The sequence below is a fragment of the Gymnodraco acuticeps genome, unplaced genomic scaffold (assembly GCF_902827175.1).
Source record: "Gymnodraco acuticeps unplaced genomic scaffold, fGymAcu1.1, whole genome shotgun sequence".
Classification (NCBI taxonomy): Eukaryota; Metazoa; Chordata; class Actinopteri; order Perciformes; family Bathydraconidae; genus Gymnodraco; species Gymnodraco acuticeps.
Window position 1 is genome coordinate 1,308,484 of NW_022992059.1, and position 144,179 is coordinate 1,452,662.

General features: G+C 43.0%; 1 protein-coding gene across 1 annotated transcript; it reads right to left on the reverse strand.

Moving 5' to 3' along the window:
* Positions 1 to 47,951: 47,951 nt before the first annotated feature.
* Positions 47,952 to 102,867, reverse strand: ccn2b (cellular communication network factor 2b). Its single transcript, XM_034202165.1, has 5 exons — positions 102,740 to 102,867; positions 99,867 to 100,083; positions 69,250 to 69,501; positions 51,064 to 51,314; positions 47,952 to 49,300 (listed from the first exon to the last, which is right to left on the reverse strand). The coding sequence occupies exons 1-5, from the start codon at positions 102,791 to 102,793 to the stop codon at positions 48,995 to 48,997; spliced, it is 1,080 nt and encodes a 359-aa protein (XP_034058056.1). The 5' UTR covers positions 102,794 to 102,867; the 3' UTR covers positions 47,952 to 48,994.
* Positions 102,868 to 144,179: the final 41,312 nt, after the last annotated feature.

Below are 144,179 nucleotides of genomic sequence, written 5' to 3' on the forward strand. Positions count from 1 at the left end.
TTCTTATTTCCAGTGTGGAAAGTTACTAAGTACATACATTTACTTAAGAACTGTACTGGAGTACAAATTTGAGGTACTTTGACTTAACCGCAGTACCGTATTTCTCTCTTGCTGAGTTCAAGTAGATCAGGAGTCAGAGCGTTCAGCTACCAAAATGTTAAGAGTGTGTTGAAGAGCTTTATTTTTAATAAAGCTATGATTAGAGCTGGTTTAGATGTCCCTATTTGTCCACCCGAGTCCTACATTTTTATTGTATTTCTTCTATTGTTTTATTTATTTTTACTGGTCTTTTTTATTGTATCTTGTTTATTTGTATATATTTCATTTGTTATTCAAGTCCTATATTGTGTTTTCATTGTTTTCTTTATTCATCTGTTAAACAACTGTCATCTATGTTTGTCAATCTGTAAAGTCCACTGAGACAACATGTTTTGTCATACTGAGCTATATAAATAAACTTTGATTGTGCTATTTCTACTGAAACATTGTATTTTTAACTTCAATACATTTACTTTGAGGCTTTATTTCTAGTTTATTTACAGATGACACCAAGATCCAATGAAGTGAGCCGGATGAAAGAAAATGTTGGTAGTGGCCAAACTGGTCCAGATACGGTACTTCTGCTCTCTACAGTCATGCCATTTTTTTTTTGCCCATGCGCCACTGAGCAACTTCATAGGGATGAAACAGAGCCGTGCCTCCACACTGTCTCCAGCTCTTTATACCTCCATGGGTCACAGCAAGCTGACAGGAACAGCTGTGATCTTAATCTTCAGGTGGTGCTTCTGTTTAGTGTGTGGACATGTTTTGAAACAGGCAGATATGATGATGGCCAACCAGTCATTTAAATCTGCAGAGCTGGGGCGAGTTGGCAGACCTGACTGTCAGAGTGAACACTGTGTACTGTTGTGTTGACATTGTGTATTCTCCTTGGCCAAGTATTCCAATTAAAACCTCCAGTTTGGTTACACATTCGAACCACATCATTTTGTTTCCAGTCAATTGCTCCGAATTTTCTCACAATCACAAAATATTAAAAGGACTGTCACTCTTTCCAGAGGCTCTCCAGAAGAGAAGGAATAGCAATGCAAGATAACAACACATTTCCAGTTACAGTCTACTCGTCAAGTATTTTAATATATAAAGAAATCCAGCAGCACACCAACAAAACCCAAAACGTTTTTTAAAAGGTCCCATGTCATGCTTTTCCGGTATTACCCGTCCCCTTGTGTGTTATGAAGGTTTTTCTGCATGTAAACGGTCCTGCAGAGTCACAACCCCTCAAAGTACACCCTGTAGGGAGGTAAAACTCTAACACAGAAATACCTGTCTGTGCTGCCCCAGAACGCCCTAGTTGGAGATTTCTCTTTTTCTTCCTGGGTACAGTGACGTGCCCATACCCAGATAAGTGGAGCACGCAGATGAGGGGGGCTTCCCATTCCATTCGCGATGTCTCGTTGTCTCGCAGACCCCACGCAGCAAGCAGGAAATGAACCCAGCTCACACTGTCCGCTCCTCGCAGCGCGCAATGCAACGTCCCGCCAACACGGCACCCAGACTCCACGCAGCATTCTCATCTGTTTGTCAATACTGGTGTCATTATCTCGTTGCTAATGCCATTGTAACACATAATCATGATCACTAACCCTAACCATAATCACGCTGTACGTGGGTGAACTCATCAGAACAGAGTGGGCGAGCTGACCAATCAGAGCACAGTGGGCTCACAGGGAGGGGGGGGGGGGCAGGAGCTCCAAGCCGTTTAGGACAGAGTGTACACATACTATACAGAGATGCTGGATGAGAAACCAATGTGAGTTTGAAAAATTGCACAATATAAAATCTATTCTAGTATATAGGGATGCTATAGGGAGCATCCCCCCCCCCCCCGGATGTGGCCGGTCTGGGTCAGATTCCAGGCTGAATTGTAGTGCCGGTCCGCTCCTGGTTCAAAGGTAACATCGAAATGCATTTGTGAAAATAAAAACATGCTTAAGCATATCTTTATTCCTGGCTGTGTGGGAGCTTGTGTCAGAGTGCTGAAATTGAAACTTAAGGACTAAAAGCGGCTTTAAAATTAATCGGGCTCTGTGTGGGATTAAAGGCTGCTGTGTGTTATGGTGAAGCCACAGGAAGTGATGTCTGTGTAGAAAATCACAGTAACCAACAATGTACTGTAGAATCACAGTATCAACAATGTACTGTAGAAGATCACAGTATCCAACAATGTACTGTAGATAATCACAGAACCAACAATGTACTGTAGAAGATCACAGTAACCAAACATGTACTGTATAATATCACAGTATCCAACAATGTACTGTAGATAATCACAGTAAAAACAAGGTACTGTAGACAATGTAACAACTACTGTAAGATCACAGTAACCATCAATGTACTGTATAATATCACAGTAACCAACAATGTACTGTAGATAATCACAGTATCCAACAATGTACTATAGATAATCACAGTAACCAACAATGTACTGTAGAATATCACAGTATCCCAACAATGTACTGTAGAAGATCACAGTAACCAACAATGTACTGTAGATAATCACAGTATCCAACAATGTACTGTAGATAATCACAGTAACCAACAATGTACTGTAGAATATCCAGTAACCAACAATGTAATAATAATAATAATAATAGCTTCGATTTCTATAGCGCCTTTCAGGGGACCCAAGGTCGCTTCACAAGTAATAGTGCAAAGACAAACATAACAAAACAAAAGACAGACAAACAGAACAACAGATCGATTTAGGGGCCGAAAGCCTTGGCAAACAGATGGGACTTGAGGGCCCTTTTGAAGGCTTCAAGTGTGGGGATGTTGCGTATCTCCGCAGGGAGAGCGAGAGGGGGTCCAGAGGGGGGGCTGAACACTGAAGGTCTGTGTAGGGCAGTTTGGTGGGCGGGGGGGGGTGGTAAGCAGGCCAGGGAGTCTGAGGACCGCAGGTTCCGGGGGGGTGGGGCATGTGGGTGAAGGATGTCCGATAGGTACTGGGGGGCAAGGGCATGGAGGGACTTGTAGGTAAGGAGGAGGATTTTGTAGGATATGCGGGACTTGACCGGCAACCAGTGTAGGTGGAGGTGGATGAGGGTGGGAGTGATGTGCTGCCACGGTTTTGTGTGCGTGAGTACCCTAGCAGCACAGTTTTGGACATACTGGAGCCTGTCCAGGGTTTTGTTGGGAACCCCGAACAGGACACCATTGCAGTAGTCCAAGCGGGTGGTGACAAATGCATGGACTAGGGTTTCGGCAACCGACTCCGAGAGTGACGGTCGGAGTCTGGCAATGTTCCTCAGGTGATAAAAGGCCGATTTGGTCACAGATTTGACGTGGGAATGGAAGGAAAGGGTGGAGTCGAGGATGACACCCAGGTTGCGGGCTTCAGGAGATGGGGAGATGGAGCAGCCGTCAACCTCAAGGACGAAGTCACCAACCTTCTGGAGCAGGGCCTTGGGTGCCACAACCATGAGCTCTGTTTTCATGCTGTTTAGTTTCAGATAGTTGCAGACATCCATGCTTTGATGTCATGCAGGCAGTTGATGAGAGACTGAGGGGGGAGCTGGGAGGATGGAGTGGTGCTGAGATACAATTGGGTATCATCAGCGTAGCAGTGGAAGTTGAGTCCATGATGTCGGATGATCTGGCCGAGGGGGAGCATGTAAATGGTGAACAGGAGGGGGCCAAGCACAGAGCCCTGGGGTACACCGTGGTGGACTGGGGCCGGGGCTGAGTTTGAGCCACTGATGGAGACAAACTGTTTCCTGTTGTGGAGGTAGGATGTCAACCAGGACAGCGCTGTGCCAGTGACACCTAGGAGGTCTGAGAGGCGGGTGAGGAGGATGTTGTGAGAGATGGTGTCAAATGCTGCAGAGAGGTCCAGGAGGATGAGGATGCTGAGGCGGCCAGAGTCAGCAGCAATGAGGAGATCGTTGGTGATCTTGATGAGGGCGGTCTCAGTGCTGTGTTGCTGTCTGAAGCCGGATTGGAAGGGCTCATAGAGCTCATGTTGGACAGGTACTGATGGAGTTGGCCGGCGACCACTCTTTCCAGAGTTTTGCTGAGGAAGGGAAGGTTGGAGATCGGCCGGTGGTTCTGGAGGTCGTCGGGGTCCAGGCCAGGTTTTTTGAGTATGGGGGTGACTGAGGCCAGTTTGAAGCTGGGGGGACTATACCAGGAGCCAGAGAAGCGTTGATGATGACCACCATGTAGGGACAGAGGGTGGGTAGGCAGTCCTTGACCAGGGCTGTGGGCATGGGGTCCAGGGAGCAGGTGGAGGTCTTGGCCGAGCTGACCAGTTTGGCCACTTGGAGAGCATCCACAGGGGAGAAGGAGGAGAGGTTGGAGTGGGAGAGGCGCGGCGCTTGGGGTGCATTACCAGGTGGCTGAGGTGCAGGTAGGGGGGAAGGGCCAGTCACCAGGAGCTGCTGATGGATGGCCTCGACTTTCGCCTGGAAGAGTCAAGGAATTTGGAGCACAGATCGGGAGCCCCTGAGGGCTGAGGGGCGTCAGGGGGCCGTAGTAGGCGGTTGATGGTGGAGAACAGTCTTCTGGGGTTGCTTTGCTGAGCACCAATGAGACGGGAGTAGTAGTAGTGAGTCTTGGCATGGGAGAGAGCTTCCTTATATGTTTTGATATGCTCACGAAAGGCCAGGAGGTGGACTGTGAGGCCAGTTTTTTTGGAGAGCCTCTCCAGCTGGCGACCAGAGGCCTTCAAACGGCGGAGTTCAGTGGTGAACCAGGGCGCAGGGCGGGTGAAGGAAACAGTCCGGGTTTTAATGGGGGCGAGAGAGTTGAAACTGAGGGATAGGGCAGTGTTGTAGTGGGCTACCAGGCCGTCCACGGTGGAGTCGGAGGGACCCGAGGCCATGTGGGTAGCTATCAGGTCGGATAGGGCGGTGCACTCACAGTCTAATGTACAGAAAACAGGACGACGGATGAGATGCAGCTTTTATTGTTGTTTCTTTTTGTATGATTTGTAAATATTCTGGCAGGTTGAATATATACACAGATGATTGTTTCTGAAGAGCGTTGTACAATGTACTGTAGAAGATCACAGTAACCAACAATGTACTGTAGATAATCACAGTAACCAACAATGTACTGTAGAATATCACAGTATCCAACAATGTACTGTAGAATATCACAGTATCCAACAATGTACTGTAGAATATCACAGTATCCAACAATGTACTGTAGATAATCACAGTAACCAACAATGTTCTGTAGATAATCACAGTAACCAACAATGTACTGTAGAATATCACAGTATCCAACAATGTACTGTAGAATATCACAGTATCCAACAATGTACTGTAGATAATCACAGTAACCAACAATGTACTGTAGATAATCACAGTATCCAACAATGTACTGTAGATAATCACAGTAACCAACAATGTACTGTAGATAATCACAGTATCCAACAATGTACTATAGATAATCACAGTAACCAACAATGTACTGTAGAATATCACAGTATCCAACAATGTACTGTAGAATATCACAGTATCCAACAATGTACTGTAGATAATCACAGAACCAACATGTACTGTGTAGAAGATCACAGTAACCAACAATGTACTGTAGATATTCACAGTAACCAACAATAACAATAATAATAATAATAATAATAATAATAATGCATTACATTTGTTTATTATTAGAGCGCTTTTACAGGTGCTCACAGCACTTTACAAGTACACATTACACATATTAGACATGTAAGAGTCATTACTGCGGACATACCCACAGGAGCAAATGTGGGTAAAGTGTCTTGCCAAGGACACAACTGTACACAACAATGTACTGTAGATGACACAGTAACCAAAAAAGAAAGAACCAACCCAAAAACCCCATTTCTAGAATAGCTAAAATATCTCAAATATCTTAAATAAACCAACATATTTGTCTTAATATACATAATCTTGATGCAGTGTAATGACTAGTTTGGCTATACTAGATATGTTATATACTTAGTAGATATATATGTTTAAGACCCTATGTCTTTGCAAACCGGAAGAACTACAACTGTGGTGCTGATTTGTACCAGGCTGCATAGCGTGGCTCTAGAGAATTTTTAATATATTAGCGTTTTTCCTAAAATTGGAAGTTATAAATACTGAATTAAGAATACACTGAATACACAAATTATTGCCTATAAAAACAACATTAAACATTAAATAATCAGTTGCATTCATTTCTTTAGGCTCTATCTGCAGAGTCATTTCTTATGATTACATTTGTCCACAGGCCAACAACAGCTTCAAAACAAAATGCCCTGTTGTCTCAAGAAAAAAGTGCAGAAGGAAACATCCATTTAAACTCAGGGTGCTGCTCTGTGATGCTAGTTCAGATACTTGGCATCTCATCTTGGATGCAAGTTCATGAATGTTTGGGCTCAGGCTCTGAGCGGAGGAAATCCTCAGGATGCAGTGAAGGTGTGCGTGCAATATACCGGCGGGCCAGATCTAATAGTAATTAGAAATTATCCTGCGGGCCGAAATTAAATCCACCAAGGGCCTGATTTGGCCCCCGGGCCTTGAGTTTGACACATGTGGTCTAAGATATACAATTATGTTATAGAGGAGAGATGTAAAAAATATGTATCACTGTTATAGGAGCTGAAGATCAAACTGTGTTTATTGCAGGACGCCAAACACAAGACATTAGGCAGACTGCTAGTTATCAATATGAACAAATTGAAATGTTGCGTTGATAATGGCACTAGATGTAAAGTCAGCCACCTTTGTATTTTAATTCATCCTGAATACCACATTTGAGCAGAATCTAGGACCAGGAGGCCGGATAAACCAATCAACTTCCATCGCCACCATGGCAACATACCCGGGAGAGAATTGAACCACCGTCACAGGACTGAAAACCAGCAGGTTAACACTGAAGTGAAGTACCTGAATAACCCAAATCCTGCCTCTGGACACGTAAAGTAGTAGTAGTAGTAATAGTAAAATGTGTAGTAATAGAAGTAGTAGTAGTACAATTATTAGTATAGTAGTAGTATTAGTAGTAGTAGTAGTAGTAGTAGTAGTAGTAGTAGTAGTAGTAGGTAATAGTAGTAGTAGTGGTAGTAGTGGTAGTAGTGGTAGTAGTAGTAGTAGTAGTAGTAGTAGTAGTAGTAGTAGTAGTAGTAGTAGTAGTAGTAGTAGTAGTAGTAGTAGTAGTAGTAGTAGTAGTAGTAGTAGTAGTGGTGGTGTCAGGTGTAATGAGTTAAAAAACCTGAAAATTAGTTAGTATTTTACCACTTCCCATTCCCGTCAACAATTTTTTTTTAAGTGTTTGGGGTTAGAGCTGAAATAAATTTAATTAATCTGTGGTTAACACAAGCTGAAGAAGAGATGTTCACATTGTGTTCTATGACATAAATACACACATTTACATTTGTTTGCATCAATTACTTTTTGTAATCATAGCAGAAAATCCTACATTTGAAAACACTTTTCACTTACGTCTTAGCTCTAGACTAGAGGCTTTTACTTGTGTCCCAGCCTGCAGCAAAGATTGGTCCTAAGTATGCGGCCCTTGAGTGTACATGTTTCATCAATAATTTGTGGTGAGCTTTCAAGATCAATTATATAAAAATGTACATAACAAAACTAGGAGTCCTATCTTGCTATTATATTCCTCCACCAACAAGTGAAGTTGCGTTTACAATGTTAACGTCAACTTGACTTTAAACTTTACTGTCTGTCTAAAATGTCATAACTACAGAAACGTGTTTCGTAATGTCACAGGGTTGTCGACCTTTGACCACCAAAACTTTATTGGTAAATCCTTGTCGACGTTCGAGCCAAATCTGAAGAATTCCCTCCAGGCATTCCTAAAATAAAATTGACGAGGCATAAAAAGGGAATTGGGTCTTTAACTCAAAGCAGCAGAAACTGAGCTGTGAGAGTGTCAGGCTGAAATCTGTGCTCACATTAGTTCTGTGTGCGCCTCACTTCAGCAGACACACACACATGATGCATGTCATGAACACTGAGAGGAATACATGTGGAAGAGTCGCAATAATTATAATATGTCAAAGGAGCAAGTTCCAACCAATGCTGCAAATAGTCTTTCCTGATAATCAGGCTTGGGTAGTAACAGATTACATGGAATGGGATTACGTTATCAAGATACAAAAAGAAGGTAATTGTAATCCCTGACATAAAAAAAGACGTAATCAGATTACTGGTACTATACTACTGATAATTAATTAATTAATTAATTATGCCTAATTAATATATTTCTGATGCTAAATATGTTGGTTTCTTCTTTCTAAATTCTCATTGTTCTGTTAATACACTTAGTAGTAAAAAAACGTCTTATGATTTTCTCTGGTATTTATTTGCATTCCCCATTTACCCATTCAGATGTGACTTATAGAATATAGAATATAATAGAATCATTTAATGTCATTATACATAATGAAAGAAAGAAAACATACATTTATACATATTTCAACCGTTCATAATATCACAATTTATAGTTCTTGGGCAGGGCCACCACTTGCGGACAGGCAAGGAAGGCAACTGCTTGGGGCCCCGGACCAGAAGGGGGCCCCCAAAGAAGGTACATTAAGAAGGTCCACAGCAACGATAACAAGAAACACCTTTTAATTTACTGCAACGACATGTCGGGAAACCCCCTCAATGCGGCTCCATGCATAGCGCGCCGTAAAATGCTGCTTCTTATCTTAAATTTCGTTGCCAAATAAAACCCTCTCTTTTTCCTCCGTACCCAAATCTCTTAAAACGGGGCTACAACGGAGCTGATCCAGATTTGCGTCCGATATGAAGTAATATCGGAAATGTAGGCTGGCTTTACACCCACGGCCCTATCAGACACGTTGCTATCAGAAACAATGTCCGAATGTTTGGACGTAATATGATCGGTGCATGTTTACATTAGCATCGCTAACACTCAGAGCTAACCTGTACTGCACAGAGCATGTGTGTGAAGAAGCAGGAAATAAAAAGGAACTCACCTTGTGGTATAACCGGCAAGAGAGAAAGCCTTTGAGCTCCATACTGTTTCAGAAATACTCCTTGATAATCCATGATATGGCGTTTCATCACGGCAGAATCTCGGTAGAATCTCCCGCATGAGCTCAGCCCCCTCCTCTTTTTTTGTTATCAACTATAATTTTTTAAAGCTTTATACCCAAAATCAGCACTTTTGAAACAGGAAGTGAAATAGAGGGATATGAGGCATGGCTAGAATGTAGAATGGTTGATCTGTTTGGTATTTTGAGCAAAACTTCATAGACATGTTTTTTATATATTTTTATAAATCTGAGACCTATGCTATTGCACATACACAATAGGTTACCAAATAAGGAGTGAGAGTGACGAGTAGAAAAACCGGAAGCTGCGCTAACCTCTGGTGGCTACCATTAGCAGCTAGTTTTTTTTCTCCGATTTTGGCATAAAATGGAATTATGGATTATCAATAATTTGTTCAAAGAGACCGACACATTAGTAACCTATGGGTTAACCTCTGGGCGTTTTAATGCCATTGAACACGTTTTGATCAGAATAACAGCTAAGGTGAGACGATGTCCCGTTTTTTCTCCGTAATGCTCCATGCTGTGATGTCTGTGTTGCTTCCCCTGTCGCGAGTTCTGACCGCTCAGTGATGATACTATACCTATATAATCTGTGGAGTCTCAGCTTTAATCGGATATATTGTATTGCAGTTACGATAAGTAATAAGTGTATCTTATCTTGAGTTCTGTGCCAAACTGTCATTTTCGCTCAGGGGGTCATTTCTTCTTATGAGACTTGTGTTTGTTTTGGTAAAAATGGTTGGTATTGTCAGTTAGCTGATATTCTTCCCGTTAATCTGGTATTACACATGAATAGGTTTTTAAATGTTAAGAAGCCCTGAGACACAGTCTTGAAAAAAACCTTTCACGAGCGCCTATGGGGGGGCCGCTCGTCCTTAAGAGGTTAAGTGATAAAGAAGACTTTTATATTAAATGAACTTACTTTTTTATGATATCTGCCATGGAGACTAAATGGTGCTGCAAAACAACAATCACCTGCATTTAATAGTGTCAAACAGAGATACATAAGATGATTTTGGGGGAAATTAAATCAAACTGAGTTAAAATAGAGTAAAAACAAACACAGTGGAAGGCTCCCTGTATGACAATTATTGGACATATCCATGGTGATGTTCAAACATGTTAACACTGAAAAAATCCATTGTAGTGGTATAGAAACAGAGAGAGAGTAGAGATGAGAGAGAGAGAGAGAGAGAGAGATAGAGAGATAGAGAGAGAGAAGAGAGAGAGAGAGAGAGAGAGAGAGAGAGAGATGAGGGAGAGAGCGAGGAGAGAGAGAGAAGAGAGAGAGAGAGCACCGGTACCGGAGATCGTTGTTGTTAGCTCTGGTGCTAGCGAGCTACGCTAACAGATATAAGGAGCTTTTACAACAAGGTGGAGGAGAGTCCTCTCCTGCCAGACTGAGAGGCTCAGTGAACTAAAGGACTCTCTCAGTGTTTAGATAGTTCACTTTAGTCTAAGTTATCTCAGTGGGTCTCAAACGTTTTGGTCACGATTAATGTAAACATTTCCGAGGCACACGTTTATATGATCATTATAGTTATAAAAAAATAAGAGAATAAATGAAAAACAGGTATGAAATACTATATGACAGTAAAAAAAGAATAAAGTTTAAAAGGGATTTGTAAAATATCCATAAAGAAATAGTAAATCTGTTTACAGTTCGGTTTCATATGGGTGTTGAGAGGAGTATCCATAGATCTCTTCATTTTGCTCTCAAAGTGCACCAGATTAATGCTTTTAACTTCAATATTTTAAACAAAATCTTGCCGGGGAGCATCCCCACGGACCCCCTAGAGGGTGTTAGGCCCACTCCCAACTTAGCACGTTACCCCTGCTTACACCTATATGCCATGAGCTGATTATCGAGCCTTCATTGTAACAGTCGCGGGTACACTGTGTATTTGCGTGGGGATTGTTGCAGTAGAAAATTCCACCATAGCGACCGGTACATTAATGGGAAACCCTAAATGTTTGAGCACCCTCTTGTCAAGCTACCCCACAGCACCCCCAAAAGAAATCTCTGGCGCCGCCACTGAGCCTGCAACCCCGTGTTGAAGAAATGTGCAGTGCAAAACAGGCTCATTGCAGCCACTAATGCTGTGATAAGACTAGGGATGGGTATCGTTTGAAATGTATTGATTCCCATTCCGGTTCCGCTTATCAATTCCGGTTCTTATCGATTCCGGTTCTTATCGATTCCCCGTTTCCATTCCAAAATTGTAAAAGAAAGAGGTCAAACGTTTCGATAACAAAATATCTTTATTCTTTTAAGCTTTAACTGACATTTTTACAAATAAAAAATATACATGCAAAACAAATGTATTGCACAATAGCTGTGCTTTATTTTAACTGAGCTGTGCCTGTGGCAAGCTATTAACTTGCCACAGGCATTACACTGTGCCTTGTCTTTTTCTTTCTTAGTGTGGTGGAGCCTCGCTTTAGAGCGTTTACCGCGATCCATCTTTGGTGTTATGAAGTGACTGAGCTCGTGAACTGTCTACGGGAGGGCGGGGGGAGCCTCGCTGCGGGGCAACTGTGGACCTCTGTCGCCTGTCAGCGCAACTTACATGATGCGGTTTTAAAAAATTAAGGGCGGCCCGCTGACGGCCGGCCGTTCTGTGATTCTCCAGAACACACAGATGGCCAGTCCGCCCTTACCCTGTATTCCACGGGGTCACCGCGGCGCCGACGGATCCGGTGGAATACAGGGTCTACCGCATTTAGGAACCGTTAAGCAGAACCGAAATTGTGTATTGTGTATTTTCTTATCGGTTCTCATCTGGAACCGAGTTTCGGTTCCCAAGTTCCCATAAGACACTTTTTTACCAAATATCAGCATTTTCTTTCTTTTCATTTTTTTGCACAGACTGCAAAGTATTATAACTTATTGTTCTAGCAAAGGGATTGCACAATTGTATTTATTTTTTTGACCATACAGACTTATGGAGCATTGTTTTATTATCACTGTTCCAGCAAAGGAATGCTCACGTTCATATTGATGTATTTTAATAAATGTTAACTTGGCCCATTACGTGACTATTTGTGTTGGGGGGGGCGACTTTCTTTTTTCTCCAAAGGGCCTGACGGAAATAGTTTGAGAACCACTGCCCTAATCTGACAAAAATGTGTGACATTTACAAACATGAGCCAATAGCACTTTCATAAAACAAGAACAAGAAGAAAAACATATTCCCTTTGCAACTCCTGGAGTGAAGCAAAGGAGCTATGGAAAACAGTGCAGTCTGAGCACCAGCTTCACCAGGTCCCCAGAATAAAAAATAAAGCAAGCTATGGTCACTCTGAACCGAGGTATAACAACTTTAAACAGTGTGAACCGAAGTGGTAACTTAGGCAGCACAGCTCTGTGGCCCATAGCGTGAGTAGTGCAGAAACAAACACACTATGTAGTGTGTGTGTGTGTGTGTGTGTGTGTGTGTGTGTGTGTGTGTGTGTGTGTGTGTGTGTGTGTGTGTGTGTGTGTGTGTGTGTGTGTGTGTGTGTGTGTGTGTGGATAGTAAGAGTATTCTCCTTTCCCTTGTGAGTCCAACATGCAGACCCACTGCCTCTCATTTTTTTTTAAACTGTGTGGCTTTTTGAATTTTTAACAATAAATCCAGTAATGGGTTCAATCAGTCAGACTAAAACACTAGAGATTTGTGTATTATTGTAAATATAGTTGGGAATAAAACATTTGTTGACAGTTACTTTGTATTTGCATGAATAATTAAGTACTAGTTTATAGGAAATGCAGAGCCTATTTATACTATTGCAATATGGATGGATGCCCCGCTTTCATTGAGTTGTACAGTCAACAGTCTCCATGATGATGTGCTGCTGGAATAATAGAGGACTCCATCACTGATCCATCACATTCCACGAGAGAGCCACGATCATAGTGATGACTAATACACCAAAACATATCCAACCGTATTACAATGAATTTCCAATGCACTCCTTCCATTAGAAAACTATAAAAAAAAAGCGCCACTGTTTACTAAGCATCACATCTGCTCTCTGCCATACGCATTACAGGCAAATCCGCAATATAATTATTAGATGAATGTTAGAAAAAAAATCCCTTGCCTCCCTTTCGGCGTTTGTTTCGGAATAAAAACCAGTGCGTTTGAAACGGGAACAATAACAGTGGCGAAAGAAGGTGTACCTGTCTGCAAATGGCGCTGAATGTGAAAAATGTCAACAAATGATGAGCAGCTCAGTGACGCTGCGTGAACTCACCGATGTGTTCAGGTGCTGCGGAAGAACGAGACGCTGTGGAGGGATGAAGACGCTCAGCGGGATCTATTCCTTATGAGCTCCAGATAAACAAAGTGGTGATTCATGAGCGTTATCCAGCGGCTTTAACAATGTGTAGGTTCCAGAAAGCGAGCGAGCGGCCACCGTGTGCGCCTGTGCCCTCGGCGTTGTCTGACAGACAAAAGCAACGCATCCGGGGGCCTTTCTCATTTCACTAATTTCCCCTCCTCGACTCCTATCCTCGACTCCTATCCTCGTGTCTTAGTCCCGCCCACAGGAGATGCGAGCAGAGGAGCCGAGGAGGGGAACCGAGGAGAGAGGAGGGGAAGCAGCAGGCGGTTAGAGAAATGAGAAATCCTCTCCTCTGAGCGGTCATTTTAAAGAGACGTCCATTAACGATGACAGGAGGCACAGCAGCCCTCTGTCTGATGGACAGATGTGCTTATGATGACTTAGTTATATCAAATCAAATCAAATCAAGTTTTATTTATATAGCACATTTATAAACGATTTTTGGTCGAGCCAAAGTGCTGTACATATAATAAAAATAGCCTACAGTAGAGACACTTTACAGCAAATACAACAGCACAGATTGTTCAGAATATCAGTATGAGACACCCTCTGTCCTTAGACCCTCTGTCCTTAGACCCTCACATCGTACAAGGAAAAACTTCCAGAGAAAACCCACAGTTTAAGGGGAACATGGGAGAAACTTCAGGGAGAGCAACAGAGGGATCCCTCTCCCAGGACGGACAGACGTGCAATAGATGCCGTGTGTAAATCAAAGAGATAATACATTTGACAGCATATAGACCGAATGTTAGGAAATGCATGTGTCTGTAATAAGAAGATGAAGCCCCGAGGATGTCAGCTACAATCCTGTGGAAGCCATCAGGGAAGCAGCATGACGAGACCCAAGGCAGGACCGCAGAGACACGTTCAGCCACGACCCGAAGTCCACGACTTAATCCAGAACTCAGGATAGAGGATCCAAGACACAGGACTACAGCAAGAGGATCAGCCTCGACTCCGGATCCCGGCATAGATATAGATACAAAACAAGAAAAAAAGATTTGGCTGGGTTAATCGGAACAAGAGAATACATAGACACAGACAGAGAGGGAAAAGGTCATTGGATAAAAGTTATTCTTGATAACCCTCTAGAAAGATCTCATGAACTTCCCCACTCAATCTATCAAGACCTGAGCAGTTCTATTAGAAGTCCAAGGTAAAGGCACAGGCCGGCGCATACCGCTCATGGAATCCCTCACCATATGAACTCTGACCCCTCAAGTGTACAAGTGAAGAGACACCATGTGTCAGCTCCTTTTTAGAATAGTATTTCTTCTCTTCTCATAGAAACAAGGGTATGAAAAGAACAGCCAGAAACAGAGGAAGAGAGGCACAACGTGACTACGTAAATGCACTCTCCTAAATATTAAATGAGTAAGAGGTGAAGAAACACAAAGCCAGAAATTGAAATGAAAAGGCACCATCATGCTTCCCCTTAGAATAGGGTGGAAATTATGAAGACCCAAATTATAAAGAGGGGACATGGGATACTAGTGAAGAGAGACAACAGTGAAAACAGATATGTAATATTTAATGCGGCCGAACCGTGTATTACAATGCCGTTATGTGATGACTTCCAAAGAGAAAAGCAAGAACACTCGGAATAAAGTATTATTTAATTTTTTCCGATTTCATATCAAATAAACACCATATCCCGACATGCATTGCGGCTAAAACAATCAATGTTTTAGCCTATCAAAACCTCTGAAAAAAGAAAGGTGTCTCTCAGAATTGAAAGAGAAAAACCTGGGGAAAACACAAAAGCATTGTTCACAATTTAAACCAATACATGTCGTATAATTAACAAGGATAAACTGATGTTTTTTAGTGGATGAGTACTGCACTGTTAAATCATTTGATCATTGGTTTTATTATGAAAACGTCGAGACCGGAAATACTGTTTTCAACCCGTAACTTTACATGGAGGCTGCCGCATACCTCAAATCATCCTCGTAATATCTATCAAACTATAGATCCTACATATCGACTGGACGTGGATTCTAAAAGTACAATATACACTTCTCGCCAGAAATCTAATCAAAAAGTGTTTTAATTGCCAAACTATCCTACAATTTAGGATTTTACAGAGAGGGTTATTTGTGAATAAACGACCATCTGTAACGTTAGCATTCAACGGGAGCACTAGAGGGCGAAAACTTTAAAACATAATTATAGAATGTATTAAGCGCTTAAACAAACGACATATTTGGTCGTAATAAGGTCCTGAACAATCGGCCCATTTGGTCGTTTGAGTTGGAGGACTTGTTGGTATAATGAGTTATTTAAGATAAGATGGCGCATTAAGGGCTTTGTAGGCAAGAAGGCAAGGCAAGGCAAGGCAAGGCAAGGCAAGGCAATTCAAAGTGCTTTACAAAAAATGAAAGACATTAAGAAAATGGCATCTAAAATCAGTCATTAAAAAGAAAAGCTAATAAAGAAGAATTGTAAATGATATCCTGTGTTCTATAGGGAGCCAGTGTAAGGCAGCCAAAACAATGAAATCGTAACTCAGGATTGTGTTGTTGTTTGAGGTGCAATATACGAAACAGCAGCTTTTAGGCATGAAGAAAATATTGTTTTCCGCTTGGCGCCGATGCCTTGTTTTCACCAGAGAGTGGGCGGGGCCTTCATTTCACAAAGAAGTGACATAGCTCAAATGTTCAAAGTTCAACTTTTTTTTTTTTTTAACCTACTGTTACCAAGAACAAGACTGAATTTGCAGGCTCGACTTGTGGTATTAAATATATCAATCTCAATAAATACATTTATAAATATATTAACATTTCAATTATGCATTATATAAATATCACATACAAATAATTGTATTAATAAGTAAAAAATGTAGTTCTTTGTTTGTTAATTCTGTATAATGTATGTTCTGTATAACATTATTTATTTATTATTTATTTTATTATTATATTAGTAATATCATTAATAATGATATTATTGATATTTCTTTATTATATACTTTATTTCATTGATTGTGCCAATGAAATAAATAAATATGCAATTAATTAGGTGATAAATAAATGAAAAAATGTATGTTATTTTATATAATGAATGAAGGACTGTGATCAGTCCCCTGGCGCTGGGTTTGTGCTCGCTGAATTCAATAGCCACATTTAAACAAATATGTATTAATGTGTTTATTAAACAACAGTGACGCGTTAATATACTTATTCACATTTATTTATATACATTTATTTTCTATTAAAGGATTTATTTCACAGCCAATTTTTATTTCATAGGCATCTTAATTTATTGATATAGTCATTACATTTTTCAATATTTACGGCAGTAGTATTCCTGACTCCTGAGCCCACATACAAGCAAGTGTTGATCAGATCTTCTGTTGCTGATTTGTGCCTAGTTATATATATTTATTATTATTGATATTTGCTGTGAATTAATATGCAGCACAAACCGAATCCATTTGACATTTTCTTTGGATAGATTTATATTTGTAATGTATCATAACTAATCAAACATACACCATAAAAGTCAATAAGTAGATTGGTACAAAAAATCTAAAGGAGAGAATAAAAGAAGCTGAACGTTTAAATACCCAGCCTGTAAGACAGCGTGTAGGGCATACATTCCCTGTTACACACCCTTTGGCTTCCCCTCCCTCGCACAGGGGGGTGGGGTTTTGTATGTAATGAGGCAAGAGTATTTGTGGAAGCGGCCAATGGGAGCAGTTTGGGGAGCAGTATGCTCCAATCACAGCTCAGAGCTGCTGCCCATGGCAGGGCTCCACCATCAGTAACCAAGGATCCCTGTGCCATTAGAATCAATGCATCCATTTCACTCAGCACTAAAACAGTGCATCAGTGAGAGTGAGTAGGCTGAAGTCATTTAAGGTCATTCATAAAGATGTGACTTCAGGTCACAGCTTCCTTCTATAGCTGCTATCATTCGGCAGCGAGGGACATTCCCGCATTAGTTTGTTACATAACAGACTCTGCAAGGCTTACATTCTGAGTGCATGTCAAAGAAGGTTCTGTCATAAGATATGGCAACCTTTAATGAATAACATGAAAAAACGTTTTAAGAAGAGGGCATACACCACAGTACGGAGCTGGATGGTGTCTGTTGTTACAATGCAATACACAGCTTACAGCGAGGGGGGGTCTTTAAAGGAATAGTTCAAAATCTTGTAAAATATTCCTATTGATTTTCTTTCTAATAGATGGATGAAAAGATGGATATCAGGTTCATGTCCTGATAAGGACAAGGGTCATATAACCCTCACATATTAAGGCCCTGTTCCGGGATGTTGTGTCTCATCAAATGTGTTAGTTATGTTTGTATATGTCTGTCATTCCAAGTCTAGTCAGGTATTTATGTCAAGTCAGGTTTTCATGTTATTTCACGTCATGTCATGTCTGTCTATTTATGTCATTCATCTCTAGTCAAGTCCCTGTGTTTCATGTCATGTCTCGTTTTCCATTTTCTGTTTTATTTTGTACTTACCTCTTGTCTTTCATTTCAGGCCCTGTTACTTCCTCCCTTTGTGTGTTTTCCCGACATCGTCAGCTTCTGCTCCGCTCCTGATTGTTTCCGCCTGTTCCCACTTACCTCATGTTTAAATAGTCCTTGTCTCCCTTTGTCTTGTGCCAGTTTGTCTTGTTTCAGTGTGAGACCCAGCGTGTTTCCAAAGAGAAGAGTTTTGTTTTGTAGTTACCAAGAGCTTTATTGTTGTCCTCGCAAGAGTGATATTTTTGTAGTTACCAAGAGCTTTATTGTTGTCCTCGCAAGAGTGATCATTTCTTTGAACTTTGTTTATTTTCTCATTAAAGAGTGAGTTGTTGCATTTGAGTCCAGTATTTTTCTACCACGTTTTAACACGACGGGATCAAGAATATCTGAAGATATTTATGAATGCTTATGGGCTGACACAGTGGGTAGTGTGTCCCTCACCATCAATACTTTTAGCTGCGATCAGGGAGATTCCCAGTCGATCGCGAGATGTGTCTAAAAATAGAATAACAATATTCTGTTTTCATCGTTAACGTACTATAACATAATCTTCCTGTGCCAGAATAATGCACTTGAACGCATCAAAGCTTTGTGATTGGCCGGCCTGACCCCATGTTTCGGGGCGTGGCTGGTGGGCAGTGGGCATAGTTTGCTGACATTGTCCGTGTTCTCAAAACAGCAGTTCTCAGCAGTTCTCAAAACAGCAGCATCCAACCGTCTCTAATCCTTGGATATTACATGTCACTGCATGCATGCACGGAGCAGCTGTAGCGCGGAGATCATCATCATCATCATTCTGTCTTGTATTACTTAACAAAAAACAAACAAAAAACGGCTCGTTCGCTGGTGCTAGCCGGCTCCCGTCGAGCCGGTTTTTTTGGTTAAGTAATACAAGACAGAATGATGATGATGATGATCTCCGCGCTACAGCTGCTCCGTGCATGCATGCATGCAGTGACACGTAATATCCAAGGATTAGAGACTGTTGGATGCTGCTGTTTTGAGCATTGCAATATATGTATTTGTATTGTGTTTTTTTATGATTAGAGACGGTTGGATGCTTCTGTTTTGAGCATTGCAATATATTTATTTCCACAATGTTATTTATGGTTATCCTTAGGCTCAGCAAAGATTTGATGTAAGCTGCTGCTGTCTTTTTTTTCTATAGTTAATAGTTACTGAAATAAAACCCTGCTGTTTTGTCAGGGCCTTTTCTTTAAATATAATTTGAAAATGTCGATACAGTAGCCCCTTTTTTAATGTCTATGCTTAATTGTGTATAGGTGTTGCTATCTGCTTTGTGTCATGTGGTTCTACAAGCAAGTCAGTGCATTCACTGGGTGGTATCAGAGAGTGATATATGTGTACATATATAAATCATTCATTAGTCAAACAGGGCTACATTTGATTTAATTAGGTATAATATGTGGTAAACTGAAGAGCCGTTTGGGAGCTGAAGAGGCCGGCTCTTCTTGGTGAGCCGAGCCAAATGATCCGGCTTACCAGTAAGAGCCGGAATTCCCATCACTAAACGAGTGACAGTCCGCACACACACAGACCGCACTTATGGCAGAAGCAAAAAAGCCCAAAATATATAATTTTCACTCGGAGTGGGAGGATGATTATTTTTGTATCTATTCCAATTCAAAGTCCATCTGTCTCATCTGCAATGCGAGCGTGGCTTTATCGAAGAAGGGTAATTTAGGAGCGGCATTTCAAAACAGTGCACAAAGGCTACGAGACGGAATTCCCTCCTAATTCTGCCCTACGCTCCCAAAAGGGGAGGGGCCTGAAAGGACAGCTAAATGCACAGCAGTCCATTTTCACCAGGCCCAACAACAAGAGCAAGGCTGCTACCAGAGCATCTTATCGTGTCAGTCACGTTCTTGAGAAACACATGAAGTCTTTCAAAGACGGCGAAGTTGTGAAAGAAGCTTTCCTGGAGGCTGCCGACGCGCTTTTGGGGGACAGTAAAAATAACAGTAGCATTTCAACAGGTTTTTAATATAATGAAAACTCAAGTTAGATACCGTTATTAATCAGCTGTAAGATTTAGTTTGTTTGAACTTATTCATTATAATTATTGTACAAAATGGTATAAGAATGCAAACTTAAATTGATTATAGTCTATTATCAATTCAGGTTAAGAAGCTAGTGTTGCTTGCATACTATTTTTAAAGGCATTTATTTGTATAATCTACTAAAATGCAACAAAAAAAAAGGGTTTATTCTATTAATTGTGTCTTTTTTATTGCACTTTGGCAGCAGATTCCTGTGTAGCTTCAGATCTGAGTTGTCTTAATAGTAAGCCTAATTTATACTTTTGTAGCAACACTATTTTATATAATGGCAAGAAAGGGTTCAGAGTCTTTTATTTTGTTCCTGTGTCATATGTGGCAGCACTGTTCAATGTTTCTTGAAAACATTACCCACTGTAGTATGTGACGTGTGAATAAACTCCAACTCTGTATCAACAACACTGTTGTGTAACTTCAGTTAATACTTGTATGTGTGTAGATTAGAAAGAGGTAAGATAAAGGATCTGCAGTATTTTATGAAGTATTCATCGTACGAAGGTCAGTTTTATACAAGTAGAAGTGTGTATATACCTGGTAGGCCTAGTGTTAGAAATTAAAATCAATGTTTTGATGGCATAAAGTACCTTAAACATACCGTCAGTTTAAATGCTGTTTTATACTGAAAAACCAAAAATTATAGTGCATAACCAGTTGTTAAGCTTTTATTCTGAAAATCCTTCATCTCCGGTTAGCATTTAGCATGTGGCTAATATACCATTTACTATAGAGGTGAATTTAGTAGTGATATGACACGGAGTGTTGCACACCGAAGCCTACTGATTTTAACACTACAACTATAGACGTCGAGATATTATTATTGCTGAATATTAAATGAAGGTACAGTTTATTTGAATACGTTATTGTTTACAGATGTGGGTAGCATGTGACAACATCCGGAACGACCGGAAACCAAACTGCCGTGAAGTATTTCCTGTATTTTTTGGAGTATTGATTACAGCGTTTAGAATGTGTTAAATGAAAAGTCATGAAAGAGTTAAGGAGGAGAAAAGGCGTGTTTAGATATATATTGGATGTACAATGTCTGTATCCTCTGATATGCGTAACAACGGACATTAAATACGTGGAGGGCCGGCCCCCAGCAGCGTCAACCGGCCCACAGGGAGGAGCCAGCAGAGGATATATATATATATATATATATATATATATATATATATATATATATATATATAACAGCTGGAAAGGTGGAGCGGTCTCTTCCCTTCGCTCAAGAGCCAGAACACAGCTGTTTTCTGACTGAACAATATTCTGATTGTAAACATACCTGCGCCTTTATTTTTTAATTAAAGTACCAATTTGGAACCATCTCAGAGACTCCATTTAGTCTCCTTTTTAAAGCTTCTCTCCTGGATGTGAGAATAACGAAACACTGTTAACAGTAGTAGGCTGTCAGCAGTGTTGGGACTAACGCGTTACACAGTAACACGTTACTGTAACGCCGTTATTTTGGTAGTAACTAGTACTCTAACGCATTACTTTTTAAATTCAGTAACTCAGTTATCAGTTATCATGGTGCGTTACTCCGTTACTGCGTTAGTTTTTTTATATAGTCAACAGCCAGGCGAACAGAGATGAGAACTGTACTTAAGTACTGTACTTGAGTAAATGTACTTAGATACTTCCTGTGTCACATGCGGAGACGGGCTGTGGGCTTGTTTGTGTTGTTTACTAACAAGACTATCATGGCGGCGGCGGAGCTCAAGTCTAGTTTCTCCACCTGGAGATATTCTCACTATTTCACTTTTGTCGAGCACAAAGAAAAGAACGTTTTAGTTTAAATGTAAGTTGTGACCTGGCGGGTCAAAGATCCTATCTACTGCCCAAACCAGTCATTCAAATCTCTTAAAACATCTGCAAAAACAACATGCTGGGACGAAGCTAGTAGCTAAGACCACAGAGACTCAGCCGACGCCACTCCACCTCCACCTAAGCAACAGCGGCTGGATTTTAACCCAGGGACTGCTAGCCAGGGAAAAGTCGATAAAGCCATTGCACGGTATGTTGTAGAACACATGCAGGCTATTGCTACAGTGGAGTCACCCGCTTTCAGGGAGCTAGTTAGCATGATACCATGTCCGGGCGGCACACGGCATATGGGATATTTCCAACTACCTGGAGAAAGAATATACAAAAATGGAAAGCCAGCTAATATCGATGCAATCCAGATTGCATATAATGCATGTCAAGTTGATCAACAGATTGTATTATTCTCCAATGCAATAACAGTACTGAAATGAAGGCTATAAGGGCATTAAACATGTTTAAAACTGAGCACTTTGGTTCCCCTGCATCATTTAAAAACTCAGCTGGGTGACATGCTGTTTGATACTCATGGTACCTGTCTCTGTAAATAGAGTTTGTAAACTGTACCCTGTACATTATGTTGTATGTCATCCTTATTGTTGTTCTGTTGTTTTATGTTACATGTGTAACTAATGTCCTGCAGGTCACCCTTGAAAAAGAGATCTTTTGATCTCAAGGGGCTTTCACCTGGTTAAATAAAGGCTACAAACAATTAATGGAGCCCTTTTTTTTAAGTAACAAAAAAGTTACTTTTCACAGTAACGCATTAATTTTCGGTGTAAGTAATCAGTAAAGTAACTGAGTTACTTTTGAAATGAAGTAACTAGTAATGGTAACTAGTTACTGGTTTCAGTAACTAGCACAACACTGGCTGTCAGTAATGGCTACGCCTCTCGATTTGGACTGGTAGATCTCGGCAGACTGGCAACTTTAAAAGTAGCTCTCGGTTCAAAAAAGGTTGGTATAGACGGTTCGTCCACAAGAAGCCGAAACGGAGCCGCGGATTCGGAGCCCGAATCATTTCCTGGAACAATGACGCCATAGCCCCGCCTCTCCCCACCTCTCCTGCTCACTCCCGCGTCATTGCTGATGCGTTTCGCCAACAACAACAACAATGGCGGATCACAGGGTTGCGTTCGTGCCCCAGTACTCGTAGTTCGTACTGACCATGATACAGATTTTAGTGCAAAATCTACAGCTCCTCTGCCACAACCATCAGCAACAATAATAATATAAAATAATAATCTTCATCGGTCTTATTCTCTGCTTTTGGTGTATTTTGTGGCGGCAGTACAGTGCCACTTACAGGCCCGGCATATGTACTACAGTGTCTCCAGCGTTTTCGAGCGGTTTCATGTGGACGGACACGTTTCTTGAGCCGTTTCCGTGTGGACAGAAGACTTTTTTTCGAAATCCGTTTCATCTCCGTGTGGACGGGGCCTAAGAGGATGACCAATCACAACAGAGCCGACCAGCTTACCAATGAGAGCAGACTGGGCTCTGGTTTCAGACAGAGGGTGAAAATATACTTTTTATTTTGTGAATAAAGAATGCAATTCATAGTCTGTATTATGAATGGCCTGATATGTGTAGTTAGTAAGTTAGTTTATAAAGAATATGCATTTGTTTTGCAAAAAAAAACGTTTAAATAGAAAAAGAGAGATTGTACAAAATATAATAAATAACTGACTACAATGAATGTTCCATCATTATAATAACACAAAGGTCCCCTAAAATTACGAATGTATGTAATTATCATTTTTTTGGCCTTTGTGCTTTTATTGTAGAGATAGGCAGGTGGTCTGCAGGTTGGATTCCACCCCCGCACTGCTGCTGCCAGATTTTTAACCACAACATGGTTGTATTTAATGCCACGTTCTCAGTTTTTTTTAAATTATTAAGTCTGGCAATATGTAAAACTCAGTGAAGTACTAGTTTAGTATATGGGTTTAAAAACCTTGGTTGCAGTCTTTCAGTAAAAATAACCCCACCTTTGACCAAAATAAAAAACATAACATTCACCAGCATCATGCAGACTCATTTAGAACAAAGGAACCCAGGAACACAGACACATGGAGCCAAGATAATCAGCATGTCTAAGCTCTGAGAGTGCTTTTGTGTGTACAGTCACATCTCCTCACACATTCATTAAGGACAGTCCTCCTCCCATCACTACACAAAAGCACCCCCTTTGCCCTTGCAGTCCCCTCCCCCCCACCTCTATCACTAGCAGCCTCCCCCTCCCCCAGTGTTAGGAGCAGGTGCTGAGCCAGACCGTCTGCTGAGGTGAAGTGAAAGCATGCCCCCCTCCTCCCTGCAGATAGCAGCAGCTTGTAGATAGAACATATGAGCCCTAAAAGCTGCGCGGGGCAGAGATCAGAAAAACCTTTTCAACACAAAACTCTGCTGTGCTTCAAAACATCTTTGAACTCCAAAAGTCCGACATTATACAATCAAACAAATAAATAAACACAAGGATAATTGTGTCTTATTGTTGAGTAAATAACTGAAGTTACCTACTGTAACTCCAGCTTCTATGAGTATAGGCGTATCGCCTAAACCTCCAGGGCTGTACACAGTTTAATACTGGCAACTTCTAATTGTGGGAAAAACGTCTTTTAATACTACAATTCCCAGTAGAGACGTGCCATAGAGAACATGTTGCGAAAAACAATAGCCAACGTGTGTAGTTCTGGGGGGGCGTTCAAGTCCAGTTTTGAATAGTCTGCCATGGTTTTGTTCCATTTCAAGGAGCTTGATGCTCGGCGTAACCTTGGCGCACTGCCACTCCAACATCCAATCCCAGAGCTTGAAGATTAATCACGGGGTTTGTCGCAAAGCGGACAGGCGTCGTCACAACAATAGCTGGGGATTGTGGGTAGTGTAGTCTCTGGCGCTCCACATTTCAGAGAAAACAAGTTGTTTCTCAGAATTGAAGGGGAAAAACACAAAAGCTTTGTACACAATTTAAACCTATCAATATCGTTTAATTAACAAAGGTAATCTGGTGGTTTTGAGTTGATGAGTAGTGGAGATATCACTGTCAAATCAATCGACAGTAAGGAAAATACTTACTTCCGGGTGTACAATTCTCCGTTATCCAATGGGAATGGACGCTTACATTGCCTTTAAGGGCAGCCGACATAAACGGGTGCGGGTCTTCCATGAGCGTCAAATCCCGCCGCAGATGGGAATACATTGCAATCAGTTGAAAGCTCTTTGCGTCCGTTTATGAAGCTGAAGGAGCCTCGGCGCGTCCCAACTGCACGCCACGGGGTCCCTGACCAAGCGTCGCTCCTGGACGTTTAGGGAGTGAGAGTGTGTTGACCTGTGAGGTGGGCCCCTTCCGATATAAATAGGAAGGGGGCCCGACAATCTTCTCCCACACAAACAGCTTTTCTTCAGCTATTCGTGGAGCCAATGGGGCCCAGAACTTAGAGGGCTACGCCTACTCATAGAAGCTGGAGTTACAGCTTCGCCCTCTAAGGCTATCACTATTGGGTTAAGGGCGAAGCATGATGTAGTCTGCGCCCCACTGGGTCCGCCCGGTACCAGAAGCACAGACACACCTACTCAAATAATAACCCATGCCTATTGCGCCATGTGTAATGGCGCATCACCGTCCCTGGAAATATAGCATACAAACATGAATATTCCCCATGAGGGGACGAAGGCTGGGAACAATACATTACATTACATTACATGTCACTTGTTAGACGCTTTTATCCAAAGCGACTAACATACATTCAATACTGTGGACAATCCCCACAGGAGCAATTTGGGGTGAAGTGTCTCAGGGACACAACGACATGCTGACTGCAGTGGGACTCAAACTTGCTATCCCTTGATTCAAAGTTCAGCGCACTAATTTCAGCGCACTATCACTGAGCCACAGCCTCCCTACAAACCTGCCGCTGTGAAAAAGTAGAGACGAAGGTCACACTTTGTCCAGCGATAAAAGAGGGGGAAAAAACAGCTCTCTGCGTTCCGCCAGGAATAAACGAACAGGGGGAAGACCAAGATGCAGCAGTGCAAATGTCTTCCACTGACATCCCTCCGTGCAAGGCCGTAGAGAATGAAATTCCTCTAGTGGATGTTCTCTGATGTTCTCCGGTGGATTGTGCAGACAGAGGCAACCCTAGTGAGCGCTCTCTGTAATGCACAAACAGGCGCTGGGAACGGCGCAAACAGCCGTGCTCGTAACATAGCAAGCTAGCGCGCACAGGGCAGAGGAGATGCGATGCGGCTTCTTCCCCTCTAATCCCATCAGGAGCGTATGCGCTGCGTCTGCGCTGCGGCTGCGGCGTTTTTAGCGATCGCGGCCACTCTAGTCAATGGGTGCTATTCCACCAGACCCGCTGCGCCGCGCTGCGCCGCGGTTCGAAGCGTCCCAGAAGCTCCTCGCCGTAAGGAATTTCTAAAATATATGATGAATCCTATTTTTGACGCGGCGCAGCGCGGCGTAGGCAGGAAGTGGAACGTTCATCCAACAACTGCGAGGCTGCACACACGACGCTCCGCTTCCACAACGTTTTGAAACGCGCCTGGTGGGTTATGACGCAGGAGGAGGTCGCAGCGCGGCGCGGTCGCAGCGCGGCGCAGCCGCAGCGCAGACGCTTCCGGTGGGATCAGGGGGTTCCTCTGATGTGTGAGGAGGAGGAAAGAAGCCATCCAAAGTTATCACTTCCTGTCCAACAACAGCTGGAGAAATGACAGCACATGAGGCAGGGGAAACGTAATGGGGTCCAGGCTTTTCTCAACACACCAACGCTGGAACACTTTCCAAAACGGAGAGCAGCTCCAGCACATTTACTTGTGACGAACAGGGTTGATGCGCAGGCGAATGAACGTGACCAGCTGACGTCTGAAAAACTCCAACACCAGCTCTCAACAAACGACTCTGCTTCTGTCTGGCATGGTCTAAAGGTCCTTACATACCAAGCCGATTTTCGGCGTCGATAGATGTCGATAGACGTCGGGTCGTCGATGAGCGTCGTGTCGCCCTACTCAGATTGGTGTGTCTTGGTGTGTACTGCACCGTCTTTTCGTGCCGAGACCTTCCGCCTCCCGATTCAACATGTTGAATCGGGAGGCTGTCGGCCAAAGCCCATCGGCCAAAGAAATCACTCTGATTGGCTGTTCAGCGAAACGGAAGTGAGGGACCCAAACAAACTATTAAGAAGGCAAATCTAAGATTTAATTTAACTCCAGCTCTCGACACAGGTTCAGGAAAGAAAATGGAACGCACACGCTATTTGTTGTTTGTTTATATCATGCAGTCTGTTCTTCTTCTCTTGGTGTATCACGCAGTCTGTCTTCCGGTTGTTGCCTCTTTTGAATGACGAATACACACTACCGACGCCTGCTGGTAAGGAGAGTTATTGCCATGGCCTGGAAAATGAGAAAACAACCCGTCCGGACTGATCGGAGCCTCAAGCAGGACTTTCCTTGCAGATTCCGGTATAGCCCCCTGCTTCAGCCAGAGGTACCGCTGAATCTGCGTCGCCCACGCCGCAATCCTCGCCGTGAAGACAGTGACGGATGCGCACAGAGTGAGTGCTGTGCTGGCAGCCTTGCCTATCTCCTCCGAAGCCTCGGAGGGCATGCTCTGATAGTCTCACGTTGGAGTGAGACAGCAGAGCGATGTTGTTCGCCGCTGCAGACGCCTGGAAGGCACACTGGTGCATCCGGTGATCTGGCGGACGAAAACCTGGTCCCCGGGGGAGGAAAGCAAGGGACCCCGTGCGGCGACCGTGCTGGCCTGCTTCACCCTGAACAATGCCGTAAGGTTCGGCTCCAGGGGGGGCACGGTCGGAAAAACCAACATCCGTCAAGCCCTCCACCTTAATCAGGGGGACGTATAAGGACACCGGAGCCTTCAGGCTCTTAGGGTCCGCCGCTGCTCCCTCCTGGTACTTCCGGATGGTCGGGAAGCACGGCCAGCGCGGGTCACTCCTGACGGTCTGTACCCGGGAGAAACACTCCTGCCACCGGCAAGAGAGCTCTCCTGAGCCGGGGGAACGAGGAGACCTCTCCAGGCGATTGCCTTTTCGATGATCTCTGGCAGTTCCTGCAGGATCCTGCCTGTCGACGGCAGATCCATGGATGGAGGCGGGGTAGGAGTCTTCCGACTCCTGCCCAACACTCAGACCCAGGAACTCAAGGGCTTGGTCCACGGAGTAGGACTCCTGGACTGGCCAATCATCCTCCTCGGCTGCAGTAGCGAGAGCGTCCGCTCTTCGCTGTCTGTCGGCCAGAGGGAAACGGGCACAATGAGCTCATGACACCTGCTGGGCGAGAGCTGCGTGTGCGTGCTCCGACCCCAGGCAGGATTCGCATCATGAGTGCCGGTCATAACTCATTATGAACCCCATCTGGCATGAGGAGCAAACTCTAACACAACCCTGTGTACTCATGTTTAAGGATCTTTTTCGAGGTGGCTCTTAAAAGAGCCTTTTGTGGTGACAGTTACGGGACATAATTCACTGTGTCATATAGTGTGTGTTGCAACCCGGACCGGTTAGTGAGGGTACCGGGGTTTGGGGTTATTCCTGCTAGCTTGTCATGCAGAGCAGTTGATGTACTTACCTCTTAGAGATTAATGAATAATAAAGTGTGGAAATCCATTCTGAATGCACCGCCTCTGACTTCCGTTCATCGGCTCTACACTGGTGACCCTGACGTTTTCGTGAAAGTTTCCGAAGACTCATTGAACATGGCTGATCGCGATGTTTTTGTAAAGCCGCTGCGGCGTGGTTCGCACATACGTGGAGGCACACTTTGCCTGCCGACAAGTCCGTGACGGGGACTTGAAATATTTGTCGACCACAAACCGCTCACGTTCGCCATGACAAAAGTGGCTGAGCCTTGGTCTGCACGTCAGCAGCGGCAGCTGTCTTACATCTCAGAGTTCACCACAGACATTAAACACGTGGCTGGCAAATCGAACCTGGTTGCAGATTGCCTCTCCAGGGTCATCATCGGGGCCGTCCAGTTGGGCCTGGATTATACCCGCATGGCGACGGACCAGGTCACGGACCCCGGCGTACAGGCCCTGAAGGAGGACGGCTTGGGGCTGCGCTTGGAGGACGTGGTTTTTGGTGACGCAGGCGTTACTCTCCTGTGCGATGTCTCCACAGGCCGGTCTTTCCCGCCAGTTGGAGGCGCTCCGTTTTCGAGGTGGTACACGACCTGTCTCACCCCGGCGTTAAACCTTCTGTGCACTTGGTGGCCGCGAAGTTCGTCTGGCGGGGGCTGAAAAAGGACGTGAGGACTTGGGCTGGTGAGTGCGTGGCTGGTGAGTGCGTGGCTTGTCAGCGCGCTAAGGTGCACCGCCACACGAAGGCCCCTTTAGAGCGTTTTCTGGTGCCTCTCAGGGCTTTTCCTACCTCCTCACCATGGTGGACAGGACGACCCGTTGGCCGGAGGCGGTCCCTCTCGTGTCAACATCGGCGGCTGACATAGCCCGGGCTTTCATTGTGACGTGGGTGTGTCGGTTTGGCACCCCGTCAGACATTTCCTCGGACCGGGGTTCACAGCTCACGTCCGAGCTCTGGAACGCCGTGGAGAGTGGTTTGGGGTTTAAGCTTCACAGGACAACCGCTTACCACCCTTAGGCTAACAGCTTATGTGAACGGTTCCATCGCTCCATGAAGGCGGCCCTCAAGGCAATTGGGTCGACAAGCTGCCTTGGGTGATGCTGGGCCTGAGGACCGCACCTAAGGAGGATATTGTCATGCAGAGCAGTTGATGTACTTACCTCTTAGAGATGAATGAATAATAAAGTGTGGAAATCCATTCTGAATGCACCGCCTCTGACTCCCGTTCATCGGCTCTACACTTTACTCTTTAGCGTCTCTACAGTGCTTCAGTACCGGGGTGCTGAAGAAAAGAGGAAGCATATTGTCGGGCCTCCTTCCTATTTATACCGGAAGTGAGTCCAAAGATGGGGCCCACCTCGCAGGTGGGCGTGGACTACAAGTGTTTTCAGTGCTGCACGGGTGCGCAGGGGATTACCCAATAGCGATAGTCTTAGAGGGCGAAGCCTATACGAAATAGAACAGTGTGTGTTTTAGAAAAGTATACAAAATTAGAAGGACAAAAAGATGAAACAATTAGGGCTGTGCATCTTCACTGGTCTCACGATTCGATTCGATTACGATTATCCTGTTAACGATTCGATTCGATATCCCGATGCATAACAATGCGTTGCATCCTCAATTTTCTATATTACTGCACATGGCTTCTTTTTCATCTATTTTCAGACAACAGGAGTATTTACAACAGCATATAAAAACCAAAATACTGCATGTGGGTGTACACTTACATTCTCTGTCGTACTGTTACATTAATCCCATGATTGTATGAGATTACATTAGCTTCATCATATCTCAATCAGTGATTAAGTGAATCATAAAGTTTCTATCAGGTTACTGTCACTCATTATTTTCAGGGGGGGCGGGGTTTGGAGCAGCAGAGAGGAGCTTTCCTCCTGCCTTCACAAACTTTACACACGTATTTATCGTCTGAAAATAGCAAGAGGACATTCATACTCTGCAATCCAAGACTTAATTCAATCCACCAAAAACCCGACATGACGACAACAAGTGTTTTTCAAAAACATAAATCGATGTGTGTCTCTGAGCTACAGCGACAGGGCCTGATTCAGAGCGGGTCATTCTGCTGTTGGTTCTGGACTAGTTCTTGTGTTGGTGGATAAAGCAGACTGCTCCGTGTTTGGAGTCGCTGTGCCGCTGTCACCTCTGTTTCCTGATCTCCGCGTCACCGACCGATTTCATATTCGTGTGACAGAAAAAAACAAAAAAACCCTGTTATTGTCCAGCCGCGGCCGGAAGATCAGGAAGCAACATTACTATGCTATAATCGATTATGTTCTGTCCCTGTATCGATGCAGAATCGTCCACGTCCGCATCACGATGCATCGTAGAAACTATTAATTTCAACACCCCTATAAACAATACAGATTTCAGTGTTCTGAGCCCCTACTCTCCCCCTAACTGACAGCAATAAAAGTCCAACATTATGAGAATGGGTCTGCGGAGAACATTTCTCTGCGATCCCAACTTGTCTATTACCAACGTTCAGGGAGCTCTATGCAAGTCAATGGGACTCCCTGATAGTTGAAAATTGAAGCTAATGGCCCCCTTACTGCGTTTGATAGTGACGCCAAGGGATCCTGACATAACGTCTCTATAGGACGAGTTGGGAGTGAGAATGTGTTGGCTCTGATGGAGTCTCAGCCCACACTCAGGGGAAGAGGATCAGGAGACTCTTCAGCAAGGGGGGCCTGTGCTGCTGTGGCTCCTCAATTTCAGAATGGCAGCAGTTTTCTTACTTAGTGTGTTTGAATAATCTGGTTGTCAGTTGTAACACAGGATACTCTTGTTAGACACCTCTGATACATTTTACCAATTGTAATTGTTACTTTTGTTTGTCAGTGATGGAAAGTTACTAATATAATTCAATCATTGAAATACATCTGTCAATGAGGTAATGTTTTTGGATGGGTGTGTTTGTCTGTATGAATAAAATCACAGCAGGATAAGCCTACTACATGGGCCTGTGCTATGCTAAGCCCCAGGATCATAATGGAGCACTGAGGTGATATTGGAGCACTGATTATAGTTGGTATTGCGTGATCTCATGAAGCACTGTTAGACTTAGGCTGTTTATAACAGCGATTCTCTGCGCCGACTGAAGACAATTACGCCCAGCAAGGGAGCTGCAGGGTGCTGAAAGTTTAGCAAGTGATTATTAATTTTGACGGTACAAACAATAACTTTAGCTTACTAGGCTACAGAGAAACGACATTCAACGGTGCCTAATATGCTACTGTTACCTAACTGAAATGTATGTTACTAATTGTTTAAACATCAACGCAAACACAACAAATTACCTGCTTTTAAAACTCTACTTCCCCAGTTAAAAAAAAGGCATTTTCTTACATTTTTATTCTCCAAGATCAACCCCAGATGACATCATTATGGCATCGAGCTTCATCCATCATTGTACTGTAGGTTTTGTTTTAGAAGTTGGGAGGGAGGGGCACAATGTAGTAGAAAATAATACGTTTGAAAAAGGTGGACCAAATGCTCGCACAATATTTGCTGCTGTTCGATAAGCTCATCATTCTGAGGGCATGGTAACAACTGAGGCTGCTCTTCTTTCTCAAATCAGAGGATAATATACATTTCCTGGTAATATAATCATTTAGCTGCTAAAATGTTATACCAAACATCAAATAATCATAAATCACAATACCAACTGGAATTTTAACGAGGTAAAATTCCCAAAAATGTATCATTGATCATTGCAATGTTCTAATACCATAAATAATCGGCTTTTTATCATTAGTATCATTGTGAACATTACAATGAATTCACTATGTGCATTGTGTATATATGTGGTAAGATATTGTAGTACAACGTGAACACTATTACTTGTAATTCTCTCTGTGTATTAAAATATTTTAATTTGATTTACTCTTTTTAATTAAATGTTATTCCAAAGTGGTGCAAATGTCACAAAATCCAATGATGAAATCAATCCTTAAATAAAGTATTCCAATTCTGAAAAAGTGAAAATGTGTTTTTTGTATGTCAAGGTCGGTTAGGGCATTGACTTTTGTGAGGCTTATTGGTTGTAATCAAAAATATGTAAATGTAATATCAGGAGCGTGGGCTGAGCGGTGACATCATGGATCCCCATGGTCCTCTGCTTATCTACAAACAGATTTTTCCTGCGTGCATGTCTCCAGCTCCTCAGCTGTGCTGCAGGTGGGATATCACAGCCTGAGTGTCATGTCATTTACACCCCCCCCCATGTGTGAACAGAACCGTGTTCTCGATGCACTGCCTCCCTCTTCAATCAATCAATCAATCAATCAATCAATCATCAAACAATGTTTATTTATATAGCCCAATATCACAAATGTTACATTTGTCTCAGTGGACTTCACAGTTTGTACAGAATATCAGTATGACAATACGACACCCTCTGTCCTTAGACCCTCACATCGTACAAGGAAAAACTTCCGGAGAGAAAACCCACAGTTTAAAGGGAAAATGGGAGAAACCTCAGGGAGAGCAACAGAGGAGGGATCCCTCTCCCAGGACGGACAGACGTGCAATAGATGCCGTGTGTAAATTGAAAAGATAATACATTTGCAACATAGGTAGTCCAAATGTTTGGAAATGCATGTGTGTATAATAGGAAGATGAATCCACGAGGATATCCATCCAGGACTCATGATCCAGGACCACAGCAGCGGGCACAGCCAAGACTCAAGATCCAGGGCTCGCGATCCAGGACACAGGACCGCAGCAACAGGATCAGCCACGACTCAGGATCCCGGCGTATATAGACACTAAAAATACATTTGGGTTAATGGGAACATGAGAGTACACAGGTACAGACAGAGAGAAGGAAGAAGTAAGATGTCCCCCGACAAACTAAGCCTATATCAGCAAAACTAGGGGCTGGATCTAATCAGCCCTAACTATAAGCTTTATCAAAAAGGAAGGTCTTAAGCGCATTCTTAAAAACGGATAGGGTGTCTGCCGCCAGAACACAAACTGGAAGCTGATTCTGAGTCTTTTATTATTATTAACTACTTGTTACTTGTTGCTAGGGACGCTGCTATCGATATTATTTCTGTTATGTTGTGTAACTGTTTAATGGTGTTATCTTTATTGCTACCCCCTTCCCCGTCAATGTATAGTGTTGGTCCACAGCGCAAACGTATTAGTTTAACAAAATCCGCATCTAAAATTGTGGCATAGATAGCCTACGTTATTTTCCCCTGTGCAATTCTCCATTTACTCAACAATAACACATAAATAACACATAACGCAACATGTTCTCTATCTATGACACGTCTCTACTGGGAATTGTAGTTTTAAAAGACGTTTTCGTATTTCTCATAATAAGAAGTTGCCAGTATTAAACTACATCCCTGGAGGTTTAGGGGATATAGTAACACTCCAATTTAAAACATATAATTAATAAATGGGTGAAAATTGCTTGTGCCAATAATGGGCAGCATTAATATATATACCCACATGCCAGCTAAGGTCAGAAGAGCTTTATTTAACAGCTGGTCTTATGTTTGTGACCCCTCCTGTTGTTCATTGATAACATTACATTACATTAATTGATAAGCCTGAAATGGGGAAAAGAACGCCGAGGCTGATCAGGAGCCCGACACGAAGCGGAGGGATCTAGATCGGCATGAAGGCACATTATGCAATGTGCAATGTGCACATTATCCCGCTTATTACATGGCCACATTCTCAACAAAGTAACGACATGACTCCCAATATTAATTGAAATGCTTTTATGGATTTAGAAAATGATTTTATTGATTTAAAAAATAGTTGTATGTATTTTTTTTAATTGACATGCATCCGCTAAGAAAAATTGTCCGTTCTTACTGTTTGAACTAACGTAGCAACGGCAGGAACTGCTTCGATAGTGTTTTTGAGGAGCTTTTTGATTACAGATTTGAAAACATCGTTGCTTGCTTTAAAAGTAGCACAATTCATTATGTCAAACCTTGGAAGGTATCTAGATATCCCTGCCCTAATGCCAAAGTAACTGCCAACTGAATATGTGTCGCCGTTTGATGTCTATGTCTGGACCGCTGCGTAAAAAGGAGGGTTTCTGCCCCATTACTTCTCTTCTTACTTCTATAAGAATAAAACACGGAGGACGGAGATCTCTTTTTCTCCCCCTTTTCTCCCCGCTGCAGCCCAGCAGCTGATCTCAGAGCACGCTCCCCTCTCCTGCAGGGGGGCGTGGTCAGCTGCAGCTCACAGAATCAGCCCCCTGCAAAAACAGCGCTGGAAAGAGCACATAGAGTGAAATGAGGCATGGCTAAAATGCAGGATCTTTTTGCTATTTTGAAAAAAGAACTATATTGATATACTTTATTTAGGTATGGCCCTACAATATATTGTTCAAATATAGCATGATAGGTGTCCTTTAAATTGTCCTTGGGCAGACACACACACCGCTAATATTGGGTATTTTATTGGGTTCTGGATTCCTATGGATGACTGCCTAGGAGAGAGCGCAGAGAAGCGTGTAAGACTGCGACTCCGCCTCCTGGTCTCAACTCCAGTTTGTCATGGATTAAGTCCACAAAGCCCTGAAATGTTTGCTGAAATGAGATCTGCAGCATCCAAAGTAGGATCAATGCCGTCTCTCTTAATCAGACCAGGTTTTCCCCAGAAGGCTGTCCAATTATTTGGGAGTGGCTTGTAAACAGCTCTCTGAAATGGCTATATACAGGACGGTCCTGTATATAGCCATTTCGGAGCTTGTATACAGGACAGTCCTGTATATAGCCATTTCAGAGACCTTATATACAGGACCGTCCTGTATATAGCCATTTCAGAGACCTTATATACAGGACCGTCCTGTATATAGCCATTTCAGGGCTTCTGTGCAGGACCGTCCTGTATATAGCCATTTCAGAGAGCTGTGTACAGGACGGTCCTGTATATAGCCATTTGGCGTTGTGTACAGGACCGTCCTGTATATAGCCTCGGCCCAATTATTTACAAAGCCCACATTGTTTGCTGGGCACCACCAAGACAACCAGCGCTGAAATGATGACATGCGGCTATACATGTCATCATTGATCAGATTGGGGAGGGGCCCAGAGAAGATTACGGTGTCCGACATTGTTTTAGCATAACTACACACCGACTCCACATTAAGTTTGGTGCATTCTGATTGGCGTAAACGAACATCATTACCACCGACGTGAATAACAATCCTACTGTATTCACGTTTATTCTTAGCCAGCAGTTTAAGATAAGCCTCAACGTCGCCCGCTCTGGCCCCCAGAATGCATGTGACTGTGGAGGCTTCGGTCTCTAAATTCACGTGTCTCATAATAGAGCTACCAATAACCAGAGTTGGCTTCTCAGCGGGTGTCTCGCTGAGTGGGGAATATCTGTTAGATACGTGAACGGGTTGGTGGGGACCTGCGGGTTTCGCATTATGCCCCTTCTGAACAGTCACCCAGTCTCCCTGCTGCTCGGGAGTTGCTGGGGGACGGCTAAGAGGAGCTACCTTTTGCCGGTCCGCACCGGCTAACATAGGCTTTACTGTAGCTGAGTTACTTTCTAAGATGCAGAGCCTGGCTTCTATGGCTATGATTTCCGCAACTATACTACATTTAACACATGTATCAGCAGGGCCGCCCCTCCCTACAGGCCAATCACGCAGGCTGCATGGGGCCCCGCCTTGCTCAGGGGGCCCCGCCCAGAGGGCCTCAGCTGCTGTGCGCAGTTCTCCGCTCAGTTCTCCGCGCACCCCCCGCGAGAGTGAGAGTGAGAGGTGACAAGAGGAGCACGTCTGTAACCCGACACCGTTGCAATGAATCGACATCTGACCAATCACGGCTTTGATACGGCCACTAGTGCAGGTGAAGAGATGTCGGTGAAAAGACAGTTTCAGTCCGGCGCAAAAAACAAAACATGAAGAAACTAGCGCATCACTCGAAGGTGGGTTATTGTATGAGTCAAATGTACAACTTACGAATGTTGTATAAGTCAAATTGCCAATTGCCATCTTAAAACATCAGCTACAATTCACGACACGAAGAAGGCAGTCTCTGCAGAGCATATAGGCTAATGGAGATGCAGTTATTTCCAGCATTTTTTATTTACCATTCATTCATTATGTTATGCCTTGTATCTGCTAATATACAGGAGGAAGAGTGATAAACTCTCTGTCTACTTGGCTTACATAACAGTTAAAGTTTACAGCCTAAAAAACATGGAGCATTTTTTCCCCTTTTATTCATTTTTATGTCAATTTGCACATTTCATGGTGATGCTCAGCCTCTCCCCTTAACTCCTAACAGTCATCATCATGTTAGTCCATGGGCCCATACCTGGATTTCCACTTATCGGTACCACCCAATATGGCAAATTTTAGTGAAGTGTTTTCAAGTGGCATATATCTATAGATGATATTTTGGTATGATAGACATTCCAGAGTGGTAGCTTAGTCATAGAAATCAGCTATTGAATACAATGACCCGAAGCGCCAAATTCGAAGGCGTAAAATGTGGCTTGAATGTACATATAACTCAAATACCAACATGAAGTCAACCATTTAATGGCTAATGCATTGTTCTTATGGTGTTGTTTAGTTAGACAGGTCATTCTAAAGTAACTTGGACAATATTTTAGCCAAATAAAATTATTATTATTTGAAAAAAAAAAACATGAAACATGGAACTGCATAACATAGTTACATGTACATGTCTGTAGTGTCTAGCTTTGACCAGCCAACTAGACAAAGTCAACTATACTACCAGTTTTACATGTAGAACTCCTTCACAGGGTCAATAAATATTCATGGGGGCAAGTATAGTTTGATTTACTTACATATTTACCCAGTACTTGAGTATACATCAGTTTATACTCATCGACAGTGACTTGCCATGCACTTCATGGGTACTATACATTCATCTGAAGTTGTACCGGTATGACTATAAAGTCCAGACCATTACCTAAACAAAACATTGTCAGTTATCTTCATCATCAGTGTCAGACTCGTCCAGTTCCACTGCGACTTCGTCCTCATCTTCACTTCTCTGGTTGGTGCATGTCTGCAGTTTGCACATGTCCGTGCACTTCAGTTGGTTCTCCAGGCACACACAGGCTGGAAGTTTGCAGATATGTGCACACTTGCAGGACATCAGCTGCAATACTGCATCAGGTGCCGGTGATCCCTGCATCCATTCTATTTCCAGACTGCCATCGTCACCTGTAGTCCAGCCACAGCCCTTGGGGTCTGGCACAACAGGTTCACTCACAATACAGCGTCACCAAATCGCGGTCTGATAGTTCGCGCGGAGGACGTGCATGTGCAAACAATCCTTGCATGGTGGCAGTTGGCTGGATTCCACCTCACCCCGTTGTGCACAGAAGAGTTGGTAGCGGAGTTCATTGACATCAGAGGTGGTGGATGAGGATGCATACAACCGGCAAACAAAGTCCTGCATCTTATCAAATAGGTCAGCAGATACATCCCATGCTTCACTAAGACGCTTGAAGGCCTCCTGGTAGGTCTCATTCTCCTTCAGATGCTTCAGTGCACTTAACTTTCCACGACCAGCGAATGCACTGACCGTGTCACACCCAGTGAGAGCATGTAGTCCAACAAGACCTTGGCAGACTTCCTCGCCCAGGGAGCTCGCTAGTTTACCAATGTCTATGTATCGTGTACGATTCTGTGTACTACACTTCTGATACAGAGGGCAGGCCATCGTCTTGCTGAAGCAAAGGCACAGTATCAGCACATCAGTGTCTTCAGCTGTGATGATTATGGACCCATAACCATCACCTGAAGCATGTCTGGCATGAAGTAGCATGCGCGTATCAGCTTCTTCTTGGGTTGATCTCAGATCTTGGATTTCATGCCAGTGATCCTTGGTGATCAGGTAGCATGCCTCGCCACAGGTCATGTACAGCGACTTGTCCTGGAGCCTCTCTCCAGTAAAGATGCTTCTGCACTTCCTATGGTAGGTGACAGGTGGTATGACATCATCTGGCAACTCCTATGCGAAGTCTAAGATCGGTGCATGCTGTCTGATTTCTGCTGCTCTCAGCAGGGTTTTCCAGGAACCAATGTCTTTTGGTGATACCAGGGTTGAGTCTTCATCTTGAGATGTGCAATGGATGAGGCACTCCAGGCGTGGCCGCTTTGGTGCCATGCCGCTGGGTCCTGCCTCTGGGACTGAAATATTAACTTAATCTTAACTATACATCTTTACTAAAAATGTATGTCTACATACCGGTACATCAGACGCAGTGTCCGATAACATGTAAAATGGCAATAACATGCGGCCCCAATAACATTATCTGAAAAGCAACAAAATGAGTTTCTTCCCCAAAAATCTGAAAATATATTCCAAATAGAACATACAAAGCTTATATAATATTAATTCAGGCAAGTTTCATTACCATTTTCCACATAGCAGGGACAAACACAGAACATACCGCCAAACTTTGTAAGTGACAAAATGCGTTATTTGATCAATAATGGGGTAGCATGGAACTCCGCTAAGCTACTCAGTTGGAAAGTCTATCATGGCTTAATGTACTTATATGGACCCTATGAACAAAATGGTACCACAAATGTTTTGCCACCTCGGGTGGTACCGATATTTGGTCTGGCCCATGGACTATGTCAACCACCACACAGAGAAACACTGATAGAAATGTGTGTGTAGTTGTTGATACATTGCTGACAGAGGGAACTAGAATACAGATTTAAGAAATATCAGTTTTTGAGCATGTCATAAGCATGTTTTGTCTTGACTATATTACAACTATATTATAATAAAACAATATAGTATTTTTATTATTGAATTGATTATGATTATCATTATTAGTAGAAGTAGTTTATTTGCATTAATTATGTTTTTATCTTTTTGAGGCTAGTATTTGGCAGGAAATGCAAAATTCACCTGTAAACCCATACTGAACGACACACATGCATATTTACCATTTACCTCACTGTATAAAAAAGTAACCGTTGATAATAATAATAAACAGGAATTATATTTGCAAAGTAGCCTACTCCTGTCGGTTGGGGGGGGGGGGCCTCATCTCACAATGTCGCTTGGGGCCCCAAGTTGGCCAGGGGCGGCCCTGTGTATCAGTACCAGTAAAGGAGGTACGGAAGTAACCAAACATGAGACAGTTAGAGCAGGAAATAGCACCCGAGGGTGGGGAAAGAGTCATGGCTAGCTATCAAGCTAAAGTAGCTACCGTTAGCAAACTCTCCTTCTCTTAGCGACTGTAACTCCACAGTTGCCTAGTGTAGGCAACTGTGGAGTTACAGTCGCTAAGAGAAGGAGAGTTGTGAGTGCTTAAGCTGTAGTAACGTGTGATTACAACGTCAGGCAGTTGCCGTGATCAAGAGTTTTAAAACGATCGATTTAAGTTAAGATAATATAAGCTATCAGCAGCAGAACAGGCACACAGGATACCCGGAGATGACAACAACAACAACCGGAAGTTACAACACGCTTACCGCAATAGTGAGGGTCCGTGTAGGAAAAATCTCTTCTATTGACATCTGTGCTTTGTGGCCTCCAGCTGAGCATGTGCTCTTTAATTACTGCCCTCCACTTCCACTCATTACCTCTGAGGCAGCACAACAATAGCCAGCAGCCTGCTCACCACACCACAGGGCTACGGAGGTGGTCCGGTCAGTTAAAGGTTCAATGTAACCCTTTCCTTAAGGCTCAGGGTTTTGCTTGTTGTAATAAGGTTTATTCCTTAAATAATATTATCTTTCTTTAACAGCACTGCATGCTTTATGTTATCAAACTAAGACATTGTGATGTAACAGTTATGTATACAATTAACATACACTGTGACCTCAGGGTATTCCTGTGACCTTCTGCCTTGTTACATCACAGTATTTGGGCCAAACAGGCAGAGCTCCATCTGTCAACCGTGTGTTACATCATCAGCAGAATGTCACGGCATTTATCCGTAACCCGTGACTTACACTCATCCATACACATCATTTTTAATTCATGATTAGGCTATGATTTTTCTCACAGCCTTACATTGCATATGACATATTTACTGGTCAAAGACCTTTTACCTTGTTTCATAAATTAAATGTTTTGTTAGAAGCCTGAAATAAGATCTGTGGTTAACACAGACTGAAGAATTGTTCATGTTTTTCACAAAAATATAATATATAATAATAAAATTGGTGTTAATATGTGGAGAGTATCATGCTGAACAGAACGTGTAAGCGTCATCACCATTGTATTTGACTCTACATCTGCCTGCTGGCTGAATGTGAGTAAATACTCTGCTCTACTCTCTCCTCTCAATATTGGATCAGCATGCAGACATTTGCTGATGATAATCCACCCTGAGTCAGAGACCACCTGTTCATCCGTTTCTGCTCTCTGCTGCCGCCTGCTGGACACACTGACTGCTGCAGAGACTGTCTACAGTTAACAGAGAGAGGTTGGAGCACTTTAAATAACAACATATTTTAAAATATATACAAATGTCACAACTGAATCAATATAAAAGCACATTTTATTGTGCAGTGGTTAGTGGACTTAAATACTGTTGGGTTGTTTATTTACAAACTTTTCATCATAATTCATTGTTTGTAAAATCTTCCTCTGCAAACTAACCATGCGTTGAAGATGTATTCCGCTAGAATTATTGGTCACCTGCAAAGAAATGTAATCAGAAATATATTGTCATAGCTACCTGCACCAAGAGACATGCTGCTTCATTTTTAGCATGGCAACTAGTTGTAGAAGTGTTGTTCTTCTTAGATTTCTGACAAATGTTAACTGTTTTGGGAATCGTCATGCGTCAATCGAGATGCAGAATATTAGATTGACAAGAAAGAAACTTCACGACTTTTGTTCAATTATTTATGGTTTGTCTATCCAAAGGATGGGCAATATCATCAAAGGTGTGCAAATGGACTGCATTAATAAAGTCGGCATTCACCCATTCAAACACATTCATACAGAGGCCATACAAGTCCTACCTGCTCAGGTAGTAACATTTACACACACTCACACACTCGGCTAGTGGGAAGACCTTTGGGGTTCACTTTCTTAGGGATACCACAACATGTTTACGTCAGGGGCTGGGAATCAAACCACCAACCTCCCAACTCCTGAGCCACAGCCATAGGACATTAATGGCGCTTTTCCACTGCAGGGCCTCATGGCTAGGCCTCGTTAGGCCTTGTTAGGCCAGGCTCACTTTATGCTGCGTTTCCATTACAGTTTAGGAACTGGGGTAGTAACTATAGTAACGCAGTGTAGGCGGAGTGTTCTAAATAGAGTGGTCAACACCCACTTGCTACCTTTCCACAGTACTTAACATTTTGACCCAGCACTTAGTGCATCAAAGTGAAATGCAGACTACAGAAAAAATGTAAGTGCATGCAGATTTAAAGAGGCCCAATTATGCTTTATGGGGTTTTCCCTTTCCTGTGTTATATAGGTTTGTGTGCATGTACATTGTCTGTAAAGGCTCAAATCCATGTGTTCCCTCCATAGGGAGTCTCAATCCCACATTCCTATTAAACTCCTTTTTTACTTCTGTAACATAGTGACATCACTATGTAACATCCACATTTCCTATTGGCTAGCGCTTCAACACATTGCAAGTCATAGGCTAAAGCCCCTGTCACACTGTCCCGAAATTGACACCCGATGGGCACACGAATATGGAATTGTGAATTTCGCACGATGATGGCCCCGAACCACACACGAAGGCAACATTTACATTACATTTAAGACATACAACTGCAATGAAAGTACCAAAAACAATTATGTTACAGTACTATGATACTGTACTGATATCTTCAGACTTTGTTCTTTACTTTATCCGTCTTTATATATAGAAAATATTACGTTTTCTCCGTAATGTTGTTTCCATAGCAACAACAACTTCCTGTCAACTCTCCTTCAAAATAATATATTATATCCTTTTTAGTTTCACAGAACACAAATTGGGTTATTTACATAATATGTTTACATGATTTTGTTGTGCAATAAACAACCCGATGGACACACGATAAAGGAAATGTTCAAATTCGGCTGTGATCGTAGCAACATCGGGCCATTCGTGAGGGCATCTTAAGCCATCGTATGACCGCTGGTGGAGTTTCTCAGGCTCCGGCAGCAACTTCGTGAGCTGTGGCAAAATCTTTGGCATGGCAACAAATTGCCGAAGGACCTTGCGAAGGTTCATTTTCATTAACCGTGTTTTACGTGAACCTCATCATGACACTCGAGAGGACGGCAGGTCTGTAATTTCCCGTGTTCAGTGAATGCAACAGAGCCAAGACACCAGACCAATCAGAGAGTTGCATGTAAATACAAGTGTGCTTGTTTCATTCAAACTCGGCTCTGTGTGTGTGTGTGTGTGTGTGTGTGTGTGTGTGTGTGTGTGTGTGGTGTGTGTTGTGTTGTGTGTATGTGTGTGTGTGTGTGTGTGTGGTGTGTGTGTGTGTGTGTGTGTGTGTGTGTGTGTGTGTGTATGTGTGTGTGTGTGTGTGTGTGGTGTGTGTGTGTGTGTGTGTGTGTGTTGTGGTGTGTGTGTGTGTGTGTGTGTGTGTGTGTGTGTGTGTGTGTGTGTGTGTGTGTGTGTGTGTGTGTGTGTGTGTGTGTGTGTGTGCGGACATAGCGCATTTAGTGTGTGAGAGAGAGTTAGAGAGGGATAGAGGGAGAGAGGGAGAGAGGGAGAGAGAGAGAGGGACCGGTGCCAGCAGCAGGCAAAAAACCACCTGTATGTAAATTGTAAATAAGCCATCTGTATGTCAAATATGTCTTATATGTCTTAAATGACATGATGAATTGGAAATGGGGGACCCTGATGTAAACAAGACGAAAGTCTTTCTCTGGTCTGCATCCCCTTAACAATTGTATGTTTTGAGCTGTACTGTACTGTACCCAGTATACAAGCTGTTAATAAACTTTTCAATCAATCAATCAATCAATCAATCAATCAATCAATCAATCAATCAATCAATCAATCAATCAGGGACCGTGTTGTTAGCATCTGGTTAGCTAGCTGCACTAACGGACATACGGAGCTGTTGGTTCCACAACAAGCTGGAGGAGAGCTCTCCTCTCAGACTGAGAGGCTCAGGTGAGCTAAAGGACTCTCTGAGTGTTTAGATAGTTCACTTTAGTCTAAGTTATCTCAGTGGGTCTCAAACGGTTTGGTCACAAATTATTCAAAAGATTATTTCCGCGGCACACTTTCATATGATCATTATAGTTATAAAAAAAATAAGAGAATAAAGGAAAAACAGTTATGAAATACTATATGGCAGTAAAACAAGAATACAGTTTGAAAGGAGAGTGATTTGTAAAATATCCATAAAAAAAAAGAACATCTGCTTACAGTTGTGTTTCATCTGGGTGTTGAGAGATGTATCCATAGATCTCTTAATGTTGCTCTTATAGTGCACCAGATTGATGCTTTTAACTTCAATATTTAAAAAAAATCTTCCCGGGGGAACATCCCCCCGGACCCCCCTAGAGGAGGTGAGGACCCCCCGGAGGTGAGGTCCGCTCCCCACTCGTAAAAAATAGCACTTTACCCCTGCCTATATGCCGTGAGCTGATTATCGAGCCTTCATTGTAACAGTCGCGGGTACACTGTGTGTTTGCGTGTGGGGATTGCTTTTGTGCGTGCTCTATAGTGCCCGTAATAGTGTTCACTGGAGTCCAGCACCTCAGCACCCCCACTCAAAATACCTTCCCGCGCCTCTGGACACAACGACATGCTGACTGCAGTGGGGTTTGAACCTGTTTGGGGAGAGATCTGCTGGTACGTTTTCAGCAACCAGCATCAAGCTTTTACAGCTATACAGCAACTCAATTTTGGCACGGGTAAATTATGATTAAAATACAAGCAAATTCACACTTACTATTTGTAGCTACACAAACAAGACAAGGATGTACAAATATATACTTTATTATTGGAACAGATCCAAAAGTGCAACAGAAAAAAACTCACTCGTATGTTATTTTAGGGGTTTCAATGAAAAGAACACAAAAAATATGACACAGTTACAGAATTATAACACTGTGATAAACAGGGAGAGGGATCCCTCCTCTGTTGCTCTCCCTGAGGTTTCTCCCATTTTTTTCCCCTTAAACTGTGGGTTTTTCTCTGGAAGTTTTTCCTTGTACGATGTGAGGGTCTAAGGACAGAGGGTGTCGTTTTTATTTCTCATACTGATATTCTGAACAATCTGTGCTGTTGTATTTGCTGTAAAGTGTCTCTACTGTAGGCTATTTTTATTATATGTACAGCACTTTGGCTCGACCAAAAATCGTTTATAAATGTGCTATATAAATAAAACTTGATTTGATTTGATTTGAAGTTGCATAAATTATAGTACAAAACTGTACACAGTCTTTGTCCATCCATTTTTATAAATATACAGAACATTTTGGTAACATAAATTCTTTAGTCATGCTATTTGTCTTTACCATACTGTGAGAAAGAAGTGTAATGTTTTAAATAATGTAAATAATGTAATTGTAAATAATGTCAAATATGATTTAAACACTAAACTAGATTGTTCAGCAGTCAGTGCAGGATATCATATCAAAGTCCAACTGAAATCAAATGGCTTATTTGTTGTGTGTTACAGCATACATACAGTAACTTGTCTGCAAATCATTAGTCCTGTGTTCTCTACCTAAAACAAATCTGAAACCAAAACAAGACAAGGGGGGGGGGGAGTGTGTGGGAAAGAAACTCCCTATGGAGGGAACACTTTTACACATAATTTACATGCACAAAAAACATATATAACACACTACAGGAGAGGGAATACCCCAAAAAGCACAATAAGGCCTCTTTAAAGTATATGGGTTACATTTGATTTCAATTGGACCTTAATTGAAATCAAATTGGGCTGGTCGTGGCAAAGTCGATAGGGAGTTGGTTTGGCAACTGGAAGGTCACCAGTTCAAGTCCTGGCAAGACCAAGGGCTCTCTTAGGCAACCCATCTAGGGGAGGACAAATTGAGGCTTAAAAATCATCCAAAACTGTGCAACAGTACAGTAGGCCCACACAAACTGCAGAACACTGGTGCTTTGGGAACACTCAAATGATTTAATTCCCATTTAAAATCAGGAGACTAAATACGAACATTGTGTGTGTGTGTGTGTGTGTGTGTGTGTGTGTGTGTGTGTGGTGTGTGTGTGTGTGTGTTGTGTGTGTGTGTGTGTGTGTGTGTCAGTCATACTTGCCGATTTTCGCGGGAGACTCCCGATTTCATTGCCCTCTCCCGGTTTACTCCTCAGATTGACTCACGACTGTTTCCACTCGGACTTTAATACAGCTACACCATTGTTTGGTTTCCATGGTAGCGCGTCTCTTTAGCAGCGCGCGCAACTCAAAGTCTGAGAGGGTGAGGAAGATGAAAACTGAACAACAATCCACAACTCGACCCTCTGCTCACTCCTTTCCTGTAAAATACAGGTCCATCCCACACATATGATCCATGGTGCTACAGGCATTGCCCTTACAACTACAATAAGCATGTAAATGTTAATCTACAGCTCTGGCGATCCACTAGCACCGGAGTCTCCACCTGCAGACGCAGCCATCCTTGACAACTACTGTAGCGTCACCTTGGATACGAGTCCAAACAACTCACAGACACACAGGCCAGGGCGCTGACAGGGCGCCCTTTGAGCATCAGATCTGACGACGCTGATTGGCTGAAATTATGTTTCGGCGGCATAGTATACAAATAGCAACAGTCAGCTTGTTGGCTGCTGCTGCTCTGGCTGAGGGCTCCTTTCTACCGCCCGGACGAGTGACACACGCTGTGGCCAGGCAGGAAACATGTGACTTATCAGTAACTTTAGACATCGTAAAACAATTTTAAAAGAGATTTTATTGTAGATTATACATTTTACTGATACCAACTATATAATATTTACCTTGTTCATTAAAAATAAAAATACATTTTTATTTTTATTTATTTTTAATGACAATCAAACATGTGGGAAGAGGGTGGGCGGCGCCCCTAGCGCCCTTATGGGCCGGCCGCCACTGGACTCGGTTAATAATTTCGCAACGATGTCATCACTATCACCGAACTTATGCTAATTATAAATCTATCGATCATATATCTATCGATCATAAATCTATCGATTAGATTTATGATTAGAAAATAATAAAAGTAGGGTAGACATGTGGATATTATCCGGCTGAACAAAACGTGCATTTATCTAACAGGTTCGTTTTCCACAGACCTTATTTCGAGCTATTTTCCAAAATCCTATGGAGAATCCCATTGCTTTCTGTCGAGGGAATCCGAGCTAAGCTTACTTCCGGGTTTTAGGATGCGTCACTGCACCACCGGCATAGACCTCACAGCGGGCGGAACTTGTCATAAAGTCGGTGAAAATAAAGCCCGCCCATTTAGAGGGAAGATATGATTGATCTCTATCTCTGTTTCTTATCCTATATCTAATAGAACTGCTCGGGTCTTGATAGATTGAGTGGGGAAGTTCATGAGATCTTTCTAGAGGGTTATCAATAATAACTTTTATCCAATTACCTTTTCCCTCTCTGTCTGTGTATGTGTATTCTCTTGTTCCGATTAACCCAGCCAAATCTTTTTTCTTGTTTTGTATCTATATCTACGCCGGGATCCGGAGTCGAGGCTGATCCTCTTGCTGTAGTCCTGTGTCTTGGATCCTCTATCCTGAGTTCTGGATTAAGTCGTGGACTTCGGGTCGTGGCTGAACCTGTCTCTGCGGTCCTGCCTTGGGTCTCATCATGCTGCTTCCCTGAAGGCTCCCACAGGATTGTAGCTGACATCCTCGTGGATTCATCTTCTTATTACAGACACATGCATTTCCTAACATTCGGTCTATATGCTGTAAAATGTATTATCTCTTCGATTTACACACGGCATCTATTGCACGTATGTCCGTCCTGGGAGAGGGATCCCTCCTCTGTTGCTCTCCCTGAGGTTTCTCCCATTTTTTTTTTCTTCCCCCCCTTAAACTGTGGGTTTTCTCTGGAAGTTTTTCCTTGTACGATGTGAGGGTCTAAGGATCGAGGGTGTCGTTTTTCTCACACTGATATTCTGAACAATCTGTGCTGTTGTATTTGCTGTAAAGTGTCTCTACTGTAGGCTATTTTTATTATATGTACAGCACTTTGGCTCGACCAAAAATCGTTTATAAATGTGCTATATAAATAAAACTTGATTTGATTTGATTGATTTGATCAATTGTACTGTCATTTGACATTACTCTCTCATTGAGTTATAGCGGGCCCTCTGTGAATGTAGAGAGGGACCAACAAGCTCTCCCGTCTTCATATAACTCGCAGAGACGGCATTTAACCCTTCACATTCCAACAGAAACTGAACAGGCAGATTCGAAGGATTTATTTCTTTGGAAATATTATTTTAAATACAATTAAATCAAGTTATTTTGGTAAAACTAATGAAAAATGCAACAACAAAAAAATATAAAAATAATATTTAAAAAAAAACCTTTTTTTTTTAATGTTTTCTAATATTATTTTTTAGAATATCTTCCTAGAGGGCCCTGACGGCTCGCCACTGACAGAGATGCTGTATGAGAAACCAATGTGAGTTTGGAAAATTGCACAATATAAATCTATTCTAGTAGACCTCAACAATGGAATTATGATCGGTGGAAATGGCCATGACATGTCTCCTTTAAGATGGTGAACAACTTTGGACTTGATAAAATACTTTTTAAAGGCATTATCTCAAGTTTACAGACACAATCAAGAAAATCAAGCTCTTGGCTCTCGTTTTCATATTTAAATATCTATTCCTGCAGACATGTCTGCACATTATATGCAGTAGAATGCCAAACAACACGGCTGCATTATCCTGGTCTGTTCTTAGTAACAAAATCACATTTATCTTTATGAATGTCAATTAATTTTGATATATTGAAAAGGCAGAATAATATCAGCTAAAAGGTCAATTTACCTAACGAGCTCAGCGATCTAGGTGTGAAACTGAGGTCACATGATAACAGATGGTTGTGATGTTCGGAAATAGTAAACCCCAGTCTCTGTTCAAAGATGTTCTCTAGCATCAGATCATGTTTGTCCAACTGTCCACAACCCCTTGCAAAATTGTATTTTTGAACAGATGTGGAAGGATTTTGCCAAAATCCAACAATGTTTCATGTGAAACTAGAAGGTGGAGCTTTGAGACTAGATGATTTTGTAGCAAATATTTATATTTGTCCTGAGCTTTTCTTTGATTCTGGAGTACCAACGCAAACGCTTGATACATCACCATCCACTGCTCTATGATGATTAATATATGTATTGAAGCAGAGAAAAAGCTAATTTGTAGCATCTGAAATCTTACATTTTTTTGTCAGTGCATCTGTCCTCTGAAATTGCGTACCTTTAATGTAAGGCGGTTTATAAAGTCTTGCTACCTAAGAGCTGCACTTCAACTAAACAAAGGTGAAAGAAGAAAATGTTATCTTATTTGTACTGACCCATTACCTTAAGGCTGGATTACACAGAAGGCTTGGCATAGGTATAGTTGTAAGGTCCAGTCGGGTGTAATAATGGTGCAGTCCTGACCTATATGTCTGAATGAGTGTGTGCGTAATCACATATCGTTATCATAGTCTCCAATCATACTCCGAGTGTTGGACGCCAGGAAGATGTCGTTATCTTGTGGACATTCATGATGGCACGAGCAGGTCTTAATAAACATCATCTTTTTGGTGAACGTTTCTCCCTCTGTACACTCGAACTCCACCTCGGCTGTGATGGTGGTGTGTGGCGTGCAGCAGCGATTGTCTGTGCAGACACCACAGAACTTTTGTTTGTACACCCTGGTGCTGGAGCAGCCCGACAGCTTGAAGCGAAACCCATGCTGGGCCTTTGGTGTCCGGATGCATTTCTTCCCCTTCTGTGGGACGGACACATAATCAGATCTCAATGTCATGCATTAGCATCATCACAGAGTAAAAGTACTTCTTAATAGTGGCAAGTGGTAAGCTGCGCAAATAGCTCGAAATAAGGTCAGTGGAAAACGAACCTCTAATCGATAGATTTATGATCGATAGATTTATGATTAGAAAATTATAAAAGTAGGGTAGACATGTGGATATTATCCGGCTGAACAAAACGTGCATTTATCAAACAGGTTCGTTTTCCACAGACCTTATTTCGAGCTATTTTCCAAAATCCTATGGAGATATCCCTGTCACGATTCTCATGTTATGTCACGTTTGTAGTTTTGTATGTTTGGGTTTATTTTGCTGTTCGGTTCTCCCTGTCTTGTTTTCCTCCTTATGTATTGTCTGGTCCCTCTCCCGGTGTTTTTCCTCCCTGTCGTTAGTTTCCCTAGTGTGTCTAATTGTCTGATTGTGTTCACCTGTGGCCCTTGTGTTTCTCCTCCCCTGCCCGGCTGTTTCTCGTCCTGTGATTACCCCTCCCTGTATTTAGTCTTGTCTCTTCCTGTGTTCAGTGTTGGTTCGTCTTTTGTTGTTCTGTTTGTCCGAGTTATATTATTTTATCCTTGAAATAAAGGTATAATTAGTTTTATCTGCATTTGGGTCCTGCTTCCTTCACTCTACCGTAACAATCCCATTGCTTTTTTGTCGAGGGAACCCATGCGCAGCTTACTTTCGGGTTTTAGGAAACGTCACTGCACCACTCTGTTAGTTGTGACTGTTGTGATTTAAAGTATATTATTAGATGGCTTAGTTGAAAACTCAAATCTTTTCAGTTTGGAAATTTCAGAGATGGTTAATTTCTGACTTCTACTGCTAAGACTTTTTTTTTAATACACTGTTGTATTCCGTACGTTTGTAGAACATTTGCTAGGATTGACCATGACATTCTCAGAAAATACTTGGGTAAGTAGTAATGAAACAGAAATTACAAGATAGGCGCTTCTCAGGTATTGGCAACTCCTAATCCAACATTTTCTATTTTGTGCCACGGAGTACCTCAAGTTTCAGTTCTTGGTCCTTTTGGATTTTCTATGAACAGTATATGCTGGTATTGGGATATATTATACCTAGACATGATGTCAATTTTTACTTTGTTGCTGGCAGATCTTGGCTGCATCCCTGTTAATAGTGGAAAAAAAGAAGCACCTTCTTGAATTGTTTTAAAGACATTCATCAGTATACATATGTATACTGTATTTCTTTACAAAACTGAGATCCTGATATTTACTACTAAAAACCTAGATTTCAGACTTTGTCCACTTTTCTAACTCGGATAACTCAACGTACATTATCAGAACGGTCCGTTTAATCTACAGTCAGCAGCCGACTGCCAAACGCTTTCTGGAGGTGATAGTTTGGTTTGTGAGTCCTGCTGTGACAGGGCAAATAGATTGGAACTCAGCCATGAACAACCTGAAATTGGTTCAGAATACGGAGCCTCCCTGATATAATACCTTCATAAATATAGGCACAGCTAACCTTTACTTTTGAGCCGTAAATGGAGCCTAACAGAACTGCATAGTGAAAGATTACTAACCGAATCTAAAAGCTCATGGTGCCATTTTTTAGGGCACTTGGCCATCTGCCTGTGGACACTAGGTTTGGGTCAGTTATGTAATGTCAGATCAACTTAATAAGGGTTATTCACTGGAAGTTATTACTGGAGTATGTTTTTATCCTCAAACCCCACTGTTAATTGAAAGAAAACACACACCTTGATTTCTTTTCCCTGCTGGGTGTTGCAGGGCCGGACCATGCACATCCTGCTCTGCCTCTCCAGCTGGCATCGCTGGTTGTCGTTGGTTATGCGGGATGAGACGCCCATGTCACAGGTGGCCGAGCACTCACTCCACTCTGTAGTCTGGACTATACAGTTATCTCTTGGACTCTCTGCCTGCGGTCCATTTGGAAACACCTGCCTGAAGAGTGGATCTGAAGAGGGTAAAGGGAGAATCTGAGAGGCTCCTAAAGAAGAAGGGTGATAAAGGAGAAGTGGGGGGGAATGATTAAAAAAGTCAATTGGTATTATTGTTTTTTCAAAAAGACGACTGCTCATGAGGAGGCATGGGTGTATTTTCAGGGTTGAATGTATCCCAAAAATTGAGAAAAAGATGAACAACATATGCAATAGTTGTGGGTCCAGAAAGTCATATAAAGTAGCTTTAACACGTAAATATATACATTGATTTATGCTGTTGATCTGTCTTTAGCTGTGGTTTGAGGTTTAACATGGGATTATACCTATTTAATGACATTCTATGGTTAATAACCATGTTGTCTGGGTCAAAATCCCCAAATCACTTAAATTGATAATAAAGTACAAAAAGCCTACATCTACTGGGGGGTGGGGGGTAGTGAATGTTACTGACTTAAAGAAAAACAACCTGTGGTCTAGAGTTGATCCCACATTGCATACAAGAATAAAACGCTGAATTTTGAAAGGCATCACTAATATTAATAACAAAAATATCTGGTATAATTGGCAAGTGCAATTTTATAACATGTTTTATGATTGTTTTCTATGACATACAATACATTTTTCATGACATACTAGCATGACATTTGTAAGAAATACTATAGTGTGACTTTGTTTACATACTGTTGTCACAATCCTAATGTCATATCACGTTTTTAGTTTAGTCTGTCTTGTTTTGGGTGTTATTTTGCTGTTCTGTTCCCACCTGTGTCTTGTTATCCTGTCATTAGTTTCCCTCTAATTGTGTTCACCTGTTGCCCTTGTGTTTCTGCCTCCCCTGCCCGGCTGTTTCTTGTCTCGTGATTACCCCTCCCTGTATTTAGTCTTGTCTCTTCCTGTTCCCCTGTCGGTTCATTGTTTGTTTGTCCTCCCTTCACGTCATGTTTCTTGGTTGTCTCTCCGGTCTTCCTCCATGTTTCTCATGGTCAGTTTTTGTGTAGTTGTTTTCTGTTACCGTTTCAAGTTATGCCATGTTTTGTTAATCAGCTTTTAAATAAAGCTTGCTTTTGTTTCAAGACCTTTTTCCGTTTTTTGTAGTCTGCATTTGTGTCCTACCTTTTTCCACGATTCCTAACAGAATGAACCGACCAACAATGGACCCAGCAGATTTTTATTTTTATTTGGACTTGTTCTCCCTAGAGTACACTCTTCAGTGTCATTATGCTGAATGGAGTAGAACCTCGGCTGTCCTCAAAAAGGCACAAATGGAGGTGGACAACGTGCCATGGTTGATAAGCTCATTGCCTGAGTTTCTCAGAGTTTTTTCTCGTAGCCCTGAGTGCCAGTCTCCATTCTCTGACCCTTTCTTGGGATCCCGCCTGGCGTTTGGAGGTCCACGGAGCCTCCAAAAGACCTCTAAAAGACGCAAGGTCAGGAAGCCAGCTCGTACTCAGGTACCGGTCCCAGCAGCATTGGTTCCGGCTCCAGTGCCGGCCCATACAGCCATGGTTCCGGCTCCAGTTCCAGCCATGGTTACGGCTCAAGTACCGGGACCAGCAGCCATGGTTCCGACTCCGGCTCCTCGTCACCTGTTAACTCTCCGGCCGACGCCAGCTCCCCGAGTCCTGTCGGCGTACCGGCCGACGCCAGCTCCCCGTGTCCTGTCGGCGTACCGACCGTCTCAAGTCACCTCGCGGTTCTCGCCCTCGAGCCCGGCCCCCTGACTTTCCCGGCCGCTGCCTTCGCCCTCATGCCCGGCCCCCTGAGTTCGCCCGCTGTGGCCTTCGCCCCTTTCTTAACTCTGCCTTGCCCCCGGGCCGTCCGCCCGAGACCCCCTCCTCGAACTCTGCCTTGCCCCCAGGCCGTCCGCCTGAGATTCCCACCATGTACTTTGCCTTGCCCCCGGGCCGTCCGCCCGAGACCCCCTCCTTGATCTCTGCTTTGCCCCCGGGCCGTCCGCCCGAGTCCCCCTTCTCGGCTTCTGCTTTGCCCCGGGATGTCCGTCTGATTCGATATAATTCGATACACTTACATCATTTTCTGAAAGATTGTAAAGGGACAGTGTGATTTTGGTGACATCTTGTGAGTGTTCCATTGACGTGGATTGAATTAATTCAACTGAAAACTGAAAGCATCAATTATACAATATATGGCTCTGACTAGACAGAGAGTCTACAGCTTGCAAATGCTGGACAAAATGAATCAAAAGATGTGGTGAGAAAATGTGTTTAATTTATTGAAACAGTGCAAACTGTAGCTTACAAGCATTTGAAACGTAAGTACATAAAGTGCAGTATCACAATGGACAATGGAGAATTAAAAGGTGCAGCAGGTGGCCTGTTCTGAACAGATTCTTTTACAGCATTTTTAGCGTAACACAGAATATGAGGTAGCCAATAATTCAAGTCACTAAGAACAACATTTAATGTAAAATGTACCTGCCAATAATTCAAGTCCAAAGGAGTAACATTTAAGCCAAAAACACTAAACAGAAAGGCTCCTCTCTACATAACTGCATCTACATTCTCTTCAGATTTTTGTTCAGGAATATAATCTGATCAACGTGGTCTGGGAGAAGTGCACTTCTCTGAGCAGTGACGATATCTCCGGCGGTAGAGAAGACCCTCTCCGAGACGACACTAGTGCCAGGGATGCACAGGTACCTTTTAGCAAAGTGTGACAAGAGTGGATACTCATACTGGTGCTCCTTCCACCAGACCAGTGGATCTTCTTTCACTTCCAAGAGATCTACCTCCTTGTAGCGGGTCATCTGCTCCTTGGCCTGGTTCTCTTGGGTATTTGTCTTGGGTTGTGCTCCACCACCAAGAAGGGCAGCCAGTGGACAAGACGGCTTTGGATTCCTGGGTGGAGGATGCTGACCTTCAAATAAATAAACAATAAAAACAAAAACACATTCCATAATTCCTACTCAGAGGTTCAGACAACACAGTGTGCTTCACTAGATAACTGGGGTTACGTAATGTAACCCAGCTTCTATGAGTATAGGCGCAGCCCTCTAAGGCTATCGCTATTGGGTTAATCCCACTGCACGTGTGCAGCACTGACAGACTTATTCCACGCCCACCTATGACGTGGGCCCCACCTCCGGGCTCACTTCCGTATAAATAGGAAGTAGGCCCTACAATCCACTCCAACAGCTTTTCTTCAGCTATTCGCGGAACCAGTGGGGCCCGAACCTTAGAGGGCTGCGCCTATACTCATAGAAGCTGGGTTACATTACGTAACCCCAGTTCTATATCGTATAAGGATTCGCCCTCTAAGGCTATCGCTATTGGGTTAAGGGCGAAGCAGGATGTAGTCTACGCCCCACTGGTTCCGTCCGTTACCAGAAGCAAAAAACACACCTACTCAGTTAATAACTCATGTCCATTTCGCATGGGCATGCAATTGAAAAACCCCGACATTACTCACTCTGGCAGGCTATTCAGTACTAAATGTGTCAGAGAAGAATGGGAGAAATCCCTCAAATACAAACGAATAAAAGAACAGGGGGAAGACCAAGATGCAGCAATGCAAATGTCTTCCATTGTCATTCCTCCGTGCAACGCCGTAAAGGAGGTGAGGAGGAGGAGGAAAGAAGCCATCCAAAGTTATCACTTGCGATCTAAAATCTAACCTTTGGCATAAAAAACCCGGTTAGGGCGCAAAACAGCTAAGCTGCCATCTCCTTGGATCCGGAGACATGACGGAGCCACCGAGAGAGCAGATCAATCACTCACCCTTTTAGCTGATGTCAGAGCCAAGAGCAGAGCTACTTTGGCTGACAGAAACTTCAGGGGAACCTGATCTAAAGGTTCAAATGGAGCTTTACTCAGTGCGCGTAACACTAAAGTCGAAACCCATTGAGGCGCCAAAGCGCGTGACACAGGTCTGAGTCTCTGTGCTCCCCGTAGAAAACGTTTTGTCAGGGGGTGACTACACACCGTGCTGACACCAATCTACGCGGCAAGATGAAATGGCAGCAGCATATGTTTCGACCATGCTATAAGCCAATTCCTGTCCAGCAACAGCTGGAGGAACGACAGCACGAGGCAGGGGGCCCAACGGGGTCCAGAATTTTCCCTACACCCAAAACGGAACATTGTCCATTTGGCTGTGTAGGATGTATTCAGCAGCTGCGCTGATCGAACACCTCCCTGGTGATTTATGTAGGCCGCCGCTGCTTTGTTGTCTGTTCGAATCAACACATGTTGATTGTACAGCAACAGGGCGAAGTGCTGGATTACTTTCCATATAGTAATTCCAGCACGTTTATATGAAGGGACATGTGACCCGGCCACTGTCCCCCCACTGCCTGCGACATGCACGTTCCTCAGCCTGCTAGAGATGTGTCTGTGAACACTGTGGTGTGAGACGTCACTCTGCTCAGATCGTGCTGGACAGCGATGGCGGTTGTTACCACAAGTTCCCATCTACTTCACCAAGGTCTCAGAAGATTACAGAGTCCATTGCCTACTTTATTTGTCAGGATTTGAGACCTTATTCCGTGGTGGAAACGCGTCAAATATGACAATAGCAGCTGAGGAGGCAGCGTTCACACTTCACGTCAAATGCTACGCACACACCCTAAATCTGGCTGCACAACGTGCCCTCAAAATCACAGCTGTTGGGAAGAGTGAGACGCATTGTGAACTTCTTCAGACGAAGCACCGCAGCCAACCACATGCTGAAAGAGAAACAGAGGCTTCTACAACTACCAGAGCACAAGCTGATGACGGACGTGGTTACAAGGTTTGTGCGTAGTTACTTTTCAATTGTTTATTTTGTTTTTATTACTAATTTATTTTGTCATTAATAAATAAATTTAAATAAATCTATATATAAAGTTTCTTACTTTTATTTAACTACAGGTGGAACAGTGCACACGACATGCTGGAAAGATTCCTTGAGCAACAACCGGCCATCTGTGCAGCCCTGCTCTCGAGTGAGGTGAGGAAGACCGAGAAGGATCTGTGCACACTGACTGAGTCAGACGTGACAACAGCTGAAGAAGTAGTCAGCGCGCTGAAGCCCATGAAGGAGGCTACACAGTACATGTCCAAGGAGAAGACCCCCACGCTGTCAGTCATCGCACCCCTCCAGGACACACTGATCAATGGACTGAAAACGATCGAAGGTGAATCTGCAGTCATAAAAGAGATGAAGGCTGCCATGTCTGGGGATCTTCAGAAGAGGTAAGTAGTAATGATCCCCCTTTCGTCTCATTAGTATGCATGAAAAGTGACAGGTGGTGTGACAGGTCACACCTCTCCCTACTTATGTTAATGAGCTAAGTCCCGCCTCCCTTTGTTCGAGGAGGATGTCACACCTAGGTGTGAATTCACACATAGGTGTGAGATCCTTTGATGTGAGGGGTGAGGTGTCATCACACATAGGTGTGAAATGCCCCCCTGTGTAGTGCCTTTGTAGTCTAGTCCTTTGATGGGAGGTGTTATAGCAGGTATGTGTGATATAAGCCTCTGATGTTAATCTAGGTGTTGATTAAAGCAGTCTCTTTGAAGTTATGCTGTCTGGCCCCTGTCCCCTCAGAGTTGTATAATCTAATTAGCCTCTGATGTTTGCCCTTTGATGTGAGGTGTTATAACAGGAAGGTGTGATTTCACACTGGTGTGCTATAAACCTCTGATGTTAATCTAGGTGTCTCTTTGAAGTTATGTGAGACTGTCTACCCAGCCCCCCTCCCTTTTCTCCACCCCTTCCTGTGGCTATGACGCAACAGATAGTGGGGGGTGGAATTAGGTAGAAATATGCGCAAACTAAATAAAAAGACAGCAATTCCATTTACCCAGTCACCTTTTCAAAAAAGAAAAATGGCAAGAGAAGCCTTGAATGGGGTTTAATCAGTCTGTGACAGCTTACAGCCATCCGTCCGGAGCGTCAGTCAAGAAACTAATGCAGCAGCAGCAGTGCGGGGGTCAGATCCCGACAGTCTCGTGCCCTCTTTTGGTCATGCGCGCGTTCATGTGTGTTGGTGTGTTGGAGGAGGGGCTCTGTGAGGAAGTGGTAGATTTTCCCCGGTTTGACTGCAAAATTCTCCAAATTATCTAACCCTTACCTTTAAGAACAATTCACACACACACACACACACACACACACACACACACACACACACACACACACACACACACACACAACCAGATGTGGGGGGTTGAGATAGCCTGGGGTGTAAATGCCTATGTTAATTAAGACACTCTCTGTGAGAGGAGAAGAGAGGGATTAAGTTAGTTTTTAAAAAAGAAATAAACTCAAATTAAATAAAAACAGCCATTAATTTTCACTCACCAAGACATCTAAAAACGTTATTGTCCTCTCTAGATTTGATTCAGGGTTTGTTTTAAATGGTGTGTGCTGGCTAAGGATGTTTCTTTTCAAGTTTTTGTGAAACTATTAACTACAAGAAGTATCTGTTTGCAAAGAGGTTATTTTCAAAAGATCTTATTTAGGTTTTAATAGTGATACCTAAGGATATTCTCTTTTAGTTGTATGGATTTGTGAACTAATGTGTAATTACTTTTATTAACTATAATTGCACAGGATCATTCTAAGAAGAGTGAGAGGGCTAATGAGCCAGCACCATACCTCCTCTATGCATTTTCTTGACCTGTATCTGATCTTGAAAAACTTGACTCTTTTAAAAAAAGTTATTTTTCATCTATCATTTTCAACCATGCAGCAAGAAATCAAATTTAAGAATAAGTAATAGTTTGTCACGATTTTATGTCACATCTTAAAGACAGCTTGAACTGGATAAATGGTTAGTCTTTTTTACAAACATACCGTACGTTCTGTATGTTAGTATATCTGGCCAATCGATTTAGACCCTACTGCCCTAGACGCATGCCCTCATTAGCCTCTTAAACCCGGCCCCCCCCCCCGATACCGGGCGGAAAAACACGTCACTGCAGGAGACAGTCTGAAATGAATAAAGGATTAATTTGCATTGATTTTGCTCCACCACAAATGGAGTCATTTTCTTGACCATAAGGACTTGAGAGCAAACCAACAAATTGAACAAAAAGATCAATGGTATCTTTTAATATGGCTATCAAGAAAGAAATCTCCAAATTGACGCTTTGTGTTTTAAATAGTTTGAGAGATTTTCCACTTGCTCTGTTGGAATAGACTGACTGGGACTTTTGTGTGAAATTACGCTTTTTGGTCACAAATTGAGAAAACATCAGTCTAAATTTGAATAATTTGGCCTGTGAAGATTTGGAGAGGTTCTTTATAAATCAAAAACTGATAGAGGAGTCGGTATGTTAATGTGGCGACAAATGTTCCCTTTTCTGCTCTGTGTTGGTCTGTTTGACTTATTCAGCAGCATTCTCAACTCGTGTTTGGTTTGGCTCGAACGGATTAGACACAGGCTCAGTTTACACCAAAAGAGGGGAAAAACCTGATTTTATGCCCCATTGTCAGTGGGTATGTTGGTTATTTGCAACCTAAGTGACAAATTGAATGAAGGACAATTGTGTATATAGCACAAGAAGCCCTTTTAACATTTTATAACATTTCCAGTGTTAAGAGTTATTTTGCTTAATAGGGTAGAAAAACACAGAAGATGGTTTTAGCGGAATAAAAAACAGAACATAAAGGATGGACTGATAATAGAGGTTTACATATATTTTGATTCATGCAAGTCAGTTAGCTAGCATTTGTTTTTATTAATACGTACTTGGCTCCATTATATCCTGTGCAACACATAAACATGTTCACCTTATGTAATAAATTGTAAAACAATGCATGTCGTGTAAGAAACAGCTGTGAGCGAAAACGACAGGACAGGATAATTCAAGGTTAGCAGGAAAATATGAAACGTTTTGCACTCAAACATGATTTATTCGATACTAAGTCGATTTTTAGATTTTCTTTGCCCTCCACGTTTGATCCTTTGTCTTTACAGTGCCCTCCCTCTGTTTTAAATCCAAGAACTTGTATGCTGAGGGATGGGGGGTTTGCTCGTTCCATGGAGCGCTACCTTGTTCCAGAGTGCCCAAGAGGGCCATATCTGTCATAGCACATTCCAGTGTGCAGGCATTTTGTGATTTTGAGGCTATTTCAGTGAAACAAGGCTGTTTGGAACATTTGACAGATTTATGCTTAATTCTCTCAAAAAAGGGTACCGAAAGATACACTTTTCTTTTTAAAAAGCTGACCACTACCATGAAAGTACTCTGTTTTATTAGATTTCGTCAAGAATTTGACTCTTAATGGCAGTTTGTGATTTTGAGGCTATTTCAGAGAAGCAAGGCTGTTTTGAACATTTGACAGATTTATGCTTAAATTCTCTGATAAAGTTACTGAAAGATACACTTTTGTGTATAAAAGCTGAAAAGTAGATAATGAAGTACTTTGTATTAGTAGATTTGGTTAAGATTCTGACTCTTAATGGTCCTCTCTAAATTTGATTCAGGGTTTGTTTTAAATGATTTGTGTTTTGTGTGTACAGACACACAGAAAAACACTGAAAAACACAAAAAGAAGGACTGTAATACACATGTATCAGACACGCCCCCCCCCCCCCCTTGCTATAATGAAGACAAAAGTTTTTAAATGTAAAAAAACACTTTTTTATTTTTTCACACACAAAAATCAAATAGTTATACTGATTGGGAGCAATCCAGTTTTGTTGACATCAATGCTTTATTCTCTTTTCTTGTGTTACTAAGATACTTTTAGTTACACTTTAATGGATGCAAACCTTTTTAACCGGGTAAAATATTCATTAATTTGTAAGGAATTCATTTTCTTTATGTCTCTCTAAAAGGCAAGTTTGTGATTTTAACACTGTTTCGATGAAACACAGCAGTCTTGATAACTTGACATGACTAACATTACTTTTCTAAAATATATATGTTTTTTAGAAGCGTTACTTTGATTTCTTTCATGTTATTTTGAACACATTACTTTTTCATATTTTTTCAACATACTGTGATATTTTGTTTTTTTGTCTTTCTCTCCTTTTTCCATTATACTTTACTGAAGGATACACTTTTATTTTTTAAAAGCTGACCACTACCATGAAAGTACTCTGTTTTATTAGATTCCGTAAAGCATCTGACTCTTAATGGCAGTTTGTGATTTTGAGGCTATTTCCGTGAAACAAGGCTGTTTTGAACATTTGACAGATTTATGCTTAAATTCTCTGAGAAAGTTACTGAAAGATACACTTTTGTGTATAAAAGCTGAAAAAGTAGATAATGAAGTACTTTGTATTAGTAGACTTTGTGTCCGTGTGAAACCCCCATACAGAATGTCAGTCCCTGTGTAAAACTTTTTTAGTGACACTCTGCAGATTTGTGTGTAATTCTCTCACAAAGAAACTGTAAGATACACTTTTTATGTATGCAAAACATCTCTAAAATCTCTAAAAGGCAAGTTTGTGATTTTAACACTGTTTCGATGAAACACAGCAGTCTTGATAACTTGACATGACTAACATTACTTTTCTAAAATATATGTTTTTTAGAAGTGTTACTTTGATTTCTTTCATGTTATTTTAAACACATTACTTTTTCATATTTTTTCAACATACTGTGATATTTTGTTTTTTTTTGTCTTTCTCTCCTTTTTCCATTATATTTTTTGAAAAACTACATAGTGATTTCTAGCAAAATACAACATGCAACTAATACATTATGCAAAATTACGACTTTTTGCGATATTTTCAACACAATATACTTGTACCTTTTTTGTATAGGGCTTCAAGATATTTTATATGTCATGCATAAACACGGTGTCATCTTTCTTGAAACTGACGTGCTGTCCGTTTTACAAAACAAGTTATGTTTTCTGCTTCTTCATCCTCTGAATTTTCCTCCCCCGTCCCTCTTCCTTCACCCCTCACAACAACAATCAAGGTGGATCTGTGAAATGAAACACCTCTTCCCTAAGCGTGACTTCCCTAACCTCTTAAGCCCTGAGCCTGTTTTTAAGGTTTCAGGCTCGAAAATGCTATGCCCAAAACAAATGACTATAACTTAACTTCTAAAAGGGTTATATGAATAATTTCTTTTTTCAAAGCAAGGTTACATCTGTGAGTTGGATGTAGAAGTGTCAGAATCAATATAGATATTTCTCAGTCAGAGTAAATTCAGATGGAACATAGTAAAAAAAGGTAAATTCTTACCCCCGCCTAAAAAAAACCCATTACTTATAGTGAAAACTACCCTTGAATGATGGGATAGTAGACTAAAACTTTAGGAATCCAAAGTATAACATATAATAAGTACCCTGTATCAAGATTGAGGCAAAACAAGTTAAATTTGACCTTTTTAGAGAGGTTTAGCTAAAAGTAGTCTAGGCGGACTGACCTTTGGGCACATTTGGATACCATCAGTGCCATTTGACCTTTTTCAGGTACCATACTGTAAAAATCATTTTATGATCACTACAGGTAATCATTCCATCCAAATACAAGTATTTTAAAAAAAAAAAAAAAAAAATAATTACATTTTTTTTTTATGTAAATGGTGTGTCTGTGTGTGGACTTTGCCTCAGCCCTTACATATTTATCACCCGACTAACACTTCTAGGAAGGTTTACTTACACAATAACAATTAGGAAACACTTGTCTCTTGTCTTGAGCAGATTTATTTAAAAAATAACACAAAAAAACGACACTAAAACCAAAATAACACCACAAGCATTTTTTTTGTAAATACTGGCAAAAAAGAAAAAATGTACACAACCTGAATGTGTTTAGTGTTTTTGAAATGAGGCACCAGGCACTTAGTGCAGTAGATAGGTCTTCACCGTTGTGTTGCCAGCATCAGAGCACCTCCTGAGCGCGGTGGCATCTTCCCCATAATACTTGGGAATGCATACGAGTGATGATGCAGCAAGCTGCTCCCTGAAGGACTTCTGGGTGTGTGGCTTCGTCCTGCCGGGTCACCCCTCATCTTGTGCAGCTCCTTGTGGAGAAGGAAGCTGTTCACCACTGCAATGTCTAGAAAATGGTAAAAAAAAAGGTCTTGTACCATTTCATGGTTTTGTGGTGAACACTGTAGTACCCAATCAAAGCATCGGACACATCCACGCAGCCCATGCTTCTGTTGTAGTCCACCACAGCGTCAGGAATGGTAACAACCTTAGTCTTCCACACACCAGCCCGTTTCACTTTCCTCCTGACAGTCTGTCCACTGAATCAGAAGATGCAGAGGGAGGCTGAGTTAGTACTGGTGCAGACGTCCGGCGGCGTAGCTTGGATGTTGATGGCTCTGGGGCAACTGTATGCTGATCTGATGCACGTCGTAGCTCGGATGAGGCAGATGTTGATGGCTGTGATCCAGAAGCCATTTGATACTCGTCTTCATCACTGTGAAAACAAATGTGGAAAAAAAAATTACTTTGATTACTTCACTGGCTTATTCTTTCAAAAATGGAACTCAAATCAGAAATAATTCCTCCATTTAGCGTGTGTGAAATAACAGTATACATATATATGTGTGTATACTGTTATTTCATATATATATATACTATAGCGTGTGTGAAATAACCGTATAGCCTACATATATATATATATATATATATATATATATGTGTATACTGTTATTTAACACACGCTATAGTATATATATAGACTGATATACAATACAGCTTTATTTATAAACTGCTGTTAGTCAATGTCTGTAGAACTACAAAACAGCATCCATTTGGCGTGTGTGGAATAACAGTATATATACTGGGTTGATATACAATACAGCTTTATTTATATACTGCCGTGTTATAGTCACGAAATACAATTAATCTATTTATACGTTCACCAACATGATGTTGCCATTGTTTTAGTTTCTCACGGAACGATAACGCTACAACAACAAAGCGGCGTCCATTTTGTATTTTGCGAGTGTGGAATTACTATAGATTACACCAAATACACAGCTAATAGATACAAACAGAGAGAGTACATACCTTTCCTGAAGTTCCTAATCAGGGTTGCCTGCTGTTGTCTCTGTGTTCTCTGTTCGCTGTGTTCTCTGTTCGCTGTGTTCTCTGTTCGCTGTGTTGTCGCTTCGCTGTGTTGTGTTCGTTGCTGCTGTGCTGGAGCGGTTGTGCGGCTGCTTCTGCTCCGTCTGTGCGTAAAGCAGCCGCTGCTGGCATTATTCATACTACGCAGGATCCTATCTCTGGAACCCATTGGTCGATTTGGGTGATTGACACCTTTTTTGAAACGTTGGAGCCAATAGAATCGAGGGGGAGTTAGTAAACGCCGCTAAACACTTACTTCAAGGAGAGAGAGGCTCGCGTAAACAGCACGTGAGAAAGCCAAACCCCGGACTGCAAAACGTTATAGGCCTACCTACGATGCGGCCATGAATGTAATGATGGATTATCAGGAACAATTCTAAAGTGACTAAGAGACATTGGATTAACCTTGAGCAGCGTTTTTATCCCCTTGAACACGACTTTTGATCAAAAAACAGCAACGGTAAGACATAATTATTGTTATGCTTTAGAACACTGTTGTTGTTTTCTTGCTCTGTTCTGGCTGCTCGCTCAGTGAGTTTGTGTCCTACAGTGATGATACTTATATAAAAATAATCTGTGGAGTATCAGCTTTCAGCTGATATGTAGTTTGTTCAGAAAATATTAAGTTTTAAAGATCGTTTTTGCTAGTTAGCACCGGAAGTAGCATCAGCCTGTTTTCACTAAGGGCTAATGCTAACGCTTCTTGTGAGACTTGTGTTTTGTTTCGGTAAAAATGGCTCATATCATTAGGTTGCTGAGTTTTTTTCCGTTATTTGAGTATAAGACATTCATAGGTTTTTAAATATTAAGAAGCCGCCAGACGCTGTCTCCTGCAGTGACGTGTTTTTCCGCCCGGTATCGGGGGGGCCGGGTTTAAGAGGCTAATGAGGGCATGCGTCTAGGGCAGTAGGGTCTAAATCGATTGGCCAGATATACTAACATACAGAACATACGGTGTGTTTGAAAAGAAGACTAACCATTTATCCAGTTCAAGCTGTCTTTAAGATGTGACATCGCGCACTGACTATTTCCCGTAAAATCGTGACAAACTATTACTTATTCTTAAATTTGATCTCTTGCTGCATGGTTGAAAATGATAGATGAAAAATAACTTTTTTTAAAAGAGTCAAGTTTTTCAAGATCAGATACAGGTCAAGAAAATGCATAGAGGAGGTATGGTGCTGGCTCATTAGCCCTCTCACTCTTCTTAGAATGATCCTGTGCAATTATAGTTAATAAAAGTAATTACACATTAGTTCACAAATCCATACAACTAAAAGAGAATATCCTTAGGTATCACTATTAAAACCTAAATAAGATATTTTGAAAATAACCTCTTTGCAAACAGATACTTCTTGTAGTTAACAGTTTCACAAAAACTTGAAAAGAAACATCCTTAGCCAGCACACACCATTTAAAACAAACCCTGAATCAAATCTAGAGAGGACAATAACGTTTTTAGATGTCTTGGTGAGTGAAAATTAATGGCTGTTTTTATTTAATTTGAGCTTATTTCTTTTTTAAAAACTAACTTAATCCCTCTCTTCTCCTCTCACAGAGAGTGTCTTAATTAACATAGGCATTTACACCCCAGGCTATCTCACCCCCAAAAATCTGGTTGTGTGTGTGTGTGTGTGTGTGTGTGTGTGTGTGTGTGTGTGTGTGTGTGTGTGTGTGTGTGTGTGTGTGTGTGTGTGTGTGTGTGTGTGTGTGTGTGTTGTGTGTGTGTGGTGTGTGTGTGTGTGTGTGTGTGTGTGTGTGTGTGTGTGTGTGTGTGTGTGTGTGTGTGTGTGTGTGTGTGTGTGTGTGTGTGTGTGTGTGTGTGTGTGTGTGTGTGTGTGTGTGTGTGTGTGTGTGTGTGTGTGTGTGTGTGTGTGTGTGTGTGTGTGTGTGTGTGTGTGTGTGTGTGTGTGTGTGTGTGTGTGTGTGTGTGTGTGTACACACATGACACATGAACGCGCGCATGACCAAAAGAGGGCACGAGACTGTCGGGATCTGACCCCCGCACTGCTGCTGCTGCATTAGTTTCTTGACTGACGCTCCGGACGGATGGCTGTAAGCTGTCACAGACTGATTAAAACCCATTCGAGGCTTCTCTTGCCATTTTTCTTTTTTGAAAAGGTGACTGGGTAAATGGAATTGCTGTCTTTTTATTTAGTTTGCGCATATTTCTACCTAATTCCACCCCCCACTATCTGTTGCGTCATAGCCACAGGAAGGGGTGGAGAAAAGGGAGGGGGGCTGGGTAGACAGTCTCACATAACTTCAAAGAGACACCTAGATTAACATCAGAGGTTTATAGCACACCAGTGTGAAATCACACCTTCCTGTTATAACACCTCACATCAAAGGGCAAACATCAGAGGCTAATTAGATTATACAACTCTGAGGGGACAGGGGCCAGACAGCATAACTTCAAAGAGACTGCTTTAATCAACACCTAGATTAACATCAGAGGCTTATATCACACATACCTGCTATAACACCTCCCATCAAAGGACTAGACTACAAAGGCACTACACAGGGGGGCATTTCACACCTATGTGTGATGACACCTCACCCCTCACATCAAAGGATCTCACACCTATGTGTGAATTCACACCTAGGTGTGACATCCTCCTCGAACAAAGGGAGGCGGGACTTAGCTCATTAACATAAGTAGGGAGAGGTGTGACCTGTCACACCACCTGTCACTTTTCATGCATACTAATGAGACGAAAGGGGGATCATTACTACTTACCTCTTCTGAAGATCCCCAGACATGGCAGCCTTCATCTCTTTTATGACTGCAGATTCACCTTCGATCGTTTTCAGTCCATTGATCAGTGTGTCCTGGAGGGGTGCGATGACTGACAGCGTGGGGGTCTTCTCCTTGGACACGTACTGTGTAGCCTCCTTCATGGGCTTCAGCGCGCTGACTACTTCTTCAGCTGTTGTCACGTCTGACTCAGTCAGTGTGCACAGATCCTTCTCGGTCTTCCTCACCTCACTCGAGAGCAGGGCTGCACAGATGGCCGGTTGTTGCTCAAGGAATCTTTCCAGCATGTCGTGTGCACTGTTCCACCTGTAGTTAAATAAAAGTAAGAAACTTTATATATAGATTTATTTAAATGTATTTATTAATGACAAAATAAATTAGTAATAAAAACAAAATAAACAATTGAAAAGTAACTACGCACAAACCTTGTAACCACGTCCGTCATCAGCTTGTGCTCTGGTAGTTGTAGAAGCCTCTGTTTCTCTTTCAGCATGTGGTTGGCTGCGGTGCTTCGTCTGAAGAAGTTCACAATGCGTCTCACTCTTCCCAACAGCTGTGATTTTGAGGGCACGTTGTGCAGCCAGATTTAGGGTGTGTGCGTAGCATTTGACGTGAAGTGTGAACGCTGCCTCCTCAGCTGCTATTGTCATATTTGACGCGTTTCCACCACGGAATAAGGTCTCAAATCCTGACAAATAAAGTAGGCAATGGACTCTGTAATCTTCTGAGACCTTGGTGAAGTAGATGGGAACTTGTGGTAACAACCGCCATCGCTGTCCAGCACGATTTGTTTTGGGTCACGCCGTAGCCGCAGCTTCTAGAGTTCCTCAGTTAGCATTATCTTGTCCGGGTAGTGACGTTGTAGGTGGGTTCGTAGGTTAGTGGTATTTCCAGAGTATTTCACGTTTGTGTGACACAGCTTGCAAACCGCCATAGTTTTATCTAAATTGTCGCTTTCCTTCTTTTTAAAGCCGAAGTGCTCCCACACATCTGCTTTTAAGCACGAAGGTGCTGGGTTAATGTTTGCCGCAATTCTCCTGAACCGCTTCGCACTCACTGCGAGAAGAACACACCGGCGTCTGTGTATCTAGAAATGCTCTACAGCGACACTAGCGGCTCGGCTGGCTGATGTAATCGCTCTTCATGCAAAGCGAACGGGGGGTAATGGGCAGCGAGCAGAGTGCCAGGCGGAACACGGGGGATTTGAATGGGACTTAATGTATCGATACCCGCGGCTGAAATATCGATATATATCACAGGATCGATTAAATTGCACAGCCCAAACCAGCAGGTGGCGGTAGTGTGTATTTGTCATTCAAAACAGGCAACAACCGGAAGACAGAGAAGAAGAACAGACTACGTGATATAAACAAACAACAAATAGCGTGTGCGTTAGCTTCACCTTAGCATGTGTTCTTTGCAGGTAGTGATGGCAAAATGAAGCTTTAAATGAAGCATCGAACCACTTGGACAATTGTGTCGGAAATAGGTTCATTTCTCGAAGCTTCAGTTACAGCGACCTCTCCTGGCGAAGTGCAAGGCTGCAGTGGGTTTAACGTATCTTTGCCTTGTAAAATATTCGATGCACACACACACACTAAGACTGAATATCATGTTCTATTTGCAATTAAAGATGGATAATTGTGTGTATTGGGTTATTGAGAAGAGACTAGAGAGTGCTGGACATGTTTTTGGGAGGAGAGGGCCTTTTATCAGTCATTAAAGTATTGAAGTAGAAAAGCAATGATTAAAAGTACATCCATTCCGGGCTTTGAACCAGCTGCGCGGAGGACATCGCCGCATTCGGGCCGTCGGCTCTATCCACTGGGCTATCTATTCCTTAAAATATTGGACTGTTTTTATATTACTGATAATTGTCTTTTTGTTCACAACTTCTCCACATTTCGAAGTGTTTCCCGAGCCAGAACGACCTATCTTTCTTCCTGGCTTGCTCTATAATGATATCAAATGCAATACCAACAACAACTCAACAGCAACAACGCAAACTACGACAACAACCCACACATTGCGCATTGTTTAGAGCAGTCATAAAGTGTTGAAGCGCTCAAGTTTGAAACTGTTTCAACCTGTCACCTGTCAGAATCGAGACGTGGCAGTGCATTGAATCGCGTGAATGGACCGTGAACCAGTCAAGTGATTCATTCAGGAAATGAAGCAGTTGCTGCTTCAGACGTCACATGTCACGTGATTTGAAGCAAGCTTCTATGAAATAGGAAGTCCAGTGTTGAAGCTCCGTTCGAAGCTTCAGTGTCAAACTGCCATCACTATTTGCAGGTGTTTGTTGAGGTTTGACGTGGTGTTTACAGCAGTGGAGAACAGCTTCTGGCCTGGGCACAGTTTGCACCTCACCGTCACAGGTGCAAACTGTGTAAACTTTACTTTGTAACGCGTTACACCCAACTCTGGTCTTGTTATAGTTTCCCTGGTGTGTCTGATTGTCTAATTGTGTTCACCTGTTGCCCTTGTGTTTCTGCCTCCCCTGCCTGGCTGTTTCTTGTCTCGTGATTACCCCTCCCTGTATTTAGTCTTGTCTCTTCCTGTTCCCCTGTCGGTTCATTGTTTGTTTGTCCTCCCTTCACGTCATGTTTCTTGGTTGTCTCTCCGGTCTTCCTCCATGTTTCTCACGGTCAGTTTTTGTGTAGTTGTTTTCTGTTACCGTTTCAAGTTATGCCATGTTTTGTTAATCAGCTTTTAAATAAAGCTCGCTTTTGTTTCAAGACCGTTTTTTGTAGTCTGCATTTGGGTCCTACCTTTTTCCACGATTCCTAACAACTGTACTATGATTTGTTGTAGTACTATAACCTTTACAATATTTCTACAAAAATATTTTTTACAATATTTGTAAGCATGTTGGTTTCAATTGGCACACACCTCGACCAACTTGTAATTATAAGAATCACAAAATATCCTAAAAAGTATGAACCTGATCCTACATCTAGTTCGGCTGGTTTGGGGGTTTAGCAGCTGAATCAGAATATACAACATACTGTCACTCCCTTTTATATATATAATATACCTTTCTGTGTCTAACATGATTTATATATATTTAGTACTGTTTTTGGTATATTGTTCCACCATTTTACCCCAGACTGATCTCCATTGTGCCCAGAGGAAAACTGTGAATGACTCGCACGTGATTTATCTTCTAGAGGAAACTCGGATATACCACAGAAATAAAAACTAGGAGCAATTGATGTTACAAAGATGAGACTGACCGGCCAGCACTGACTGGTAGTGTTGGTCCGGCGGCGTCTGCGCACACACCCACTCCTCACAGCACCTCCCGGGGATGTGTATGCGCTGTGGGTATGGGCAGTCAGGGGAGGGCAGCAGGAAGTCACTGGTACACAGCGGCACACAGCCGATCTCTCCGTTCATACACACACAGCGGTGTTTACAGCTGGGCTCGAAGGACTCCCCGCTGCGGTACACCACCTCCCCCAGGTCACATGTCTGACCCTCCTGAGCTGGAGACAGAAAACAAATGATAAATACCACACAATATACAGCTTTAACGTATGGACAGGCATAGGTGGGAAGTAAGTACATTTACTCAAGAACTGTACTTAAGTACAATTTAAGATACTTTTTCCATTTTATGCTGCTTTGTACTTCTACTCCACTACAATTCAGAGGTAAATGGTGTACTTTTACTCCACTACCTGTATTTAATACCTTTAGTTACTTTACAGATCTGGATGAATGATTTCATATGAATGAAATATAACCATAAGTCTTAAATCAGAATTTAGTTCCACCTGGAGTAAATTCACAAGCTACGCTGCAGTATACAAAGTCATTCAAACTAGCTGCACCTTTACCAGCTTTGAGAACACTTTAATGATCAATAATAATAAAACACTTTAGAGAATCCGACTGCACTTTCACTATCCCACGTGTTTATGATGCGCCAGCAGACGTCATGAATGTGCGTCTGCTGCTGTGGGGAAACTATGGAAACTACAGTTTTCTATACAGCGGACTACAACATGGATGTTTAATAAGAACGAGGGACTACTGTAAACTCATCTAGAGACTCTGCACCGTGCTCTGATGCTGTTGCTTTATGCTTTATGAACGTGAACAGAGAAACATATTCCTCCAACCTGGTCTCACCAGAATGCGTGACTCCTTAACACCGCAGTACGTGGTGGAGTCAGGCACTTTGCTACATTTACGTGTCGGCACCACGCAAAGAACCCCAATGTGAATGAGGCTGCTTTGTCGTGGTGCACACACGCATTTCTACAACGTCCCGCAGTCAACTTTTATTCTATAAAACGTTTTTAAAATCTACTGTATAGCTTGTAGTAACTCACGGGAGGCTTCTTTTATTTTATTTGTATTCATAATCATTTTTATTTTTCGTCAGAATGTAAAAATTACATTAGTTACGAATTTGTATTCTCAAAAAACAGTGCATTGTGTGTAATACAACTGTGATTTTTATTAAATTGGTTAGTTTTTAAGGAAGATTGTTCCCTTTAGTTGACGTTATTTAAAAGATAATTATATTCCTATTTGATCATGTCCCCTTTATTGTATTACGGACGCAAAGAGCAATGTGAGCGTCCATTCCCATTGGATAACGGAGGATTTTACACCCGGAACTAAGTATTCTCTTTACTGTCGATTGATTTTCCAGTGATATCTGCACTACTCATCAACTCAAAAACACCAGATTATCCTTGTTAATTACACAACATTGATTGGTTTAAATTGTACACAATGCTTTTGTATTTTCCCCCTTCGATTCGGAGAAACAAATATTTTTTCCGAGTTTTTGGATGGCAGAAGACACCACACTACCCAGAATCCTCAGCTATCGTTTGGGACTACAGCATGCGCTTAGCTTGACAAACCCTGTGATCAGTCCTCAAGCTCTGTGATTGGATGTTGGAGTGGCAGTGCGTGAAGTTTACACGGAGCGTCAAACAGCACTTTGAAACGGAATGAATCCCATCGACAGCACACTATCCAAAACGATTTCAAGATTTTCAAAGGTTTATTGACATATCATATACACAACTACGGTGTAGTTATGCAATGATGACAAACTTGGGTCATAGGTTCCTCAACAAGACATCTATCAATATGTGTGTACAGTAGCTCCACCATTAAACTGTCATATTCTGCACATTTCTTATTCTATCTACGTACATCTTATAAGAGTATAATACATATGTATAATATCGGTTAAAATAGGTGCTTCAACATAGTTAACCTCTTAAACCCGGCCCCCCCGATACCGGGCGGAAAAACACGTCACTGCAGGAGACAGCGTCTGGGGGCTTCTTAATATTTAAAAACCTATGAATGTCTTATACTCAAATAACGGGAAAAAACTCAGCAACCTAATGATATGAGCCATTTTTACCGAAACAAAACACAAGTCTCACAAAAAGCGTTAGCATTAGCCCTTAGTGAAAACAGGCTGATGCTACTTCCGGTGCTAACTAGCAAAAACGATCTTTAAAACTTAATATTTTCTGCACAAACTACATATCAGCTGAAAGCTGATACTCCACAGATTATTTTTATATAAGTATCATCACTGTAGGACACAAACTCACTGAGCGAGCAGCCAGAACAGAGCAAGAAAACAACAACAGTGTTCTAAACCATAACAATAATTATGTCTTACCGTTGCTGTTTTGTGATCAAAAGTCGTGTTCAAGGGAATAAAAACGCTGCTCAAGGTTAATCCAATGTCTCTTAGTCACTTTAGAATTGTTCCTGATAATCCATCATTACATTCATGGCCGCATCGTAGGTATTGTAGTGCCGTGAAAAGAGAGTCGGAGGCGGTGTATTAAGAATGGAGTTCCAATCTTTATTATACATTACTTTCAGAGAGGTTAACACATGCACTGCTCTGCCTGATGAGCTAGCAGGAATGGCATCTAAAGCTACAGGTGTTCCCCACTAAAGGGTCCGTGTGGCAACACAATAAGCAAGGTGAATTATGTCCAATAACGTGTCACCACACAAGCCCCCCCAGAATTCACACATAAACAAAATCAGCATGGCGGGGAGGAACGACACGCCGACCCCCACGACTCCTGAGCACGGGAGTCGGAAAAGTGACTCCCGCCTGTGCGGCCCCCGGAAGGGGAGGGACCGGAACAACAGGTCTTAAATCCGTGACAGGGGACGAGGCCGGGGGGCGGCCCCGTCGCGGAGGTCGAGCCAGCACCACAGGCTGGTCCAAGTCCAGGTGAGCAGCCTTCACCCGGTCCACCGAGACGTGCTCGGCCTTGCCACCCAGGTCGACCACCAGGTGCTTGTCCCCGTGCTCCAAGACCCGGAAAGGCCCATCATAAGCAGGCTGCAGGGGGCCTCTGTGCGCATCGTGCCGGATGAACACGTGCTCCGCCGAGTGGAGCTCTGCGGGAACCTGGGACACCTGAGTACCATGCTGAGTAGTAGGGATCGGAGCAAAGGCCTCAGCGGCGTCACGCAGGAAAGCCCGCTGGGCCGACGCCGACCAGGGAGCCGATGCATTTGGGAGGAAATCCCCCGGAACTCTCAGCGGCTGACCGTAGACCATCTCCGCTGTAGAACACTGCAGATCTTCCTTAGGTGCGGTCCTCAGGCCCAGCATCACCCAGGGCAGCTTGTCGACCCAGTTACCGTCCGTAAGGCCGGCCTTGAGGGCCGCCTTCATGGAGCGATGAAAGCGCTCGCAGAGGCCGTTAGCCTGAGGGTGGTAAGCGGTAGTCCTGTGCAGCTTAACCCCCAAACTGCCTGCCACAGCGTTCCAGAGCTCGGACGTGAACTGAGAGCCCCTGTCTGAGGAAATGTCTGACGGGGTGCTAAAACGACACACCCACGTTGCAATGAAGGCCCGGGCAACGTCTGCGGCTGATGTCGAAACGAGCGGAACCGCCTCCGGCCAACGGGTCGTTCTGTCCACCATGGTGAGGAGGTAGGAAAACCCCTGAGAGGAAGGCAACGGACCAACCAGGTCAATGTTGACATGATCAAACCTCCTCTCAGGCACCAGGAAACGCTCCAACGGGGCCAACGGGGCCTTCGTGTGGCGGTGCACCTTAGCGCGTTGACAAGCCACGCACTCCCTGGCCCAAGTCCTCACGTCCCTTTTCAGTCCTTCCCAAACGAACTTCGCCGCTACCAAACGCACCGAAGGTTTAACGCCGGGGTGTGACAGGCCGTGCACAGCCTCGAACACAGGACGCCTCCAGCTGGCAGGGACGACAGGCCGCGCCAGGCCCGTAGAGACGTCACACAGGAGAGTAATGCCCGCGTCGCCGAACACCACGTCCTCCAAGCGCAGCCCCGCGCTCTCCACCTCCAGGGCCTGGACGCCGGGATCTGTGACCTGGTCTGCCGCCATGCGAGTATAGTCCAGGCCCAACTGGACGGCACCGATGACGACCCTGGAGAGGCAATCAGCAACCAGGTTCGACTTGCCAGCCACGTGCTTAATGTCCGTAGTGATATGTAGGACAGCTGCCGCTGCTGACGTGCCGACCAAGGCTCCGCCACTTTTGACATGGCGAAGGTGAGCGGCTTGTGGTCGACAAACGCCGTAAATTCACGGCCTTCCAGCATGAAACGGAAGTGCCGCACGGCCAAATAAAGTCCGAGGAGCTCCCGGTCAAAGGCGCTGTATTTGCGTTCTCTAGGCGTCAGCTGGCGGCTGAAAAAGGCGAGCGGCTGCCAAGCGCCCTCCACCCACTGCTCGTGCACTGCGCCGACCGCGTAGTCTGACGCGTCCGTGGTGATGGAGATGGGAGCCGTAGATGATGGGTGTGCCAGCAAAGCCGCCTGAGCCAACGCGGTCTTGACCTCAGCAAAAGCGCCGTCCGCCTCTGCTGTCCAGTCGATCTCCTGGACGGGGGTCTTGCCTTTCAACGCTTCATACAGCGGCCGCATGATGTGTGCGGCCCGGGCGATGAAACGGTGGTAGAAAGTCACCATCCCCAGAAACTCACGGAGCGACCGGGCTGTGAGCGGGCGAGGAAACGCCGCAACAGCCTCCACCTTCGCTGGCAGAGGTGTCGCACCGCCCTTGGTGACGCGGTGCCCAAGGAAATCGATGTCCGACACCCCGAACTGGCACTTTGCAGGATTGATGATTAATCCGTGTTCGTTGAGCCGTGTGAAAAGGGCTCGGAGGTGGGACAGGTGCTCCTGCACTGAAGCGCTGGCGACGAGTATGTCGTCGAGGTAAACAAACACAAACGGCAGGTCCCGCAGCACCGAATCCATCAGGCGCTGGAAAGTCTGAGCGGCATTCTTGAGTCCAAAAGGCATCCGCAGGAACTCAAAAAGTCCAAAAGGCGTTATCACTGCTGTCTTGGTAATGTCCAGGGGGTGCATGGGCACCTGGTGGTATCCACGCACCAGGTCCACCTTGGAAAACACCCCCGTACCGGCCAGATGCGCCGAAAAGTCCTGAATGTGCGGCACCGGATCAGGCGTAGTGGCGTCGTTGAGTCGGCGGTAATCCCCGCACGGGCGGAACCTGCCGTTCGATTTGGGAACGACGTGCAGGGGGGAAGCCCAAGGACTGTCGGAGCAGCGGACAATGCCCAGGCGCTCCATGGTTGCGAACTCCGCCCTCGCTACAGCCAGCTTAGAAGGGTTCAACCGCCGGGCCCTGGCATAGACAGGAGGCCCCCCGGTAGTGACGTGGTGTTCCACGCCATGCTTAGTGGTAAGCGCAGAGAAGGTGGGTAGCGACAGGTCTGGAAACTCGGCCAACAGTCTGAGAAACGTGTCTGCACCTGACAGCGAGCCTGACAGGTGCGCTGCCAAGTGTGCACACGAGGGAAGAAAACGTTAAGGCATCAACCAAACGCCTATTCTTAACGTCCACTAAGAGTCCATGAGCACACAAAAAATCCGCTCCGAGGAGGGGAAAAGAAATGTCCGCTGTCACAAAATCCCAGCTGAAACGCTGTCCTCCGATGCACAAACACATAGGCCTCACGCCGTACGTGCGAATGGGACTGCCGTTAGCCGTCATCAATCGCGGTCCGTGCCCCCCACGGGCGACGTCTTCACTCGACGCTGGAACTACGCTCCGTTGAGCGCCCGTGTCACACACAAACAGGCTCCCCGAAACGCTGTCGCTGGCGAAGAGGAGCCTGCACGTGCCGCCGACGCTCAGAGCCACTACTGAGCGCCGGCCCCTCCGTTTCCCGGGGGTTTGTAGCTGCACGGAGCGATGCATCTCTTCGCCCTTGTCCCGAAACGTGCGTGGTAAACGCACTCTCCGGCGTCTCCACGCCGGCTAGCCACAGCCGTGTCCAGCCTCCGCCACGCTTTCTTGACTGCCGGTGGGCCGCTGAGCGTCGCGGCTAACGTCTCTGCCCCGGGCTGTTGCGTAGCCAGGAAAAAACGATCCGCTTCCTCAGCCAAAGCACGGGGCTCCGTGACAGGCGTGTTGGCCAGCGCCGTCTGTACCCGGGGAGGCAAGTGACGCAGGAAAATCTCCGTGAATAAAATCCGGGGATCTTCCCCCCCTAGCAGATTTAGCATTTTCTCCATTAGCTGGGATGGCTTGCTGTCTCCTAGGCCTTGAATGTCAAGTATCTGGCGGGCCCTCTCCTTAGCAGATAAGCTAAATGTCTTAACCAGTTAAGCCCTGAGCCTGTTTTTCAGGTTTCAGGCTCGAAAATGCCACTAACACAACAAATGATATATCTTCACTTCTAAAAGGGGTAAATTAATAATTATTTTTCTCAAAGCAAGGTTACATCTGTGAGTTGGATGTAGAAGTGTCAGAATCAATATAGATGTTTTTTATTTTAAAGTAAATTCAGATGGAACATAGTAAAAACATGTAAATTCTAATGTCCACCTAAAGAAAAACCTTTACTTATAGTGAAAACCACCCTTGCATGATGGGTTAGTAGACTAAAAGCTTTAGGAATCCAAACTATAACATATAATAAGTACCCTGTATCAAGATTGATGCAAAACAAGTGACATTTGACATTTTTAGAGAGATTTAGAAAAATAAAGTCTAAGCGGACTCACCTCTGGGTAATTTGGGAACCATCGGTTCCATTTGAACTTTTTCACTGTAAAAATCATTTTATTACTTTGAATTATCACTATATGTATTCATTTTACATTTTATATATATATATATATATGTAGGCTATACGGTTATTTCACACACGCTATAGTATATATATATGAAATAACAGTATACACACATATATATGTATACTGTTATTTCACACACGCTAAATGGAGGAATTATTTCTGATTTGAGTTACATTTTTGAAAGAATAAGCCAGTGAAGTAATCAAAGTAATTGTTTTTTCCACATTTGTTTTCACAGTGATGAAGACGAGTATCAAATGGCTTCTGGATCACAGCCATCAACATCTGCCTCATCCGAGCTACGACGTGCATCAGATCAGCATACAGTTGCCCCAGCGCCATCAATATCCAAGCTACGCCGCCGGACGTCTGCACCAGTACTAACTCAGCCTCCCTCTGCATCTTCTGATTCAGTGGACAGACTGTCAGGAGGAAAGTGAAACGGGCTGGTGTGTGGAAGACTAAGGTTGTTACCGTTCCTGACGCTGTGGTGGACTACAACAGAAGCATGGGCTGCGTGGATGTGTCCGATGCTTTGATTGGGTACTACAGCGTTCACCACAAAACCATGAAATGGTACAAGACCTTTTTTTTACCATTTTCTGGACATTGCAGTGGTGAACAGCTTCCTTCTCCACAAGGAGCTGCACAAGATGAGGGGTGACCCGGCAGGACGAAGCCACACACCCAGAAGTCCTTCAGGGAGCAGCTTGCTGCAGACATGAGGGGTGAAGTCCCTGCAGCAGCACCACCACCACTCCCCCCCCCCATCATCACTCGTATGCATTCCCAAGTATTATGGGGAAGATGCCACCGCGCTCAGGAGGTGCTCTGATGCTGGCAACACAACGGTGAAGACCTATCTACTGCACTAAGTGCCTGGTGCCTCAATTCAAAAACACATTCAGGTTGTGTACATTTTTTCTTTTTTGCAAGTATTTACAAAAAAAATGCTTGTGGTGTTATTTTGGTTTTAGTGTCGTTTTTTTGTGTTATTTTTTAAATAAATCTGCTCAAGACAAGAGACAAGTGTTTCCTAATTGTTATTGTGTAAGTAAACCTTCCTAGAAGTGTTAGTCGGGTGATAAACATGTAAGGGATGTGGCAAAGTCCACACACAGACACACACACACCATTTACATACATTTACATTTTTTTTTAAAAACACTTGTATTTGGATGGAATGATTACCTGTAGTGATAATACAATGATTTTTACAGTATGGTACCTGAAAAAGGTCAAATGGCACTGATGGTATCCAAATGTGCCAAAATGTGCCCAAAGGTCAGTCCGCCTGGACTACTTTTAGCTAAACCTCTCTAAAAGGTCAAATTTAACTTGTTTTGCCTCAATCTTGATACAGGGTACTTATTATATGTTATACTTTGGATTCCTAAAGCTTTTAGTCTACTATCCCATCATTCAAGGGTAGTTTTCACTATAAGTAATGGGTTTTTTTTAGGCGGGGGTAATAATTTACCTTTTTTTACTATGTTCCATCTGAATTTACTCTGACTGAGAAATATCTATATTTATTCTCACACTTCTACATCCAACTCACAGATGTAACCTTGCTTTGAAAAAAGAAATTATTCATATAACCCTTTTAGAAGTTAAGTTATAGTCATTTGTTTTGGGCATAGCATTTTCGAGCCTGAAACCTTAAAAACAGGCTCAGGGCTTAAGAGGTTAACATTGCAGGAAAGTTGATTGTCAAGTTCCAAAAAAAAACATGCAATATATTAGACGTTAAGTACTTTGTCAGGCTTAATATTTATCTGTAGATAGATACCCCCAAAGCTTTTTTATTATTTAAAAGAAGACCTTAACCTAAAGTCAAGGGTGTAACTTTGGTTTGAGAAGTGGGGGGGACACAAAACAGGGGGTCCTCCGCAATGAAACATGTTCTCAATTTAATTCCATTTCCTGCCTTTCTACAAATATATGAGGGAAGTCCAAGAAAAATGTATATAATGAATGTGCACACTTATAGTATCCTATCCATGTGAACCTGTTTTTATTTGTTATGACCTCACATCCTCTAGGGGGGTCCCCCCCCGCACCCCGGGAAGATTTTTTTCTTTAAATTGAAGTTGAAAGCATCAATCCGGTGCACTTTGAGGACAACATTAAGAAATGTATGGATACAGCTCTCAACGCTCATATGAAACAGAACTGTATATATTTCAATAATCAAAAAAACAATAGAATATGCTCACAACCAATAACACATCATTGATAAACTCCTCTCTAAACTCTTTATCTTACCTAGTCTGCATTCTTTCTTTTTATTTATACATATTTGACTAATCACTCCCCTTTCAAACTGTGTTTTTTATTTGTGTACTGACCTAGTACACATTGGAAGGATTTCATTTAATTCTTATTTTATATTGTGGTGACACCATGTGGGACCATAATTCACCTTGCTTAATGTGTTGCCACACGGACCCTTTAGTGGGGAACACCTGCAGCTTTAGCTGCCATTCCTGCTAGCTCGTCAGGCAGAGCAGTGCATGTGTTAACCTCTCTGATATTAATGGATAATAAAGATTGGAACTCCATTCTTAATACACCGCCTCCGACTATCTTTTCACGGCACTACACTGGTGACCCTGACTTTTCCGAGAAAGTTTCTGGAAAATTAACGAACATGGCTGAGCGTGATGTTTTCATAAAGCTGCCGGAATTCTGGGAGCACGCCGCGGAGGCATGGTTCGCACAGGTGGAGGCACATTGCCGACAGGTCCGTGACGGGGACCTACAATACTACCATGTGGTAGCAGCGCTGGGGAGCTCCACGTCGTCCAGGTTGGTGGGATTCATCGCAGCCCCCCCACATCATGGCAAATATGAGGCGATTAAGGCCCTTCTCCTTAAGACATTTAGCTTATCTGCTAAGGAGAGGGCCCGCCAGATACTTGACATTCAAGGCCTAGGAGACAGCAAGCCATCCCAGCTAATGGAGAAAATGCTAAATCTGCTAGGGGGGGAAGATCCCCGGATTTTATTCACGGAGATTTTCCTGCGTCACTTGCCTCCCCGGGTCCAGACGGCGCTGGCCAACACGCCTGTCACGGAGCCCCGTGCTTTGGCTGAGGAAGCGGATCGTTTTTTCCTGGCTACACAACAGCCCGGTGCAGAGACGTTAGCCGCGACGCTCAGCAGCCCATCTGCAGTCAAGAAAGCGTGGCGGAGGCAGGACATGGCTGTATCGAGTCGGCGTGGAGACACCGGAGAGTGCTTTTACCACGCACGTTTCGGGACAATGGCGAAGACATGCATCGCCCCGTGCAGCTACAAACCCCCGGGAAACAGAGGGGCCGGCGCTCAGTAGTGGCCCTGAGCGTCGGCGGCACGTGCAGGCTCCTCTTCGTCAGCGACAGCGTTTCGGTGAGCCTGTTTCTGTGTGACACGGGCGTTCAACGGAGCGTAGTACCAGCGTCGAGTGAAGACGTCACCCGGGGTGGGCACGGACCGCGATTGACGACGGTTAACGGCGGTCCCATTCACACGTACGGCGTGAAGCCTATGTGTCTGTGCATCGGAGGACAGCGTTTCAGCTGGGATTTTGTGACAGCGGACATTTATTTTCCGCTCCTCGGAGCGGATTTTTTGTGTGCTCATGGACTCTTAGTGGACGTTAAGAATAGGCGTTTGGTTGATGCCTTAACGTTTTCTTCCCTCATGTGCACACTTGGCAGCGCAGCGTATGACGGGCTGTCGGGCTCGCTGTCGGGGGGAGACACGTTTCTCAGACTGTTGGCCGAGTTTCCAGACCTGTCGCTACCCACCTTCTCTGCACTTACCACTAAGCATGGTGTGGAGCACCACGTCACTACCGAGGGGCCTCCTGTCTACGCCAGGGCCCGGCGGTTGAACCCTTTTAAGCTGGCTGTAGCGAGGGCGGAGTTCGCAACCATGGAGCGCCTGGGCATTGTCCGCCGCTCCAACAGTCCTTGGGCTTCCCCCCTGCACGTCGTCCCAAACCGAACGGCGGGTTCCGCCCGTGCGGGGATTACCGCCGACTCAACGACGCCACTACGCCTGACCGCTATCCGGTGCCGCACATTCAGGACTTTTCGGCGCATCTGGCCAGTACGGGGGTATTTTCCAAGGTGGACCTGGTGCGTGGATACCACCAGGTGCCCATGCACCCCCTGGACATTCCCAAGACAGCAGTGATAACGCCTTTTGGACTTTTTGAGTTCCTGCGGATGCCTTTTGGACTCAAGAATGCCGCTCAGACGTTCCAGCGCCTGATGGATTCGGTGCTGCGGGACCTGCCGTTTGTGTTTGTCTACCTCGACGACCTACTCGTCGCCAGCGCTTCAGTGCAGGAGCACCTGTCCCACCTCCGAGCCCTTTTGACGCGGCTCAACGAACACGGATTAATCATCAATCCTGCAAAGTGCCAGTTCGGGGTGTCTGACATTGATTTCATGGGGCACCGCGTCATCAAGGATGGTGCGGCACCTCTGCCGGCGAAGGTGGAGGCTGTTGCGGCTTTTCCTCGCCAGCTCACAGCCCGGTCGCTCCGTGAGTTTCTGGGGATGGTGACCTTCTACCACCGTTTCATCGCCCGGGCCGCACACATCATGCGGCCGCTGTATGAAGCATTGAAGGGCAAGACCCCCATCCAGGCGATCGACTGGACGGCAGAGCCGGACGTCGCTTTTGCTGAGATCAAGACCGCGTTGGCTCAGGCGGCTTTGCTGGCACACCCATCATCTACGGCTCCCATCTCCATCACCACGGACGCGTCGGACTACGCGGTCGGCGCGGTGCACGAGCAGTGGGTGGAGGGCGCTTGGCAGCCGCTCGCCTTTTTCAGCCGCCAGCTGACGCCCAGAGAACGCAGGTACAGCGCTTTTGACCGTGAGCTCCTGGGTCTTTATTTGGCTGTGCGGCACTTCCGTTTCATGCTGGAAGGCCGGGAGTTTACGGCGTTTGTCGACCCCAAGCCGCTCACTTTCGCCATGTCTAAAGTGGCGGAGCCTTGGTCGGCACGTCAGCAGCGGCAGCTTTCCTACATCTCTGAGTTCACCACAGACATTAAGCATGTGGCTGGCAAGTCGAACCTGGTTGCAGATTGCCTCTCCAGAGTCGTCATCGGAGCCGTTCAGTTGGGCCTGGACCAGGCTTGGAATTTCGTCATTTTAGGGGCAAGGCCATTTGGCCTTCCCGTTCACATTTTTTTAAGGGCACAAAGGCCACATGACAGGGCACAAAGGCCATTTGGTTAAATTACGCTGGTCAATCAACATGACTGAAAAGTGTAGCACTAACGTCAACACCAGTCGTTTTACAAATGGCTGAATAGCAATAGTGTTTCTTAAACGTATACGTTAAGTTCAGCCATAAACCACATAAGTCAGTCATGTATTATATCAAAACCGCTTAGCAATAAAAATACTAGATTCAAAGGTGACAGCTATCTGCTAGCTTGTAGAAGCAACACTAGATGTAGACCCCTTGAAGGGAAGACGTTAGCGCTATCCAAACTAGCTAGCTATCGCTAGTTTTCATGACAAAATGTAACGAGTCGACTTTAAATAGGCTAATACAATGGTAATTACCTATCAATAGTACTTTCTATAAACACGTAAATGTTAAGTCCTTTCAAATACTACCACATACTTCAGTTAAATCATATCAAAACAGCTTGGTCCGCTTGCTTACCTGTGCTTGTCTTGCTCCCGCGGCTGAGGAGGAGGCTGTCGGGCCCCTACAGTGGCCGTCGTGAAATTCCCACCCTGGCCTGGCCTGGACTATACTCGCATGGCGGCGAACCAGGTCACAGACCCCGGCGTCCAGGCTTGAAGGTGGAGGGCGCGGGGCTGCGCTTGGAGGACGTGGTGTTTGGCGACGCGGGCGTTACCCTCCTGTGTGACGTCTCCACAGGCCTGTCGCGGCCAGTCGTTCCCGCCAGCTGGAGGCGCTCTGTGTTCGAGGCAGTGCACGGACTGTCACACCCCGGCGTTAAGCCTTCGGTGCGCTTGGTGGCCGCGAAGTTCGTCTGGCATGGTCTGAAAAAGGACGTGAGGACTTGGGCTGGTGAGTGTGTGGCTTGTCAGCGCGCTAAGGTGCACCGCCACACGAAGGCGCACCGCCACACGAAGGCCTCTTTGGAGCGCTTCCTGGTGCCTGAGAGGAGGTTTGACCACGTCAACATCGACCTGGTTGGTCCATTGCCCTCCTCTCAGGCCCTCTTGTTGAGCGGCTGCAACTGCAGTCACGCCGCCAGGTATGGCGTTTCGTGGCAGCTGCGCTGGGTTATGTTAGAAATTAAAATCAATGTTTTGATGGCATAATGTACCTTAAATGTACCTTCAGTTTAAATGCTGTTTTATACTGAAAAACCATAAAATTATTGTGCACAACCAGTTAAGCTTTTATTCTGAAAATCCTTCATCTCCGGTTAGCATGTGGCTAGTTTACCATTTCTTATAGAGGTTAATTTAGTAGCGAAATGACATGGAGTGATGCACACCGAAACCTACTGATTTTAACACTGCAAAGTTATTGTTTACAGACCCACGTCTGTAAACAATAACTTTATTCAAATAAACTATACCTTCATTTAATATTCAGCAATAATAATACTTCTATAGTTGCAGTGTTAAAATCAGTAGGTTTCGGTGTAAGATGTGACAACATCCGGAATGACCAGAAACCAAACCAGCCGTGAAGTATTTTCTGTATTTTTTAGAATATTAACTACAACGTTTAGAATGTGTTAAAGGAAAAGTGATGAAAGACAATATGAGGAGAAGAGGCGTGTTTAAGTATGTATTGAATGTACAATGCCTGAATCCTCTGTTTAAACGTAACAACGGACATTAAGATGTGGAGGGCCGGCCCGCAGGGAGGAGCCTGCAGAAGCTATATAACAGCAGCACCTGAGCGGTTCGGCCTCTTTTCTCTGCTAGCGAGGGCCAGAGGCAGCTGCTTTTCTGTCGGACAATATCCTGTTTGTGACTTTACCACGCTTTTTATTAATTAAAGTACCAATTTGAAAACATCTCAGAGACTCCATTTAGTCTCCTTTTTAAGCTTCTCTTTCCTGGACACGAGAATAACCATCACAGTTAACAATTGGAATGACCCCGACGTGATACTCGTTGGCCGGGAGAGACTACACAACCAGCTGTTTTCCGCAGACGCGGCTTCCGTTCGACACAACGAGCTTGAATACTTGGTAAGAGGAAACCTGTTAAATCAAATTCTTCATAGTTTATGCAGTACAAAATAGGTTTGTGTTGGACGGAGGCCAGCGGATCCTGAAAATAGCTGTGTATTTAATGTTAAAACAACCAAATTTATAACAATAAGAATTCCATAACACGTGGCGTTGCATTTTCACAAGCAGGGTGAGTTCAAATTTCTTTTTTCTTATATCTAACCCTGCATGCTATTAATTTGTGTGTGTAGTATTTTAAAATATAAATGTGTGTGGCCATTGTACTTTGGGTAGGTGTCTTGTTGTGTTTTCATGTAGGTGTCTCTTGTTACGTTAGTAGTTAGTTAGCATATGACGTAAGGATAAGTCCATTTAACGATTATTGTTAAGATCTGTGGGACATAGCGAATTGATTAAGGATCAAGTAATTGAAAACCAACAAGGCATAGCGAATCAACTTAGGGTTGAGTAACTGAAGACAGTGCTAGTCGAAAACTGTTGAAAACTGTTTTAAAAAAGTCCTTTTTGAGGAAAGGCTTGATTAAGGTGTAAGCTTTTATCAGTGGTCATAACTGTTCTATTTTCAACCAAGATATTGTGGGTGGAATACGATATTTGGAGTTGCAACAGCATTACGTTAAATTGACGACGGTCATTTAATGGTCGCTGATAAGTTACCATAATACTCCCACCTAGCGTGTCGAAATGCCAGCAGTTGACCAATAGTGGACTATAAAGTCAAATAATACGTAGATAGGTTTATAGCTTATGCGTAAGGGTTCCTAACTTTAAGTGATGATATCAATAAGATAAAGCCCATTTTTTCATAGTAAACTGAAATGTTATTTTAAACTGCAGTGTTGTTTTGTGTTCAATTTTCTTGACAAGATTGCACCCCGCCATTATTTAAACTCCCCTGTGAGAGACACGAGGTGTTTTCAAATCCCTTTGTTCTTCAGGTCAAAGGTTGGAAAATCAGTTGCCATCTTGTCTTGTCCTCATGCTGAAGCCACACGGCAGTCGCCATTTCGTGAAATGCTAATTGAAAGTACTCTGTTTGTTTTGACACACAGTCCCACTCACATGAGGCTAGGCACTCCATATTGAGAAGGACAAATCATATTTCTTGGCAGAGTTGGAACTATAAAATAGACAGGTTATCTTACCGTGGGAAGTTTGGTATTTGTAGGAGTCTGGTTTTGAAAATATTCTTGTTTGCAAGTGCGTATTGGCGGTTTATTTGAGATATTCTTGTTTGCAAGTGTGTATTGGCAGTTTATTTGAGATATTTTTGTTTGCAAGTGTGTTTTGGCGGTTATGTGCTGTGTTGTTTAACCATATTCAAATTGTCTTCCCATTTTTAAGGAAATAAGCTTCTTCTTGTTAAAAAGAGGTCAGTTTTGCAACAGCTATCCCTAGTGGATTAAGCTGGAAATTACAACAGCGCACTCTGCTGGTAATACAGAATTATTACAAAGATACTATAACATTTTGAAGCTTAATTTTGAGTGTTATTAATGAACACATTCGCCAGGACAGAATTACAAAGTGGTTTCTAATTAAAATATGAGAAACTTTACATCATAGACTTTCAAACTAGACTGTAGAATATTCAAACACCAATTGATTAAAGCTACATGTAACCCATACATTTCAGTATGCACTGTACACAGTAGATTTAGATTTTCACAAGACTTCGATTTTCATATCTCAAAGTCAAAACGATACACTGTACAATTTGTATTTTAACATTTCAGATTTTAAAATTTGCATAATTTGTTATCTTTTAATTTAATTTATTAATATTTTTAAAAAATAATAATAATAATATTAAATTAAAAAATTTGAAAAACAAAACATTCTAAACAAACTTAAAAAAAAAAAAAACCCTACCCAGATTTAAAGTTAAGTTCGGATGACATAGGATATTATTTATCAGGAACGAAGGTGCTAGTCGGAGGATTAGTGTTTCAATCTTTGATAACTTAATAATATTCATTTGAATAGTTAGAGAACATGTCACCAAAATAAACTAAATTGAGGCTAGACGCAGAGCCAGGCTCAACTGCAGATATCAAGGGAAGGATACAAATCATATCAGATGCTATAACAGCTCCAAATCTTAGAAGAAAGACATGGAGCCAAATGGAGAAACTGTTGGAAAAATGGCAAACGAGAGGACTGTATCCAGCTGATGATCAACCAGCACCAACGGAAGCACATAGAACAGCTGTAATTGACTATGAGAATGGAGAATACCTGCAACAGCAACAAGCATGGATCAAAGCCGGAAAACCCCCTTGGTATGGACCTGCTAAAAGCGCTATGAGGAGAGCTGAAAAAAGGAAATCTAGAGTTACAAGTCTGGTACGCCATCTAAAATATGTCAGCCAAGGATCAACGAATGTGGTTCCAAGCTTGACTGATGCGCCTCCTCCCTACATGACAGAAGAACACCTTTTCTTTCAACCCTCAATACAAGCCCCAACTTTTGGCGCTTTAGGAGGAGTATTGGAGTTGAACGGTCTCCCCACAGCTACACGTGTCAAAGACTTGGAGTATGAGGTAAGACTCCTATCTGGTGAGCTCAACAGAAGATTGGACGAACTCGACAGAAGAATGGAAGAGGAGCTCAACAGAAAAATGGAAGAACTCAGCAAAAGAATGGAAGCACAACTCAAGAGAAGAGAAGGCGAAGGTTCTCCAGACACAACAACAGTAACTGAAGCTGGAAGATTCAACTGCTCAAAACTCATGCTACCGGTGATAGCGGCTGGAGAAGGAGGATTGAAATACCAATCATGGACTCACAGAGACATGGAAGCATTAGTGGCAAAGCTACCTCCACTCATCAAAGGAGGTCAGAAGTGGGTGAATGATCTGGAGAGATACACAGCCCAAGACCACCTGTGCTTGGGGGAAAATGAGGGCCCTGCTTGGACGGATTGAAGGATGACTTGAGGCAAAAGCAATAGATTCTGAGGCCAATTGCACGCACGACTCAGATGACACTTCATTCAACTACATCAGGTCGAATTATTGGGCTGCTATTCGTCACATCTACCCGACAACATGCAGTTTAGATGCCCTCAACAGCCTGAGGAAAGGCACGGAGGAAGAAATGCATGCCTTCTTGAAGAGATGTGAAGGAGTGTGGGAGGACTACACTGGAGAACGACATGATCTTTCTCCACCTGTTGAAATGTGGTGGAAGAAAGCTGTCGTTAAAACCCTTCCCCCATCAGTGCAGGCAAGCCTGGATAACGTGGTGGGATTAGACACTAAACCCATTGAAGAATGGGGACTACATCTCATTCACCACGATATGAAATACCAAGCAACCCAGAGGGAAAATGACGAAGAAATTCAAACATTACAACTAAAACTTCTGAAGATACAGGTAGCTGAGAAAGACACCGTAGCTTGTAGGAACAAGACAAGGAGAAGGGAGGGGAAACTTCCATAGAATGCAGGGCAGACACCTCAAACTGTTAAATCTCAGATAGTGCCAGAGAGTCAGATTCAAAACCAACAACCAGGAGGTTTCCGAGGAAGCAGTAGCAGAGGAAAAGTACTCCGGTTTGAGGGATGCTACATATGCGATCAGCTGGGCCATTGGGCTAGAGATTGTCCACAACAACAAATGAAATACCCACCACATGCACCAAACAACGGCCCTCCATGCATTTACCCCGGGGGAGGTTTCCATGACTACGACAGAAGCAGGGGGTCTCAGGGATGTCAAAGACGAACAGCATTGCCAAACATGACCCAAATGCCACTGACACCCTGGTATCAACCACAACAATGAGGAAGCTCAGAGGGCCAGACCACCAGGTGATGCATCTTCAGCACAAGGGTATTTTGAAATCCAGCTACATTGAGCCATATCTGTCACCACAGAAGGGAGAGGTTTAATGTTTAATGTAAAAACAAAATCGAGAGTAGCATTTGCATTTACACATAAAGCATCCACAGAATAGAACATTTAGCAGACTATTTTTGTAATTATGAGAAGGAAAGAGATTACGAGTGATGTTGTTCCCCCACACAGAAAACTATTGTGTCCACACAGCTAGTGAGGTCAAGACGACGGGTTTCCACCAAAAAATATGAAGACGGAAACCTAGTACTCGCCCAAGACGGAGGATCCATACCAAATCCTCCTGTTTACACCGACTGCAGTTCAAGGGGTGGCGATACACCTGACGTGGAGCTGTTGAGACCTAAAAACAGAAACTCGATTCTGCTGTGGTGAAGTCTGGCTACAAAGGGAGGTGTCCGATAGGGTCGCTTGTCTCAAACCAGTGAAGAAGTCAACAAGAACCCAGCAGAACTAGAGAGTGACTGTTAGCGGGAGAACAGTGACAGAGCGACAGAGACTGGCACAACATTTTCCAGCCAGTACATAGACAGACCCCGTCAGAAGACCGGGGCTGTGTTTAAAGGGGAACTTCATTTATTGTTAGTGGAAGTGTAGTTTTTTTTTAGTCAAACAATTATGTGATTTATGGAGTCAGATTACATTTTTCTCATAAACACAATTTTATAATCGGTCTGAAGTATCTGTTTTAAGGCAATGAGCTGCAGATTAAATAACATAACACTGATTGAGATCGTGGATGAAGAAGTTGTAGGGTTTTTACAACAGTTTCAAGAATCAGTTCTTATTTATTTATTCTTGAGTAATTTTACTGATTTATAATGTAGTGCGTAAGGCACTATCTCATTTTGAGTGAGGGGCACCAGCCCTTCATGCATGTCACCCTCTGTGAGAATGGTTCGTATGTTTCCCTCTAGTTTAGATAAATATTATTTTATTATATCTTTGTACAGCAGTATCAAACAATCCTCTAATCCTAGAATTATTGAGACGCATTAGCGACACCAGGGGTATTGTTTTTCGCAGCAACAATGATGCATAATACCAGGACAAAAGCCATTATTGCAACAAGTAAACCATTTTTTGTGCTAATGGCAGATTTTAGTGAATATGTTTTTATACCATCAGAAAGCCACACATCATACGTTATTTTGTACGCCTTATGGGTACACGGAGAAGTTATATTTATTTAATGCAACGTTATGGGTTTTACATGTCCTGTTCAGAATAGGCTAATCATTGCAATATTAATTGAGCATGTTCTGCTCAAAGGAGGGCGTGTCATGATTATACAGATATGTTGATTTCAGTGACGTTGTAGTTAATAAATAATAACATGTAGTTAACAATAGGTCTCATAACGACAAAAGGTATGCCAACGCTTGGGCCTCCTCCAAGGAGGGAGTGGTCCAGTTTTAGATATTAGACGAATAAAAGTAATGAATATGTCAGAACGCTGAGTAATATTATCCAAGTTTTGTCTACACAGGCTAAGAAAGCTACAGAGATACAAGACGAGACACAAGAAGAGACTCCTGTTCGGCCAAGTGATTGGGTGAGGGTGAAAGTTCACAAAAGACTGAGCTGATCCCTGGTGGACGGAACAGTGAGAAGTTGTAACGAAATTCACACGCGCTCCGGTTTAAAGGTAAAGAAAAAGGAGCAAATTGACACCACCTCACACATTGTCACCCTTCACTGGAAACTTCCAGAACATTATTGGGAGTTAGGACTGATTTGGCAGAGCTGGAACAAAACAATAAATAGAAATAAGATAAAGATAGAAACAGCTCAAAAGACGAATTGTCTATAGATTTTTATAGATAGTACACTAAAGTGAAAACCTATTTTTGTTTTACATCTGAAAAAGAGTCCAATTTTTGGTATACGTTATTATAGTACTCATTATTTAAATTCTGTAACTGACACCAAGGGAGAAAATAGAGATGATGTCAAGAACAAAGCCAAAGCTAGTGTGGGGTCCCCTAGGGATAAGAGTCAGAATAGCATTGTTGATTGTGCTCATTACACTTGGCACCTTTCTGGTTGGATGGGGAGTACAATATCAAGTAAGACATGGATCCATTAGTCCACTCATAGAGAATGCCCACATCACTAACAAAACTCCAGCTGTGTTTCAGAGAGTTTCACTTATCCCTAGAGCCAAAAGATCAGCTGAGCAACAAGAGGAGGAGTTAGAAATACTCGGTCCCAAAGGTGAGGCGATTACAATCAAGATGATTCACCCCCCATATATGCAGTTCTTGTATCAAATGATGAGATGGGTTTAAGTGATTGGGATAGGTAGGTGCATTTACAGATTAGGGGAATCTAAAAATACACTGGATCCATGTTTTAGTCTGTGCCAGAAACACCCCTGTTAAGTTTATGGACAACCAACCGGTGACCTGAGCACAATTATTGAAAAATGATTACAGTAGAAACAGGCTACTAACCCACAAGTACAGCTTTGTACGTACAAACTCTTTGAACAAAATTCCCCAGCAGATTGTGGCGACATTGCAGATATGTTCAGTCACAAAAGTTACTTATGTTCTAAATAACAGTGAGATTTAAAGTGATGGAGAAAATATGGGGACGTTCTTTTGTAGTGTGTGAAATATGTGGTGCTTGAAACATGTAGGTATTTTTAATTTATAGAAGAAAATGGTTTCCTGAAAGAGTTATTTGGAGTAAACATGTTACAGTGGGTGGAAACAATGTTTAGGGATATGGCACAACCATTAGTAGACATGAATTGGGTTTAGATCACATTTAACATCTAAGACAGATAGTAAGATTAGGAAGATAGAGTGGAAAGGATTGGATATGTTTTACCTCAGTGTGTTAGAATTAACTATAGGTAATGCGGCCCGAGATCTCTCTCTCTCTCTCTCTCTGCCTGTCAGAATGCTACGACCCCATCTTCAGACAAATGACCGCACCACAGGAGACTCCTCCTCCTCCGGTTTAAAGACAGACAACCCGAGCAGAACCATCTCCACCTGAGGCATCCAGAACCATCTCCACCTGAGGCATCCAGAACCAAACCAGCATGCTGACAAAGAGGCAAACTCTCATTGGTCCCTCAAACAGGATATGAAGTTCCAAACTGAGCCGCGAGATTTGGCACAATAGCAGAGTGTGGGACATGAGAGCAGAATACACCACTCCATGCAACAGCGTAGAGACTGAAAAGGAGGAGATGAAATGCAAAGCAGTTGGGCCACTGAAAAGAATTACAGCGGGAAGATCCAAGTGCGGATGGACTGAGGAGAAGACAGAACCAGAGGAGTTGGCATGGGCCAGCAGAACGTGAGGGGGTCGTGGCTTGACGACCAGAGGGGGAGAGAAGGAACACAGGAGTGAGTGAGTTTACACATAAACACACTTATTAGAAAATAATCCTAAAAACACACTGAGGGTAGAACATATTATTCAATCTTTTCATAATATAAACAAATTATTCTTATAGAGATTCTTATTCATGTGAGAATTTGGGGAAGATTTAATTTGTTACAATATAGATAGCAGGCAAATCTTTATTTGAATGGAAAATGTTAAAGGTAGAGCTGGAACCAAGCCAAAGAAAGTATTCCAATCTAGAGTATTGGTTTCACCATTGTAGCATGGATGTTACCATAGGAGAACTGTTAAGGTGGAAACAACATTTGTTTGTCGTCCAAGATGTAGAGTTTTAAAAAGACACTAGGCAAAGAGCGATTGAAGATTTTAATTTTGAAAAAACTAGTACAATTGGGAGTAATACATGCAGGGCCTTGGATCACTCATTTTAATGGTGCATATTTTCGACAATAAATATCGTTCAGGGAGAAGGGGTTGCTCAACCCACTCTGCAGATGTTTTAAATCTTACTTGCAGCTTCAGAGGGAGCGCACGGCACCAGAGTATGAGTTTTAAAAGACAAGTGCCACCACCTCCTAATGCTCCTCCATTTAATCAGTGATGGCCTGACATTTAGAGATGTTATTCAAAAGGAGAAACATATCTGCCATGAGTGAAAATTCCTGAATTGAACTACAAACCATTAATGAAATGACTTCTGTTTTTGAAGTCCTTGTTAAAGCACCCAAGGTTCCACACACTGTTAAAGGGGGTTAGCATAGTTATTTAAGTAGACCAGAAATGAAAATAAATTAGTATAATGAGTTATTGATATTCCACCGGTTTTCACACCATTTCAGGGACTTTATCACTGTATTAGAACAGACCACCCCAAAGCCAGTAGGGCTAAGAGACCAGTCCCAGGGGGAGTTTAGGCTCCAGGGTACAAGGATAGCATAGGGGCGCCCAGGGGAGGCCTAGATGTTGCACTAATTCCATGTCCTAAAATACCGATTGATTACAACGGCCTCTTCTAGAGAACATATTACTTTCATACCTTAAATCAGGGGTACTCAAATACAAATCTTAAAGGTCCAAAATAAATGTTTCAATAAGACAAAGGTCCGTTTATTACGGTCATTCAAACTTTTAAACAATTGCAACAAGATTCTTAACACGAGGTTGCAAAAACAAAAATAATCTGTATGCAGCAGTTTTCATTGTTGTTGTGTCTGTGCTTGACCCCTCAGAGTCGCAGTGTAAGAGCTGCACAGTTATGAATAAAGGCAGCTGCACCCTCTTTCATTCAGCATTCCCATTATTGCTTTATAAATGTCTTGCCCCTTGTGTGTCCACTGAGGTTCGTCAGGCCCAACACATCTTCAACAAACTCCCCCTTTGCCTCATCATAAAAACTCACAAACACCAGCAACTGAGCATTGTCAGTGGTGTCAGTGGACTCACCCACAGCTAAGGAAATGCACTGACTTAAAACAGTTTTTTGGGGGCAGACCCCCTCAAAGAAAAAAATATATTTACACACGTAAGGTCATCATCTTAATAGTTGTGTATGCTCATCCGTGAGCAGAGCATCAAGTTGACATGTCTATTACAGCTGAATGCGGCGATTACCATTTTGTTCAGCAAAACGCCTCACAAACGTATTAAGATCAACAGCTTTAGTGCGTTTTGATTCAATGCTGAGTACAGCCAAACTGACAGTCTCTTCTCTGTCAGTGTAGACCGCAAATACCTCATTCCTTCAGTGCTTGGGTCCGAATGCTTCTCGTTTTGCGCCGTCCAGTTCAAAATGAAATCGCCGCCAATCGTATATCCACGCTCGCGCCAGGACCGGGGGAGGGGTTACATGACGTGCATCTTGTGCTGCATTCACTTGCACTCGGACATTAGAGACTTTCTCTCATAAATGTCCGATGAGCCACAACTTTTCTTTCAAAACAAAGCTGCCAACTGGGGTGGCAGCTGGGGTGGCAAGGCCTATTTTTAGGGTGTCAGTTGCCACCCCGGTAGGTGAAACTAGGCTACTAGCTACAGTACAGATGGAACTAGATGAGCTGTTAACTCTCGCTCTGAATTTTTTTTTTTAATTCTCGCTCTGACTTAGACAGGTTGAAAGAGACACACACATTTTTCCCACCCACATTCCGCGAAGACCCGCCCTACTGTGCCTCTGATTCGCAGATTGTTTGGGGGAAAAAAACGCTGACTGGATGATGAATGTGATTGGACCAAAGCGTTGACACACACAGGTGGAACACAGTGGAACAGTCAGACATGCAGAGCGCTGTTTGCAGTGGACATAGCGGAGAATTTTGACTCGTTGCGAATGCGTTGTGGCGATGTCTCACATATAATACAGAGAGATAATACATATGAAAAGTATAATTTGCTCGGAGTCCGGAGACAGTGGTGGTTCGGTCCGGATCCGGACCGGAGTCCGTAGTTTGAGGATGCCTGCCTTAAATGGTATGAAAGGAGGGAGGGTAAATTTCTCATGAGGAGACAGTTACAAATGCTAGTAGAACAAGACGGCCCACCCCAATACAGATGTTGATGAAAATGATGAGTTAGTTTGAATGATGTTAAACGATATGGATGTTCAGAGATGAGGTTGTTCAATGAATGTCCAGCCGATGTGATTCTTTAAATGATGAAATCATGTGAAGAAGTGAGCAAAATAAAATGCTAAAATGGAGTTAATCTATTTCAATTTACTCTATACTATTCCAAGATAGTTTATTTCATTTTTATTATTTTTCACTGTTCTATATGGTAGATTTCATGTATTTTCGAATCATTGCTATTCTAAAATGGGTAGTTTCTTTTCACTTTGTAAAAACAAGTGCCTTAACACTGAGTGTATTATGAGAACGGTTTCTGTGAAAGGAGGGAGGAAGAACGCTGCAGGCCTGGCCTCACGTCTGAGCCTCAGGTTAGTCCGGGTGGTCAGCCTCCTGCTGCAGAGCTGGAGACAGCAGCTCAGCCAGTCAGAGCTGGCGCTGATCGCTGCTCACTGTAACGGACTGAAGTCTCCAAATGACAATGACTCTTTTCCAGAGATGCAATGTTTTCCTGATCTCAGTTGTGAGGGTTTTTTGTCAAAGTTGGACAATGTTACTGATTTTAAGTTTAGCACCATGTCCAACAAAACCTTTTATTATTTGGTGACAAAGGTGCTGAATCAGAGCAGACTCCAGGAGCGAGTGGACACCCCAACCCAGTCTCACAAAAAAACGTGTAATAACTACGTTGGTCCACAACGTAGGACGTAGTATATCTACAAAAACGCCTCTGAAATTATAAGATGCCTACGTTTTTTTTCACCATTCATTCCAATGGCTGGCTTCTATGTCACGTGATCTTCACATTTCTCCCTGCAGAAAAAAAAACATGGCCGACCTTCGGTTTATTCTCGGTGTAAAATGCCTATTTTAAGGTTAGTTTGGTCATTAAAATGCGTTTTGATGTCATTTCATGCGAGAAATATGAGTTGTTATTTAAGATTATGTGTGCAGTGGGTGTACATGATCTTTAGTTTGCTAGTTATTACGAAGATTACTTCAGGAAATTGTATCCATTCAACGTTTTCATTGTTACCAAGATGGTTGCTAGGGACGCTGCTATCGATATTATTTCTGTTATGTTGTGTAAAATGGTGTTATCTTTATTGCTACCCCCTTCCCCGTCAATGTATAGTGTTGGTCCACAGTGCAAACGTATTAGTTATTAGCTAGACTTTTATTTAGCATCTCAAAAAACATCGGACCGGCGGAGACAGGCAGTCCGGCTCACTAAAATGTCCGTGCAGAACAATACCCTGGCCTAACCCATAGATCCGTGGGTGAATAATGTCAATCACCACAATAGATACGTTATTTTCCGTTACCAACACCGTTATTAGTGTTGGTCCACTGCTTTTCTCTTTGAAAGTCATCACATAACGGCATTGTAATACACGGTTCGGCTGCATTAAATGTTACATATCTGCTGTAGTTCTCTATTTATAGAGCCTTGATGAGACAAACATGATGAACTGGAAACGTGACATGGATCATAAATATATCAGTAATTAAACAACATCTTACATTTATTTTCACACAATACGTCTCCTTGCAGTATCAACACTAATTCGGCTGACTTTTATATTTGATCCAATTGGTAGATAGGCTGTATTTACACCATAAAGGTGCACAGCTGATATAAAGGGACACCTAGTGGTTAAAGCATGTTATTGAATTTCATTATTTTTATTATTAGATATTAATAGGATCCCTATAAAGTATATTCATTACTCGTTATTCTCTACTAATAGTTAATTAAAGACTGTATATAATGACTATTTTGCACATCCCTTTCAAGATTTTCTAAGGTTTATTGACATATTCACAAATGGTGTAGTTATGCAATGAATGTAAAACTTTGTGTATACCTCCAGGAATGTTAACTATGTTGAAGCACTTATTTTAACTGATATTATACATATGTATTATACTCTTATAAGATTTAGATAGTATAAGAAATGTGCAGAATATGACAATTTAATGGTGGAGGTACACAAATATTGAAAGATGTCTTGTGATGCACTGTTGAGGAACCTGTGACCCAAGTTTTTCATCTCCGGCCTTGTCAGGTATTGAACAATCAATAAAGAAAGAACAGAGAATTATTAAATATAAAACACAGAATTTGTGTGATTATACTAAATGATTTACAAATAAACACCACTGCATATGTACAACTATACACATGCTGATATAACGCAAATGTTTCCAACTTGGGATCAATAAAGTATATCTTATCTTAAGCTGATCGATGGCTACTGCCAGATTTGCAAAATGTGCCTCTGAACCTTGACAAGTGCATGTTTCAGGCTTATCAATGAACAACAGGAGGGGTCACAGACATAAGACCAGCTGTTAAATAAAGCTCTTCTGACCTTAGCTGTCGTGTGGGTATATATTAATGCTGCCCATTGGGCACAAGCAATTTTCCAACATTTATTAATTATATTTTTTAAATTTGAGTGTTTCCTATCCCCTAAACCTCCAAAATCAAATCAAGTTTTATTTATATAGCACATTTATAAACGATTTTTGGTCGAGCCAAAGTGCTGTACATATAATAAAATTAGCCTACAGTAGAGACACTTTACAGCAAATACAACAGCACAGATTGTTCAGAATATCAGTATGAGAAAAACGACACCCTCTATCCTCCAGGGATGTACACGGTTTAATACTGGCAACTTCTTATAATGGGAAATATGAAAACGTCTTTTAAAACTACAATTCCCAGTAGAGACGTGCCAGCATGTGTAGTTCTGGGGACGGGGTGGGGGAGGGGGGGGACGCGTGGACCCGTTCAAATCCAGTTTTGGACAGTCTGCCGTGGTCCCATCCCATTTCATGGGTATTGTTCTGCACGGACATTTTAGTGAGCCGGACTGCCGGTCTTCGCCTCCCGGGCGTGAAGCTGTTTACATGTGTTTTGAGATGCTAAATAAAAGTCTAGCTAATAACTAATATGTTTGCACTGTGGACCAACACTATACATTGACGGGGAAGGGGGTAGCAATAAAGATAACACCATTTTACACAACATAACAGAAATAATATCGATAGCAGCGTCCCTAGCAACCATCTTGGTAACAATGAAAACGTTGAATGGATACAATTTCCTGAAGTAATCTTCGTAATAACTAGCAAACTAAAGATCATGTACACCCACTGCACACATAATCTTAAATAACAACTCATATTTCTCGCATGAAATGACATCAAAACGCATTTTAATGACCAAACTAACCTTAAAATAGGCATTTTACACCGAGAATAAAACGAAGGTCGGCCATGTTTTTTTTTTCTGCAGGGAGAAATGTGAAGATCACGTGACATAGAAGCCAGCCATTGGAATGAATGGTGAAAAAAAACGTAGGCATCTTACAATTTCAGAGGCGTTTTTGTAGATATACTACGTCCTACGTTGTGGACCAAAGTAGTTATTTCACGTTTTTTTGTGAGATTGGGTTGGACACCCGGTGGAGAGCCCACCTGGGCCTGACGGAGGCTCAGAGGCCTGAGTGGAGAGCGCTCTACAAGCCTCCGCTGACTAAGAGGGGTGGGGACCTCCAGTGGAGGATTCTCCACGCTGCGGTAGCTGTTAATGCGTTTGTTTCAGTGATCAACCCAGTGTCTGACGCCTGTCCTTTCTGTGAACAGAGGGAAACCATTTTTCATTGTTTTACAGAATGTGGTCGACTCCTTTGTCTTTTTCAGTTACTCACTCAGATGTTGATTTTGTGTAATGTGGTTTTTTCTAAGTCAATGTTCATTTTGGGTTGGAGGTACAGCCAGAAGCAAAAGTGCAAAAGTCAGCTTTTGAATTTTTTGTTGGGGCAGGCTAAAATGGCCATCTACCTCAGCAGGAGGAATACAGTTGCGGGATCATTGGATACCGATGCAGTTTCGATTTTCAAGCGGATGGTTAAAGCAAGACTGAAAGCGGACTACAGTTACTTTTGTTTAACAAAAAATGTGAGAGAATTTGAGGCCATGTGGTTAAAAATGCTTTGTGTTCTGTGGAGAATGAGGATCTTATTTTCAGTCGTTGTCTGAACTGACAATGTGTGTCAATGTGTCTGTTTGGTTATTTGCTTTGTGAATTAAAGTGGTTTGAAAAATTAAAAAAATCTAAAATAAAATCTCTAAATATCTCTCTCTAAATATCTCTCTCTCTAAATATCTCTCTCTCTAAATATCTCTCTCTAAATATCTCTCTAAATCTCTCTCTAAATATCTCTCTCTCTCTCTAAATCTCAAAATAAACTCCCAAATTCGTCCTGAAATGAACTTATTAAACGAAACGAAAAATATAGCCTACTGGATCTAGAAAAATATAGCCTACTGGATCTAGAAAAATATTCATGGGGTGGCAGGAGATTTTGAGGGATGGCATCCCCACTCTTAGACCAGGGGTACCAAATGTATGGAGACTGCTGCAATAAGTACATTCATTAACTGTCTCATCGATGTTTGTCTGAATTAATATGATAATATTAACAATCATATTATTCCTATCATAGCGGATACAAGCGGCCGAGATGGGTTTTCTCCGCAGGGTGGCTGGTGTCTCCCTTAGGGATAAGGTGAGAAGTTCGGTCATCAGGGAGGGACTCGGAGTTGAGCCGCTCCTCCTTCGCGTCGAAAGGAGCCAGTTGAGGTGGTTCGGGCACCTAGTTAGGATGCCACCTGGGCGCCTCCCTAGGGAGGTGTTCCAGGCACGTCCAGCTGGGAAGAGACCAAGGGGTAGACCTAGGACCAGGTGGAGGGATTATATCTCTTCGCTGGCCTGGGAGCGCCTTGGGATCCCCCAGTCAGAGCTGGTTGATGTCGCCAGGGAAAAGAAAGTTTGGGGCTCTCTGCTGGAACTGCTACCCCCCGCGACCCGATCACGGATAAGCGGGAGAAGATGGATGGATGGATGGATTATTCCTATCAGCTGTCAATCACTGTTATGATGCGGTGATTACCATTCTGTTCAGCAAAACGCTATGGGCTCAGAACAGTCTCATAATACACACATGCACACAGAAGGATTCACACTTGTATTTCCGGATCCACACTTGTGTTTTTCAATGCACACACAAATGTGTTCCGTTTCATATACATGTAAATAAAATCCAATTACAGAAAAAAGTTTTACATATGTATTTTTGATCCTCACATATTTGTTTTCCGTTTAAATCCCCTGAACCTGCAAACACAAACAGCTTTCTGTGCACGGATCGCTGTGCATTCGTGTGTGGGTTTTTGAGACTCCCCTGACGCTCAGCCGATACTTGTAATTTTTTCTATCTATTGCCAATCAGATGTCTCCTCCATTCTAAGCCAATCACATGAGTCCGGCGGTCATTATCCCCCTTCAACTTCATACAGACATAAATAAAGCAGCTGTATTCGCCATACAGGAAACACACATTTAAAACGGTTTTGCCTGCCGTTTTTGTGTACACAAGCATCATCAATGGTTCGGAAAGTGGCGCTGTACCTTAATAATATAAAGGCTTGTATTTGCGTGCATTTCCTGTTCGGAAAGTGGCCATGTACTGATAGTGGAGGTGTCCTGAGATTAGCGCCTGCAGGCAGGCTCCATGGACCTGTCAGCTCCGGACAGCGCAAAATGCGTACATGAAGCGCTACGTCATGAACGCAAGAAATCTACCCTCGTGGGGGCGCGCTCATGTGATTGGCTTAAAATGGAGGAGACATCTGATTGGCTATAGATAGAAAAAATTACAAGTACGAATCGGCTGACCGTCAGGGGAGTGTCAAAAACCCACACACAGATGCACAGCGATCCGTGCACAGAGAGCGGCTTGTGTTTACAGGTTCAGAGGATTTAAACGGAAAACAAATATGTGAGGATCAAAAATATATATGTAAAACTTTTTTCTGTATTTGGATTTTATTTACATGCATATGAAACTGAACACATTTGTGTGTGCATTGAAAAACACAACTGTGAATCCTTCTGTGTGCATGTGTGTATTATGAGACTGTTCTGAGCCCATAAAACGCCTCACAAACTGATTAAGATCCAAAGCTTTAGTGCGTTTTGATTCAATGCTGAGTACAGCCAAACTTGAAAGTCTCTTCTCTGTCATTGTAGACCGCAAATACCTCGTTCCTTCTGTCTACAGTACTTTGGTCCGGATGCTTCTCGTTTTGCGCCGTCCTGTTCAAATGAAATCGCCGCCAATCATATTTCCACGCTCGCGCCAGGGCCGGGGGAGGGGTTACAAGGCTCGTGTCTTGTGGTGCATTCATTTGCACTCGGACATTAGAGATTTTCTCTCATAAATGTCCGATGAGCCCAATGACCACTACCCCACTGCCTGATATCATTAGAAAGCTAGGAATCTCCTCTTTCCTGACAGTGTATACAACTCAAAATGTGTCTTCAGGTCAATGCGACTGGTTTTGATAGAGCGAGTCACATATGAGCTGGTCCCCGAAAATCCTTGATAATAAAAAGTGGATTTTATTTAGCTTTTTTCCACGGACCACCTGCAGTACCCTCGCGGATCACCAGTGGTCCGCGGACCACAGTTTGAGAACCGCTGAAAAATACACTTCAGTAAAAAAACATCTTTCTCTTTTATTTATTTGCATTGTATTTGATATTAAGGTAATTCCCAAAAGTAAAAAATAAAACATTATTTTTTAAATGATAATATATACAATGTCCTGACAAGAGAAAACCATAGCTGAGTATTAGCACTAGAGGGAGACACATCAACACTGTTGTTATAGAGTTACCCATGCAGATGCCGGTGTCAGAGTCGCTGAGCAGGCTGTAGTCGCAGTAGAGCTGCTTGTGGTGGTCGCAGGGCTCCAGCAGGGAGCAGGGTTCCCCCAGCTGCCGGGCACACACCTTACAGCAGCCACACCCGTCCAGCACCAGGCTGCTGCCCAGCGTGCAGGGCGGGGGGGCTGCAGAGCAGGAACAGGGTTGGGAACAGTCCTGGGCCACTGTCTGAAACACACACATACACACACACACACACACACACACACACACACACACACACACACACACACACACACACACAGGAGAGCTGAAAGCATGGCTTTTAATAAAAATCCCTATATATATATATAATATATATGTAAAATAATACATACTGTTTATACATTCCCTAAAGTTAAGTATGTAACAAGATCATATACAGAGGCTAAAATAATGATACAATACCAAATAAATTATAACAGAAAATATATATATTTTCTGTTTTAATAACCAAAACCACTGTTTATGTTCTAGAAATACATATATTTTGGTTAACTGAACTTATAAAGTCAACATTTGAATTGGTGGTTTACATCAATTGTGTAATGTGTTGAACTATTATTGAGAAATAATACATGAGAGATGTGGATTCAGTCCATTGGATATTTAAACACTGATCATCATTGAACTGTGGGATTAATGGTTGTTGCTTTCTGCACAAAGTGTTGGTTTGGGTAGTTGGTCACTTCAGACCTTAATTGGGAAGTGTGTTTGGACGTTATGAGGCATTTCGTTATGGACCATTTTGTGCAAAACCAGTGCTGTTTTCAGCTAAATTAAAAAGATTGAGCTACTTAAATAGGGGAGTTGTATGGTCATATTTAACTTAACCATAGATGAAAAAATCACATTAAACAAGTAGCAGCAGGAACAGCATTGACCTGAGCGTCTCAGCCCCTAGTTGACTCCCCACACACACACCACAACACAGACTATATCACCCCTTGCTGCTAAATACCAACAAACTATGTGCTAGATGTGCAATATATATAGATGCCGCTAATAACTGTGTAATATATACCTGGCTGCTAAATCCTAAGAACTGTTACAGGATGTGTATTTTTTTTAATTATGTAACTTTTTATTTTTTATTATATTTATTATTATATCATAACTTAGTACTTTTTTTTAATGTATGTCACATATTTAACATATGTAACATTAAGCTGTCTGTGGCTCTTTTTCCGGCTGTAACTACGCAAACTTCCCCTCCGTGGGACTAATAAAGGTATTCCGATTCTGATTGTTTGAGTTTTACAGCCTTCAACTTCATTGTTTTTAGTTCCCACTCAGCCCTCTCAAACAGAATTAGAAAGTTAAATGAGCACTAATAAACCCACTGTAAACCTCAAGTCAAGCAGCAAACAACAAAAGGACACAGTAGGGCTAGGGATCCCTTTGTAGGGATCCATGGCAGCGCCATCACCATTCACATCAATACAATTAATGTGTTAATGATTCAATTGTTTGCTAGAGCAAACAAAAGAGATCTAGCCTTTTCATTTTGCACTCAATGTGCACCGGAATGGTGCATTTAACTTTGAATTGTATACATTTGCATTTTCTAAATAGATGATTGTGTTGAGTAATTGTGGTCTCAGGAATAAACAGATATCCTTATTATGATTTGTGTCATAATCTAGCAGCATTAGAACATAGAGGTGCATTTGCTGAAGTGCTAAAGTGCCAGATAGTATACTTAATTAATGATCATTTAGTGTGCATGTGGATTGGCAAACATGTAACTATTTGTTAACATATAACATAGCAATTTATAGAGCCATACCAAGTTTATTTATGGCTGTCTTCACGTTTGTTGTGTTGTTCCCAAGTGACCAATAAGATACAGTACATGCTGTGATTTCCAGCTGCAACCCTCTTATTTTGAATCACCTCTAAGGTTTGGGAGAACAAGCAGGCACTTTCTCATGTTTTACCCCCAGCTGGACACATTTAGATGACTATAACTACTTGAGCAAGCAAATGAAAAACGTTCTTTCTATCAGAAATGATGACATGTTCATCTTAAAATTGGACATGTGTGTCAAGAAATTGGTGTACTTGAGGTTTTTGGGACAAATGAAGTTCTGCCCACACCCCACAGTGACTTTGGCTAGCCAGAGTACAAGAAAAAGAACATAAAGCAAACATAAGGAAAACAGATTCTCAGCTAAAATAACTGCAGTGGCCTACCGAAAACATGGCAAACAAACATGTTTACTGCAATGCCCCATAAATATACTATAACACAATTAAATGAGTATGAAAATATCAATTTGCCAAAGACAATGTGAGAGGTCAAGTGAGAATGCACTTTACATAGAGCAGAGGCTCCTATTGTTTTGGTCTGGTATATGGCTGCACAGAATGCCACAGGATGGCGACAGCAGACTGAGACCAAATGGGCCAGCAAATATTTTCCATGTTTTGTTTCCTTCCACTGTTCAGCACCAGCCCAGCATTACATTGCATTTCATTTAGCTGACACTTTTATCAAAAGTGACTTACAATAAGTGCATTCATAGCATAGAGGCAGCAGGTTTAAGGAAGAAAACATGAGAGCAACAGATGGGAAATAATGAAGAAAAATACTTCTGAGTATTGTGGTGCAAGAACTGACAGAAGTTCTCTACATTGTTACCAAATGCAACAATCCTAAACTCTATTATCACAAGTTTGGCTCTTTATGATGAATGACTACACACTAAAGATTCACATGCAGACTTAAATGCCCATTTCCTTGCACATTTTCACAGCACAACACCGTCATCTAGATATAAGTCCATCCCCAAATCACGTTTTATTTCATCAGAGAAAATGTGATTCTTAAAATCAAACTTACCGATGAGATAATAAGCAGGAGAACATAGAATGTGTCTGAAGATTTCACATGCATGTTTCTGTGCAGGCTGCAGTCCACTCAGCCGTATGGTTCCTGAGGCGGGAGACTCACTTGTGTTATTCTCCGTGCTGCAGACTGATGAAGACTGGGAGGAGGACCGGACTTAAATACCAGCCCTGTGGGTGTAGCCGGAGAAACCAGAGCCATGCCACTGTGCTGTGAGAGGTGAAAATATTCCAAGCGAGACTTGGTAAGACCCAATAACAAACTGACAGAATTAAGGTTAAGGTAAAGAAAAAAGGTTCTACCGTCTGCTCATGTCTCCTCTGACAAAATTGTTGATTGTAGCATTTACATTGCAAGCCACGACATTGAATCCGTGTGACAACTTTTATGACAACTATCTAACATTCTATCAAGTTAACTACTTGCCAACAGGCACGTGCACACATATGGCGCATTTCCACTGCAGGGCCTCGCATGGCTTAGTACGGTATCGTTAGGCCTTGGTAGGCCAGGCTCACTTTATGCTGCGTTTCCATTACAGTTTAGGAACTGGGGCAGTAACTATAGTAACGCAGTGTAGGCGGAGCCGTGACGTCATCTTCAATGCGAAACACAAAACCAACATCAGCCGTTAGCTGTTAGCACTCAGAGCTCACAGCTCCTCATATCTGTTCAGAAACTAGACAAAAGTTAAACAAGTACATGTCGCTGGTTTATTTATGTCTGTATAGGCCGTTGTTGTGAGTGTGGATGGTCGGAACATATACTGAGTTAGCTTAGCCTTAAAAGGTTTTTCGCCTGCCGTCTGTCTGCAGACTTGTCAAAGCATTAATTCATGGTTTTTACTAACCGGTATCAGTACGTTGTGACTTCGGCATCATTTTGAAACGTGTATTACAATTAAATCACGGTAAAATATGTTCATTTTAATGTAGTTGTAGCTCCCTTGCCGTCACTAGTTTAGCATATTCAGCCCGGTTGTTGGCCCAGAAACAACCACGATTTTGGAGGGCCAGAAAAACTGTGAAAAAGTACCCGTTAGAACTACTACTAGTGGAAACACAACAAAAAACGGGCGGGTTTGGCACGGCATGCTTAAACCGTGATACGCGCTGCAGTGGAAATGCGCCGATAGACATCAAAGTGGGCTTGAGCCCCTGCCCTTTTTTCCCCCTTTTTCATTTTCAATAAATGAATATATATATATCTTCTGCTGTTTGCGCACAGTTTCCCTTTCCAAAAAGATATTGATTGAATATAAAATAAAAATATCAGGTCGGGAGATTAGACTGTGAAGTTCCAACACAGTCTCACTCCCTGATAGTCCAATAACGACGCTTGGTCAGGGTCCTTTGGCGTGCAGTTGTGACGCGCCGAGTCTCGTTCAGCTTCATAAACGGACGCAAAGAGCTTTCAACTGATTGCAATGTATTCCCATCGGCGGCGGTATTTGACGCTCAGGGAAGCACCGCATCGGTCCATGTCGGCGGCAGTTACAGACAATGTGAGCGTCCATTCCCATTGGATAACGGAGAATTTTATACCCGGAAGTAAGTATTCTCCTTACTGTCGATTGATTTTACAGTGATATCTGCACTGCTCATCAACTCAAAAACACCAGATTATCCTTGTTAATTACACAACATTGATTGGTTTAAATTGTACACAATGCTTTTGTATTTTTTGAAACAAATATTTTTTCGGAGTTTAGGATAACACTACACTACCCATAATCCTCAGTTATCATTTAGGACTACACCATGCAATTTGCTTGACAAACCCTGTGATTAGTCCTCAATCTTTGTGATTGGATGTTGGAGTGGCAGTGCGCGAAGTTTACGCCGAGCATCAAACAGCACTTTGAAATGGAATGAAACTAGGGCTGTCAGTCAATTAAAATCAATCAATCAATCAATGTTTATTTGATGATGATATGATAAGAAAAGGCTCTGGCTCCCATTGTACTTTTAGAGACTCTAGGAACAACCAACAACCCTGCATTCTTGGAACGCAATGCCCTAATAGGACAGTAGGGTATAATGAGTTCTTTAAGGTAAGATGGCGCCTGCCCATGAAGAGCTTTGTAGGCGAGAAGAAACATTTAAAATGATATCCTGTGTTCTATAGGGAGCCAGAGTAAGGCAGCCAGAACAGGAGTAATGTGGTCCCTTTTCCTAACTCTGGTTAGTACACGAGCTGCAGCATTTTGAATCAGCTGAAGCGACTTAACTGACTTCTTGGTACTCCCTGATAATAAAGAGTTACAATAATCCAGCCTTGAAGTAACAAATGCATGGACTAGTTTCTCTGCATCGTTTTGAGGCAAGATATGTCTAATTTTGGCAATGTTGCGTAGATGGAAGTAGGCGGTCCTTGAGATTAATTTTATGTGGGCGTTAAAGGATAAATCCTGATAAAATATAACACCAAGATTCCTTACAGTCTCACTGGAGGCCAAATTAATGCCATCCATAGCTATTATATCTTTAGATAGTTTGTTTCGTATATTCTTTGGGCCGAGTACAATAACTTCAGTTTTAGCCGTGTTTAACATCAAAAAGTTTAAGGTCATCCACGTTTTTAAGTCCTTGAGGCAGTCTTGAATTGTATTTAGGTGATTGGTTTCATCAGGCTTGATGGATAAATATAGTTGAGTATCATCCGCATAACAGTGGAAATGTACAGGGATTCCTTCTAATATTGCCTAACGGAAGCATATATAATGTGAACAAAATAGGTCCGAGCACTGAGCCCTGTGGCACTCCATGGCTCACTTTGGTTTGCATGGAAGATTCATCGTTGACACACATAAACCGAGAGCGTTCAGATAGATAGGACCTAAACCAGCCTAAAGCAGTTCCCTGTATGCCAACTAAGTGCTCTAGTCTTTGCAATAATATATCATGGTCGATAGTATCAAATGCAGCACTGAGATCGAGCAAGACAAGAATAGAGACAAGTCCCTTGTCTGAGGCTATTAGAATGTCATTTGTGACTTTAACCAGAGCTGTCTCTGTGCTATGATGTGTTCTAAAGCCAGACTGAAAATCTTCAAATAAATCATTGTTTTTTTAAGTAATCACACAACTGTTTTGCGACTGCTTTCTCAAGAATTTTTGAGAGGAACGGAAGATTAGAAATAGGTCTATAGTTGGCTAAAACCTCTGGATCGAGGTTGTGCTTTTTAAGAAGAGGTTGTATCACTGCTACTTTAAATGATTGTGGAACATAGCCTGATAATAAAGACATATTCATAATATTTAATAAAGAAGTGCTAATTAATGGAAAAACTTCCTTCAACAGCTTAGTTGGAATTGGGTCTAACATACACGTTGATGGTTTCGAAGAGAGAATCATTGAATTTAATTGTTCAAGGTTTATGGCTGAAAAGCATTCTAGTTTACTATCTAGTGCCCAACCTTTTTTGAACCGAGAGCTACTTTTAAAGTTGCCAGTCTGCCGAGATCTACCAGTCCAAATAGAGAGGTGTAGCCATTACTGACAGCCTACTACCAGGTAAATACACACTTCTACTTATAAAACTGACCTTTGTACGATTAATACTTCATAAAATACTGCAGATCCTTTATTTTATCTCTTTCTAATCTACACACATACAAGTATTTAACTGAAGTTACACAACAGTGTTGTTGATACAGAGTTGGAGTTTATTCACACGTCACATACTACAGTGGAATGTTTTCAAGAAACATTGAACAGTGCTGCCACATATGACGCAGGGAAAAAACAAAAGACTCTGTCTGAACCCTTTCTTTGTCATTATTTTAAAATAGTGTTGCTACAAAAGTATAAATTAGGCTTACTAATAAGACAACTCAGATCTGAAGCTACACAGGAATCTGCTGCCAAAGTGCAATAAAAAAGACAAAATTAATAGAATCAAACCGTTTTTTTGTTGCATTTTAGTAGATTACAAAAAGAAATGCCTTTAAAAAATAGGATGCAAGCAACACTAGTTTCTTAACCTGAATTGATAATAAACTATAATCAATTTAAACAGAACAGATCTTAATGTTTGCATTCTTATACCATTTTGTACAATAATTATAATGAATAAGTTCAAACAAACTAAAACTTACAGCTGATTAATAACGATATCTAACTTGAGTTTTTATTATATCAAAAACCTGTTGAAATGCTACTGTTATTTTTACTGTCCCCAAAAAGCGCGTCGGCAGCCTCCAGGAATGCTTCTTTGACAGCTTCGCCGTCTTTGAAAGACTTCATGTGTTACGCAAGAACGTGACTGACACGATAAGATGCTATGGTAGCAGCCTTGCTCTTGTTGTTGGGCCTGGTGAAAATGGACTGCTGTGCATTTGTCCTTTCAGGCCCCTCCCCTTTTGGGAGCGTAGGGCAGAATTAGGAGGGAATTCCGTCTCGTAGCATTTGTGCACTGTTTTGAAATGCCGCTCCTAAATTACCCTTCTTCGATAAAGCCACGCTCGCATTGCAGATGAGACAGATGGACTTTGAATTGGAATAGATACAAAAATAATTATCCTCCCACTCCGAGTGAAAATGATATATTTTGGGCTTTTTTGCTTCTGCCATAATTGCGGTCTTGTGTGTGCGGATTGTCACTCCTGTTGACACGGACAACGTCAGCAAACTAGTGTCCACTGCCCACCAGCCACGCCCCGACACATGGGGTCACGCCGGCCAATCACAAAGCTTTGATGCGTTCAAGTGCATTATTCGGGCACAGGAAGATTATGTTAGGACATTAACGATAAAACCGAATATTGTTGTTCTATTTTTAGACACATCTCGCGATCGACTGGGAATCTCCCGATCGACTGGTTGTTCTATTTTTAGACACATCTCACCATCGACTGGGAATCTCCAAATCGACTGGTTGGGCACCCCTAGTGTAACATTAGAACTTAGGTTTCCGGGAGCTGTTGTTAACGCTATACTGGTCAAAGGCAAGAGGTCGTTAATTTTGTTTCTAAGAGTAGCAATTTTATCATTAAAAAAGCACATAAAATCATTACTACTGAGTGCTATGGGAATAGAAGGCTCAATCGAGCTGTGGCTCTCTCTCAGCCTGGCTACAGTGCTGAAAAGAAATATTGCATTATTCTTATTCTCATCTATTAATGAAGAGTAGTAGGCTGCTCTCGCTTTACGCAGTGCTTTCTTATATTCATTGAGAGTAATATGCCAAATTAAATGAGATTCTTCAAGTTTAGTGGAACGCCATATCCTTTCAAGTTGTCTCGACTTTTGCTTTATTTTGCCGGTTTCAGCATTATGCCATGGAGCTAGTCTATGTTGTTTTATTTTCTTCTTTTTCAAAGGAGCAACAGAGTCCAATTTTATTCGCAGTGCATCTGTAGCACTATCAACAACATGATCAATTTGGGGTGGTGTAAATTTTGTATAAGTTTCATCCCTTACATGCAGACATGCTATTGAGTTAAGTATTGGTGGAATCTCTTCCTTAAATGTAGCTATAGCACTAACAGATAGGTTTCTGCTGCAGGAGCTTTTGACTAATGCTTTGTAGTCTAGTAACAGTACTTCAAAAGTTACTAAGAAATGGTCGGATAAAGCAGGATTATGCGGTTCGACTAATAGTTGCTCAATTTCAATACCATAAGTCAGAACAAGGTCGAGAGTGTGATTATAGCAGTGGGTTGGTTTATTTACACTCTGACAGAAACCAACAGAATCTAATATAGAGTTAAATGCAACATTAAGGCTATTTTTATCAACATGAATATTAAAGTCCCCTACGATAATTACTTTATCTGTTTTAAGAACCAAAGTTGATAAAAACTCAGAGAATTCTGATAAGAATTCTGAATAAGGACCTGGTGCACGGTACACTGTAACAAATAAGATTGGCTGCAAAGTTTTCCAGGTCGGATGCGTAAGACTAAAAACGAGGCTTTCAAAGGAGGTATAATTTAATTTTGGTTTAGTATTGATAAGTAAACTTGAGTCAAAGATTGCTGCAACTCCACATCCTCGGCCTGTGCCTCGGGCAATATGAGTATTGATATGGCTGGGTGGAGTGGCCTCATTTATGCTGACATATTCTTCATGTCTCAACCAAGTTTCAGTGAGACAGCATATATCAATATTATAATCTGATATTAAATCATTTACCAATATTGCTTTAGATGCTAGAGATCTTATGTTTAAGAGACCACATTTAATCTTCCTGTTTTGTTGCACTGTAGTAGTTGTTACATTTACTTTTATTAAGTTATTATGTGTGACACCTCTATTAGGTTTTACTTTAAATTGTCCTTGGGCAGACACACACACCGCTAATATTGAGTATTTTATTGGAGAGAGCGCAGAGAAACATATAAAACTGCGACTCCGCCTCCTGGTCTCAACTCCAGTTTGTCATGGATTAAGTCCACAAAGCCCTGAAATGTTTGCTGAAATGAGATTTGCACCTTCCAAAGTAGGATGAATGCCGTCTCTCTAAATCAGACCAGGTTTTCCCCAGAAGGCTGTCCAATTATTTACGAAACCCACATTGTTTGCTGGGCACCACCAAGACAACCAGCACTGAAATGATGCCATGCGGCTATACATGTCATCATTGATCAGATTGGGGAGGGGCCCAGAGAAGATTACAGTGTCCGACATTGTTTTAGCATAACTACACACCGACTCCACATTAACTTTGGTGCATTCTGATTGGCGTAAACGAACATCATTACCACCGACGTGAATAAGAATCTTACTGTATTTACGTTTATTCTTAGCCAGCAGTTTAAGATGCGCCTTAACGTCGCCCGCTCTGGCCCCCGGAATGCATGTGACTGGAGGCTTCGGTCTCTAAATTCACGTGTCTCATAATAGAGCTACCAATAACCAGAGTTGGCTTCTCAGCGGGTGCCTCGCTGAGTGGGGAATATCTGTTAGATACGTGAACGGGTTGGTGGGGACCTGCGGGTTTCGCGTTATGCTCCTTCTGAGCAGCCACCCAGTCTCCTAGCCGCTCGGGAGTTGCCGGGGGACGGCTAGTACAAGCTATCTCTTGCCGGTCTATACCGGCTAACATGGGTTTTAATGTAGCCGAGTTACTTTCTAAAATGCGGAGCCGGGCTTCTATGGCTATGATTCCCGCCTCCAACCTAGCAACTGTACTACATTTAACAGACGCAGGCCTATCGGTACCAGTAAAGGAGGAAGGGAAATAGCCAAACATAAGACAGATAGAGCAGGAAATAGCACCCGAGGGTGGGGAAGTAGCCATGGTTAGCTATCAAGCTAAAGTAGCTACCGTTAGCAAAACCGAAAGAAGTGTAAGCAACTGTGGAGTTACAGTCGCTAAGAGAAGGAGAGTTGTGAGTGCTTAAGCTGTAGTAACGTGTGATTATAACGTCAGGTAGCTGCCGTGATCAAGAATTGTAAAAAAGATCGATTTAATTTAAGATAATATAAGCTATCAGCAGAAGAGCAAGCACACAGGAAGCACACAGGATAGCCCGGAAGTGACAACACGCTTTCCGCAATAGTGAGGGTCCGTGTAACGGGTCCGTGAGATGGCAAGGCATTCTTGGCGATTAAAAATATTTAATCGCGATTAATCGCATGATGTCCGTAGTTAATCGCGATTAATCGCAAATTAAGGTGGGGTAGGTAATTTTGGAGAAACCAGCTCGAGTGCGCTAGAATTTGAAAATACACAACCGGAAAAAATCTGCCACTTCCTTACAGAGCCCCTCCTCCAACACACACGAACGCGCACATGACCAATGACGGCACGAGATAAGTTTGTGCACAGATGGAAGGCTGACAGGCAGGTAGGCCATCCAGTTACTTTAGCCGGGCCGGCTCAGATGATTGATCGTGCTTTTTACAGTACTACGGCTTCCACAGATGAAATTTCTTTATGGATTTTTTGTCAAAGCACTTCAGATATTCATTGCTATCGGGATATTAAGAGCAGAGTTCGCGTTAACCGAATATTTTCCGTCTATGACGGATTTTTTTTAACAATGATGGAAAAATCTGAAAGCTGTCCGTCATTTTGACAGATTTGAACAAACTCAGAACAGCGCCAAAGTTTCCCCGCAGTGGGGCTCCGGTGTTATGCATGCCCACCCAAAAGGAAATGATACCGTTTCCAAACCTAACTTTGCCGAACAAATCATTGAAATGTCTGTGAGTATTTGCTTTACGCTGTGCGCGCTCCCGCGAGGTGCAGTGGGCATGCGTAACACGGCGCTAACAGTTCACGAGGCGTCCACCCCCCCCTCCGTTGACAGTTCACGTTCACGAGGCATCCACCCCCTCCCCCCTGCAGAGTTGTGTACAGGCCGACGGATAATAATGGATTTTGACGGAAATGTTACGATCCTGTCCGTCAAAATGACGGACAGCGAAAAAGTCTAGCGCAACCTCTGGTTAAGAGCATTCCATGGAATATAACAAAAAGTGTATCTCGAGCCGGTTTCTCAAACTCACGAGTGGAAGCGGGTCTTCCATCCTGCAGACTCGCCCCACCGAAACGGAGCGGCTGAGGCAGCCATTCGGATCCTCAAGAGAGCGCTTTCCAATCTCACCGGCAGTTTCACGTGGGGGGAATTCCAAACTCTCCTCTACTCTGCAGCCAACCTAGCCAATGAGTGGCCTATCGACGCCCGAGCCCAGGAGCAGGAAGATGCCGTGGAGTACATCTCTCCAAATTCCCTCATCCTTGGATGTACAGGACAGGGAGGAGACCTGGAGGGGATCAGCTTGGAAGGCCGCTCTTGGCACAGGTTAAAGGCTATCCAGGCCGGAGTAGATAAGTTCTGGACAAGCTGGAGTGATTTAGCAGGCCAAACCTGTTCCTCCGACCCAAATGGCACCGAGCTGCCAGGAATGTCCAGGTGGGAGACCTGGTCTGGATCGCGGACCAGAACACCTTAAGAGGTCAGTTTCGTCTAGGCAGAGTTGTAAAAGCCTATCCAGACAGAAGAGGAGTCGTCCGGGACGCTGATATTCGGACCTGTGTGGGCCTTCCTGCCCCCCTCACTGCTGGATCCCAGAAGACACGGACAGTCCCAGTCCCAACTACCATCCTCTGCAGAGACATACGGAGGCTGGTGGTATTGCTCCCCATGGAGGATCAGTAGAGGCCAGGGACCTGTCCTGAAAGTTAATCAGGGCTGTGAACGGTTGCAGTGGCCGACCGGTTCCAGCTCCGGTTGTATGGAGACGGGAGGACCCGTCTCGCTTGGCTGGGAGGGCAGGACGTCCCTCCTTGGCTTGAAAAAACCAAGAAGTCCCAGACACCCCACTACAAGAGACTCTGGTTTTGGGTGTCCAGGGTGAATTTTGTTTGGTCTCCCTGGATCTAGTGATCGGGAGCCCAAGTGGGAGGTGTGGAGTTAATTTTGGTTGTTTATTCATTGATTTTCTATTTATTTCAATGATGAAGCATTAAGATACTTGATTAGTTGTGCAGGTTGTCATGAAGTATAGGTCTCAGTTGGGAGGGAACCTTGGTTCCAGTATTTTGTTTCTCTTGGGACTCATTTGATGAGGGACCGTCAGCCATCTTGAAAAGGCCAGTGAAATGTATGTCACTCATGTTTTGATCAGCCACAGGGCACACGGGCAGCCGGTGAGTGTTTGGATTACATGTTTGTTTATGGTGACAGACTTTTGTTGTCTATGGGGGAGGGGGCACGTCACCAGCCACGGAGCTCGCAAAGCAACGGAAAGTTTATCCCAGCAGTGAGTCACTGCAAAGAGCCAAAACAGCAGGACCAGTTGTCCGAAGGTGGGCCTAACAATTAATAGCACCCCTGAAAAGGGCACAGGTACATATAATATTATTTAGAGGCCAAATAAACACATGGATGTCAATAACTGAATTTACAGGTTCCCATCGGTTCCCATACAAACAATCTATTCAGCCACAGCACAGCACCCGAGCCGTCAGATGAGAGAGGCGCACAGGCCACTGCAAAATCCCGCTGCAGCAATAAATATAATAAGATAAGCCAGGAGCCAAGTGTCAGGTGATAAAGGGAGGCAGACAACGGCAACTCACCAGGTGATAACAACACTGCGCCCAGGGGAGTCTTCAGCGGAGCAATTTCTCCGCCACCGCACCGGCAGTCAGATGCGTTGTCCGGATGCGAGTGTTGCAAAACGGCTGCCACGCCAAACAATTCATTTAGGCCACACCGTGCTCCAGCCACCAGCGAAGGAGTTGACAGGTGAGTCACGAGCTACGCCACACCCCTGTATTTATACTTCCGCATGGCACAGTGCCGTGCAGCGGTACGGAGGGAGAAGACCTCCTGTCACATATGCTTTATGTAATTTGTGTATTATGTGTTTTCTCTTAGGTTGATAACCTAACTTAGAATGGATTTGTGAGAAGAAAAGCTAACTTGTGATACCATGTGCTAACTTTGAATGGAGAAGAGCACATTAAATAAACATAAATCCTAAACTAAAGCTTGCAGACCATTTACATGCACAGAAAACTATAGAACATACTACAGGGAAGTGAATAACCAAAAGCGCATAATAGGCCCTTCAGCTATCCCTTCATTAGGAACAACTATGAAAAAGTTCTAAAAGTACAGTCTACACTTTTCATTTAAATAAGAATGTTAGCTTCATGTATCTGAAAATTAGATAATGTAGTGAGTCCAACATCCTTGTAATAATATAGTTGACATATATCGTTTTAGAAGGATTTTAAGCTTCTATCACAAATATTCCCATTTATGTTTCACCATCAACATTCTCATCTGTAGCACTATGTTGTCCACATACAAACCCTGAGCTTCAGTGTTTAAAGATCCAAACCATCTTCTTGTTCTTCTGACAGAAATCAACATAAATTCCCACACACTTTCTAAACCTCTCCTGCATTTATTACCCAGACGCTGTGTGAGGGCCGACAGGCTTATCAGCCACTTCCTGAACCTCCTGCTGAGCAGCGAGACAGAGTCCAGGTCATGACCTTACCTTACCCCTTTATCTCAGCTGACTCATATTTCCTGCTGCCATGATCTCACCTGTTAATATGCTGACCATGTTATTAGAACTAGATTAGCCCAGGACCCAGTAGGGTGGAGTGCCTGCCTGAACTGTGGGCCAGACAAACAGATTACATTAGTACTTTCCTGCTGAAATACCAAAAAATAAAGGCAGGTCCTTGATTGTGGGTTTCCTGCTGGTCGTCTGGAAGACAGACATAATATGTATTGCTTTCCCTGAGACAAGGATGAAGATTAATTCATAATCAATTGGTTTTGAGACATTAAAGAAACTTTTCTAAATCAAAAAATATCCCTTCAAGCTTAAAAGTTGGAGCTTAACTTTACTGAACATATTTGTATTTAGGCTCTGGTAACCTTTCATGTCCCAGAAGTTATGTTTGTTCCAAAAGGAATGTTTCCAATTATTTAATTCCCACTTGGTGCCACCATCATGCTGCAAAATGTTTATTGACAGGAAGGCTGGTATTGTATTCAGCTTGTGAGTCTGAATGTGTGTCATCATGGCGAGATGTGATTTGTATGCGTATGGTCAGAGCAAGGGTGCTGGAATGCAATTTGTGTTTGGTAGATGATTGCTATGTTGTAACAATGTTTGGTGTTGTTTGGTGGATTGGATGATTGCAGTCTGATACATATAGACATATTGGCAACAATTGATTTATTAACAATGTATTCATTTAACAAGCAGCCTCAGTAAGGTGTGGAAGAACCAAACACAGCCACAACAGCCTCTTCTCCTCATGCTGTCACCAGCCTGCTCACACTCTGCTGTGGGATGGCTTCCCATTCTTCAACCAGCATTTGTCCCAGCTCAGCCAGCGTGGTTGTGTTGGTCACTCTGCCACGGACAGCAGGGCCAAGTTGATCCCAAAATGGGGTTCAATGGGGTTGAGGTCAGGACTGCAGGCCATCCCATCCTCTCCATTCCTACTCTATCAGTGCAGCAATCAGCAAAGCGTTCTCTGCGTCTTCTCCACACTGTGACCCTACCTACCATCCAAGTGCCGTAGACAGAATCTTGACTCATCACTGAACATAATGTTCCTCCACATGTTGAGGTTCCAGTGCTCTGAACATAATGTTCCTCCACATGTTGAGGTTCCAGTGCTCTGAACATAATGTCCCTCCACATGTTGAGGTTCCAGTGCTCTGAACATAACGTTCCTCCACATGTTGAGGTTCCAGTGCTCTGAACATAATGTTCCTCCACATGTTGAGGTTCCAGTGCTCTGAACATAATGTTCCTCCACATGTTGAGGTTCCAGTGCTCTGAACATATTTTTCCTCCACATGTTGAGGTTCCAGTGCTCTGAACATAATGTTCCTCCACATGTTGAGGTTCCAGTGCTCTGAACATAATGTTCCTCCACATGTTGAGGTTCCAGTGCTCTGAACATATTTTTCCTCCACATGTTGAGGTTCCAGTGCTCTGAACATAATGTTCCTCCACATGTTGAGGTTCCAGTGCTCTGAACATAATGTTCCTCCACATGTTGAGGTTCCAGTGCTCTGAACATATTTTTCCTCCACATGTTGAGGTTCCAGTGCTCTGAACATAACGTTCCTCCACATGTTGAGGTTCCAGTGTTCTGAACATAATGTTCCTCCACATGTTGAGGTTCCAGTGCTCTGAAAATAATGTTCCTCCACATGTTGAGGTTCCAGTGTTCTGAACATAATGTTCCTCCACATGTTGAGGTTCCAGTGCTCTGAAAATAATGTTCCTCCACATGTTGAGGTTCCAGTGCTCTGAACATAACGTTCCTCCACATATTGAGGTTCCAGTGCTCTGAACATAACGTTCCTCCACATGTTGAGGTTCCAGTGCTCTGAACATAATGTTCCTCCACATGTTGAGGTTCCAGTGCTCTGAACATAATGTTCCTCCACATGTTGAGGTTCCAGTGCTCTGAACATAACGTTCCTCCACATGTTGAGGTTCCAGTGCTCTGAACATAATGTTCCTCCACATGTTGAGGTTCCAGTGCTCTGAACATAACGTTCCTCCACATGTTGAAGTTCCAGTGCTCTGAACATAACGTTCCTCCACATGTTGAGGTTCCAGTGCTCTGAACATAATGTTCCTCCACATGTTGAGGTTCCAGTGCTCTGAACATAATGTTCCTCCACATGTTGAGGTTCCAGTCATGGCAGGCTCCTGGCAGCCGTAAGATACCGGAGAGTGGCTGCTGTATGGCATTGGCAGAGGAGATTTGTCACATTTTTCATGGGCGTACCCTCAGCTCGGCTGCTCATCCCACAAATGCTTGTTCTTCACAAATGTAGTACCATTGGAAAGGTAAGAAAACAGGCTTTCCAACGGTATAATATGTATTGCCAAAAAGCATTGTTACACCATAGAGATCATATAGCAAACACAAATGGCCTTACTTTTTGTGTTTATGATGTATGTACTATACAGTATGCCCAACAATGTCAGTTGTGGGCATGAGAACAAGCCAACAGTAACATGTGACATCTCATCTCTAACAGGTTAGGGTAATACATTGGACATGGCTGCAGCAACTCACCACAGTAGGCTAGACTTTGCCATTTAGGATAATCTAACAGTTAGCAAGGAGCTACCCTTATTCTGCAAGATAGTGACTGGCTTTCTCTACTTGCAACAGCTCAACATCTGTAAACAGCAGATTGGATCGCAAGCTAAGCTAACAAGCCAAGCTTACAAGCTAATAACTTCGCTCCTTTCATGGAATGAAGATTCACTTGGCTTAGTATTTAGTATACAGTAATGTTTCATGGCCTCTAAATGATTTTACATTGATTTGTTTTTATTCACTGAGTTGTATTATGTAATGAGAAATAAGCAGAGCAACCTTGTGATTGTTTTAACTTTCAATCCACAAATGGAGATGAGTGTGCCACAGACGCCGTCCCTCCCTACAGGCCGATCATGCAGACTGTGTGGGGCCTCACCTTGCGAAAAATGCGGCGCGGCACGGTTTCGCCGCTGTGAGGCTCCACTAGCACCCCCCGAAACAGAGGGCATATAACTTTGCGTGGGGCCTCATGTTGGCCAGGCCCTGGTGCCACACCTGACTCCCAGGATAATTTTCTCCCACTCTCAAATATCCCATTCATGAGGCCTCTTCTCTTTTTTCTCTGGACCTGTTCTTTGAACGTCTGCTGTACATTTATGTCAATATTATTCACTTGTTCAGGCTGTAAAACTGGATTCAGGGACAAATGGAAAGTGGAAAAGTTGGCACACAGGGGGTGTTTCTCAATGTCGAGGACGCTTGCTTGTTAGCACATGCCTTCTGAGTCACTTGCTTCAGAAGCGAGGCAAGAATCCTTCCTAGCCTCGGAAAACAAAGAATTGTGGAACAGGCTAACAGGTGTGCAGGTGTGCGTCATATGCGAGACCCCGCCTTAAATGGAGCGCTATTTCCGCCAAAGATTTGGAAATTGGTCCGTGCGCAAAGCATTGTGGGGATTTTAAGACCGCGGAGTCTACACATGTGCAGCCTCGAAATTTCTCTCTACGAAGTACGCCGGCCTCGGTTGAATTCCAAGTATGCTGGACATTGGAACAGTCCTTCGGCGGCACTCGATAACGTAGTATGCTTGAAATAGTGGCTCTGGAGCAGCCTTCCTCGACATTGAGAAACACATGAGGTGATGTAAACTCCTCCATCTGCCATCTGGCTTCAACACTTAGATCAAATATTATATCCTCATATTTATTATTGTCTAGTCTGTAACATAGGACAGTTTGGCAGTAAACCCCCTCCGGTTCTGTTTTCATTTGTACCGTCATACATCTGGGTTCTGGCACAAGGTGTTGCTGCTGTTTTTGTATATAATAATAAAATAATGAAAACGGGGCTTCCAAAGGTGTGTCCCAAGTGAGCTGATCCACTGCTGGGAAGGTAAACTTGAGTCAGACGTTAAAGAACATGATGAAACGTGATCTTTCTCTTACATGACACCACACCTCAAGAAAAATAACTTCAGCCACCCAGAAAAAAGTCAATGTTTTTCCAGCCTTTGTTGCATAATGGCCCCTGGGTCACCTGATGAGGTTACAAAACACCTGGTCTGTAATAAGGTGAGTAGGGGGGATATAAATAGCTGGGACTCCTGGACACAATAATACCCTCCTCCTCTCTTCACTTATTTGTCTGGTACATTCCTTACACCAGTGGTTCCCACAGTTGGGGGCGCGGCCCCCCTCTGGGACGCAGAGTCATGACAGGGAGAGACCAGGAGGAAAAATTGTTATTAAAAAAAAAAAAAAGATAACAAAAAAAAATCATAATTTGAAAGATTATTGATTCGAAAATAATATGATACAGTACTATTACGTCTGGGTCTCTGTGTTTCATTAAAGCTCGGCTCTGTGTGTGTGTGAAACGAGCCATTTTGTGTGCGTGCGCGAGCGAGAGAGAGCGCACCGGTACCGGAGATCGTTGTTGTTAGCTTCTGGTGCTAGCGATACGCTAACGGATACAAGGCAAGGCAAGGCAAGTTTATTTATATAGCACTTTTCAACACAAGGCAATTCAAAGTGCTTTACAAAAAATGAAAGACATTAAGAAAATGGCATTTAAAATCAGTCATTAAAAAGAAAAGCTAATAAAATAAACATTAAAAGAAAAAATACATGGATAAAAGTTACAGTGCAGTCTAAGATGTGAATAGTTCAATTAAAAGCAGCGACAAAAAGAAAAGTCTTCAGCCTGGATTTAAAAGTAGTCAGAGTTGCAGCGGACCTGCAGGTTTCTGGGAGTTTGTTCCAGATGTTTGGAGCATAATAACTGAACGCTGCTTTACCATGTTTAGTTCTGACTCTGGGGACAGAAAGCTGACCAGTCCCTGAAGACCTGAGAGATCTGGATGGTTCATAATTTAGCAGGATGTCAGAAATGTATTTTGGGCCTAAACCATTCAAAGCTTTATAAACCAGCAGCAGTATTTTTGAAATCTATTCTTTGACACACAGGAAGCCAGTGTAAAGACTTCAGAACAGGAGTGATGTGATCCACTTTCTTAGTGTTAGTGAGGACTCGAGCAGCGGCGTTCTAAAGATTTGGCACAAAAAAGGGGGAATACACGTTTCGCAATTATACCACATCAAGGTGGAACGCTCTTCCCACAACTGTAAAGGAAAGTAAAACTATACTTACCTTCAAAACCTCTCTTAAAGAGCACCTTCGGGGGAGAGCATTGCAAAACTGGCCCCGGTAATGGTACAAATCTCAACCTGTCGTACAATGGACAGCTTCCCCCCCCCATCTATGTATATACTCGCATTTTAGACTCTGTTACTAACTGTATATCTGTAGACTTGGTATGTCTTAAATGTCCGGTTAGGATGTATTAGAACGAAATCTAAAATGAAAATTGTAAATAAGCCATCTGTATGTCAAATATGTCTTATATGTCTTAAATGATATGATGAATTGGAAATGGGGGACCCTGATGTAAACAAGACGAAAGTCTTTCTCTGGTCTGCATCCCCTTAACAATTGTATGTTTTGAGCTGTACTGTACTGTACCCAATATACAAGCTGTTAATAAACTTTTCAATCAATCAATCAATCAATCAGCTGCAGCTTTCCAATATATTTTTTAGTGAGACCTGTGAAGGCACCATTACAGTAGTCCAGTCTACTGAAGATAAAAGCATGGACAAGTTTTTCCAAATCCTGCTGTGACATTAGTCTTTTAATCCTAGATATGTTCTTTGGGTGATAGTAGGCTGATTTAGTAACTGTTTTAATGTGACTGTTGAAACTCAGGTCAGAGTCCATGACTACACCTAGATTTCTGGCTTTATCTGTTGTTTTGAACATTGCAGACTGAAGCTCAGCGCTAACTTTTATACGTTCTGCCTTGGCTCCAAAAAACATTACCTCAGTTTTATCTTTGTTTAATTGGAGAAAGTTCTGACACATCCAGTCATTGATTTGTTCAATGCACTTACTCAGTGTTTGAATTGGAGAATAGTCTATGGTAACTTATTTTGTTGTTTGTCATTATCTGAGCCAGTGGTAGCATGTAGATGTTAAAGAGAAGAGGCCCCAAGATGGAGCCTTGAGGTACCCCACATGTCATATTTGTCAACTCAGATGTATATTTACCTATATAAACAAAGTTGTTTCTGTCCTTTAAGTAGGATTCAAACCAATTTAGAACTGTTTCCGAAAGTCCCACCCAGTTTTCCAGTCGGTCTAGTAATATGTTGTGGTCAACAGTGTCAAACGCAGCACTGAGATCTAATAATACTAACACTGAAGTTCTGCCACTGTCTGTGTTTAAGTGGATGTTATTGAAGACAAGAGTGGTTTGGACGGAGTTTTTTCAACAACAAAGTGGAGGAGAGTCCTCTCTTGTCAGACTGAGAGGCTCAGTGAACTAAAGGACTCTCAGTGTTATCTCAGTGGGTCTCAAACGTTTTGATCACCATTAATGTAAACAATTATTTCGGAGGCACACATTTATATGATCATTGTAGTTATAAAAAAATAAGAGAATAAATGAAAATCAGGTAGGAAATACTCTATGACAGTAAAAAAATAATAAAGTTTAAAAGGGTGATTTGTAAAATATCCATAAAGAAAAAGTAAATCTGTTTACAGTTCTGTTTCATATGGGTGTTGAGAGATGTATCCATAGATCTCTTCATTTTGCTCTCAAAGTGCACCAGATTGATGCATTTAACTTCAATATTTAAAAATAAATCTTCCCGGGGGAAGGTCCACACACCACCTATAAAAATAGCACTTTACCCCACCTCACAACTTCCCCAGATAGTTACTTACGTCAAGTCAGTATTTTCCCCTGAAATGTTATGTTTAAATGCAGATTAGCTTTAAATCTATAGATGAATTCAGACATGGTAGTAAAACGAACACCATTTATATGTGTTTCTTGGAAGTTTTATTTCCATTAGAGTGAAAGAAAACATGGAAGCAAAATAACAAGTACATGAAAAAACGATATTTTTGCCTGTATTGTCCTTAAATGGTAACTTCATAATTTTGATTGTTGGCTGCTCATTTAATAACTATTAATTGTACTAGTTTGTTGTCTGCTCTTGTGCGTAGTGAATACTAAAGAAGACCATTGTTTCTGTGTTAGCTGATTTATTTTGTAGAATTCTGTTGAGTATTAAACAATTGCGTGAGTGTGAGGGTATTAAAATAAATTGGTCAGTAAGTCAGAGATGTGCAACTATATTTAACTTTTTTTTAAAAAAATGATTATGGGAAGTTTTTCTCACTTGAGCACCCCCCCCCCCAAATGTCTGTGCACGTCCCTGACCCAGGTGATGTGGAGGTTATGGAGTTGAATCTGTGCCAAAAATGTTGGTTATAACAAGAACAAAATATATTTGAAAGTTAAAGTTTTTATCCTGAACTTTGAAAAATACAATGATGTATTCAAACTAAAAAAAAGTATTTGAAACGTTTTTTCAGGTTGAATATTGTTTTTGATTCAGTTTAGCATTTCTTTTGATTACATACCTTTTTTCCCATTTCATTTTTATTTTGATATTTGAGTAATTCTTTTTTTAAGAATTTAACCAAGAAGAGATGATCACAGGGAAGAAATGTTAGCTTTTTTTAAATAGTCTTATTGCCCCTATACCGTGATTGTTGCCAGGTACGATAAAAACCAGCTCCCTAAATGAAACCTTGTCAATGGCATCAGTGTCGATTTACCAATCACGGGAGTATTGTGTATTATAAGTATTTAGCAATATTTATCGGGACACCTACAATTCCTGAACATGACTACGGAAGGCCTGTCACTCATGACTCCAAGCCCCTCTCAGCTATGCCCCGTCCCTCAAGCAACATCAGGGCCAACAATCTGAAAGCGAAAAACAATCTGAATCTGAAAGCATAAAATCTGAATCTGAAAAAAACTATTAATCAAATATCAAAATATAAATAAAAGTGAAATGGGAAAATAATTGCTTTTTTTACTTATCAATCTTTTTATATTTCATTTTTAAATTGTATTGTATACTGTCATATCCAGCATCTCATCCCTTATTCACCACATTTGTACCTACAGTACTGTCACTTTTTCACAGAATTTGCATTTTCATAGATGTTTATAATTCTATATTTAGGCTGTAGTGGCCGACAGGTAATGTGGGTTAGGGCCACCGTCAGGGCCGGACTGGGACAATAAGTCAGGCCGGGAATTATACACCCAGCCAGGCCACTACCAGTTTTGTGTGCCATTTTGCTGGATTTATTTGTCAATTTTTACAGCGTTGCTGCCCGTAGTGATAGCCCTCTAAATCTACTACACAAAAATAAACATATGGACATGGGTTACTATTTAAAAAAATGTGCAAATCTATTTAGGAACCTATGTGAACATATTTTAAGTGGGGGTGGACCTCAAATCCTATGGGGGGGTCCGGGGGCATGCTCCCCCGGTAAGATTTGTTTTTAAATGTTGGACTTAAATGCATCAATCTGGTGCATTTTGAGGGGGAAATAAAGAGACTACACCCATATGAAACATAACTGTATACATTTAAATAATCATAAAAACATGGCCATAACCAATAAAATACCATATCCAATATGAAAAAACATTGAAACTTGTTTATTTATTTGTTTTTGGTTCATTTATAGTTGTGAGTGTGTCTGTGCTCCTGAACCAGCCTCACCTGTCTCCCTCTTCTCCCTCCTGCTCCTCTTTGAGGCAGAAGCAAAGACATAGTTTTAGCTCTCAACAAGTTTTAATAGTTTATCTTGCCTTTTTTCACCTAGTTAATGTTTTTTTTATTATTATTCATGCATATTTTACTAATCACTCCCCCCTCAAATGGAAATATGTGTTTACATAAATGGTGACCAAACCGTTTGAGACCCACAGAGATAACTTAGACTAAGTTAACTATCTAAACACTCAGAGAGTCCTTTACCTCACCTGAGCTGTAGTTATCAGTCTCTCAGTCTGACTGGAGAGGACTCTCCCCCCACCTTGTTCTTGAAAAAGCTCCTTATATCCGTTAGCGCAGCTAGCTAGCACCAGATGCTAACAACAACAATACACGTAACCGGTGCGTGCGCTTTGTCTCACTCGCTCGCGCCACACATACACTAACTAACACACACCCTCCCGAGCTTGAATGACATACAGAGACCAATCGAGGGCATTAGCATGATCTGTATGAAAGTGGCCATGTCGGCAGGCCACATCATACAGCCAGTCACACTCTGTGAGGCAGAGTCAGACCCACATTTGCGCAGCGTTGCGTTCACAATACATACATAAAAAAAAAATCCTCAGGCCAGCAGGCCACTTAACAGGCCAGGCCATCGGGAAACCTCCCGGTCCTCCCGATGGCCAGTCCGGGCCTGGCCACCGTAGTAAATTATGTCTTTACGCTTTTATCAAATTCAATTCCAAGACCATGAAGAGTTTATTTAAAGTGTTTTTACCTTTTTTTGTAAAGGTCATCCAGACTGATACACATGAAACTGCTGACCAAGATTTCATAGAACCTTGTGTGAGGGACTTAGACTTTTGTTATCATGATAAAGCCCAGAAATACTCTGTTTCAAATATTTGTTCCTAAGCATTTTAAAGGTTCTGTAAAAAGCGAAAGAACAATTGGATGTAATCACAATTTACATTTTATTCATATATATATATATCAAGCTGAAGGTCACACTAAGCTTGATGAATGAGACTGCCTATTGTTCAGAGGGCCCATTATTCTGAGACAGCGGTAATCATAAAAATGTCCCATTGGACCAAAAGTATGGTTAGTGATGATGGTTGCCTTTTTGGTAGGACTAGATTAAGGCTGCTGAGGAACCTGAGATCTAAGTTTTTCACACATTACATAACTACACTGTAGTTATGTACAGTATATGTTATGACAATTAACCTTTGAATTGAAAAAAAGGCATGAAGAGTAAGAATGGTAAAGGTCAGGGTAAGAATACCATGGTGAGTCAATCAGAGGAGTGGGGAATGTCTTTTGCTGTCAGGCCTGACATTCTTAATTCAAAGGTTCGGCCCCCAGAGGATCTGGTTGATGGATTCTGGCTCTCGTATAAATGTTGTTGACTACCCCTGGCCTACGATGTATTGAGTAAAGTGTTTGAGACAAGTGTTAGGCTAATTAGCCTGAATCATAAGGTTTATGTTTTGGCATATGGCTAATTAGACCTGCCACCAATAATTACAAATAGTAGTCTCCTCTGCCAATGCCAAACAGCTTATTTTGCTGCTGACTCTAGTTTGGTGTTGTTTGGTGGATTGAATGATTGAAGTCTGATAAATAAAGACATATTGGCAACAATTGATTTATTAACAATGTATTCATTTAACAAGCAGCCTCAGTAAGGTGTGGAAGAACCAAACACAGCCACAACAGCCCCTTCTCCTCATGCTGTCACCAGCCTGCTCACACTGTGCTGTGGGATGGCTTCCCATTCTTCAACCAGCATTTGTCCCAGCTCAGCCAACGTGGTTGTGTTGGTCACTCTGGCACGGACAGCAGGGCCAAGTTGATCCCAAAATGGGGTTCAATGGGGTTGAGGTCAGGACTGCAGGCCATCCCATCCTCTCCACTTCTACTCTATAGTAGGTCTAATATTTATTGCCAAAAAGCATTACAACATAGAGATCATCAAGCAAAAACAAGTTGCCTTGATTTTTGTGTTAAGTTTACGATGTATGTATCCAGTATGCCCAACCATTTCAGTTGTGGGCATGAGAACAAGCCAACAGTAACATGCGACATCTCATCTCTAACAGGTTAGACATGGCTGCAGCAACTCACCACAGTAGGCCAGACTTTGCCATTTAGGATAATTTAACAGTTAGCAAGGAGCTAACCTTACTCTGCAAGATAGTGACTGGCTTTCTCTACTTGCAACAGCTCAACATCTGTAAACAGCAACAACAACAACAACAACAACAACAACAACTCAACCGCCATTGTTCAAATATACAGCGCAGTCATTCATTTACATTGAGTACTTACTCTAAAGCAATTATGTCAAAGACAAAATAATTCATACCTGGCCATTCATAAATCAGAGCCTGAATCATAAAGTTTATGTGTTGGCATATGGCTAATTAGACCTGCCACCAATAATACAAATATAAACCAGGATTAGGGCTGCACGATATTGAAAAAAACTGACATTGCGGTTTTTTTGTTCCCCTGCGATATATATTGCGGTTTTTTAACCTGTTAAGCCCCAAGGTCCCGGCGGGTACTTTACTTTTTTTTTCACGACACTGTGTCTCAGGGGATCTTAATATTTAAGAACCTATTAATGTTTATACCAGATTAACGGAAATAATCTCAGCTAACTGACGATACAAGCCATTTTTACCAAAACAAAACACAAGTCTCATAAGAAGCATCTAAATGACCCCTTAGCGAAAAATGCTAACGGACTTTGGCACAGAACTCAAGAAAAAAGTACCCATATTACTTATCGTAGCTGCACATACAAGATATCCGATTAAAGCTGAGGTTCCACAGATTATTTAGGTATATAGTCAGGGCTGCACATAACTGGTGCGCAGGTGCGCGAGTTGCATATGAACTCAGGGCCGGTGTCAGTACCAGATGTGTTCGGGGTACCAGATGTGTTCGGGTGTATTTCCGTCGCATCCGTCATCCGTCATATGACGGATTGTACGGCAACTCAAGAGGGCCATCATACACGGTCAAATTCCGAACATTTAAACATAGCCGACACTTCATTCTTTACTTTGTCCGTTATTATATGTAGAAGATTATACTTTTTCTCCGTCATGTTGTTTCCATAGCAACAACTTCAAAGAGGCATAGCCTACACTTCATTCTTTACTTTGTCCGTTATTATATGTAGAAGATATTAATTTGTTCTCCGTCATGTTGTTTCCATAGCAACAACTTCAAACAATAACAACTAACCGCTAGCCGCAAAGCTAGCATCACAGCCACTGCTCCGTTTTCGGAGACTTTGCACACGTTTTTCTCAAACATTTTAACACTCTATGAGTACTTCCATTAGCTTCGTCTTGATCTGTAGATGTGATTTGATGTGTCGTGTGTCCCCCAACTCCTCTCCAAAGTTCAGATATTTAATAAAATACTCAGGGGAGTTTCCTGAATGTTCATGCCCAAAGCCAAGCACTAGGCCCTGGGTAAATTAAGAGGCTGATCTCGGGCACTTTTGTCCACTTTCCCTGGTGGTCGAAACTCCAGCCAGACATTCCTGGAATCGTCTCAGACAGTAGATGACCAGTGGGGCCTTGTTTTTACTGAATGATGTGTTTTTTTATGGGGAATTCAAATTTGAGCTTATTTTTAGGCTTTTCGGAGACTTTGCACACGTTTTCACAAACATTTTCACACTAGGAGTATGGGAGTACTTCCATTCGCTTCGCCTTGATCTGTAGATGTGATTTGATGTGTCGTGTGTCTCCCAACTCCTCTCCAAAGTTCAGATACTATATACAAATACTAAAAGGTAAATAACACATTGTAGTGCCGAGAGATATGGAGTCAGAGGCGGTGCAAGGAAGGTGCAAGAATAGTAATTTATTCACAAGCTGTAAAGGACATGTTGTCGGGTCGCAGCCCGGGTCGACAAGAAGAGAGAGCCAAGAGGGCACACACTATTTATAGGTAACCCATAACATGTCCGTGTGGGAACAATAACCGCAACTGTAGTTCCAAGTTTGAATTATGTCCCAGTGGTTAAATAGGTGGTCACCACACAAGCCCCCCCAGAATTCAAACATGGCAAAAAAAATATATATCCCCACGTCCGTGGAGGAAGCACCACAAGGGCCGAGGAGGGTGGGGCCGCAGGTGAGGACCGGGCCATGGAACGGGCCACGAAAGGGGGCCGCAGGAGAGGGCAGGGGCCCTAACGAGGGCGAGGGCACCCACACCGGGGGCGGGCCGTCGTAAGGGGGCCGCAGTAGGTGTCGTGGAGAACCCAGCAGGAAAGAGCGCAACCCGGCCGCAGGCAGACGGCGGCGGCGGGCACGAAGTCCTCGGCAGGCGTTGAGGTATCCCCGGAAGAGAGGAGCAGTCCCCCCCGGGAGGAAGGAGCGCAACCCGGCCGCAGGCAGAAGTGCCGCGGCGGCGGGCATGAAGTCCTCAGCAGGCGCTGAGGCATGGGAAGCAGGAGAGGCCAGACAGGGTCCCGGAGCGCGCCACCCATGGGCCGATGGAGCATGGGCGACGTCCGGAACTGTCGAGGCGAGAGGGGGTCCAGGAGTACGCCACCCAGGCGCCGATGAACGTGAGTGGCGTCTGGATATCCCCGGAAGGCAGGAGAGGCCAGACAGGCTCCGGAGCGCGCCACCCACGGGCCGATGGCAGCATGGGCGACGTCCAAAACCGTCGAGGCGAGACGGGGTCCAGGAGTGCACCACTCAGGCGTCGATGAAAACGTGAGTGGCGTCTGGAACCGCCGTCGAGGTGGTGAAAAAGGTAAGAGTGTCCACATGAGGTCAACCGGCTGGTCGAACCTCCTCTCCGGCACCAGAAAAAAACTCAAAAGGGCCGATAGCCGTTAGCACTAGCTGTCGTTAGCCCCACGTGGTTAGCCGCTAGCTGCCAGCCATGGGTAGCTGCCAGCCGTCGTTAGCCCCACGTGGTTAGCAGCTGGGACGTGCAGCCGCACGCCCCGGAGAACAAACCCACGAGGTAGCAATGGGGTTGCTGGTCGACCCAGCAGGTCGTGCATCGTCCCCCCGTTGGATAGAAAGCCGATGCGGGAACGGCGAGCAACGTCTCCAGCCTTCTGCGGAGCGCGCACCGAGCCTCAATCCGCGTGCCGGTGGCAGCCACGGACGTCTCCAATCAAACCCCGGCATTTCGAGAAAGGAACTCGAGTTCCTTTTGCCGTGTTCGGCTCCGTCCCGGAAACTTCTCAAGACGTATCAGGGTCACCAGTGTAGTGCCGAGAGATATGGAGTCAGAGGCGGTGCAAGGAAGGTGCAAGAATAGTAATTTATTCACAAGCTGTAAAGGACATGTTGTCGGGTCGCAGCCCGGGTCGACAAGAAGAGAGAGCCAAGAGGGCACACACTATTTATAGGTAACCCATAACATGTCCGTGTGGGAACAATAACCGCAACTGTAGTTCCAAGTTTGAATTATGTCCCAGTGGTTAAATAGGTGGTCACCACAACATTAAACATAATGACAAAATAACAACCTGAAAGATATATATTCTATCTACACATTTCGTAATTATCTAATCTAGTGGCCTTATAAAAGTGTTGGCTAAAGTAACGCAGAATATATATATTTTTTAATTGTAAATAATTAGAAACATTATTTATGTGCACAAGTACACACACATAACAAGCTGTACCGAGTTCCTCCGGCTGCAGTTCCGCAGACGGCCGGTGTGTGGCAGCAGAGCGCTGGGAGCAGAGGGAGGTGAGTAGACGGATATGACGGATGACGGATGCGACGGAAATACACCCGAACATATCTGGTAGCCCGAACATATCTGGTACTGACTGACACCGGCCCGTAGCACTGGCGTTATAGATGTTCACCTAGGGCGCCAGATCTGGGGAGGCGCTGCGCTGACAGTTCTGGGAGGGAAAAAAACATTTTTGACCGTCGGTGCTCATCCTAATTTTCGGCCTTGATGTAACAATATTCATAATTAAGTAAATGTAACACCCTTTTCATCCCGGTTACACGTTTCATTTGCCCTGTACGATGGGCGCTGTAAGTGATGAAAATGGGGGATGTTGGCTTATCTGGCAACCGCAGCTCACAGCTAAAGTGCGAGTGAGCGTGGGAGCGAGGGAGGGTGCACTGGAACCGGCGCTGTTTTTATTAGCATCTGGTGCTAGCTGCTCTAACGGAAGAAGAATATGTTTCTACAATGATGTGGAGGGAGAGTCCTCTCCAGTCAGACTGAGGCTGATATCTACAGCTCAGTGAGGTAAAGGACTCAGTGTTTAGATAGTTCACTTTAGTCTAAGTTATCTCAGTGGATCTCAAACGTTTTGATCACAATTTATGTAAACACATATTTTCAAGGCACTCCTTTATAATTATTGGGATAAACAGGTTTGAAATCATTCCAATGCATACTATAGGACAGTAACCAAAAATATCCTTTAAAACTGGAAAGATAAAAAAGAATGCATAAATAAATAAATGTTAAGGTAAAATAAGATATGAATGAACAACAAAAATAAAATAAGTTACATTCATTTGTTATTAGCTATGGTAGGTTATTGGTTATGTTCACATACTTATTTGATTACATCCACTTGTCTAAGATGACAACAGAGACTTTCGACCCAAACCCAGCTGTTGACTTGTGGATGCAAGCAGCTAATCGCAGACTCAATCAGAGAGAAAGAAGTAGGCCTACATCATCAGCTACCATGTCTGACAGAGAGGAAGACAGTGAGGAGAACAGTCAGGAGGGTAGTGATGACAGCTTGTAGGATTACTGGTCGTGCTAATGTTGTCTTGTGTTCACCACTGCATGTGTGTTCTGTGTTCACCTCTGCATGTGTGTTCTGTGTTCACCTCTGCACCTGTGTTCAGCGCGTGTGTCTGGCAAATAAAGACAAGACCCCCTCAAAAGTTACGGTTTATTTCATTTGAAGGATGAGCACCAAGCAACATCTCCAGGTGCTCCTTTGAGAACCAGGGCAAAAAAGTTATGTGCACCCCTGTATATAGTATCATCACTGAGTCATCCAAACTCGCGACAGGGGAAGCAAACACAGACATCACAACACGTACCTTTACGGAGCTTCTAGGGGAGATCGTCTCCCCGTAGCTGTCAATCTGATCAAAAGACGTGTTCAATGGCATTAAAACGAGAAAAAACGCGGCTGAATCGGTTGATCCATAGGTTTTTAACGTCTCTGTATAAAAAAATTATTTCATTTATAATCCATAATTGCATTTTTATGTAAAAATCGCAGAGCAAAAATTAGCTGCTAATGGTAGCCACCAGAGTGGCTGCTGCTTCCGGTCTTGGCTATGCGGCAGTCTAATACACACATTACCAAATAATGAGTGAGAGTGACGCGTAGCCAAAACCGGAAGCTGCATACACTCTGGTGGCTACCATTAGCAGCTAATTTTTGTGCTCCGATTTTTACATAAAAATGGAAAAAAAAAATTGGCTTCAAAGCCACAAATACATTATTAACCTATGGATCAACCAATTCAGCCGCGTTTTTTTTCGTTTTAATGCCATTGAACACGTCTTTTGATCAGATTGACAGCTACGGTGAGACAATCTCCTGTAAAAGCTCCGTAAAAGGTACGTGTTGTGATGTCTGTGTTTGCTTCCCCTGTCGCGAGATCGGATCGCTTAGATACTATACTTAAATAATCTGTGGAGCCTCAGCTTTAATCGGATATATTGTATGTGCAGTTTCGATAAGTAATAAGGGTATCTTTATTTTGAATTCTGTGCTTAAGTGCGTTAGCATTTTTTATTTAAATGAATAAAACCGCACGTCCTCTGCAGTGTGAATATCGCGCATGCGCATATCGCGGTTATCGTTCAGCCCTAACCAGGATCATGTTTACATTTTCATGATCGTTATCATCTATTGTAGCGATTCTGCTTGTCATACCAACACACACAATCCCTCCTGTGATACAAAACCTACCCGCCCACTCCTCCACAACCATTAAAAATGTCTCGTCAGCTGTGACAAGGCGGGTCGATAAAAGACTGTTCTGTATTGAACAGTGAAAGTGAACTCCGGCAGCCTCAGATCCCACCTGGTCAGACGTGTGCTTTGCTTCTGGGTTTTGAGGGCCCATACCAGAGAAGAATGATCTGTCAACACTGTAAAAGGTCTCCCCTCCAGGTAGTACCTCCATCGCTCCAGTGCCCAGACCACCACCAAGCATTATGTTTCTGTCGTGGCATAATTCCGCTCTGCTTTGTTGAGGGTCCTGCTGGCATAAGCTAAGACCTCCTCTGTTCCAAGCCCGGTCTGTTGGACTGACACTGCCCCAAGACCAACATCACTGGTATCCATATACACCACCAAAGGGAAAATCAAAAAATGGATGTCCCTAGATCGGTGGAGACATCAGGTGTTGTTTTAATGCCTCGAAGGCCGTTTTGGCACTCAACAGTCCACTTAAACTTGACCCCCTTCCTTTTGAGGGCATTGAGGGGTTCTGCTAGCTCGGACAAGTTTGGCAAAAACCTGTGGTACCAACCAGCCATGCCCAGGAATCTCTGGATGGTCTTGAGGTTGACTGGCATAGTCAGATACTCTGCCATGGCTTTTGTTTTCTCTGAGTCCACCTCAACTCCCGCAGCTGAAACCATATGCCCAAGGAACTTGAGGGAGGTCTAGAAAAAATTACATTTAGTCATGTTCGCCGTGAGTTTTGCTTCTCTTAATTTATTCATCCTCCCATGATGAGGAATAGATGATGATGATGATGATGATGTCATCAAGATAGACAAAACAGATGTGTCCCCAGGGTCACTTCCATAAGCCGCTGAAAATTGGCTGGTGCATTCTTAAGGCCGAAAGGCATGACCTTAAACTGGAAGAGCCCATAAGCACAAGTAAACGCAGTTTTGTCCCTGCTTTCTGGGTCCATCTGACATTGCCAGTATCCGCTGTTCAGATCAATGCTTGAAAAAACCACTGATCCGGCAAGGGATTCCAGGATCTCCTGGACTGTGGGCAATGGGTAGTCGTCTGTGTAGGTGATTGCATTCAGCTTTATGTAGTGGGAAACTAAGGAGTGTAAACACAGCAAAGCAAAGTGTACTGCTTGCTGTGTGATCTCCTTAAGAGTGCGTCTGCCGAGCTGAGGATCCCTCTGAGCGGCAGGAAGCCTCCCTCAGCGTCGGTGCGACGATGACCGAGCTGGTTGCCAAGTGGTCCTGTGAATACTGTACATACGAGAACTGGCCGTCAGCCATTAACTCAGAGGCCCAGCGGGGGTGCTATCATCACTGAGGAGCCCTTCAAGAGCAGCCCCCCTCTGGATGCCAGTCTGCTCCAGTGGGACCCTGCAGGCCTCAGCAACAGCCCAACCCAGGGGGGATCCCTAACCCTCAAACTATTTTAGGAGAGTGCATTTACACGTTGTGCCTCTCTTCCTCTGTTTCTTACTTCTCTCTTCCTACCCCTGTCTCTCAGACCTATCCTAACGGAGCAGACACGTTCTGCCTCTCTATCTCCGAAGGTCAAAGATTCATATGGCCAGGGATTCCTTTGAGCGATATGCGCCGGCCCATGCCTTAAGCCTTGGACTTCTACACAACTGCTCGGGTTGCATATAGACTCTTATTTCACTACTTCACTTTTTTTAAACTATTTTTCTTTTTGTATTTACTTTTTAATATTTACTTGCACTATATGTTTCAGTTTTTCTGTATTATTGTGTTGCACTGTTGGAGAAGCCTGTGACCTAAGATTTTCATCGACATAACTACTCTGTAGCTATGTTTGAGTGGGGAAGTTCAGGAGAACAACAAGGGTTGGGCGGTAGTGGCGAAGTCCATAGGGACTTGGCTTGGCAACTGGAAAGTCACCAGTTCAAGTCCCGGAAAGACCAAGTGCTACCGAGGTGTCCCTGAGCAAAGGCACCATTCCCTACACTACTCCCCAGGCGCCGTACATAATGGCAGCACACTGCTCCTAAAACTAGGATGGGTCAAATGCAGAGAAACCGTTTTGTTACATTGTACCTGTACTACGTAATGACAATAAATGTAATCTTAATCCAGCCTATTCATCTGAAAACTGATACTCCACAGATTATTTTGTTATAAGTATCATCACTGTAGGACACAAACTCACTGAGCTAGCAGCCAGAACAGAGAAGAAAAAAAACAACAGTTTTCAAAACCATAACAATAATGATGTCTTACCGTTGCTGTTTTGTGATCAAAGCTCTTGTTCAAGGGAATAAAAACGCTGCTTAAAGTTAATCCAATGTCTCTTAGTCACTTTAGAATTGTTCCTGATAATCTATCATTACATTCATGGCAGCAGAGTAGGTATAAAGTTTCGCAGTCCCGAGCTAATGCTGTCTCACGTGTTGTTTACGCAAACCTCTCTCTACTTGACGTAACGGACCGTCCACACAGCGGCGTGTCACATGAATCTCCCGCCCCCGACATAGCAAAAAAGGAATTTTGGCATCCACTATTGCCAAAATGGATGCCGGTTTTGTAGCAAGGGTAGCACGGGCAAGTGTAGTAGCAAGGGTGGCTTTAGTGTATGCAATGTCTCGCAGGAGGCCATGTAGTGTGCGTCGCTGTTGGGTACATCCGATACTCAGAAAACGTCTGCAACGGGGGAATACCACGTTCTGGTCCAAGAGCTCCGCCTGGATGGTGTACTGTTTCAGCAGTACTTCAGGATGAGCAAAGACGTGTTCGACGAGTTGCTCGGAAAAGTGGGTCCACTGATTTCAAAGGCAGACACCCGTATGCGTTTGTCAATCGGACCCGCCGAGCGACTCGCCATCTGCCTACGGTACGTTTTGTGTATTTCTACTTCTTTAACTTGACTCTGTATATAAAGAGAGAGAATGCATGCCATGGATGAATGATGAATGAAGTCTGTGATTTAGTTCAGATGAATGTCATTAATTAAGATAGCTAGGTAAATACAGTATTGCTCCCCTGTGTACATGGTGTGTGTGTGTGTGTGTGTGTGTGTGTGTGTGTGTGTGTGTGTGTGTGTGTGTGTGTGTGTGTGTGTGTGTGTGTGTGTGGTGTGTGTGTGTGTGTGTGTGTGTTTGTGTTGGGGGGTGGTCTGGGGGGGTCTGTGTGTGTGGGGTGTGTGTGTATGTGGTCTGTGTGTGTGTGTGTGGGGGGGGTCTGTGTGTGTGTCTGTGGTCTGTGTGTGTTGGGGGGGGGGTCTGTGTGTGTGGGGTGTGTGTCTGTGGTCTGTGTGTGTTGGGGGGGTGGTCTGTGGGGGTCTGTGTGTGTGTCTCTGTGGTCTGTGTGTGTGGGGGGTCTGTGTGTCTGTGGTCTGTGTGGGGTATGTGTGTGTGTGTGTGTGTGTGTGTATCTCTGTGGTCTGTGTGGGGTCTGTGTGTGTGTCTGTGGTCTGTGTGGGGTCTGTGTGTGTGTCTGTGGTCTGTGTGTGTTGGGGGGGTGGTCTGGGGGGGTCTGTGTGTGTGGGGTGTGTGTCTCTGTGGTCTGTGTGTGTTGGGGGTGGTCTGGGGGGGTCTGTGGTCTGTGTGTGGGGGGGGGGGTCTGTGTGTGTGGGGACATATACTTTTTTTTAATCATGTATATTATTTTTTTCTCAGGTACCTGGCAACCGGTGACTCATACAGGACCATAGCATTCAGCTATCGGGTCGGGCATGCAACCGTGGCTGTCATTGTCAGGGAGGTTGCGGGTGCCATCTGGACTGCCCTGGTTGAGGAAACCATGCCGGTACCACAGACCGAGGACTGGAGAGCCATCGCTGCTGGGTTCCAGGAGCGCTGGAACTTTCCGAATTGCGTTGGTGCCATTGATGGGAAGCACGTGGTGATCCAGGCTCCGGCAAATTATGGGTCCCTGTACTTCAACTATAAGTCCACCCACTCCTTGGTACTGCTGGCTGTCGTGGATGCCCAGTACCTCTTCAGGGTAGAGGCTTTGGAAGGAGCAGCGACGGTGGGAGCCTGCGGAATTCTGCATTTGGAGAGAGCCTCAGAGATGGCAGTCTGCAGCTACCACCTGATACCGTCATCCCAGGAGCAGAGCGGCTCGGCCTTCTTCCCCATGTGTTGGTTGGAGATGAGGCTTTTCCGCTGCTGGACAACCTACTGCGTCCCTTCCCTGGACGTCACCTCACCCTTGAAAGGAGGATGTTCAACTACCGCCTCAGCCGGGCCAGGTTGGTGGTTGAATGTGCGTTTGGCATCCTCTCATCTCAGTGGAGAATGTTCAGGCGTGTCATCACCACCAGCCCGGAGGTAACAGAGTTGTGTGTGAAGGCCACCTGTCTGTTGCACAACTTCCTCTGCAGGAAGACGATAGGAAGGACATCACGCACACCTATCGCAGAGTCCACGGATGAAGCTCCAGCTACTCCAACCCTGCGTGATGCACCGAGGATGGGCTCCAACAACGCCACACGCAGATCCATCCAACTGCGGGACACCTTCTGCAGCTATTTCAATGAGGAGGGTGCAGTGCCATGGCAGCAGAATGTGGTGTAGGGTCACCATGGCTCTTTTAAGAGCCTCCAAACCAAAAGCTCTTTTAAGAGCTACCCATATTTTCTTTAAAAAGCAAATATTCCAAATGAGCCATTTTAAAAACAAACATTCCTAATAAACATGTTTCTTAAATTGATATTATGCATTGCTAACAACCTTTTTCCTTCAGCCCTGTTTTTACTGATAAACCACTCGTGATTTCAACAGGTTTTCACATGAACAATTATACAGAAGACAGCACATTATACATCGACATACATGAAGCTTCTGTATCTTCCGTATGTTGTAACTGACAAACGACATGAACAAGTGAAGACACAGTATAGCCATAACATACTTTAAATAACTTTTATTTATAATAATGTATATGTAATATTGTGAGTGAAGTGTGTGCAGTGATGGCTGCTGGCTGGCTGAGTCTCACCAAGGCTTTCATCTAGCTGGCTTTGGCTCTCATCCTCTGGCACCTGGCTGGGGTCAGGAGTAGTACAGGGGGGTGGAGGCAGGGTTTGCCGGGGGATATTGCTGGACGTCTCACGGTCAATGAGAAATGGGGTTAAAAAAAACATCACTGCCGTGAAACGCCAGGGCTTATATCCCCCTGACGACCCTGCCCCGCTTCTTTTTGCCTCCTTCTCCCTAGCTTTCTCCTTCCGGGACCTGTCCCTCAGAGACTTCCACCTTGTCCTGCACAATTCCTCTAATGAAATGAAATCATAAAGTTAATTTGTTGAACTACTTGAAGAATTGACTAAATTATTCCTACATTAATGAAAAGCAAATCCCTTTATCACTGTCATTTGCATAAAAGGTTTTACATTCACACTTTATATGATGAACATTTATGACATTAATGTCGATGGTGCTATTTTATGCTACATTCCATGCTGGCTAAATATACTGTCTATGCCTGCAAGCTGTCCATTCAATGTTAAAATTAAGTACACTGGATATATCAAATCAAGTTTTATTTATATAGCACATTTATAAACATTTATAAACGATTTTTGGTCGGGCCAAAGTGCTGTACATATAATACAACTAGCCTACAGTAGAGACATGTTACAGCTAATACAACAGCACAGTTTGTTCAGAATATCATATATAATATAAACTCCCCAAACTGGCAAAAATCTACCAGTTCCACCCACTGTCTCTGCCACCTCCCTCCATGCCTGGCTCCTCCGGTTTGTATCCCGATTCACTACCGCTATAATTAATTTCTCCTCCATTTTTTGGAATATGAGGAAAAGACCTGCGTAGTCTCTCCCAGCATACACGCGGTTTGATTGGCTAGCGCTTTTACTGGCAGATTTGCATAAACGGGATTTCATTGGCTGACGCCTCCGTTGAGGCGTCAAAAGTTGAACATTGCTCAACTTTTGACGCCAGCAACGCTCCACGTCGCTTCCCAAAATGCAGTTCGGCTAAAAGTGACGTCACCCCATTCAAAGTGAATGGGCAGAAGCGTTGGAAGCTTCAACGCATGCCGCTGTGTGGACGGGCCGTCACTGTTCGGCAAATTTAGGTCACTATGAATGTAACACAAAACGTCTCCTTGCAGTATCAACACTAATTCGGCTGACTTTTATATTTGATCCAATTGGTAGATAGGCTGTATTTACACCATAACGGTGCAGAGCTGATAGAAAGGGACACCTGGTGGTTGAAGAACGTTATTGAATTTTATTATTTTATTATTAGATATTAATAGGATCTCTATAAAGTATATTCATTACTCGTTATTCTCTACTAATAGTTCATTAAAGACTGTATATAATGACTAGTTTGCACATCCCTTTCAAGATTTCAAGATTTTCTAAGCTAAGGTTTATTGACATATCATATTATACACAACTACTGTGTAGTTATGCAATGAATGAACAACTTGGGTCGCAGGTTCCTCAACAGTACATTACAAGACATCTATCAATATGTGTTTATACTCCACCATTAAACTGTCATTCTGCACATTTCTTATACTATCTACATACATCTTATAAGAGTATAATACATATGTATAATATCAGTTTAATAATAAACAAATAATAAACAAATAAGTGCTTAAACATATTAACATTGCAGGAAAGCAATATATTAGACGTTAAGTACTTTGTCAGGCTTAATATTTATCTTGTCACTGTGTGTGCTGTGTGCTCTGCATGTGTGACCATTAAAGAATCAGAATCAGAATACCTTTATTAGTTCCACAGAGGGGAAATGTGCAGCGTTACAGCAGGAAAGAGCCACAGACAGCTTAGTGTTGCATATCTTACATGCGTTAAAAAAGTACTAAGTTATAATAAAATAAACAATATGCTAAAAAAGTACTAAGTTATAATATAATAAACAATATACTAAAAAAAAGATAAAAAGTTATAATTTTCAAAAATACAGATAAAAAACAAAACGGCATATATATATATTGATTTAGTGGCCAGGTATAAATTACACAGTTATTAATGGCATATATATATTGCACATATAGCACATATTGCACAAAGTTGGTTTGTATTTAGCAGCAAGGGGTGTTATAGTCTGTGTTGTGGTGTGTGTAGGAGGGTCTACTAGGGGCAGTGCTGGTTGTAAAGTCTGACCGCTGCAGGAAGGAAGGACCTGCGGTTTCAAGAGGGTTTCATCCCTCCATATTCTTCCTAGAGCTTTTTTCTTATTCAAAATAAGACCTTAACCTAAAGTACTCTTTAATGTTTAAATTAAGCCTTATTAGTTTGTCTGTTCTGCACATCCTCCTATTAATATCTAATAATAAAATAATACAATTCAATAACGTGCTTTGACCACCAGGTGTCCCTTTAGCTGTGCACCGTTATGGTGTAAATATAACCTATCTACTAATTGAATCAAATATAAAAGTCAGCCGAATTAGTGTTGATACTGCAAGGAGACGCATTGTGTGAAAAGAAATGTAAGATGTTGTTTAATTGCTTATATATTTATGATCCATGTCACATCTTCAGTTTTGGCGGCAGTTCTCCTGTTTGTCTAGAAGTCTTCTCAGCAGGGCTCTATAAATACAGAACTACGGCACATATGTAATATGTAATGCAGCCGAACCGTGTATTACAATGCCGTTATGTGATGACTTTCAAAGAGAAAAGCAAGCACACTCGGAATAAAGTATTATTTTAATTTTAAAAAACGTTTTCAGATTTCACATCACATAAACGCCAAATCCCAGCATGCATTGCGGATAACCATCCAATCATCGAGCTGAGGATCTTGCCTACGTCTGTTTCCGGTTTCGTTTATGACCGATGTATTTTGTTATACACACATTCCTTCACATTTACATTTTAATGTGCATTAAAGTATTTCGTGAGGCCTTCTAACATGTTTTTAAATATAACTACGGTTGTAGTTATATAAGTTTGTAAATTAACATGAACCGAAGCTGTTGCTTGGCAACTCAATCGCACAACGTCACGTCCGTTAATTCCACATCCACACGCACGGATTAACATCGATTTAATACATTAATGTAGCCTTTGTTTCTGCTAAAAGAGGTGTCGACCAGCTGGGGCAACAAGAAAATTGCCGTAATCGAGTGTGGCTATTAAAAAATAAATCATTTAGTCGGGGTAGCATTTGCTTGGTATTTCCGGTTATTTCTCCACTGGTTAACATGGGTTAACAATACCGTGTAGCTGTCACGTTTGAAGGGACGAAATCGTGACATCTTCACGTCTCCCAGCATGGTAAATCGTCACATGTCGTCAGTATGTTTTTACTTAACAGACTGTGTGTGGTTTGTCTTGTGTGTCATGTTTTTCATTTTGTCTTTTTGTTTATGTATGTCTGTAAGTTGTTGCTATTGTCGGGACCCCCTTGAAAACGAGATGGTGCATCTCAAGCATGCCCGGCGCCGTGGGAGGGCCAGGCCCTCCCATTTGACATTCCTGCCCTCCCCCAATAAACACGTTTTTTATTATTTATAAAAATTAAAAAAAATATATTTTTTTAATTATAAATAAACTGTGAACTTTTATGCTACGATGTATGTGATGTCAGAACAACAACAACAAATCGCAGGCGCCAGGCTACGTCCAATAAATGCATGTGTCTGTTGTGATTTGTGATTCGTCCCCATTTAGACCAATCACAGTGTCACACTCTGCCGCCTATTCTGGATTTGTTTATTGTGCATTCTGTAGACTCCCATTTCTGTTTGAATTACAAAATGGACATCAAAAATTGGCTTAAAAGGTCTAAGGATTTATTAAAACGAAATAGCGATGAAAGAACTGCAGCCGATGCAGCAGCACGCCTTAATGTCACAAGCTTGACCTCGGCAAACCCCGGGGCTGAGTTAGTGATGATCTTGGGGTTAATAAACCCAAGCAGGTGAAGCTGGATCGTTATCCAGGGAGATTGTTTTCAGGAAAGAAGCGCACTTTTGCCGCTGCATGGTACACAACAGAGCATGGCTTGAAGATTTGTTAAAAGCAGACTGTTAGAGTTTATTGAAGGATAAAAGTGTTTTCATAATGTGTTTTCATAACTGTGTTTTCATAATGTATTCTCATTGCTGTGTTACAAGGAGCATTATGGAGGAACAGAGAATAGTCTGTTCCGTGGACCATACACACACATACACACACACACACACCCACATGACTGAGAGTCACAAGATTCACACTAAAAAATAAGGCGTTGGTCAACACCACATGATTGTCATGTTACTGTATTGTTGAAATAAAAAGAATGCACTGGGAGAAGGCGAGCGGAGTTGGTTAAGGAGTTGACATGACATGTCACTCGCTGATTCTCCTTGCAGCAAGTAAACTTGAAACATGAGTACTGTTATCTTTGTTCACTGGGTTCTGGTTATTGAACCGAGCTGGGGTTTACCCTTACAAAGTAATATAGATACCCCACATTAATTGGTCCTTCGGAGCCGGATTCCAATACATCGTGACGGGAAGGAGGAGGGAAAAGACACGCCGCAAGTCTGTCGACATCCGGGATCATCAGCCGACCCCGAGAAGGACCCGGGACGCAGAATTCGTGGCCGGGCCGGTGCTTATATGTCCAACCTCCCTCATCCTAGGCACGATTGACGGAATCCAACCGGACCAGTGACCACAGATAACGGGTAAGATAAAAAGTTGATATACACGGTTACTCCGCCATTAAGGAGGTTGATAAAACATTGATATACACGGCTACTCCGCCATTAAGGAGGTTGATAAAACGTTGATAGAGAAAGGCTACCCCGCCATTAAGGAGGTTGATAAAACGTTGATAGAGAAAGGCTACTCCGCCTAGGAGGAGGATCGACGTGCCTTTGGGTACACTTATGAGTGATTGAGTGAAAGCAGTGTGTAAAAGTGTCACCAGTGGAATCAGCGCACAGAGTGGAAACCTAACGGTGATAACATAAACTCTGTGGTCTGTTGAAGTACACTAGTGGTGAATTAGGAATTAGGTTCTGACCGGCACGTTGTACAGTAGGAACACCAAGCTAGAATCATGGGGTCCAATGGGAGTAAGCCTGCCGCTACAGGGGACATGAGATATATGGAAATATATAGTCATGGCAGCACCAGTTATTGTAGCAAATGGTATAAACTGTACGGCTTCCGAGGAAAGTTGGAGAAAACAGCAGTAAGAGAATTAAGCGACAAATTGAGAGCAGCAACAGCTGGAACAACACAAGGCAAGAAAAGAAAGAAGTTAGAAGCTCAACTGCGGGTTGCAGCTTTATGGGCTGAACAAGCCCATAAAAGGACAGGTGGAGCAGAAGAAGGTATGATAGCAGCGGCTGTTTCAGTGAAAGCAGACGAGGAGACAGGGCGTTCAGGGTCAGTTGACGCTGTACGCCGCGAGAAAGAGAGAGCGATAGTGGAAGAACACAAAGGGCAGGAACAAAGGATAAAAAGGAAGCAAGAGAAAGAGGTATTCCAGATCAAAGAAAAAAGACATAAGAAAGCGTCAGCATCAGCTTTCTTCATAGGAGAAGATGGGGAAGAAAATCAGATTTTCTTTGTGGGACCAGGACAGGGGAGAGGCGGGTTTAACAGAGGACGAGGGAATGATAGAGGAACAGGCAGAGGCAGAGGAGGAGGCAGAAACGCAGAAGGCAAATTCCTCTGCTACAAGTGCGGAAAGGAGGGGCACATGGCGAGAGACTGTGAGGAACAGAGACCACAGAACAAAGAAGGGGGACAAAAGGGACAGTACAAAGACGAAATACATGCCCCCCCCCCCTTCACATAACCTACATAGTTATGACAACTGACTAGACGTAGAAAAGGAAGAAGAGGACGTCCACACACATCACATTGACCTTTCTGAACTATTACTGAATCTGTCAGACAACAGTATTAAACCTACCAGGACAATCGAAATCAATGGGGACAAATTAGAATTCTTATGTGACAGCGGTGCAGACTCATCAGTAGTGAAAAAAGAGGTCCAAAGAATGTGGCCACCAACTGGCACTATGTTTGTAAAATCAGCAAATGGACACATAAATCAGAGGTCGATTTCAAAGCCACTTTTTATGGAAGATAGAAGGTCAGGCCTCCAGGCATCCCTTAAATTTGTGTTCATCTCAAACTGCCCTGTCAATTTGCTAGGGAGAGACGGCATGGAAATGTTAAAAATCAGTGTAGTACCAGTCAAAGGGGGAATGCGAGCAGTAGGGCCCGGAGAAAAGGTGGAAGACCAGGTCTTCCTTCAAAAATCCATAAACACCCCCAACTACTACTGGTCACTAGACATGCCACAACCTGACGTGAAAAACACAGGTGAACACCTGTTAACACTATTCACCCCACAACATGGCCAAGAAGTCATGAAACCTGACGCATTGCACGTTACACTAAAGTACAAGAACACCCCTGGCCCAGACAAAGACTATGATGTGCTCGTGCATCGACTGACACCACAGAGGGTAGTGTTCCACTCGATGTATGCAAACCAACACGGGGATGTTGTAATTGACGCTAGGGTCCCATCAACCACTGCCTTGATAATGGAACCAGGTTCCACGCCACACATATCAGTAGCTAGGGGCCCAGAGACTTCATGGAGAGACTTAGGTTTATTAGTGGCTAGAGGTAACAGGATAACAAAATGGACAGATGACAAAAACGGTTGGCAAACTGGAGGCGGGTTAAAGCGCAAAACTCTAGGGTTTACCCTAGTGATGACACCACGCGCCCACCTAGACGACCCTGAACAACAATGATGTATGCTAAGTGAAGAGGCCTTAGAGGTCCTGAAAACGGTGCCGCCATGCATATGGTCACAAGGAAAATGTGATGTAGGTCGCATGGTGAACGCAAAACCTGTACACGTTAGACCAAAAACTAACCACAGACCCTGAGGGAACATTCAGAATAAACAACAAGATAGTACTCCCTGTTAGTCTCTACAAAACAGCAGCTCATTTGAGTCATGGGCCGTGCCATGTCTCAACAGGAGGGATGGTGACAATAATAAATGAACACTTCCATACATACAACTACATTACATTTTCTAAAAACTTTTGTAGAGCCTGTGTAGTATGTTGCAGACACAATGCTCAAGGCAATGAGCGACCACAGAGAGGAAAGTTCCCTCCACCAACATACCCGTTTCAACACATGCATATGGACTTCATCGAACTAACACCATGCCAAGGGTACAAATACTGTTTGGTAATGATATGTCCGTTTTCAAAGTGGGTTGAAATATTCCCAGCAAAACATACAGACGCTATTACCGTAGCAAAAGCCATATGCAAGACAATAATACCAAACAGAGGTATTCCAGAGAAACTGTACAGTGATAATGGGTCCCATTTTGTAAATCAGGTTATTACCAAACTGTCCGAACATATGGATAACATTAAAAAACCATTGTGCATATCATCCACAGAGTGCAGGCTTAGTGGAAAGAACAAACGGAACAGTAAAGTTAAGACTAAGGAAAACAATGGAAGAAACAGGAAGACCATGGGTGGAATGTGTGTCTCTAGTAGAAACATGCATGATAATCACGCCCACGGCAAAAGGGTTGTCTCCCTTTGAGATCATAACAGGAAGGCAATTCAGACTACCAATCACAGACGAGGTGAGGGAGGAGGATGATGCTGAGGCAGAGACTACATTAACTGAATGGATGAGCAGACTCTTCAGAAGCAATGAGATAGCTCGAACAAATAACTTGCCAGACATTTCTACTCCCTTACAGGATACTCGAGTGCAGACTGGTGACCAGGTCCTCGTGAAGGTGATTAAGAGGAAGCATTGGCACTGTCCACGGTGGGACGGTCCCTACATGGTACTGCTGACAACACCGACTGCACTAAAAATCGCCGAAAGAACTACGTGGATACATCAGAGCCACTGCAAAAAGATAATACCTCTCCAACTTAACGACGGATAAGTGGTGGAAGTCCGGCTACAAAGGGCGGTGTTTCATTAGGAAATACTGGTCTCAACCCCGGTGAAGAAAACAACAGAACCACTATCACAAATAGACTATGTTGGGAAAGGTGTTGTGTGTAGTGACCCTGCTGGGTCTGACGCTAATGACAATAAAGACACTGTAACCAGCTAGTAATTATGAAAAACAGGAGGGAATGTTAGAGTTTATTGAAGGATAAAAGTGTTTTCATAATGTGTTTTCATAACTGTGTTTTCATAATGTATTCTCATTGCTGTGTTACAAGGAGCATTATGGAGGAACAGAGAATAGTCTGTTCCGTGGACCATACACACACACACACACACACACACACCCACATGTTTGAGAGTCACAAGATTCACACTAACAAATAAGTCGTTGGTCAACACCACATGATTGTCATGTTACTGTATTGTTGAAATAAAAAGAATGCACTGGGAGAAGGCGAGCGGAGTTGGTTAAGGAGTTGACATGACATGTCACTCGCTGATTCTCCTTGCAGCAAGTAAACTTGAAACATGAGTACTGTTATCTTTGTTCACTGGGTTCTGGTTATTGAACCGAGCTGGGGTTTACCCTTACAAAGTAATATAGATACCCCACACAGACGCAGCCTTTTGTTTCCCCTGTAGACAGTTTAAAGTAAATACGTCTTCATCTGATGCGGCTTTTACTGTCAAAGGTTTTTGCGACTGGAAACACGCATTACAGACTGATAAAGGACTGCTAAGGTATGCCGCATCAAAAGAACACATTTCATGTGAGAGTTTGTGGAGAGAGAGAGACAGATAAGCGAGGAAACAAATAAGGAAATTAGAACTTTGGTGCAGATCAGCTGCACGTAGCC

Coding starts and splice junctions, on each gene's coding strand:
- ccn2b (XM_034202165.1), bottom strand. CDS start 102,793: ATGCATGTGAAATCTTCAGACACATTCTATGTTCTCCTGCTTATTATC. Junction 100,084..102,739: donor TCCTGCTTATTATCTCATCG/GTAAGTTTGATT, acceptor TGTGTGTTTCAG/ACAGTGGCCCAGGACTGTTC. Junction 69,502..99,866: donor TGACACCGGCATCTGCATGG/GTAACTCTATAA, acceptor TTCTGTCTCCAG/CTCAGGAGGGTCAGACATGT.